Source organism: Schistocerca nitens, chromosome 1, assembly GCF_023898315.1.
Source record: "Schistocerca nitens isolate TAMUIC-IGC-003100 chromosome 1, iqSchNite1.1, whole genome shotgun sequence".
NCBI classification, from domain to species: Eukaryota; Metazoa; Arthropoda; class Insecta; order Orthoptera; family Acrididae; genus Schistocerca; species Schistocerca nitens.
Genome location: NC_064614.1, coordinates 306,815,880 through 306,937,775, shown reverse-complemented (window position 1 = coordinate 306,937,775; position 121,896 = coordinate 306,815,880). Strand labels below are relative to the sequence as shown.

Below are 121,896 nucleotides of genomic sequence, written 5' to 3'. Positions count from 1 at the left end.
TATTTATTTTGGTGGAAAGATTCATTTTCTTAAGTTATATCCTGTGAAAAAGGCTTATTGACAAGACAGTATTTGTAATTTTTTTAAAAATTATTTTGTTTTACGGAAAATCTTAAATTATTTTATCACATAATAGCCCACAATTTCTCTCCCACATTAGAAATAGGGTGGGAATACTCAAGGAGAGGAAGTGATGTAGATTGCTACATCCATCAAGTAATCCCGCATGAGGATACAAGAGGTAACTATGAAAACTGTTTCAAACATAATTTAGGAACAAACAACAGATGAGTATATTGTACAAAGTGTTGGAAAGCTTTGAATAGCCTGGTTCACGAGAGTAATGGATTCAGTTCAGGCACTGTATCACAGCTCCATACAGTGAAGCATCTTAGCAGCTTTTACATTGTCATGAAAAGACAGTGTTGATTTCAGAAGGATCTGTCCACAATAAGAGCTATATTCTCATTTGCAAATAACTCACTGGAATCCTTCTACTAAAAAATATTGCTAATTGGTATATTTTGAGTTCTTTTTAAGGTCTTTGATCATGTAAATCACAAAAATACAATCAAAATGTAAAGGTGGTATTTACTGAGAATATCATAAAATTTGATCAAATGACAAGCAGAGGAGTACATTTGAAAACAATTTATTTGTCTGTGTAAAAACATTCAGAAAGTGCTGAAGCAGATGTGATTTTAACCAGAAAAGTAACTATTACACCTGTGTCTAAGGTTAGTGTAAATCATTTTATGCCTGCCATATCATGTAAGAAGACGGCCCAATTTTCAGTCATTCTGCGTGTCCACCTCCACTAGCCACCAGCAGCCAATAATATTCATTCTCTGTCCGAGCAGCTAGCAGAGAGTTACTACATGCTGCACTGTTGGCGTACTTCGCGACACCGAATTATTCATTCTACTATCAGTTTCTTTTGTTTCCTTTTTTTTTCTTGCAGCAGTACAGCTGTGAATGCATATCTTATAAATGTTTAAGTGTGATTTTAAGGAAAGTCAGGCGATGGCAATAAATGTGAAGTGCTCCACAAGCTGGCGAGGTAGATTATTTACTGCATTTATAACTTTTTCAAACACGAATTTAAAAGCAGGTCTCCTACTGTCAACACTGGAAAACACAAGAACGGACTCCAGAACAACGTGGTGTCAGCAAGAGAACTGTAAAGAGAATTGTAAACAAAAGTGTCAGAGCTGTAGGGACTGTAGAAACAGTTGGTTTCATGCCACCTGGAAAGCATCGAAATCACAAGGAACCTGTAACACAAATGGGTGGTTTTAACAATGATGTTTTAAAGTGCTCCATTGAATGATGAATGCCCCACATAACAAAAACATGTTACAGTTATGCAGGCTTCAATGGTAAGTGCTTTGTCAAGGTAAAGAATTTTAAAATATGTTGGTTCCATATATGTTAAGAAGAGAGTTTTTAGTTCACAGAAATTACACAAGGTGCAACGAGAACCACATCCCATATAAAGATTAACAATAAGAGAGAAGGAGGTAGTTCAACAGTGTATTACCTTGATGAAACTTGGGTCAATTAGCATCATTCCAAGAACATCTGCTGGAAAATGAGTGATGGTACTGGCGGTTTTAAATTTCTCATGGGGATAGGTTCTCAGATAATTATTCTGCATACTGACTCCTATTCTGGTTTTATTTCTGAGAATAAACTTTTATTTACATGTAAGAAAAACACCAGTGATTACCATTCGGCAATGGATACTATCAGCTTTGCGACAAGATTCACAATTCTTGTCGTACCTTGCTTTGAAGTTGGTCATTCCCAGTTATAATTCAACTGTTACAGAGAAAACATCAAGTACAAACACCACAAAAGCGGATTTTTTTCCCCTCAGCTTAAAAATAAAAATATTAAGCCCCATATAAACCAGACTTGTACCGATCTCCTGCAGCTCGTTAATTTATACAAGTCACGTGACAGAATGTACAATCTTGACTTACTGGCATGTGAATGGGATCACACAGCTTTGCATTTACCTATGTGTCACTGTCATTGTAGCCCCATGGAATTAATTTGGGCAAAGTGTTTTAAGGTTATGTGGGAGAAAAAACAATATATTCAAGATAACACACAGTGAATCACTTGTGCATGAAGCATTACACAATGAGGTAACAGACAACATCCCACCTGCAGAGTGGGCACAGTCTGTGTGGCATGCTGAAAAGCTTCAGAAAGAAGAATTTGACAGGGAAGTCATGGATATAAGCCTTGAACCTATCATCAAAAATTTAGAATCAGATTGTTCAGAAACAGACTCAAATAGAAGTGATGATGGTATTACGATGTAGACTTCGGAACAAAGTAATTATATTTCTTAGTTTTAAGGACTCATGGTTTAAAAAATTCATTTGTCAACATATCATTTGCATACATAATAATTAGAACTTCTTAGCCTTTTTTATTAGGACTTTGTATCCTTTCAATTATGCGGACTATAATGTTCAACAATTGTCCAGGGAGAAGTTAACCTTCTCCCACCATGTTGTAAACTCTGTCATTTGTCATTGTCAAGGCACGAACTGGATAAGGCCCTAAAATGACAGTAACTGTTACGTGTTGAGATATCGGTGGTTTTCAATGTTATCGGTCAGCTTCCCTGGAGTTATTCACAGATGATGGTTAACTGTATGCTTGTTCAATGGATTATAAATGCAGTCTCTCACTGTAATATCGAACGTGTTAGTTTACACTCATAATGCCCATTAACAATGAAAAATATGACAACTTACTGACCATTTTTACGATAGTCTTCTATATTGATCTTTTCTACCACTAATTGTGGGGAAGGCTAACCAAAGACTGTGATTTATTGGCAGGACATTTGGAAAATGTAATAGATCTACTAAGGAGACTGCCTACACTACACTTGTACGTCCTCTTTTAGAATACTGCTGCACGGTGTGGGGTCTTTACCAAATAGGACTGACAGACTACATCAGAAACGTTCGAAGAAGGGCAGCACATTTTGTATTATCAAGAAGTATGGGAGAGAGTGTCACGGAAATGGTACAGGATTTGGGCTGGACATCATTAAAAGAAAGGCATTTTTCGTTGCAACAGAATCTTCTCACAAAATTCCAATCACCAACTTTCTCCTTCGAGTGCAAAAATATTTTGTTGACACCGATCTACACAGGGCAAAATGATCATCACGATAAAATAAGGGAAATCAGAGCTCGTACAGAAAGGTATAGCTGTTCGTTCTTTCCGTGTGCTATTCGAGATTGGAATAACAGAATTGTGAAGGAGGTTCAATGAACCCTCTGCCAGGCACTTGAATATGATTTGCAGAGTATCCATGTAGATGTATATGTAGGTTTTGAACAGTACACGAGTCTGGAAACAGGAATTACATGCTCGAAGTTTCTCATATTCTCTCTTAAATGCTTGCCGATACAAGATACTGTTGGCCTTTTGTGTTTCCCCACTTCTTCAAACTACTGAAACTCAAAAGTTTCACTGTTTATTTACAAAACATTTAAATCATAAAGATACACAATGAACATGTGTCATTACACAACACTATTGGAGACTTGGTCCATTGTAACTCTGAAAAAAATTGACAATATTTCTGAGGGGAAGATGTCCAATATTGCACTGAAAAAAGAACATGTTTTACAATAGGCTGTATCATAAAATGGAGTTTGTTCACTGTTAATCTGAATTTAACTTCTATTCCTAAACAAAAAAAATACTGTGGAGATAAGAGAATGTAAGTAAAAGACATTTGTCTGTGCACTATAGATGGATTCCATACCATTTCCTGACAGACACAAGATTAGGATAAATAAGTGCCTGAGCAGACCCACATAATCAGGTAGTAATCTGTTAAACATGTGATTTCCCCGAAGATTTCTATAATCTATGGCTAAGAACAGAATTTGTGCCAACCACACATTCTGTTTCTACTCAAAGCACTTTTTTAATGTAGGAAGTAAAGTTCTCGTAGAATGTAAATAATATAGGAGTAACTGACACCAATCACTGAACAGCAGAAGCAGTGAGTGTTAACAGGCACACACAAAAGAGAATGAAAACTTGCTAGCTTTATGATGAAACCCTTTGATGAGCTAGGCTAGAAATTTTAAATACTAGAGGATTAAATATATGTACAAATACTAATAAAAATCATAGCTTTTTATGTTTTTACAAGCTCATTCTATTTTCTTTTCCAAGCACACCATTCACACAAGATCATCATTTGATACAATTCATTATTTATAATTCAGTTCATATCTAACACACACCACTATTTATTTGAATTAATACTGTATGTTTTAACATGATTTTCTGTTTTAAAAATACTTTCTTTTGCCAGTATTACTCACAGATGCATCAGAAGAAACTTCAAGTATCACACCAAATGCAATGTAGACTTGTTGATAGCAAAATGATAACACTCTCAAAAATAACAACAGAGATCAAGAAATACAAAAAGCACTACACTCATAACAATAACAAGACAGTTTAGATTTGCATTTTTACAGTTACAAATCAAGAAAGACATAAAAAGAACAGGAACAATGACTACAACATGTAAGTGTGCACTGTGTGATAGAATGTTTAACACTACAAACTAATCAAGAAAATTGCCATTTATACTATCGGCAGGAAACATTCAGAACAAGGGCAATGGAAAATTCAAAAACTACAAATGAGGTGTGCAAACAGAGAGAGACAAATAAAAGATGCAAAAGGAGAGAAGGATAAGAATGCTCTGCAAAACATGTCAAAGAATACGGACATACAGTGGCATATAAGCCTCTGCCATTTTGTGATTTCTCAGGCATAGGTTTTGTTTCTTTTCTATTTATTGTAAACAGATTTCTCCTTGGGCAAAGCAGCATTGTCTCATACATCTCAGGCCAACTATTAGATAGATAGAATTTCATTCCCAAACTTTAAAATAATTTCAGTTACAAGAGACGTATTAACTTCCCTCTTTATATTGATACAACTGGAGCACGCAGTATATGCTACAATCATGAGACATTCTACATTACCAGTAACCATTTCTTGTTTTCATGCTTTTGTCTGAATGTAGTCACAATTCTTGTAGTTTCCCCACACTTTCTTCTGTCTTATTTTTACATTACACAAACATATAAATTGAAAGTTACAGAATATATTTTGTTGGTAAACATTACGCAACTCATCATTTACTACACAGCTTTTACATGTATTAATTTAATTTCCTTTCTTAATCCACATAAATCTTATTTTCAGACAAAATTAATTAATGTTTAAGTAGTGACTAAAATTGCACACTTTCTTAAAACACTAAATGTTCTCTTTTTCTATAAATATTGTAAAATTCTTATTATTTGATACAAAAGTTACATTTTTTGTGATATCCAGTCTACCAGCTTTGTTATTTAATAAATGTATCAAACATTTCTTGAACATGTACACATTACAGAAATGTGACCTTATGCAATCGTGAAATTCTTCAGTCTCATAATAAAATGTTTGTTGTTCATCTTTGGTACTTAAAATAATTAATATTAATTCAAATTGTGATGTTTGATAGTTGGGAAAGAAAGGTTCCTGTAAAAGGCACTGTTATGTATCACAGTTAATAAGATATGAATAATCATAAAGTACAAAGGGCTTAATTAATTTTAAATTCTATTAAAAGATCCAACAACATATTGGAGTATATTAAATAACACCGTGGGCCACATTTTTCAGAAGCAAAAACAAGATATTTACTTTTCCAATTTGACAAATAAAATTTGTGTGTAAATAATGTAATATTAATACATCATCCAAGGACAACTCATTAATAGTGTCATTGTACATGAAATGTTGATAATCTCAATTTAAGTTCTGCAATAAAGAAAAAATCGCTTAAATATTCTTATGAAAATTTGGATTCCAATAGTCTGGAACATAGTTAAGGCAGTAGCATTTTGCAGAAATTCCTATCGTAATTATTAACAGAGATAAAAAGCCAATCATTACTGAAAGCATGGAAGGACATTTTCAAACTGACATAAAATTAACTCAAATAGCCAAAGAAAAGAACCAAATCAAAACAGTAGCTTAAATTATGAATTTTTTGAAGAAAGAAAATACACTTTTAAAAGATTTGTTTAGACAATTAAGTAAATTTAAGATTCTAACCACAGTTTATTTAGACTGAGACTGAAAAGAATTAATGTAGGGAGTGAAGAGATAAGTGATGTACACATATGCTAGGGCTCTTTAAGAGTCTCCAGTGCAGATCAGTAAATAGTAATTTCACATATATCAAAAGATCTGCTCATGCCTAAAATGGCTGCAGACAAACCAAATGAGTTAAACAGACAGAGTAGGCACAATCTACATGAATGAATATGGGCAATTACCTTAAGCAATAAGTATACTGTGACACTAGTTAGTGTTTGTAATTAATTTCTCATAAATAAACAAGAAAAGTGTTAAATGTTCAAGAAATTTTACTTACAGTGCAACATAAATGGATTTCTGAAATATGCCAAAAGTACTGTTAACAAATTGTGGGCTACTATACACCGCACTTATTATTTCATTCACTACATTTTGTTACTATTCGTGTGAGAATTTTGTGAGTAGTAACATGCATAATTTAATTTCTCGAGTTTCCATATTTTTCAAATCTTTTGTTGCTTCAGGATATATTGCATAAAAATGTTATGAATAATAAAGACACAGCAAGATAGTCAGGCTTTTCAAAAGTCAAATTTTATTGCTACATCAAACCGCCAACAGAAATAGGTCATGTTCACATCAACTGGGAGATAAAGGAAATATATACTGCAAGACTCCTGTTTGAGAGTGAAGTGGGTTTTGCAACAACTTTTTTACAGCAAAAATTCAATCACAGTGCATGCTGTTAAGCAATTTAGATTTATTTTCAATGAGGGAACATTTTTTTCCTTTTTATGTCTTTTATATGGGCTCACAGTGGACTGACAGTGATGTAGGCAGTAGCTCACAGAGGACAATAGACATAGTAAGAGGGGATTGGCAAGCCTGTAATGTTCTCAGAAAATGTAGAATGCCTCTTTATTTGATGACTGCAAGTAAGGTTGAAGTTTGTGGATCACAGGGAGAACTCCTGAATATGTCCTGAGTGGATAAAAGTAAATGTAATTAAAATAAATTGTCCATTTGGGAATGTTGTATGGTGATAAAGGGGTGGTATGAGTAAAATAAAGTTAAATTTACAAGTTCTGGTAAATAACTGAACACAAAAACTGTTTATAAAACTTCTTTTGGTGTATTAAAGTTAACACACATTTATTCTATCTCGACTTGTGCAAGAGAGGGTAGTTTCACTTCAGTATTTGTTGTGTTGATAACAAGATAGCAAATTACATCTATTTACTATGTGTGTCTAGTGAAAAACTGTCTTAGTACTGGAACAATATATATCTACAAGTGCGGTCACTTGTGATCTGTTTGAATATCATTTATCTTAATTTTAAATCTAGGGAAATATAAAATTTCAAGTACTCTCCGAATTATAATGAAGACAGGGCAATAATACTGTACAAATAATTCCTTTCTGCCTCTTTGTATTTTAACAATCTTTCTCAACTGAATTTGCACCTGTCCACTGTCATCATTATTGTATCTTTCTGATGCTCTTCAATACCTTGTACACTCACAGAAAATTCAATATTGTGATTTTCTTACCTATCCCAACATGTACCAATTCTAAATTGGACTAATTTCAGTCTTCAGTATGGTAAAAGAAACCAGGGTATGCTTGGACAGAAAAAATAAATATGGCAATGAGACTAAATTAAAAACTAGCAATGAGAGGATTGTGTGGTACAGCATGTGCATTCTTAAACAAAAAATCTGTACCTGGTGGAATACCTTCTGGCAATTGAATCATCAACATAAGGATGAAAAGTGCAACAAAATGGCAATAAAAATCCCAAAAACCCTGTACTATATTCTAATTAATTATATATTTTTGGATTATGAGAAAATGTATACCTTTATATGAAAAGGTGGAACACTACAGAAAAGAATTTTCACTATTGTTGAATTCCTCTAGATGAGAGTGATTGAAACATTTCATTTTAAAATTATCTACCTGGGTCATTCAAAGAAACATTCTGGTTCGAAAGAAGTACTTTTCCACATAGATAACCACTGTATGCCTTTTTAAAAAAAACCATAAACAATAATAATAACAAAACCTAAATATCAACATTTCATGTACAAATATTCCATAAAACATATGGTTACTAAATTACAAATTAAAAGGAAACAGTTATGACTGCATTACCCACCACTCAAAAAACCTTTTACACATTATCTCTCTATCAAAAAAAAAGATAGACAACTGAAATAGAAGAAATACTGTTTCAGGAACAATGGTTTGTTTACAGCTGTATCATTGTTTCTTATACTTTTCCAAGCAAGTCATGCACATAGTACTTCTTCTTATATTTTTTTCTTACAATGAACTTCAAGAAAACTAGAAGCAGAATACATGCTGAAACAAGATACAGAATAACACAAAGACTCACATCGAATATATTAAAATTCCACCCAAAACGTTGATTACTTGCAGCAGCATTTTTTAGACTTGAAAAACTATTACTGTGAAGTTCTGAAGCTTCAAAATTGTTACTACCTGAATGTTGATTAATTCTGTCTTCTACAGGAATGGTTTTTATATTCTCTCTACGGTACACCCATTTTACGTATTTTAGAACTTCATTATAATCCCAACTACCGTCACGATGTCTGCAAACTGGACAGTTATCTCTAGAAGGAAACTGTATTTTTGGATGTTTTGGATCTTCTGTCGTATCTCCTGCCAAACGTTTGTTTACTTTGTTGTGAGCCTTCCATAACCACATTATACTATCCTCTGGTTTCAGCACATCAGAATGCATAGATTCTGCTGCCATTTCTTGAAAATGCAATGAACAGTCATGGCAACCAAAGAAATGTGTAATGTACCCTAACATAGCATCAAGTACCTCCAGACTTTTAAAATTTTTATCTGTTCCATTTTGTAAGACAGAGTTGACAGTAAGACTATGGAATAAAGTCCAAAGACCACAAGGGTAGCCACGATAAGTAGGAGAACTTCCCTTACAACCAACCCAATCTCTGTTACTGATAAAGGATGAGTATTTCATACCCTGCTCAAGCTTTTTAACATAAGCAAGAAAATCACTACCTTTCAACTGAGAAACATTGGCCAATGCTTTACCTTGCAATGCTCTTAAATAAGCTTTACCCTCTGATTCAGTTGGGAAGTACTTAGCCAAAACACTTAGATAATTTCTAAGAGCATCAAGCATTTTACCAGAAATTACGTTTTTCAATGGTATCTCATGTTTAAGTGAATACTGAACTGCTAATTCTAAATCAGCTTGAAAAACTACATCATGTGATGGCTGCTTTTTTCCATTCTCTTTCACATTCTGAACGTAGTTCAAAACACTGTCCTTATTTTCTTTTGAACTGGTTTGTTCATTTACAGAAAATTCAATACCTTTATTTCTCAAGAATATTTCAATAGTCTTTCGAAATTCTTCTCTTGTCTTATCAACAACTCTAAGATGTTCTGAAGTACTGTTTCTTCGCAAAACTATCATACTAGGATATGATGAAATGCCTAACAACTTTGCAAGTGCTTCATTCTGGTTCAAAACATTTCGTATTTGTATTCCTTTGACAAAGTGAAGATCCAGAATTACTTCAGATCCAATGTATGAGTCACTTTCTTCAAATATAAGAAAAATATATTGAACACTTTCTGGAGCATTCTTCCACAAATTCTGGACATCAGTACTCCTGCAATAAATAAACACTTATTAATAATCATGAAACTTATTCAGGGCATAGCATCTAGTGCACTACCCCTAGCCCATGAACTCACAAAAGTCAACTGTCTGGCTATATGATGTTCCAAATTTATCATTCCATAACTCTGCAAGTCACTCTTTTGGTACTAGTCAGCCAGTAGTCAGGGAATGTTGTATCACAATGACGAAATGAGAGATTTATTCCACTCGTGGCTACACTAGAGATATGTTGAAATGGTGTTTCAATTAAACTGTGTTAAATAAAAAAACAACAAATCAGCAGGCCCGTATCATTAACATCAAAATACAGCAGGATTCTGGAACATAAGAGGCTTGGACCTTTAATAGTGGCAACTATTTATTTACAGATCGTACATAATATATACATGTTTCAAAATTTTATCCATTGTCAGCGATGTGTAAGTCATAGGGTACTCTTAGCAGTGCCAGTTGTGTTGACAGTTTGAGCGGCACGGTCTATTGCCCAACGAATTTGTAGCAGTTCTGAAGCAAATGCCATGAAATGGTTTTTTTTTTTTTTTTTTGCCCCCACCCCCCTACAGTTTAGAAATCAAGTTGAACTTACGAGGGCTTAACTCGGGAGTGCAGTAGATGGTACAGCAGTTAGCAGCCCCATCAGTCAAACAAATCAGTAACAGCTTGCACTGTACGTCCTTGAACATTGTCCTGCAAAATAATAGTCAGGTCCTGCAGGAAGTGTCATCACTTCTATCTCTATGCTGTTTGTTTTTGGAACACAACCTGTGACCAGCTTAGAGACAGAAGTGATGACACTTTCTGCAGGACCTGACCATCATTTTGCAGGACAGTGCTCAAGCACATACAGTACAAGCTATTACTGAAATGTTTGACTGATGGGGCTGCTAAATGTTATACCACCTACTACACTCCACCGATTTAAGCCCTCGTAAATTCAACTCGATTTCTAAACTGAAGGAAGCACTTCATGGCATTCGCTTCAGAACTGCTACAAATTAGTCGGGCAATAGAATGTGCCACTCGAACTGTCAACACAACTGGCACTGCTAAGAGTATCCTACGACTTCCATATCACTGTAAATGGGTTATACACAATGCTGGTGACTACTTTGAAGATCAGTAAAACTTTGAAACATGTATCTATTTTGTACGAGCTGTAAATAAATAATTGCCACTATTAAAAGTTTCAACCCTTGTATATTGTGTTTGAACATTATGAATTACCGCAAAGAAAACGGTCTATTGACACAGGGTCAACATGGGTTTAGAAAACATCATTCTTGTGAAACACAACTAGCTCTTTATTCGTATGCAGATCGATTCTGTATTTCTGGATTTCCAGAAGGCTTTTGACACTGTACCACACAAGTGGCTTATAGTGAAATTGTGTGCTTATGGAATATCATTTCAGTTATGTGACTAAATTTGTGCCTTCCTGTCAGAGAGGTCACAGTTGGTAGGAACTGATGGAAAGTCATCGAGTAAAACAGAAGTGATTTCTGCATTTCCCTGAAGTAGTCTTATAGGCCTTCTGCTGTTCCTTACCTATATAAACAATTTGGGAGACAATCTGAGCAGCCGTCTTAGGTTGTTCACAGATGAGGCAGTCATTTATCGACTAATAAAGTCACCAGAAGCACAAAACACACTATGGAGGGAAAATTGGCAGTTGACCCTAAGTAACTAATAGTAAGAGGTCATCCACATAAGTGCTAAAAGGAATCCGTTAAACTTTTATTACATGATAAATCAGTCAAATCTAAATGTCGTAAATTCAACTAAATACCTACGAATTACAATTACAAGCAACTTAAATTGAAAGGAACACACAGAAAATGTTGTGGGGAAGGCTACCCAAACACTGCATTTTATTGGCAGGACACTTAGAAAATGTAACAGATCTACTAAGGAGACTGCCTACACTACACTTGTCCATCCTCTTTTAGAAAACTGCTGCACAGTGTGGGATCCTTAACCAGATAGGGCTGACAGAGTACACTGAAAAAGTTCAAAGAAGGGCAGCATGTTTTGTATTTTCACGAAATATGGGAGTGTGTGTCACTGAAATGATACAGGGTTTGGGCTGGATATCATTAAAAGAAAGGCGTTTTTCGCTGCGACTGACACTTCTCACGAAATTTCAATCACCAACTTTCTCCTGTGAATGCGAAAACACCAACCTACATAGGGAGAAATGATCACCACGATAAAATAAGGGAAATCAGAGCTCGTACGGAAAGATATAGGTGTTCATTCTTTCCGCACACTGTGCAAGATTGGAATAGCAGAGATTTGTGAAGGTGGTTCGATGAACCCTCTGCCAGGCACTTTTGCTCAAACATGGTCTACACAATAAAAGCCCATAGCAGTAGGTGCATGGCTTGTGGTGCGTTTACATGCCAGTTGCTTGAATTTTTGTGTTTGCACAATGGAAAACAAAAACCATCTTGTATGATATTCTCCTTGTGGTTTGTAATCATCTTATGTTGAATTCTTCTCTAAGGAGTTTGAATCTTCATCCACAGCATGCAAACCTACATTTGAAGACACAAGGCAGTATTTACCAAACTTAAGTTACAGAACTCTTATTTTGTATTGTGGTCCTAACATGTACATTATTGAAACATCTGAACTTCTCAATGTAAAACAGTGTCTAATACTTTGGCCTGAGTTACATATCCTTTCATATAAGAAAATGCTTTCATATTGTTTTGGAAACAAATGGTGAAGTATACATGCATGTAATTTTTCATAAATAAACATGATTTTTTTGCACAAAAATACATAATGAAGCATAGAGTTTATCTTATCTACAGTTTAACATTTTTCTGCTTTATATGATAAACTAGAGACCCAATGTGACTTTGCACAATAGCACTAAGTATCTACGGCTGAACTAATTGTTGGGGGCGTAGCAGTAATATATTATGCACACAAACCTCCCGCACAAATCAGTCTATCCAGTAGCGAAAACTATCAAAACCCTGACAGTAACACCTGAAATTAGCCCTTCACATTATTGTTGTTGTTGTTGTCTTCAGTCCTGACAGTGGTTTGATGTAGGTCTCCATGCTACTCTATCCTGTGCAAGTTTCTTCATCTCCCAGTACTTACTGCAACCTACATCCTTCTGAATCTGCTTAGTGTATTCATCTCTTGGTCTCCCTCTACGATTTTTACCCTCCACGCTGCCCTCCAATGCTAAATTTGTGATCCCTTGATGCCTCAGAACATGTCCCACCATCCGGTCTCTTCTTCTTGTAAAGTTGTGCCACAAACTTCTCTTCTCCCCAATTCTATTCAATACCTCCTCATTAGTTATGTGATCTACCCATCTAATCTTCAGCATTCTTCTGTAGCACCACGTTTCGAAAGCTTCTATTCTCTTCCTGTCCAAACTATTTATCGTCCATGTTTCACTTCCATACATGGCTACACTCCATACAAATACTTTCAGAAAAGAATTCCTGACACTCGAATCTATACTCGATGTTAACAAATTTCTCTTCTTCAGAAACGATTTCCTTGCCATTGCCAGTCTACATTCTATATCCTCTCTACTTCGACCATCATCAGTTATTTTGCTCCCCAAATAGTAAAACTCCTTTACTACTTTAACTGTCTCATTTCCTAATCTAATTCCCTCAGCATCACCTGACTTAATTCGACTACATTCCATTATCTGCGTTTTGCTTTTGTTGATGTTCATCTTATATCCTCCTTTCAAGACACTGTCCATTCCGTTCAACTGCTCTTCCAAGTCCTTTGCTGTCTCTGACAGAATTACAATGTCATTGGCGAAGCTCAAAGTTTTTATTTCTTCCCCATGGATTTTAATACCTACTCCGAATTTTTCTTTTGTTTCCTTTACTGCTTGCTCAATATACAGATTGAATAACATCAGGGACAGGCTACAACCCTGTCTCACTCCCTTCCCAACCACTGCTTCCCTTTCATGTAACTCAACTCTTATAACTGCCACCTGGCTTCTGTAAAAATTGTAAATAGCCTTTCGCTCCCTGTATTTTACCCCTGCCATCTTTAGAATTTGAAAGAGAGTATTCCAGTCAACATTGTCAAAAGCTTTCTCTAAGTCTACAAATGCTAGGAACGTAGGTATGCCTTTCCTTAATCTATTTTCTAAGATAAGTCGTAGGATCAGTATTGCCTCACGTGTTCCAACATTTCTGCGGAATCCAAACTGATCTTCCCCGAGGTCGGCTTCTACCAGTTTTTCCATTCGTCTGTAAAGAATTCGCATTAGTATTTTGCAGCTGTAACTTATTAAACTGATAGTTCGGTAATTTTCACATCTGTCAGCACCTGCTTTCTTTGGGATTGGAATTATTATATTATTCCAGAAGTCTGAGAGTATTTCGCCTGTCTCATACATCTTGCTCACCAGATGGTAAGAGTTTTGTCAGGACTGGCTCTCCCAAGGCCATCAGTAGTTCCAATGGAATGTTGTCTACTCCTGGGGCCTTGTTTCGAATCAGGTCTTTCAGTGCTCTGTCAAACTCTTCATGCAGTATCATATCTCCTATTTCATCATCATCTACATTCTCTTCCATTTCTATAATATTGTCCTCAAGAACATCGCTCTTGTATAGACCCTCTATATACTCCTTCCACCTTTCTGCTTTCCCTTCTTTGCTTAGAACTGGGTTTCCATCTGAGCTCTTGATATTCATGCAAGTGGTTCTCTTTTCTCCAAAGGTCTCTTTAAATTTCCTGTAGGCAGTATCTATCTTACCCCTAGTGAGATAAGCCTCTACATCTGTACATTTGTCCTCTAGCCATCCCCGCTTAGCCATTTTGCACTTCCTGTCAATCTCAATTTTGAGACATTTGTATTCCTTTTTGCCTGCTTCATTTACTGCATTTTTATATTTTCTCCTTTCATCAATTAAATTCAATATTTCTTCTGTTACCCAAGGATTTCTACTAGCCCTCGTCTTTTTACCTACTTGATCCTCTGCTGCCTTCACTACTTCATCCCTCAGAGCTACCCATTCTTCTTCTACTGTATTTCTTTCCCCCATTCCTGTCAATTGTTCCCTTATGCTCTCCCTGAAACTCTGTACAACCTCTGGTTCTTTCAGTTTATCCAGGTCCCATCTCCTTTAATTCCCACCTTTTTGCAGTTTGTTCAGTTTTAATCTACAGTTCATAACCAATAGATTGTGGTCAGAGTCCACATCTGCCCCAGGAAATGTCTTACAATTTAAAACCTGGTTCCAAAATCTCTGTCTTACCATTATATAATCTATCTGATACCTTCTAGTATCTCCAGGATTCTTCCATATATACAACCTTCTTTTATGATTCTTGAACCAAGTGTTAGCTATGATTAAGTTATGCTCTGTGCAAAATTCTACCAGACGGCTTCCTCTTTCATTTCTCTCCCCCCATTCATATTCACCCACTATGTTTTCTTCTCTCCCTTTTCCTACTCTCAAATTCAAGTCATTCATGACTATTAAATTTTCGTCTCCCTTCACTACCTTAATAATTTCTTTTATCTCATCATACATTTCATCAATTTCTTCATCATCTGCAGATCCAGTTGGCATATAAACTTGTACTACTGTAGTAGGCATGGGCTCCGTGTCTATCTTGGCCACAATAATACGTTCACTATGCTGTTTGAAGTAGCTTACCCACACTCCTATTTTTTTTATTCATTATTAAACCTACTCCTGCATTACCCCTATTTGTTTTTGTATTTATAACCCTGTATTCACCTGACCAAAAGTCTTGTTCCTCCTGCCAACGAACTTCACTAATTCCCACTATATCTAACTTTAACCTATCCATTTCCCTTTTAAATTTTCTAACCTACCTGCCCGATTAAGGGATCTGACATTCCACGCTCTGATCCGTAGAATGCCAGTTTTCTTTCTCCTGATAACGACATCCTCCTGAGTAGTCCCCACCTGTAGATCCGAATGGGGGACTATTTTACCTCCGGAATATTTTACCCAAGAGGACGCCATCATCATTTAACCATACAGTAAAGCTGCATGCCCTCGGGGAAAAATTATGGCTGTAGTTTCCCCTTGCTTTCAGCCGTTCGCAGTACCAGCACAGCAAGGCCGTTTTGGTTAGTGTTACAAGGCCAGATCAGTCAATCATCCAGACTGTTGCCCCTGCAACTACTGAAAAGGCTGCTGCCCCCTTCACATACCAACAGAAAAATATGTAGGGAAGATACAACAAGACATACAGATTCTGGTCAAGCTTCGCTACTCTTTGGAGTTGCGGCGACTGTTTACTTTACTGGTTTTCCTGCCAGATATCACCTCCTCAGTAGCTGACCAGATTATAGCTCCCATCATTGCCATGAGATGCCACTCCAAATGTCAATTAAATGTGGAACAGATAATAGAGCATATATTGTAAATACATCATTATTACAATGATAAATTATACTTACATTCTTGTGAATCAGTTTATCTATTAGAAAAAAAAAAAAAAAAAAAAAAAATCAAAATCTCTACAATAGTCTTTGAGATTAACATTCACTTACAGACACAAACATTTGGCAGTGACTTGTAATTTATAAAATATACATATTCTGAAGCATAGTAATTTACCCAAAGCAGCTTTCCATTCACTATACTCCTTGAGCCACACTTTTTCCAAGTAACTTATAGACTCTCTGAGGACACACTACACATTATTTTTGTTTCCTCCCTATTTCTGTTAGAATTTTTCAAATATTATATTCCAGTTAGTAGCCAGAATAATCTGTGCCCTCAGGAAGATCTTCACAGAAGGTTGTGATATACTGAGTTTACCACCAACATTAGAATTGTGTGGAAAGCCAGGAGAGGTGTCCACCCTCTCGTACTCTTACAGTTTTATGGACAGCCCTGTAGGATTCATGATGTCAGTTCCCTCCAGCACTACTTAGACATTAGTTGAGCAAATGCCACGTCATGTTGCGGCACTTCTGTGTGCTCATGGGGGCCCTACATAATATTAGACAGGTGTATCAGTTTCTTCGGCTCTTCAACGTATATTTCTTTTGGTTTTTGTGGCATTGTTGGTTGAGATTTGCATGGCCATGAAATTTACACTTACTTTCATGTATTGTGACTTTGTGAGGTGGCATATTTGCATGTAGCATGCTGGAAATTGGCACACATAATTCCTAGGTAAAGTCTCCCTAAGTGAAGTGGATAGTAATCATTTTCTCCTTTTTCCTTGGTTAATGAATTATTACTTACGTGAAAGTATGTGAGAATAGACAGTATCCTGTCACAGCTCATTATGTTTGGATAAGATCTGTATGATCAAACAGAATTACAAGGGTAGTGTTCTCGCATATGAGATACACACACATGCAAGAACCATAATCGTCACAAGTTTTTCATTTCAGTGAGGATAACGCTCTTCTGATCTGATAGCATAGCAATAAAAGAAATGGAATGAATGTTTTATAACTTCCTTATTCTCTGATGAACATGCAGTTTAGTTTGCATTTTCAGGTTTCTAAAAACAGAAACAACATAGGTACAAAAACTTGAGAAGTGCACTGTTCTCATCTTAGCTTATATTAAACTACCCAAATTGTCCTGAAAATATAGTAGCACTATATCTAAAACAGGTTAAGTGATCAGTGAAGTAGGAGTGTGGCAGAAACTGGGCAGGTGTATGGGGAATACAATAGCACACAACTCACTGAAAGTACGCTGCTGTCTACAGAGGTAAAAGAAATCTTTTTCAGTGCATGATATGACTCTGCAACAAAAATGGTATGAGACACAGAGTAGCCAGTTTTTAAAGGAAACAAAACACAAACAACATTACTGAGTGGAAATGTACTAAATATGTCAGGAGGTTGATACATTTGTTTTGAAATAAGCAATTATATGAAGAGCACAAGAGCTGAAATTAACTGTTTGAGAATCTAAGTAATATGCTTCTGCCAGTTCAAGTTTTCATCAATATATACCCCCAAACATTTGCAGCATTCTACTCTACTCTATTTACTGACTCCTGTTCACTTTCTACATCAATTATTGGTATGACTGCTTATTGTACAAAATTGAATGTAGTGTTTTTTTTTTTTTCTTTTCCAAACTTTAGGAGAATCCATTTTCAGAGAATGACTTAATAATTCTTTGGAAAATATTACTCACCATCTCTGCTATTGCTTTCTCTCACTGAGATTCACTGCAAGACTAGTACCATCTGCAAAATGTACCAATTTTGCTCACTGAATGTTACATGGAATGCAGTCCCCAAAGTGCTCCTTCAGTACATTGAACACTCTCCTACTTCAATGGGGGCAAGCTCCGTCTTGCATGAACCACATGATGTCGAAATCAGGATCCCTCTGGATAATGGGGATGAAATCATCTTCCAAAACCTTCACACAGCATTCGGTGCCCACTGTGCTATCGAGGAATATCGCACCAATTATTCTCTGACTGTACACCATACACTATGCAGTCACATGTTGAGGGGGAAGAGACTTCTCAATCATGAAATGTGGATTCTCAGTCCTACAAATGTGCCAGTTTTGCTTATTGACAAACCCATCCAAATGAAAGTGGGCTTCATTGCTAAACAAAACCATTCAGCGCATACTAATTCCCATCATGCCCAGTGGCCAACTGTGCAGTTTGAACATCTGAATGCGAACCATCAGATTATATTTCATATAATAAATAACTGTCAACTTGTATGAGGAATATGGGTGGACCCAAAATAGCCCTGTGGGACTCCTTTGTGATCTATCCCCAGATACTAAAATTTTCTACCTTTCTGACATTGTCTGAATTATTCAGCACAACCTTCTGTATTTTGTTCATTAAGTATGATACAAACCAGCTGTGCATAAAGCCATCAATTCCATAAAATGTGAGTTTTTCTAAGAGAGTAACATGATCTACACAGTCAAAAGCCTTGGAAATGTCACAAAAAATATCAACTGATGATATATTTTTATTTAAGACTTGCACTATTTGAAGAGCAAATGTATAAATAGCATTCTCAGTTGAGCAACCCTCCTGGAATCCAAACTGTGATAAGCTAAGTAAATTGTTTCCATTTACGTGATGCAACTACACTTGAGTACATTACTTTTTCAAATATTTTGGAAAAAGATGGCAGTAAGAAAATTGGACAATAATTGTTAATTATTTGGTCTGTCTTGTCATCTTTCTTATGAATTGGTTTAACAAACGCATATTTTAGCCTCTTTGGAAAAATTCCCTGTGCCAGTGGTGCATTACACTAATTATTAAGCTGGAACAACTTTTCAGAATTCTGTTTGAAATTCCATCAACCTCACATGAGATTTTGTTTTTTAGAATTTTATAACTGTGTTAATTTCAGTGAAGAATGTTGGTGCTACTTCTAGTTGCTTAAGTTTTGTGGAATGAAATGTTTAATATATTCTCTTACTTCTTCAACTGAAACATATAATCCTTTTTTTCATGCTACATTTAGAAAGTGGTTGTTAAAAGTACTTGCAACTTGTGCATTATCAGCCCACTACATTGTTGTTTAGTTTAACGGCTATCTTGCACAATGACTGGCTGTCCTGTCTCCCATTTGGCAATGTCCCATATAATTTTAATCTTAATTCCTGTATCATTTATTTATGTTAGGACATGCATACTCCTTGATACTTCAGTGACTTTCCTGAAAATACCACAATATTTTTTGTAGTACAAAGCAATGTCGGCTCTTGACTTACTCTGGCCTTTATATAAATTTCCCTCTTCCTCTTACATTTAATTTTAATACCCTTACTTACCCACGGCTTTTTTTTTTTTTTTTTTAATGTATCTTCTGGATAACTCTTTGAACCTGCCCCAGCATTGTAAGATCCCTTACCATTTATTTCCATAATTATGCATCATGATCAGATAGTCCATTAGCAATTGGGTACATATTAATAGTTTCAGCCTCAGCAGTGTTTATAAAAATGTTATCAATCAGTGTTCTACTACTTTGCTGCACACGAGTAGTAAAATTAAGTGCTGAAATTAGATTGACATGCAAACTAGTAATTGTTTCTTTTTGTCTGGCAGGTAGTTCAATAATGCATCTACATTTCCCATAAACAGCTGAAAGTTTCCTGGAGGGTTATCTGTAGGCTGTCAGAGAAGTATTCTGCAGGAACAACTCACAAGCACATGCTTCTAGCTTCTCATCAGCACAAAACTATTTATTTCAATATTTTTGACTTTATGTCCAACTGTTACACATGTTGAATTCTGTTGTTTTCCCACACAGTCACCACAATTTGTTATGAACTTTTGACAAACAAAAGCAGATGAGTGTACCTGTTGCCTTACAGCTTTGACAAATGAAAATCTGGAAAATGTTTGCCACATAGTCTCTTCATACGGCAGAAGATATGAAAGTCTGAAAGTGCTAAATTAGGACTGTTTGGTGGTGTGGCTCAACAGGCAAGCAAACTTTGGCAATGAGTTCCAGAGTCAAAAAACTGTTGCGCAGCTTAATACGACAGTGGCCTGAAGAGTAATCCCTCCACCTTCGTAATTCTTCAACAGTTGGCAGCATTGGTAAGCGGCAGGTACTGGCTTGTTCCATAGCCTATTCTCTACAGCTCCAGCTGGCAGGAAGCCTTAGCATTGAACGGTTGTGTTGTTACAGTGTAAAGTATGGAACCCTGCGCAGGCAGTCGGTCAATGTGATTTAAGCAGCCTGAAGTCATTGAATTCTTGACAGCAGGAGGAGTCACCCCAAAGGAGATTCATCAGAGAATGAAAGCAGTTTATGGTGAGTGTGTTGATGTGAGTACTGTGTGTCATTGGGCGAGTAAATTTAAAGATGTTGAGGTGGGAACATCTGACCTGTGTGACAAACAAAGGGTTGGACGTCCTGTGACAGCAGCCACCAAGTTTCACAAGCAAAATGTTGACAGATTGAATGAGGATGATCGTCATACCACTCAGAGAGAATGGCTCATAAGGGTCAGAAAAGAAAAGGGAAATGTTATCCTGCAGCATGACACTGCCAGACCACACACTTCACGTGCCAACACAGCAGAACTTCAGAGACTGAATCTCACCACCATACGGCATCTTCCGCAGAGTCCAGATTTAGCACTACCTGCCTTCCACCTTTTCATAATAATGAAAGACAATCTGCAAGGAGATCATTATGCTACTGATGAACAATGTTGAGAGAACTGTGAGACTGTGGTTGTGGAAATAGAGTGTCAATTTCTTCCGTGACGGCTTCAGAAAACTTGTTCATCGTTGGCAGAAATATATCCAATTGGATGGTGATTATGTGGAAAAATGAATGTTGGTAATTAAAGATCATATTCTAAGGATTATTTCTGCATTTGATTCGTTAAAATATTGCCACCCAAACCAAATTAACGAAGGTGGAGGCATTACTTTTCATTCAACCCTCGTATTACCATGTTGCAAACGGAAGTTTGTCTTCTTCTCTGGCCTGACTCTGTGAATTTGATCTTTCCATGTAGTTAGTGTCATATTGTAACTTTCTGGACTGACAGTTGCTTTAGGTTCCATGGCCTCCAAAAGAGAGATACACTGCCTATTCCAAAAGAGAGTGCACATCACTTAGACAGCAGATGGGTATGTCCTGAAATACTCTGAAATACTTCTTTGAATAGTGACACAATGTTTCCTCTTTGGTGATGATGGCATTCACAAAACTGTCATTTTCAACTCTGTACTGGTCCAGCATCTCCTGAAAAATTTGTATCCAATGTTTTTTTGGGTCTTTTGTAATTATCAGCACTACCATCTCACACACTATATGCAATAACTAAGGTTGTAACATCTTGCCTAAGGCAAGAGAGATGATATTCAATTCAGCTGTGCACACAATTCCTTGGTCACAATCCATCAGTCATCACATATGAATTGACTCATACGCTATTCATTATGAGGCATGGATCCCTGGCAGAGTCAACCAAGCATGGAATGTCATCCTTATCCTTTTCATCATTACTGAAACACAGTACCCACAGCTTCACATGTACTGTATCATCTCTATACAGCTTAAGCAGGTGCCAGTGCTTTTACCTGGTGCAATTTCAGCAGCAGTGAGGAATAAATGAACATACCTGTTTTATATGCACCTCAATGTCTAAGACTAATTTGGAGATCTGCCCTAATGCAGCTGCTGTCATAAGAAAACAAAACCAACAGGATATTAGAAGGAAGATTCAAAAATTAGTACTACATCAACATAATCTGACTCCGTCATTTGAAGTCAATATAAAAAGTAGGAGGTATCAGTTTTGAAATGACCAACATTGTATTTAATGTGGCCATTACAATGACAAAAAACATCATGGTATTGCTCAGAGCAAATAATCTACATGGAGGGTGAAGCTTTGACAATGCCAGCCACTCGTGCTGGCGAAACGTCAGAAAAATCATTAGATGAACGTCGGCCGAAGAACCCGAGACAGAAGCCAATAGGCAGTTTGTGAAAGAAAGATTGTCTGTATGCCTCTGTGTGGGCTCTAATTTCTCTGACCTTATCCTCATGGTCTCTTCGCAAGATATACATAAGAGGGAGCAATATACTGCTTGACTCCTCGGTGAAGGTATGTTCTCGAAAATTCAACAAAAGCCCGTACCGAGCTACTGAGTGTCTCTCTTGCAGAGTCTTCCACTGGAGACTATCTATCATCTCCGTAATGCTTTCGCGATTATTAAATGATCCTGTAATGAAGCGCGCTGCTCTCAATTGGATGTTCTCTATCTCTTCTATCAACCCTATCTGGTACGGACCCCACACCGGTGAGCAGTATTCAAGCAGTGGGCGAAAAAGTGTACTGTAACATACTTGCTTTGTTTTCGGACTGTATTTCCTATGAGTAAACGAGTCAATGAGTAAAAAGGGAAATCTGTGTTGTGGCATAGTCATCTGATTACTGCCCTTCGAAGGCAACAACAAAAGCCAGCATTAAACTCAAACTAGATGTAATGGATACACTATGTAATCCACCAGCTTATGAAGGGAGAGTCAGAGAAACCTCAAACATCCGCTCTAGTAAATATGGCAGCAGCATGCATTGTGAAAGATGGAAGGTTGAGTGTGGAATAATACTAAGTGACCACATATGCCATTGGAAGGGGAACCTAAGAACACCACAGAAAATGTGCATGCAATGACAACATTATGGCTAGCTGCGAAGAACTGAGATGAGTGTTTCATCCTCTGGGAATCTGGCTGGTTGATTATGTAGATTTTCAAGCACAAGAACTGTCAGTAATTAAACATGCAACAATGGAAACATGGATATCTATTATGTGAGGCCCTTATAAAGGAGTATCTTGTAACTGCAACAAGGCATTGTAGAAATTAAGATACGAAATAAGCAGAGCAAGAAAGTTCTGCCACAGCAGCATGACCCAAGAAGAAAAAATCCAAAGGCTGCACAGAGTCAGGTATGTTAAACAATGCTTCATCACAGTTCAGCTAATTTGTACCAAATATTTATAAGTTATATACACTTATCTATTAGTGAAAACATTATCAGAATCCCTACAGCAGTTCTTGAGCTCAGCCTTCACATATAGACAGAAAATGATGGCAGGGGACTTTGATTTATAACATTTACAGAAGCAGAACATACATGTGTACATGGGCAGATTCTGGTAATAATAATTTTGTGTGGCTTAGTGTCCTAGCGCAAGTCTTAATTGGACATCACTTCAGCAACTTGCGTCTCCCTAACTAGCTATACAACCAGAAAAAGGTGACCAACAGTTTAACATAGAATCCAAAATGCATTTAGTTTCTGGTGAATTGCCACATCATTGAAAGGTGACTGCTAGGTTGTGTAACAGAGAGAAAAATCTGTGATTCTGCTCTGGGAAAATAAAGTCTACAGTATCATATGGAATCTGAACCAAGTTTCGCATCTGGCAAATGTCCACATCACTGAGAATTAAATGCTAGGTTAAATGACATTGAATGATCCATGATCTGATCAGAATTTGATCCCATGACCTTTCAGTTTTTGGGCACATGCTAGAATACCTGGCCAAACTCTGATTCCGCTCAAGCTTTGCTGCTGTCTAGAGTTGCAGCAGCTGTACCACTAGATGGCAATGCCATTGTTTTCACAGTAGTGGTGGACTTTAATTCATCATAGTTCAGCCAATTCCCAATGAATTGTATACACTAATCTTAATCCCTTTACCCTATAAACCCATCACTAATCTTCCTTGTGAATCCATATATCTATTAGTCAAAACCAGATCAAAATCTTTACAGTAGTTCCTTAGATTAGTAGTCCACAAATACAAATGGAAGCAAGAAGGGAATGAAATAATGCAGATGATACTGTGTTAAACTGTGATGCAGATTGTACTATATTAAACTGTAATGCAGATCACATTCCTGTGGATGGATCTAGTAATGTAAAGGCATGTAGATTGACTTGATTAAGTTGAGGAAGCACTATCTAAAATTGAAAACAACAGTTCAGGATCATATAAAGTCATTATATAAATGATCACAGCACTTTGAGAGATTGGTCAAGAATGACTGTACAAAGTCCTAAGCATAATTAGGAAATAAGAAATGCAGGACCTAACAAATGGAAGCAAGGAGTCATCATTCCATTATTTTACGAGAGTGATAGAAATAAGAGCACAAACTACTGAGGTGTAACTATTATCCCGTGGACTAAATATCTGAGTCCATCCCTAAGAATAAAACAAGAAAAGCCATTAATCTATACATGGAGAAATGTAGTTTTAAGCCTCAAAGACAACTAACTACTGGCCTCATTTTTGCCACAGGATAGTGTGCAAGAATCGCTGGGAGAAAAATAAAAAACATATAACTGGTTTTCTGGAAATGAAGAAAGCCCATAACCACCCACCATGCAGACATATTGGGAACAGCTGATGCATAAGAAAGTTGCTGTTATCATTAAGTGATTAAGACAATTATATGATGAAACCAAAAGCCTGGTACAGCTTCAGAGAGGAAGGTCAGGTTCATTTGAAAATATGAGTGGTGCCTAACAAGGAGGTTGTCTTTTGCCATTTCTCTTCATCATCATCATCATCATCATCATCATCATCATCATCATCATCATAGCCAATGAAGTAATGGTTAAGGACAAGACAAATCTGGAGGTACAGACCAAATTAGATTTGGCATGAAGCATTCACAAAATGGTTCTAAAATCAGCAAAACCAAGACAGTTAGCTAGGTGTTGAGTAGAAACCCTGCAACAGCCCATCCAATAATTAGAGATGGAAAGACAAAATTGGTGGCCAAGCAGTACTTGGGTAGCATTGTTTCCCTATATAACACTGTATCCAAGAGTTTGGGAACAGAATACAAAAAGGCTTCCAAATTTTACCAAGCAGCAAGTCAAATACACTACATTCTCGCTAATCCAGCCATTCCTAGCACATATGGATTCCAGAGTAGCAGAACTGCCAGATTATTGAGAGTGTCTGAAATTAGGTTTAAACACATAAGGACTATATTTTATTACATCCAAATATACATTAATTTTTTTTTTCATAGAAAATTTAATCCTTGAGTGAGCAGTATCATTGATGGTGAGACATGTCCTGATTCTTAGTTATCACAATGATGATAAGCGTTGGTAGCATGCTTGATCATGCAACTGCTTTACAAGTGTTACATTGGTACCGCATATATCTTGTTGTTGCATAATGTACTTCAGGAAGGTATCTGCAGCTTCAGCACCAGCATTATGAGAAATCTTCGTGCTCTCTCCTCCTATGTCCTCTTCTTCACCACTTTCACCATTATTTTTCTGTAAGCTTCTTTGTTTTTTTATTTCTTCATTTATTAAAGTTTGGTCTATCTCACAGATTTCCTAATTCAGCCACTTACCAACATCACATTCATAAATTTCGCCTTCTCCTGAAAATTTGTGAAATTTGTTAACATACAAAGTGTCAGCAAATGATGATTCTGAGTAGACTGGTGCATCACTGTCACCCAGCACTGGCTCCAACTGTGTGTTAATCGAGGGCCACACTTCTCTCCAGCCATTCATTATGCCAGTGGTCTCTACTTTATCACATGCTTCTGCTGTTTGGAAAGCAACATCACATAAATTTATTGCTTTCCACACTACAATACTGTCACAGCAGAGTCGTTATCATATTCGTTCAGCAAGGAGACAAATAGCGCATGTCAAAAATGATGTTTAATTGATTCTGAAATTTCCTGGTCCATGGGATGAATCAGGGCCATCACACTGCGAGGAAGGAAGAGTGCTTGCATACCATCAGACTTTCCAGCCACATCAGATGGGTGACCGGGAGCACCGTCAGTTATTGGGGTAGCTTTTAGTGGAAGGCTTCTGCTTCTTCTTCTTCTTCTTCTTCTTCTTCTTCTTCTTCTTATTCTTCACAGCTGGTACAAATGTTTTGTGGAAGCACTGTAAGAGTATTTCTCTGCCCATCCAAGGCATCATCTGAGCACAATGTTGTGCTGAAAGTGTGTTTCTATCGCTGTGTTGTAAACAATGGGGAAGTTAGGCTTTCCCAATCATTATGACTAGTAGGTTTCCAATGGCCTTGTCACAATTGTAACACCGGTTACTGTCAGGTCAGTGAAATTAAGTACTCTTGGGTTTGGTTAGCACTTGGATTGGTGACCACCTGGTTCTGTCGAGTGCTGTTGGCAAGGGGTTTGCACTCTGCCCTTGTGAAGCCAATTGAGGAGCTACCTGATTGAGGAGTAGCAGCTGCAGTCACAAAAACTGACAATGGATGGAAGAGCATGTGCTGACCACATGCCCCTCCATAACCACATTCAATGACACCTCTCGGCTGATGATGACATGGCAAACAGTCCGTAACGTTGGGCCTTCCCAGGCTTGTTCGGACGAAGAGTATGAGTGGTAGTTTATGACTCCCATTTGTATTATAACTCACCATGTTGTTTGTATAGCTTACATCTCACTCTCAGCAGCTCATGTTTTTGAGGGAAGCACCTTGTAAAAGAGACCTGGTTTTATCAGCATTGTACAAGGCATCAGCAGTTAAATCTTCTTCTTCTATCATGTCTGTATATTCTTTACAAACACTTCTGTATATTTTTTGTTAGCTGAGTGACTTTCCTCAGTGACTTCCAGCTGACTAGGGGTAAAATAGATACTGCCTACAAGAGAATTAGAGAGACCTTTGGAGGAAAGCGAACCACCTGTATGAATGTCAAGAGCTCAGATGGGAAACTAGTCCTAAGCAAATAAAGAAAAGCAGAAAGGTGGAAGGAGGATATAGAGGGGCTATAGAAGGGCGATGTACTTGAGGGCAATATTATGGAAATGGAAGAGCACAAAGATGTAGATGAAATGGGAGATATGATACTGTGTGAAGAACTTGACAAAGCACTGAAACACATAAGTCAATAAAAGGCCCCGGGAGTCGACAACATTCCATTAGAACTACTAATAGGCTTGGGAGAGCCAACCATGACAAAACTCTACCATCTGGTGAGCAAGGTGTATGAGACAGGTGAAATACCCTCACACTTCAAGGAGAATATAATAATTCCAATCCCAAAGAAAGCAGGTGTTGACAGACGAATGGAAAAACTGGTAGAAGCCGACCTCAAGGAAGATCGATTTGGATTCCATGGAAATATTGGATTATAAAAGCAATACGACTTATCTTAGAAGATGGATTAAGGAAAGGCAAACTTACGTTTCTAGCATTTGTAAACTTAGAGAAAGCTTTTGACAATGTTGACGGTTACTCTCTTTCAAATTCTGAAAGTGGCATGGGTAAAATACAGGGAGGAAAAGGCTTTTTACAATTTGTACAGAAGCCAGATAACAGTCATAAGAATCAAGGGGCATGAAAGGGAAGCAGTGGTTGAGAAGGGAGTAATACAGGGTTGTAGCCTGGGTGATGTTATTCAATCTGTATATTGAGCAAGCAATAAAGTAAACGAAAGAAACATTTGGAGTAGGAGTAGGAATTAAAATCCAGGGAAAAAAATAAAAACTCTGAGGTTTGCCGATGACACTGTAATTCTGTTAGAGACAGCAAAGGACCTGGAAGAGCTGTTGAATGGAATGGACAGTGTCTTGAAAGGAGGATATAAGAGAAATATCAAAAAAAGCAAAATGAGGATAATGGAATGCAGTTGAATTAAATCAAGTGATGCTGGGGGAATTAGGTTAGGAAATGAGACATTTACAGTAGGTAAGATCCGCAATTTGGGGAGCAAAATAACTGATGATGGTCGAAGTAGAGGAGATATAAAATGTAAACTGGCAATTACAAGGAAAGCGTTTCTGAAGAAGAGAAATTTGTTAACATCGAGTATAGATTTAAGTGTCAGGAAGTCGTTTCTGAAAGTATTTGTATGGAGTGTAGCCATGTATGGAAGTGAAACATGGACGATAAATAGTTTGGACAGGAAGAGAATAGAAGCTTTCGAAATGTGGTGCTACAGAAGAATGCTGAAGATTAGATGGGTAGATCACATAACTAATGAGGAGGTATTGATAGAATTGGGGAGAAGAGGAGTTTGTGGCACAACTTTACAAGAAGAAGGGACCGGTTGGTAGGATATGTTCTGAGGCATCAAGGGATCACCAATTTAGTACTGGAGGGCAGCATGGAGGATAAAAATCGTAGAGGGAGACCAAGAGATGAATACACTAAGCAGATTCAGAGGGATGTAGGCTGCAGTACGTACTGGGAGATGAAGAAGCTTGTGCAGGATAGAGTAGCACAGACAGCAGCATCAAACCAGTCTCTGGACTGAAGAGCACAATAACAACAACAACAACAACAACTGTTGAATATCATCACCTTCCTTTTTGATGTCATAAACAGCATTTCATCCAACATCCGCTTGAGTGACTAAAGGCTTGATGTGGGCCAGATTACTGAGAGGCAGGACTACTGAGGAACAAATTAGTGAGTGTTTAGTGTACTTTGGCTTGCAACATTACCACTAACTTCTAAGCTCAAGCTTTACAAAAATGCCTACTACCTCCACTAACATACGGACCAAAATCAACAACAATTACTAAACCAAATAAGAAATGTCTCCAGGCAACAGAAAAGAAGGGCCTACATTTTTGCCAACAGGAAACAAAATTAGAGCAAGTGTAGCACTCAACAACAGCTAGAATTAGAAAACAGCATTTGGAGACACATAACTGAAGAGGTTGTATAGTGTAAAGGGACACCCTGTTAACTTTATTCAACAGAAGTAATCGATACCAACAATATTTTCGAATCTTTTCTAGGTTAATATTAACTCAGCAGTTTAACTAAAAGAATTTCATACGATTTTGTATATGATGTGGTATATTTCAGGCTAAAACGTATAAAAAGAAATTACTTTATTACAATCAATATGTATTAACACTGTATGTACAGTTAAAACTACTTTTCTTTTAGAAATATTTGAAATTATGAAATATCTGGCATACTTAAAATTCCTATTATTAATTATGCAATCTGATGCTAACTATTAAATTTATTTCTGGATTCATTTACAAAATAATGATATAACTGGGTAAAGATTATTCTTTTGTCAAGAAAGTTTGCAAACTCTTTTTGTTTTGTAAACTCTTTGGAATATTGTTAGTATCACAGAATAAGTGAGTAGTGGGCATGCCTCCGGTGTGATCATCAGATGTGTTGTTATGTTTGGCAATAACAATGTAATTTGTGAGGTTATAGAAGTGAAAATTGTAAAGACATTGTGATATAGAAAAATGTGACATAATAAAAATAAAAGAGCAGACTTACTTAGACATTATAATGTCATTAAGAAAAAAAATGGAAAAGGAAAAGAAATTCAGCCTCAAGAATCAACCCCTAGACATGATGAAATGGAGCCAACTACAAGATAAGAAGATAAGTAAAACAATGTTATTTTTAAATCTTACTCCTCTCATTCATTCATCCATCTTACTCCTTTCAAAGCTTATGAAACGAATCAATTATTTAGAAGAGTGAAAATCTACTGGTCATGTGAGGGAGGGTAAGATTATAAGAGGTGCAGGCATTTGAAAAGGATAGTTCTCTGCAGGTCCCCCTCAGGCTTATTATGAATAAAATGTATTAAATGAACAACAGCTCCATAGGAAAACAAGTTTTAGAAGTCTTATCTGCAACATCAACTGCTGCAGCAGAAAAATGATGACAATGATGAAAGAAACAATTTACACCGATGAGTCTCCTTTACACTGAATCATTTACATAAATCAGCACATAAATGAAATAGTAAAATTTGGATTCTGATGGTTACTACATATTTCCTGAATGAATAAATCATCAATAGCAGTATTTTACGAAATGGCAGAATGCAGTAAAATACCAACAGACTCTAGCAATGACAAAAAATGGTGAAATGAAAAAATTAAAAATTTATGTTTATGACTTTGCTCCCACTCTCATCCTCCACCAAACCTTTACTCTCGCCTTGTTTGGAATGCAGTTTAAGATATAGTTTCTAATTACTAGTATTTCCTCTCTATTTTCAGTAGTACGAAGCCAGACAAGGTTTTAACCTTGAGTCCAATTACACTCCTGGAAATGGAAAAAAGAACACATTGACACCGGTGTGTCAGACCCACCATACTTGCTCCGGACACTGCGAGAGGGCTGTACAAGCAATGATCACACGCACGGCACAGCGGACACACCAGGAACCGCGGTGTTGGCCGTCGAATGGCGCTAGCTGCGCAGCATTTGTGCACCGCCGCCGTCAGTGTCAGCCAGTTTGCCATGGCATATGGAGCTCCATCACAGTCTTTAACACTGGTAGCATGCCGCGACAGCGTGGACGTGAACCGTATGTGCAGTTGACGGACTTTGAGCGAGGGCGTATAGTGGGCATGCGGGAGGCCGGGTGGACGTACCGCCGAATTGCTCAACACGTGGGGCGTGAGGTCTCCACAGTACATCGATGTTGTCGCCAGTGGTCGGCGGAAGGTACACGTGCCCGTCGACCTGGGACCGGACCGCAGCGACGCACGGATGCACGCCAAGACTGTAGGATCCTATGCAGTGCCGTAGGGGACCGCACCGCCACTTCCCAGCAAATTAGGGACACTGTTGCTCCTGGGGTATCAGCGAGGACCATTCGCAACCATCTCCATGAAGCTGGGCTACGGTCCCGCACACCGTTAGGCCATCTTCCGCTCACGCCCCAACATCGTGCAGCCCGCCTCCAGTGGTGTCGCGACAGGCGTGAATGGAGGGACGAGTGGAGACGTGTCGTCTTCAGCGATGAGAGTCGCTTCTGCCTTGGTGCCAATGATGGTCGTATGCGTGTTTGGCGCCGTGCAGGTGAGCGCCACAATCAGGACTGCATACGACCGAGGCACACAGGGCCAACACCCGGCATCATGGTGTGGGGAGCAATCTCCTACACTGGCCGTACACCACTGGTGATCGTCGAGGGGACACTGAATAGTGCACGGTACATCCAAACCGTCATCGAACCCATCGTTCTACCATTCCTAGACCGGCAAGGGAACTTGCTGTTCCAACAGGACAATGCACGTCCGCATGTATCCCGTGCCACCCAACGTGCTCTAGAAGGTGTAAGTCAACTACCCTGGCCAGCAAGATCTCCGGATCTGTCCCCCATTGAGCATGTTTGGGACTGGATGAAGCGTCGTCTCACGCGGTCTGCACGTCCAGCACGAACGCTGGTCCAACTGAGGCGCCAGGTGGAAATGGCATGGCAAGCCGTTCCACAGGACTACATCCAGCATCTCTACGATCGTCTCCATGGGAGAATAGCAGCCTGCATTGCTGCGAAAGGTGGATATACACTGTACTAGTGCCGACATTGTGCATGCTCTGTTGCCTGTGTCTATGTGCCTGTGGTTCTGTCAGTGTGATCATGTGATGTATCTGACCCCAGGAATGTGTCAATAAAGTTTCCCCTTCCTGGGACAATGAATTCACGGTGTTCTTATTTCAATTTCCAGGAGTGTATTAACCAGAAGTTCTATTTTGTGCTCACCTGCTCACCATTCAACCAGCATGGTTTTCCCACCTAAGCATGTCAGAAAACGTTCCTGTTTCACCAAATCCTTGTGCTCTTCCAAGTGTATTGGTGATTTATGATTCTATCACTCTTTTTTATTAGCTACCAAAAAATGACATCTTTGAGAGCAAGATCTGAAAGGGCAACCAGTTTGGTATTCTGTTTGCCTGCAAATTAGCTTCCACTGCTGGAATAGCATTGTCAATTTTTTTTCTTTCTTAACTTCTTTGTTTAGAGAGGAAAGGATTTTAAGGGTTTCATATTCTGTCAAAGATAATGTCATGAAAGATGGAGCACAAGCACAGAGAAGACAAGGATGGGAAGGTAGATTGATCGTGTCCTTTCCAAAGGAACTGCCCTGGCATTAGCGCTTAGTGATTTAGGGAAACCACATAAAATCTTAATTTAGTCTTCTGGACAGGGATTTGGAATCTGCTCTTCCTGAACTTACCTGCACCATCTCACACTGTTCCTTCTATAGATGTTAAATGTACAGTGCAGTAGAAGCTCAAAACATTTTTAGCCTACTGACATTTTTCTTTACTAATCAAAGTTTTATTGAGATCACTCAGATAAATGGTATCACGCAGAACCATGTAATGACAGTAAATTTACCTGTATGGTGTAATGTTAGGCCAATTGAAACCTCTTCCATCAGCTTGTTCCTTTTTTAGCATGTTAATAGCATTATGTACTAACTCATCTGCTGAATTTCCTTTTGAAATTTCTGTACCCATGTCACCTGCCTTAGTGTTAGCACCAAAAAACTTTACAGTTGGGTATTTCATAATTTCATATTCTCGGCACAATGGTGTGTTATCTTCATTTGCACAATCAACAGCAGCAGAAATAAGGACATCTTTCCAACCTGCAACAGAAAATGAAAAGCTGGAGAGTTTATCTGTAATTCAAAGATTAAGGCAAGGAGAAAAGGTTATTAAAAATTCTGTACACAACTCTTATCAACTTACATAGTACACTGAGCAAGTAGTAAGAAAATCAAAGAAAAGTTCAGAGAAGTGAATAAAGTTCAGGGAGAAGAAATAAATACTCTGAGGTTTGCAAAAGACTTTGTAATTCTGCCAGAGGTAGACAAGGACTTGCAAGGGCAGTTTGGCTGGAATAGACAGTGTCTTGAAAGGAAGATAAAAAATGAACAACAACAAAAGCAAAACAAGGGTAATGGAATGTAGTCGAATTAAATTAAATGATACTGAAGGAATCAGATTAGGAAATAAGACACTGAAAGTAACAGAGGATATAAAATGTACACTGGCAATGGCAAGACAGGCGTTTCTCAAGAAGAGAAATTTGTTAACACTGAATATAAATTTTTGTGTTAGAAAGTCCTTCTTGAAGGGACTTGGGAGTAGTGTAGCCTTGTATGGAAATGAAACCTGATGCAGTTCAGACAAGAGGGGAATAGATATTTTAGAACACTGGTGCTACAGCAAACTGCTGAAGATTACACAGGTAGATTGCACTGCTAATGAGAAAGAAATGAATAGAATTGAGGCAAAATTTGTAGAGAGACCAGGAGGCGAATATAGTAAGCAAGTTCTAATGGTTGCATATTGTAGTAGTTATTTGGAGATGAAGATGCTTCCTCAAGATAGAGTAATGTGGAGAACTGTATCATACGTCTTCAGACAGATGGCCACAACATAAGCTTGAAACTATCCCAGCCGGAACTACCCCAGCTAAATGTGGTTCTATCCAGTATAGAATGTACATTCCTACCGTGAACTTTTGTAGTATGCCTTCTTCGTTGCCATAGCACTGTGACAAACAGCGCTCGAGTTTCAACAAGTCTCACAAGCACAGTGGGAATTCACAGGCTCACTATGCCAGATGTCTTTATCACCAGCTCCTTGCCCCAATGCACCTTCACAGCTGTGAGAATGCTACAATGTGGCAATGAGATTACAGATATATGTCTGAAGGCTGACATGAGTGGATCTACCTCAGTGTCTTGAGATGGAATATGGGGCAAGTGGGGTGTACTGTCAGAGAACTGAGCAACTGGGCATTGAAACTGAACCAGATAACGGCCAGATTTTGTTGTTGAGGATAGCCTTTACTTAGTGTCATACACTCTTAACAAATCCATTTCTGATACTGTGCTAACATTTTAGTTTCAGCCACTGTGACAAGACAACCACTATTTGAAACTTGCATATTCTTGCTGCAATAGACGCTTCTGGAACTTACTACCAGTAAAACTGCACAAAAATAAACTTCATGACTAACTGTACTATGCTTATAGTTTTCACAGGTATTTCTACAATTCCATCTCTAATCTTAAAAGAAACAACTACTCATTTTCAACAGAAATTCAAGACTTCAACATTTTCATACAACAGAAGATTGCAATATGACAAAAATTTTATAAATTCCCCCCTCCACCTTTTCATTTAACTGATTTCATTAAATCATCTAGGTTTGTCTGGAAGGAGAATTTGCGGGAACACTGACAACTGTAACCATGTATCTTTAACTTTGTTTAAGAAATTGTGTTTTTTGTGGTACTTGGTTTCAAGCTATTTAAAGACATTAGGCACCAATGTTTTCATTTTTAATTCTTTTACACTTAAGACAACCGCCTTCTTTAGGAGATCAACAACTTCGCCAACTTCCTCATGTGGGGCATCCACGCTCAATTGAAGTAAAGAAGATCACTGAATAATCAGGGCAGACTAAGTTTCCCTCTGACAACAGGCTTTCAATTTTACACTTCCATATTAAAACACATGAAGAAAAAGAAAGAATTTGGGGAGGGGGGTGGGGTGGGGGGGGGGGTGAGGAGGTGGCTCTTTCAATGACATCTTGATTTTTTTCTTTCCAATCTTCTACAGTTTTGAAATTGGCGTTTTACCATTCACCAAACAAATCATTAAGCTTTATGTAACACAAGTGTAACTCTGAAACTAGCCACCACAAAATGCTTTTAATTTGTTTTTCCTACCTGCTGAACCCCCTATAACATTTGTTTGTTTGTTAGTTCATAAGATAGTAAGGTATTCAGTCAATCATTTCAACTATTCTTTTATCGAAATGATGTGGAATGAACAGTTTACAGGACATGTTTACATGATCAATATTAACGTACATGAACATATTATTTTTAGTCCTAATACTCAGTAGTGATTTTCTAACAGGCTACAAGTTTTTAAATCAAAAATCATCCATGGACTACAAAGAATAGTCCAAGATAAATGATTTTACGCTAGATTTAAAACATGCTTTGATACCTGTCAGACAATATATGGTATTGGGCAAATGATCAGAAGTTTTTTTGCTGTATACTGAACTCCTTTCTGAGTCACTGACACCTTTAATAAATATTCCAATAAAGGTCTTTTTCCCTCTAGTGTTGCAAATATGGACATCATTATTTTTCTGAAATTGTGATAGATTATTTATGACAACTTTAATTAGGAAATATGTATACTGTCATGGAGCAGTTAAAATGCCCAACTCCTTGAAGAGGTGCCTACTTGATGACCACAGATGAACAACAAATATTATCTCACTACTCACTTTTTTGCAATCAATATTTTTTTGTAAGTAATAAGTTACCACAGAAAATTATTCCATAAGATATTATTGAATGGAAATATGCAAAATATGTCAGGAGGTTGATATCACTGTTTCCCAGTTTAGCAATTAGACAAAGAGCAAAAGCAGCTTAATTTAATTATTTGAACTTCTTTCTGTTCAAGTTTTCATCAATAAGTACATCCAAAAATTTGGAGCCTTCTACCCTATTTACTGACTCCTGTTCAGGTGCTAATCAATTGTTGATATCTCTCTAGTTATTGTACAGCAATGAATATAGTGTGTCAAAATTTAGGTAGAGCTCATTTTCAGAGAACTACTTAATAATTTTTTGGAAAGCATCATTAACAATCTCTTCTATTGCTTTCCCTCTAGTGGGATTTACTATAACATTAGTATCAACTGCAAAAAGTGCAAATTCCGCTTAATGAATGTTAAATGGAATGTCATTCATTTACATAAATAACACAATTGGACCCAAAACTGAACCTTGTGGGCCTCACTCCATGATTTCTCTGCAGTCACTAAAATTTTCTCTCCTTTCAACAGTGTCTGAATTATTCAAAACAACTTTTTGAATTCTGTTTGTTAAGTGTGATCCATATCGTTTGTGTGTAAAGCCATTGAATCCATGAAAGTACTTTTTTTTAAGACAGTTACATGATTTACAAGGTGAACACCTTGAAATGATCACAGAAGATAACAACTGGCAATATTTTATTACTTAAAGCTTGTAATATTTGATGAGTGAATGTATAAATAGCTTCTCAGTTGAGCAACCCTTCTGGGATCCACACTACGATGCACAAAGTAAGTTATTTCTATTAAATGTGAGACTACTTGAGTACATTATTTTTTCAAATATTTTAGAGAAAGACATCAGTAAGGAAACAGGATGACAATTATTTAAGTCTTTCTTGTCACCTTTCTTATAAAGAGGTTTAACAACTGAGTCATTAGCTCTGAAATAGCCAACCCATCATTAATGTTACATTACTTTGATCATTTAACAACAAATTACATAAAACTTCATTGTTGTTGTTTACTTTTCTTGCTTCTTTTAAACAATCATATTTGATTTGGTCTTTATTACTTATGGTATTTTAAACTTTTTCCCATATTAAATTTTAGGTCATCACCCAAGTTTCCTATCAATTGCGTTTTTCAGTCAGTTGCAATTTTACAGCATGTGATAAAGTTTTTTGTTTGTTGCCTGTAGTTAGACACTTTATAAACAACAAAATGTTGCACAATGAAGCAATAACTTACAGAGGCCAACAAGCACACAAAATCTATCTACAAGAAGTCATTAATCATGGATATATGCATAAACACCACTGCTTTGTGGCATCTTACATAGTTGACTTGGTGTTAAATTACACAATGATTCAGTTACTGTACTGACTGTCACTAGCAACAGCTCAGCTTCTGATAAACATATACAGACATTAGACTAACAAATGCCACTCACATATTTCCTATTGTAAACTTTCCATCTAGGGTAGATAATTGCTCTAACACATTCACTAATAATATATTTATAGACAGATCTACCATGTTAGAAAACCAACAGTCAATGAGCTCTCAGACCATGACATGCAACTTATGTTAAATGCTAATTGGGATACAACTCTACTAAATCCAAGTTTGAATGGAGAGATAATAATCCAAAAATTGAGTAGTTTACTCATCTATCCAAAGAGATAAGCTAGGTTGATGTATATAGTGCTCATGATACGAAAGAAAAAATCTTCATTTTATTTGAAAACTATTTTCTCACAGAGTAAATTTGATTAAACAAAGTCTACAAACAAAACCTCCAAGGATTACTCAGGAAATGAAGATGTCTTGTAGGATAGAAAGGAAACTACATCAGTCAGTCAGAAAAGAGCTCTGAAGTTCATAATGCAGTTCTTTACAGGGCATACAGTACAACACTGAAGAAAGCAACACAGACACCGAAGCACAGTTATTTACAAGAAAAAGATAGCCAAATCAAGCACCAATTTAGAGAGAATTATTTAGTTAGATTTAAGTTCCATTTGCATGATAAATCATAATGATGTGGAACATGTCATTTTACATCCATATCACAGATATAAATTAATTTGTAAATATGGCTACATGCTGACCATTTATAAAAAATACTGTTCCCTAATTTCTTTTTTAAATATACTTATGTGAGTTAGTAATTCCTGCCCAACACCTTTTACGCATTACAGTAACAGAAATTCTTCTACAGAACAGGAGTTCTCAAAGAAACTTTTTAGTTTCTTTTCAAAATTTACTCTGCAATTTATCAGACATTTTATATCGCTGGGTAAGTGATAAAAAATATTTTGGTTGGAGTCTTCAACATTCCTTTTAGTGCTAAAGACAACTGTTATGTGGAGCAATGAGTATCATTTTTTCTTCTGCAATTGTAATGATATACATTAGTGTTCCTTCTGAAATGCAGTTTATCATTTACAACTTTGTGACAGAATAAACTTACACTCAAGCACTAGTCAAAATGCCCAAGTCCTTAAACATATGATTACATAATGACTAGTGAGCACCACATGTTATTCTTACAGTATATTACTGAGCAATGAAGAATTTCTTTCTACAAGTGAGTTACCCCAGGGCATTATTCCATATGGCATTACTGAATGAAAATATGAAAATATGTTAACTTACTAATTTGTCTTTCCCCAAGATCTAAAATGACTCTAAATGCAAATGTGGCTGAACTAAGTTGTTCCAAAACTTGCTTTTTCCAGTTTAAATTCTCATCTATATCGACACCTAATAATTTTGAGGTTTTGATCCAATTAATTATTTTCTCGTACAGAATTAAACATGAAATGTCTTTTTGAAATTGAGAATGAGAACATTCATAGAAAACTATTGTTTACCATTTCTTCTGTTGCTGCTTGTATTGATTACTATATTAGTGTCACCCACAAACAGAACTAATATTATTTCTTGTTTATTAGATGGAAGATGGTTTACCAGTACGAGAAACAATGGAAGACTTCGAGAACTCAGTATGTGATCACAACTTTCTGTATTTTTTGGTGACATATGACATTATTCACTGGTTGGCTATACCATCAATTGCATAAAAGCTCAGTTTATCTATGAGAATATTGTGATTCACTGAAACAAATGCCTTAGACAGGTTCTAGAAATTATCAACTACTGTTATTTCATTATTTAATGCTTGTAAAATTTGTTGAATGAACAAGTAAATGGCACTCTCTTGTGAAATCCAAACTGTGATTTACTGGGGATATTATTACAGTTCAGTTGGGATACTATTCTATAATCCACCACAACCTCAAAAATTTCTGAAAATGATGTCCGTACTGAAACAGGCTGATAGCTATTGACATCTCTCTTAACATCTTTCTTAGAGAGGAGTTTAACTACAGCATATTTCAAACCCTCTGGAAAAATTCCTTCAGTTAGTGATCCATTCCATATTTCAGACGATACAGGACTTGTTATATGGGAGCAAACCTTTAAACTCTGTTGGAAACACCATCAAATCCAGATAAGATTTTATTTTTTGAGAGAATACATAATTCTCTTTATTTCAAAGTGAGAAGTAGGTGATACATTCATAAAACCAAATTTTATGAAAATTTTTCAACAATGCTGTGATTTTTCCTCTTAAATTGTCTGTTCCAATATTTTCAATACATTTAGGAAATCATTATTGAACATGTCAACTACTTGTGACTGGTCATTTATAGCCACTCCATTTACTTAAAAAGTAATGTTATCCTATTTTTTGGCCTGTTGTCCTGTCTCTTGTTTCACTACATTCCCTATAGCCGTAAGATTGTTTTTGGAATTTCTAACTTATGACATAATGCGCATGTTTCTTGAAAGCAACTGGCACCGGAACTGCATCAAGTGGTTGCCTACAGGGAGGCACCTAGCACTCTTTGAAGGTTTTCTCTGTAATGGCACATTTTTAAAATTCCAATAAATGGAAAAGGTGCCACTGAGGTTATTGCTGAACTGGGGATCTTAGAGGGATCCTTTTCTATTTTATTCACACATGTGTCAATGTCACACCCCTCCATGATCACGCCACAGGAGGCCGTGAAACAGGACCACCGAAAAAGCATAAGACCCCTTGCTGCTTCAAATCATACTCAAATTTCTTTGCATGGTTTTGAATAGTCCCTTACCATTCTACACTACACACCAGAGAAAATATTATTGTCATACTGCAGTCCAAAGAGGTGAGATCACATTCAATAGGATTGCTAACCAATGCTGTCCTCAGAGGAGGGTTGAAGTGTCAGTGAGATGTCCGCAGTATCAAAGATTGCCAAGATTGTCTTCCTGTTTCTCACTGCATTGCAAACAGTTGTTTTCCACAGCAAAATGTGTGAGAAACTTCCCAAGGAAACGGATGGTTTCAGTGACTTGCTTTTGCCACTCTCCAAGGCCATTTCATGTCGATTCCAAGTGGTTGTGTGTCCGAAATGTTTTCCTCAGCCACACGTAAGAAAACTGCATTATTTTGATGCTGGGAATCACAGTTCTGATCTCCATCACAGCAGCATTAAAAGAAGAGGTTAAATGTGGCTAAGATGGAGTGTGACAATGTTCAAATGGTTCAAATGGCTCTGAGCACTATGGGACTTAACATCTGAGGTCATCAGTCCCGTAGAACTTAGAACTACTTAAACCTAACTAACCTAAGGACATCACACACATCAATGCCCGAGGCAGGATTCAAACCTGCGACCGTAGCGGTCGCACGGTTCCAGACTGAAGCACCTAGAACCGTTCGGCCGCACTGGCCGGCTTGACAATGTTCCCATCAGACACGTTGATAGCAACACTGGGCAGAACTGTGGTGAAATTTGGTGCCACTGGGATATCATTACTTTTCACTTCACATGAACTTCAGAGCTTTGGGCTTTTCTTTTGCACGTGTAGACATCTTGCTGTTTGAAGTGTCGTCAAGCCCAGCGATGGCACAGGGTGACACTTTTGAACCATAACAGAGGGAGATTGTAGGCACCTTTGAGCCAAATTTCAGAATTATGCATCACAATGGAAGACAGTTACAGAGTTTTGAAAAAGTGATCCTTTAATTCTGTTGCACATTGTACATTTTTCCATTCATTTCATATGATACTTGCATCCCTCTAGTGATCCGACTTTAATCCCTCCAATTATCCATGGCTTTTTTTCCCCCCCTTGCATGTTTCATGTTGTTTCTGATTAGCTTATATGGTCAGCTATTCTCAAACAATGATTTCTCATGGACTAGATTAAATTTTATCTTAACATTTGATTGATTATAAATTTCATGCTGGTTCATTTCCTGTAAACTTTTCTTCTACATCTACATGGATACTCTGCAAATCACACTTAAGTGCCTGGCAGAGGTTTCATCAAACCACCTTCACAATAAATCTCCATTATTCCAATCTCGAACAGTGCACGGGAAAAATGAACACCTATATCTTGCCGTGTAAGCTCTTGTTTCCATATTTTATTATGATGTTCGTTTCACCCTATGTAGGTGACCAAAAACAAAATATTTTCACATTCAGAGGGAAAAGTTTTTGACCGAAATTTTGTGAGAAGATTCTGCCACAATGAAAAACACCCTTGTTTTAATTATGTCCATCCCAAATCCTGTATTATGTCAGTGACAATCTTTTCCCTATTCCTCGATACAACAAAATGTGCTGCTCTTCATAAGGATCTCATTCTACAAAGCAATACTCCAAAAAAAGGATGGACAAGAGTAGTGTAGGCAGTCTCTTTAGTAGATCTATTGCATCTTCTAAGTGTTCCACCAATAAAACGCAGTCTTTGGTTCGCCTTCCCCACAACATTTTCTGTGTGTTCTTTCCAATTTAAGTTGTTCATAATCATAATTCCTACGTATTTAGTTGGATTTATGGCCTTTAGATTTAACATATTTCTTGTGCAACTGATGTTTCATTGTTTCCTTTTAGCACTTGTGTAAATGACCTCACACTTTTCATTATTTAGGGCCAACTGCCAATTTTCACACCATACAGGAATCTTTTCTGAATCTGTTTTGCAATTTGTTTTGATCTTCTGATGATTCACTAGACAATAAACAACAGCATACCCTGCAAACAACCTAAGACAGCCACTCAGATTGTCTCCTAAATCATTTATATAGATAAGGAACATCAGAGGGACTGTAAAACTATCTTAGGGGATGGCAGAAATCACTTCTGTTTTACTGCATGACTTCCCATTGATTACTACAAACTGTGACTCTGTGACAGGAAATCATGAATACAGTTACATAACTCAGATGATATTCCATAAGCATGCAATTTGAGTACCAGCTGCTTGCAAGGTAGAGTGGAAAGAGCCTTCTGGAAATCTATAAATGTGGAATCAATTTGAAATTCCTTGTCAATAGCACTCAACACTTCATATGAGTAAAGAGCTAGTTGTGTTTCACAAGAATGATGTTTTCTAAATCCGTGTTGACTTTGTGTCAATAGGTTGTTCTCTCTGAGGTAGGTTGGTTGGTTTAGGGGTGGGGTGGGGTTGAGGAGGGCCAGCATTTGCCTGAAGTGATTTAGGGAAATCGCAGAAAACCTAAATCAGGATGGGTGGGCATAAGTTTGAACCATTGTCCTCTGGAATGTGAGTCCAGCATGCTAACCACTGCACCACCTCGCTCAGTCTCATTGAGGTAATTCATAATGTTTGAACACGACATATGTTCCAAAATCCTCCTGCGTATCAACGTTAATGATTCTTAAAAACATTAATTCTGCAGTCATTAATTATTCTAACCAGTTTCAACTGAGGGGTATCAATACTGTAAGGCGTTATCTTATTTATCATAACTAACTGTGCATCACGATCACGAGAGCACTATTGACTGAGTATATAGCTATTTTCTTGCTTTGAGCTTCATCAATGAAAACATTACCAATTAGGGTCCTACTTTCTTTATCTGTCCATGTTGGAACATTAATTATTGAGAACAAATACTAGGATCCAAATAAGGCTTCCAGATCAGACTCCAGAGTGGCTACTTAAACTCAGAAAAAAACTTCTCTGAGAATTCCGGACGAGAAATATGGTGTAAAGAAGCTCCTGATAAATTAATGGTGAGCAGGGGTGAGGGAGGCAGCATACAGCATACCACAATAATGATTTTTCTTTCCTCTTGGCTAAGCTATATACCAGCCATAAGCAGTAGTTTAATTGCAGTTTTAAACACTGATAGTTTATAGAGAATAATACTAATATAATTAATGCATTTTGTGATACTAAGTATTTTAAAATTTGTGGTTTATAAAACTCAATGAAATTCAGTTACAATGCTAGGTTAAAGACACAGAATTCTCTGATATTTTACAAAATTCCTGAGATTTCCATGATTTTTCCAGGTAAAATGTAATTTCCTGAGAATTATAGGTTTCCCATGCTTGTTAGAAGAACTGTGACCCTGGAGACCCTTAGAAAATCTGCATTATTAAATCACCACACATTACTAACCATTTGCTGCTGTCCAACATACAGTATAGTATGCACACCATATTTTTCATAAACAAGTCAAAATTTCCCAGTGGGCATCAATCAATTGTTACAATTGATAGGGAACTACTTTCAGTACTACTTCATAAGCACACACACTTCCGTGTGCTTATCATTACACATCTGTATGTCTCAGTATTTTTGAGGTTGTATTCTATCTTAATACACAGTGCAGTCACATTAACGTCACCACTATCTGTGTTTGGCCTTAACATGCAATAACCACTCACAGATCACCAATTGCAGCACTAGCAGTGGATGGTATATGGTACATACAGCGTGTTGGGGGGAGGGGGACAGGGGACATAAAAAACTGTAAAGTCACTGTTGTAATGTGGAAATGGAGCAATTTATCTGATATCTTATGTCCAAAAGGGCATGATCATTGGCTTTTGGGTCAAACATGGAAGCATCTTTGAAATGGTTACGTCTCTAAACTACTGATGTGCCGCCATGGTTAAAGTATACCATCCATGGCAAAATGGTTCCATCCAAAGCTGACACGAAGCGACTTTGGTGCACCACGGGCCACAGATGACACGGGTGAAAATGGCTGCGAGGATGTGTGGGTGAATAGACACACAACTGGTGAAAAACTGACCACCCAGATGAACCAAGGAGCTACCAACAGCATCTTCTCAATAATCATTCAGTGAACGTTGTGTGTATGGGCCTCCACAGCAGGCGCCTGGTTCATGTACCCATGTTGACTGCTGTTCATCAGCAACAGAGGCTGAAACTTAAAAAATTGCACAACCAGAAGTCCCCCGAGTCACAAAAGGAGGCCTTTTCATATTAATCACATTTTATGCTCCTTTGAACAGATGACCATTTGCCTGTACAGCTCTGCAACAATTGTTGGAAAGGTCCAAGTCAGATGAGGGAGCATTATGGCCTTGGGAATGTTTTCATTGCATTCCCTGGGTGAGTTTGTCATTCTGAAGGCACAATGGATCAACACAAGTATGCATCGATCTCTGGGGACCATGTCCACCCCTACATGCTGTTTGTGCTTCCTTGGCACGATGGTATCTACCACCAGGACAATGTAATGTATCACACAACTCAGTGTATGTGAGTGGTTCACAGAACACCACAATGAGTTTACTGTTCTCACCTGGCCATCAAATGCCCTGGATTTAAATCCAATTCAGGATCTGTGGGACCATCTCAATCGGGATGTTTGTGCCACGGATCTTCAACCGAGAAACCCGTGCAGCCAGTCACAGCACTGGAGTCAGCATGACTCCACATCCCTGTCAGTAACTTACAGAACCTCAGTAACTCTCTTTCTGCATGTCTCGCAAAAGACAGTTATTCGGGCTTTTGACAGGTGGTCACATTAATGTGACTGGACAGCATATACAGGATACAGTAAAGAAGTAGACGGTGTAACCAGAGATGCTGGTGGTGGTGGTGGTGGTGGTGGTGGTGGTGGTGATGATGATGATGATGATGATGATGATGAGCACATAGCTTTAAAAGTAAATGATATATTTGTAACAGACTGGTGTAGTGTTGTGAAACTGCTCACGAAATAGCAGAACCATTGACTCGTCATCAGAGAAAGGTAACTTGTAAGTTTTCGGAATTAATTATTTCTCAAGGTGACACACACACACACACACACACACACACACACACACACTTCACTGTGCCAGTTGGATGCACAATGTCTTTATTGCAGTTCTGCATTTGGACTGGGTAGGGTAGGGGTTGTGTCTAGTGGGGTGTGTGCAGGGAAAGATAGGTGGGAGATTGGAAGTGGGGTTGGGGTTGTGGGGGGGGGGGGGGGGGGGGGAGCTAGTTGCTTGGAGGCAGGTGGTTTGCTGGCTAGGAACGCAGAGGGAGAGGTGGCAGGTGTATCGGCTAGGCATGTGATGGATGGGTGGATTAAACAGCCGTGTAAAACCATGGATTACTAGAGGGATTAAAGTATCGAGCTAAAGAAAATGGGAACTGTTTCTGTTGGCAAGAACAAATAGAGATCCTGTAGTAGCTGCACAATATAGAAATTACTCAAAATTACTAAGAAAAGCTATTAAAAAATAAAAAAATAAAAAAAGAACATGCACATTATGTCAGAAATCAGTAATTCCAACAACATACTAAAGACTACATCGAATGTAGTGAAACACGAAACAGAACAACCAGTCAGAGAACTGGATGACATCACTACTGAATTAAATGGAAGGACAATAAATGATGAGGTACACATGGCAAATGTGTTTAATAACCATTTCTTAAATGTAGTACAAAATATAGGCACAAACTGTTCAAGAGAAAAATCACAGCAGTATGTTCAAAAGCCACACTCTTAAAATTCAGTCACAGGAATGTATCACCAGCTTCTCACAGTGAAAGTAAGGAGGTTGCTACTCCCCATATCCATCCTGGATTTTCCAATGTTTGAAATTAAAAAAATTACACATTCTCTGAAAAATAAAAGAGTACCTGGATTTGATGGTAAGTACCAAAGATTTGTTCCTATATAATAAGCCCTATCTTATGTGAAATATGTAATGCATCACTAACTCAAGACATTTTCCAGAGGGACTGAAATATGCCTCAACAACAGAGGTACAAAATCTACTCACCAAGCGACGGCAGGAGAAAACACGCACTAAAAGGTTAACTTTTCCAAGCTTTCAGAGCCAGTGGCTCCTTCTTCTGACAGAAGAGTTGAAGGGGAAGAAAGAGGGGTGAAGGGAAAGGACTGGGGAGGTTTAGGAAAAGGGGTAGAGTTCAGAAAAGCCACCCAGAACCCAGGGTCAGGAAAGACTTGCCAGACGGGACGAGTCTTCTCATCCAGTCCAGTAAGTCTCCCATGACTATTACACCATATCAGTGGCAGATTGTTTGCCTTCACATTTATTGGCTTCACCAACTAATTACCAAGCTGTTGAAATACACACCAAAAAGTGATGTCACAGCAGCCATTAACATTACTTCACTGTGTAAAGCCAATAGCTAGTATTGAATAGTCCTCTTAATCCCAGTCTTTCGTTTGTGGGATCTACAGTGAATCAAAGTTAAGAGAGAGGCTAACTCAGATGCAAACTCTGTATAGAATATGATAGGTATTCCATTAGGCCCTGGAGCCTTGTTCAGTTTCTGAATAATACTGACACTAATATCTACACCACTCATCTATTCAATGGTGTGAAAATTAAACTAAACCTATATTCTTGGATCCCTGTTCTTTGTAAAGGAACATTTGAAAGCACTGTGATTTCACTGACAGCCTTTGTATTTTATTTGACTAGAATTTTTTTTAAGGAAGGAAGGGAGATTAAGGTTTAACATCCGAGTAACATCAAGGTCATTAGAGACAAAGCACACGTTCAGAATGTTTCAAGGATAGCTAGGAAATCAGTTGTGCCATTTCAAAGGGATCGTCCTGGTATTTGCCTGGCAATTTACGAAAATCACAGAAAACCTAAGTTTGAATGGCCGGATTCAGGTTTGAACCACATCCTCCCAAATATGAATTCGGTGTCTCATTACTGTGCCACCTCACTAGGTGATTTTTTTGAGAGATCTTTCTGTAAGATTCAGTTGCAGTTGAAGATCACAACATTGCCCTTTTGAACATCCAAACACATTTCATTCAACATCTCATTTTGATGTCTGTATATAGCCCTGTGTTTTGCTTTAGATCTATAACGCAGGCTGTCAGCAGTAATGGAAGTGAACCTTTGACAATGGCAGCCACTCATGATGGCAAAATGTCAGGAAAATCATTAAATGTTGGCTAAAGAACCCAAGACTGAAGCCAACAGGCAATACACAAAAAGTGGTCACGAAAGCCTCAACAGTTCTGTAGTCAATGTCTCTGTAGAGGTTTCTTTACAGAAAATGTATTACCTCCCAACTGTTCAACTAGGTACACATGTATTCAGTTCTTGATCAACTATCCTCCTAAGTTTCAGCCACAATTCCTCTGCATGCTCCTTTCTAGTGCTACACATTTCAGGTTTTTTTGTTGAGATATGACACTGCTTCATATTTATCTTGATTATTAAACACGTAAATTGTTTCAGCTGCCCTTTGTACTTCAGTATTCATTGGTTCTAAACTGACTCATGCTCACTGTTAACAGTTTCAATCTGGACAATGTTGAAGAGATCATGTCTATTTAATGCCGTTAGATCTAATATATTTCCATCTTTAGTAGAGTTCTCAACTATCTGCTGTAAGTAATTTTGACAGAAAAATTTTAGCATTTTTTTAGCAGCATGTCTCATCAACCTCCTTGAAATTGTAATTTTCCTAATTGGTTATAGTAGGACTATTTATCAATTTATTTATTTATTTGGTCCATGAAATCATTTTTACTACACTGTTTGTACACATGGTTTAAGATACAGGATAAATATAATTAATTTATGATTACAAAGGTCATTGTTACTACATGATCAACACAATCAAAGCACACAATAATATAAAATGACATACTACATTGCTGGTACATACAATAGCTATAATTATTAAATGAGACTACATGATCAACACAAAGTAAATTATAGTATAAAATGACACTGATAGAAGAGATTTACTTGTTATGACGTTCCAGAAATTCAGAAACAGAGCAGAAGCAGTGGTCAAGCAATAATTGTTTCAAATTTACCTTAAATTATGAGGATGAGCTGAAAAGTACTGCTTCTACATTTTTTATTCTGTTCTCAATACTGGCTGAAGTATTACATGTCACGCATACTGCTCGGCTGATTCTTCTGCTTCACTGACACAAGTTTCAACCCTCTGCTGCTAAAATAAGCCAACACAATGGCCTCACTGTCATCGATCACTCTCCATACAGTCCGGACTTGGCCCCACCCAATTTGCATCTGCTTCCAGAACTTAACGAACAACTTCAAGGATTCCACTTTGATACTGATGAAGCAGTGCAAGTAGAGCTGACATTGTAGCTCCATCAACGAAGTTAAACATTCTGCAGTTATGGTATCAACAAACTGGTCTCTCATTGGGAGAACTGCATTTGCCGCCAGGGTAACTATGTTGAGAAGTAATTATGTAGACATGAAGACTAAAGGTGTGGAGTATTAATAATGTTTGCTTCATTTAAAATACTGTAAGAGTTTTCACATTAAAAAAATTTGAGACATTACTTTTCCATCATATTCTCATATTTAATGTCAGTAGCATTTTAAATAAGACGACGTATGGTTATATAAGAAACCTAGAGTATTGTATACGCCTCTTTTGCACAAGTTGGTACTTCCTGTATTAAGTGCCAGTTAAGCTTCTGCCTAGTTCCACATGCGTGTAAATCATAGTTATCAAACAACAGATAATCCAGGATGTGGTATAGTATTAAATTACATTTATGTTTGAAGATTTTTTTTAATTTTTTGTTTTCTTTTTTGTTTTTGTTTTAGTTTTTTCAAATGAGGACAGCATGACTGGGCAACATTTATATGTATTAGAGAGATGAGGTTTTCTCTAAAGTGTTTGTTTGCATTTGAGGATCAGTCTTGTGTTCAACAGGAGCAGCCAACTATAAGTTTATGCCAAACATAGATACTGAATTTTGCCCAAACAACCAAACATACAGCTACAGTTTCTACACTGAAGAATTTGAGTTTCCTGTCTACTATGATGAATGCACCACTTCAATTTATCATTGTTCCATCCTTTTGATATACACTTACATTTACACCCAAAAATATGGTTGCCATGAATTTTAGGTTTGCTTTTGGATGTTAGAATTAAGTGAACTCTAATGCCTTTTAGGAAGGTTTAAAATTCTGAGACACTGTTGCAAATGCTACAGTAATTCATCACTTAGATTTTAAAAGGCTCAACAGTGGAGCAGCGTTTCTTCGTGTCTTACAATAATGCTTTAGGGTCTCTTACACCTATTATTATCTTAACTGGATGGAGAGTGCCTTACCTTTTTTTTCTCTCTCTTTTGTATGAGGTTAGTCTACAGTAGAAAATATGCCCCTTTTTAGCACAAGCAGGTTGTTGTGGAATTAACAGTATTACTTATATGAATCTTCTCTCCCTATGTGGGATTTAGTTCAATAAGCATTCAGTTCACAATACAATACATTTCTTGTTAGACACAGAGAAAACTTATATGTAGAATAAAGGCCATTTCCATGGAAGTCAAAGTTATTCTCCCAGGACACTAAGTCTGTATTGGAAACCATAATTAACAGTCTCTGACAAAGAAGGAAATGGTAGACAATTATAAAGACAAATATTTTCATTGACAAAACTTACTCTATGACCTTGTACAATGTTTGATACATGAGACAAACAGTGGTTGGTGAAGGTATCACTACAAATGAAGCACAAGCTCAGATTAAAAGAGCTTGGGGAAGCAAATTGGCCATGGACTTGGTTAAAGAATTAACACAATAGTCCCCAGATTGCTTTACAACACCATAGGAAACTTAAATCAAGTTGACTCAAGGGAAATTTGTAACCCACTCTTCCAAAACATAAGTGACATTACCAAGGTACGACAATGTTCAGTAATAGTAGAAGGATCTCACACTGCACAGCAAGTGTTGTAATCAGCTTAACTTTTCTATTGGCTGTCCATGTGCTCCTATTGTTTTGCTTGTTGTTGATGTTGTTATCTTCAGTCTAAAGACTGGTTTAATGCAGCCCTCCAAGCTGCTCTATACTGTGCAAGTCGCTTCCGTCTCCGAATAACTGCTGTAACCTACATCTTTCTGAATCTGTTTACTATATTCATCTCTTGGTCTAGCTCTATGATTTTTACCTCCCACACTTTCCTCTAATACTGAACTGGTGATCTCTTGTAGTCTCAGAATGTGTCCTATCAACCACTGCCTCCTTCTAGTCTGGTTGTGCCACAAATTACTTTTCTCCCAAATTAGTTACATGATCTACCCTTCTATTCTTCAGCAGTCTTCTGTAGCACCACATTTCAAAAGCTTCTGTTCTCTTGTTCTCTAAACTGTTTATTGTCCATGTTTCACTTCATACATAGCTACACTCCATGCATATACTATTAGAAAAGACTTCCTACCGCTTAAATCTGTATTCAATGTTAACAAATTTCTCTTCTTTAGAAACACTTTTCTTGCCAGTGCCAGTATACATTTTACATCCTTCCCATTTCAGCCACCATCAGTTATTTTGCTGCCCAAACAGCAAAATTCATCTACTACTTTGAGTGTCTTGTTTCATAATCATTTCCCTCACCAGCACCTTACTTAATTCAACTACATTCCACTTTCCCTGTTTTGTTGATGATCATCTTAACTTCTCCTTTGAAGATCTTGTCAATTCCTTTCAACTGCTCTTCCAATACTGCTGTCTCTGACAGAATTACAATGGCATCAGTAAACATCAAAGTGTTTATTTTTTTCTCCCTGAATTTTATTTCCTATTCCATTTTTTTTCCTTGCATGCCTCTCAACTCTTGTAACAGCTGTCTGCTTCCTGTACAAGTTGTAAACAGCCTTTGCCTCCCCATATTTTAACCCTGCTTCCTTCAGAATTTCAAAGAGAGTATTCCAGTCAAAATTGTCAAAAGCTTTCTCTAAGTCTACAAATGCTATAAACATAGGTTTGCCTCCCCTTAAAAAAGTATTTTCTAAGAGAAGCCATAGGAACAGTACTGCCTCCCATGTTCCCAACATTTTTCCAGAATCCGAACTGATCTCCTCTGGGGTCAGCTTCTACTAGTTTTTTCCATTCTTCTGATGATCTGTGCCAGTATTTAGTAACCTAGATTTATTAAATTGATAGTTTGGTTATATTCACATCTATCAGCATCTGCTTTCTTTGAGCTCTGGCATAGCTGCCTCTTCTAAGGCTATCAGTAGTTCTGATCGAATGTTGTCTACTTCTGGGGACTCATTTAGACTTACATCCTTCAGTGCTCTGTCAAATTCTTCTTGCAGGATTATATCTCCCTCTCATCTTCATCTATGTCTTCTTCCATTTTTATACTATTGCCTTCAAGTTCATCTCCCTTGTATAGGCCCTCTATATACACGTTACACTTTTCAGCTTTTCTTTCTTTGCTTAGGACTAGTTTCCCACCTGAGCTCTTGATATTCATACAGCTGCTTCTATTTTCTCCAACGGCTTCTTTAAATTTCCTGTGTGTAGTACCTATCTTAAGCCTTTGTTATATATGCTTCCAAAATCCTTACATTTGTCCTCTAGCATTTCTGCTTAGTCATCTTGCACCTCCTGTCAATCTCATTTTTTAGACATTTGTATTCCCTTTCACCTGCTCACCTGCTGCTACTAAATTTCTATATCTTCTCCTTACATTAATTAAATTCAGTACCTCCTGTATTACTGAAGGATCCTCCGCTGTCTTCACTAGTTCATCTATCAAAACTACCCATTTGTCTTCTAGTGTATTCCTTTCCACAGTTCTTGTCAATCATTGCAAAATGCCCCCTGAGAAACTCTCAACAACTTCTAATTCTTTCAACTTATCCAGGGTCCATTTCTTTAATTTTCTACTTTTCTGAAATTTCTTCAGTTTCAATCTACAGTTCATAACTAATACATTGTGGTCAGCATCCACATCTGCATCTGGAAATATCTTACAATTTAAAATCTGGTTCCAAAACCTTTGTCTTCCTATTATATAATCAATCTGAAACCTTCCAGTGTCTGCAGGTTTCTCCAACATATAAAACCCTCTATCATGATTCTTAAATCAAGATAGATTAAACCATCTTCTGTGAAGAATTCTACCGGACAGCTTCCTCTTTCATTCCTTTCTCCCAGTCCATATTTACTCACTGCTTATCCTTATTTTCTTTTATCTACTATGAAATTCCAGTCCCCATCACTCTCAAATGTTCATCTCACTTAACTATTGGAATAATTTCTTCTGCCTCGTCATACATTTCTTCAGTATCTTCATCTTTAGAGCTAGTTGACATATAAACTTGACCTACTGTCTCTCTCTTGCTCTGATAATGTGTTCAGTATGCTATTCATAGTAGCTTATCTGCATTCCTATTTTCTTAATGATTATTAAACCTACTGTTGCATTATCCCTATTGATTTTATATTTATAAGCGTGGATTCCCCTAACCATAATTCATGTTCCTGCTGCGACCAAACTCCACTAATTCCCACTACAGCTAACTTTGACCTATCACACAACGATTGACAGCTGTTGCAAATCAGTGTGCTGGAAGAGCTCCCAAAAGTTGTGTACCTGTGATACCTGTACCAGAGGTACCTCAAATACTATCCTCTCCTGCGGATACTGTCTCATCTGCAGGAAGTACACGATCTGCCATTGCCCATCTACTTGACTGCAAGTAACTTGTCCTGTACAGAGTGGATGGGGACCCGGGAGGACTCAGAATGTTCTACCGATCCCCCTAACCACTAAGTTTGAGGTGCTGTCTGAAACTGACCCAGTGGGACTCACTTCACCTGTTGTGGGGAAACCAGTTTTGTCTGATGTCAGGAGGAGGTAAACGCAAAATGGTAGGGATCAATTAATCATCGGCAGTTCAAACATATGGTGGATGATGGTACCTCTTAGATAAATTGCAGCAAGGGACAAGAAAGGACTCCACATGCACTCAGTGTGTATGTCTTGGCATCTTGTTTAACATATTGAAGATGCTATTCCAACAGCCACTGAGGGAACAAGATGGAACCAACTGCGGATTGTGGCACACATTGGAACAAATGGTGGCGGTCGTCTGGGCTCCAAAGTCTTTCTTGGGTCATTCCAGTGACTGGCAGAGAAGGTTCCGATGACCAGCCTTGTGCATGGAGTTTCAGTGAAGCTCACAATTTGCTGCATTGTCCCCAGAACTGATCGTGGCCCTTTGTTTCTGAGTCAAGTGGAAGGACTGAACCAGATACTTCGAAGGTTCTGTGACATGCTAGGCTGCGACTTCCTGGACTTGTGCCATGGAGTTGACAACTGTAGGATCCCCTTAAATAGGTCCAGTTGCACTACACATCAGAGGCTGCTACTCAGGTAGCTGATTGTGTGTGAGGTGCACACAAGGTGGTTGTTGTTGTTCTTAAGATTAAGTGACTCTCCATCCAATCCAGATAACAATAGCTGTAGAAAATCCAGAAGTATCATTGTAAGGTCAGAAGGTGACAGTATTAAAATCCTAATGGTAAACTGCCAAAGCATTCACAACAAAGTGCCAGAATTTGAAGCACTCATGAAAAGCAGTGAAGCTCACATAATGCTAGGTACAGGGAGCTGGTTGAAACCTAGAACTGATAGCAGTGAGATTTTTGTGATAAATTTAAGTGCATACCTAAAGGATAGGCAAATGGGAATGGAGATGGTGTATTTGTCGCGGTAGACAAAAATCTCAAATCCACAGAGATAGAAACTGAAGCTGCATGTGATCGAAAATCCAGGATGGAATGTAACAATATTATGAAAAGGAAAGTTGCTATTCACCATATAGAGGAGATGCTGAGTCACAGATAGGGACAACAAAAAGACTTCACAAATAAAGCTTCACCAAAATTAGACGAAACACACACACACACACACACACACACACACACACACACACACACACACACACACACACACACACCAAACTCATCTTCAGAGAACACCTCAGTTCATCTGTACATAAGTTCCCCAATCATACTGTAATCATCAGTGGAGACTTTAATCATCCAACAATTAATTGGGAAAGTTACAGTTTTGTTTGTGGTGGGCGTGACAAGACATCCTGTGAAAATTTAGTAAATGCCTTCTCTGAAAACTAACTGTATGACACATAGTTAGGAACCCCACTCATGATGGAAATATATTGGATCTAATGGCAACAAACAGACCTGACCTCTTTGAGGATGTCCACATCGAAACTGGTGTCAGTGACCAGACGTGATTGTTGCAACAATGATTAGCAACATACAAAGGACAACTAAAACAAGCAGAAAGATATATACCTGCAGTAAATCAGATTTTAAAAAAATCAGTCATGTCATATCTCAATGAGGAACTTGAAACTTTCAGCATATGGCAGGAGCATGTAGATTAACTCTGCTTCAAGTTTAAAATAATGGTTGACCATCCACTGGATAGATATGTACCCAGTAGAACAGTTCATAATGGGAGGGAACATCCATGGCACACATTCACTGTAAAGAAACTTCTAAAGAATCAGATTACTGTATAACAGGTGTAAAACAAAATGGAGGGCTACAGATAGAGAGATGCTGAATGAAACACATTTGGCTGTCAAGAGAGCAATGTGTGATGCCTTCAATGACTGCCGTAGCAGAATATTGTCAAATAACATTTCACAAAATCCAAATAATTTCTGGTTGTATGTAAAGGCTGTTAGTGGCACGGAAATTAGTGTCCAGTACCTAATGAATAAGACAGGAACTACACATCACTCGACACGGATGGTGAGGATGCAATTAAAATAATTACTGAAAACAGAATCATTCTTCCCACACTCCATATGTGAATGGAACATAAAGAAATCCTAATAATGGGTCCCTCTGCTGTGCATCTCGCGGTGATTTGCAGAGTATAGATGCAGATCAATATTATTCAGAACTAATCATTTTATTAAGAAATACAGCAACTGTCATTTCATTCATCCAGATATTATTTCAGTACTCCAACTGATCTATGTGTATGATTGGCAGGTAAGTTCGTAGCATTTTTCCAAACACAACAGATACACATAACAGAGACTTAAGTCATCAATAATATATGCTCCTTCATTATCTATAACAGTCTGCCAATACTGACACAACTTTTTATTCTGTGCCTGTAAAAATTATGTGGATTTTAGGCACAGAACTTGCGGAGCCAAGTTCACAGCGTTTTTTCATTCAGAAAGGAATTTGCTTAAAGTTCGTTCGACAGAAAGTGGAAAAGGTAAAAATGTGAGGATGCAAAATCAGGTGAACAAGGAAGGTGTGGAATGTCTCCCCAACCCAACTCCTGTATAGTGTTTTTTTGTAGTCTCGCAGAATTAGGGCAGGCATTGTCATGGAGTAACATCACTTCACGCAGTCTTTGTGGTGGTTGTTCTTGGACTGCATCTGCAAGACATTTCAGTTGTTGACAATACATGTCAGCAGTGACACCTAAGGCAGGCAATTCAGAATACACCAAACCATTGCTGTTCCACCAGATGCACAACATTATCTTTTTTGGATGTGTGCAGGTCTTTGTAGGGGGAGTTGCGGCTTTGTTTGGGCTCAACCATTGCTTTCTTTTCCTTACTTTAGCACAAAGACACCATTTCTTGTCACCAGTAATGATACAGGATAGGAATGTCTGGTGTTGTTCACGAACCAATTGATGATGAGCAAGCAGAGATGCACATATGGCCACCCACTGTTTTTGTGATTTTGGCTTAGAGCATGTGGTACCCATAAACACAATTTTTTAACCTTCACCGTTGCATTTAAGTGTCACATGATGGTGGAAATGATCACAGTTCATCACAATTACCAGTTCTCAAGTACAGTGATGTGGATCAACAATGTGGATTATGTGTTTAAGCAATCTTCATCAAATCCTCGAAGGTTTTCCTGACTATGGAAAGTCACTAATGTCAAAATTTTCTAGCCTACCTGCCCAATTAAAGGACCTAATATTTCCTGCTCTGTTCCGGAGAATGCCCGTTTCCTTTCTCCTGAAGAGTCTCTGCCCAGAGATCCCAATAGGGGACTATTTTACCTCCAGAATATTTTACCCAAGAGGAAGCCATCATCATTTAACTATACAGTAGAGCTGCAAATCACTAATGTGAAAATGATCCTCTTAAAACAAGAATACAAATTTCTTGCTGTACTTTGATCAATCTCCAAACATTGCACAAGTGTTTCTGGCTGCCTCTGCTGCTGTTACCCCTCTACTGGACTCAAACAGTAGAGTAAGTTGGAAATGTCCCAATTTCTCTACTTGGCACTCCATTTTCTAATATCCACAGCTCCACTCACTGTCTCCAGATGACAAAAGGACAATATGCATATTCAAATAGCAACTGTGAACTACAAATAAAAATTACAATTCATAAATAAACCCATAGCAACCTGAATACCAACATGCAAAAACAAACGCTATGAACTTATGCATCAACCCAATCCTTTTAAGAAGAGCTATAGAATTTGTGTAGGCCTACTTCTTTCCTTTACAAAGGAAAACATCACACTAGCAGAACCTTACAGTCCAGCAGCATAAAACAAAAAAGGGAACATTTTAGGTTCTTGGTGTTTCACATGGCCCAAGGCAAGCACTTTAGTTTGCGAAGAGCAATGATTTCACATCACAAAGCATATGATATAAGCTCTCTGTCTTGCATATATCAGCCTGCACATTTAAGAGCATGTAAAGTAAACAAAACACTACAGCAATCTTCTTGAAGTTCAACTATAGGTAAAACAACCTGAAAACATTTACAGTTTCTATACCTTCCAGAATGAACAATAAATTTATCATTCTTATTATTGTATATAATTTCAACACCTGTCTATTACAAATTGCAAAAGAAGCTCATAAAATCTTTTCCTGCTGTTGATTACCACTACAGCTCTGATCAAGTGTGTTACAATTAGTAAATCATTTTACTTATAGTTAAATGGAGGAGGTACTAAAATTTAACAAGGAGAGCTACACATAAAGTTCTGCTATTTCCTTAGAAGTTTGCAATATATACCAGAAACATCATAATACAGGTTGTTAAAAAAGAAGTTGAATTGAATTGAATTGTCACTTATTTTTCTACACCTTTAGCTTACGTTTTTACATCATTGATAATGAATAACAATATATACAAATTTAATGGCATAAGTATTCTGTAACACTGTAAAACTCTTTTTCAATGAGATAGTCTTTAAGTTTCTTTGGAAAGTCATTGTGAAGTACACTATCTTGCAGGTTTTTAGGCAGACTTCTTAGTAGTCTGATACCAGAGTACTGGGGTCCTTTTTCTAGCATCGCCAGTCGGTGGGGTATGCTCCGTACTTCATTCTTCCTTCTTGTGTATTGGGTGTGTACACTAGCATTTGTAATCCAGTCCTCACTACCTTTTGTGATGTACATTATTGTTTCATACACATACAACGATGAAAAAGTTAAGATACCTAAATTCTTGAAACAGTTTCTGCACGTTTCAGAGGTCTTTCTTCTTAAAATGGTCCTAATTGCTTTTTATTTCCTTTTTTTTCTTTCTTCTTCTTCTTTTTAATTTGAATACTCGTTTTGCCTCTTGTTTGTTTGACTTTCCCTGCACAGTCACTCCATATTGTAAGTATGATTCGAAAAGTCCATGATACACTGTACACAGAAGGTTCTTGTCTGAATTCTGTGATAGTTGCATCATTAAGAATACGACAGAGCTCAGTTTCTTACAGACATTAATAATACGTTTTTTTCTATTTCAGTTCATTATCCACAAGAATACCTAAGAATCTAGCAGATTCTACTTCTTCCAGCCTTGTTCCATCAACCATGTTTACAGCCTTTTCCTTGTTTTTAAACACTGCATACATAGTCTTTTTTAGATTTATAACCAGTTCATTTTCCAACAGCCATTGAGTTGTGACATTTGCAGATATGTATGCTCTGCTCTCAAGCTGTTCCGTATTTTGGTCACTATTTAGTATTGTCATGTCATCAGCATACAATATTTTCTTTTCTCCCTCCTCAACACCTATAAACATAACAAACACATTAAATAACAATGGCCCCATTACCGAACACACTCCATATTTAATTGGTTTGGTTTCTGATTGGTAGGAGTTTCCTAATGACACATACTGCTTGCGGTTGCACAAGTATGATTTTATCCATTCACCTGGTTGCCCTCGAATGCCATAGTTGCTTAATTTTTGTATCAGCATTTCATGGTCAGTGGTGTCAAATGCCTTTGAAAGATCCAGAAACATTGCAGAGACAACCTTTTTCTCATCTACAGACTGTAAAATGTATTCTGTTAGACTGGCAATTGTTGATTCTGTAGATTTATCCTTTCTGAAACCATGTTGTGAGGGTATGAGAATGTTATGTTTGTCCAAATAGTTAACTAATCTCGTACACATAAACATTTCTAGGATTTTTGAGAAACCTGATACCAGTGAAACTGGTCACTAGTTGTTGGAATCATCCTTATACCCTTCCTTGTACACTGACACTACCTTTGTTATCTTCAGTTCTTCTGGAAAAATTGCATTTCTGAAAGAACAGTTTGCTATGTTCAGCAGTGGTGTTATTATCTCCTCACTTACAAGCTTTATTACATGGTTTGATATTTCATCATCACCAGCTGATTTCTTGGACTTAAGATTCTGTATAGTTTTCCGCAATTCATCTTCCGTGGCTGGTCTTAAGGACATAGTACTGCATGATCTTTTTGGTACCTTAATGCCCTTCTGTTTTTGACTATTTCTTTCCAATTTTAAGTTTTCCACTACACTGATATAGTTATTATTCAGTATGTTTGCTATTTCCATACCATCTGTGACCACTGTGTTGTCTATTTTAATTGACCTAATACCTTCTTTGTTTGACCCATCTTTTTCCCTTTCTTTCAGCGTTGATTGCATTCCAAGCTGCCTTTGCCTTGTTTTTTGAGTTCGTTATGGTGGTGACAATTGCTCTCGCTTTGGCTTCTCTTATTGTTTTTCTATACTTCTTTTTCAACATTTTATAGTTTTCAGCTTCGCCCATCCGTCTCACATCCTGAAGCTTCCTTCACTGTTCTAGAATTTCACTGGTAATCCACTGTTTTTGATCTTCCTGCCTTTCTTGTCTATTTACTTTGGGAAATGCTACATTAAAATGGTACTTAATTGTTGAAATAAATGCATCATATTTTTCATTTATACTCTGAGCCTGTAGGGTTTCATTCCAGGTTTCCTTACTTAACATTATTCTAAAGATGTTGATATTTTGTTCACTGATGATCCTAATTTCTTTGGTTGTTTGTTTTGGTTCTGATACTGTGTCATTACTTCTGCAAAATCTGATTAGTTGTCCACGATGATCAGATATTTCTGTATGAACTACATGTGACTCATAGTTACACATATTAGTAATTATGTTGTCAATAACTGTCTCACTTTGTGAAGTCACTCTTGTTGGTGCAGTTATTCTTACTTTCACGTTATGGTGTATTAACAATTCTTCAAAATCCTGTCTTATTTTTGTGCCTTTTCCCATGTCAATGTTGAAGTCTCCACATATAATAAGATTTCTCTTCATATTCATTCTCCATTAGCTGGCAATTTTTTTCAGTGCAGTACGATTGTCAGCCGTGAGTGCCATATGCCGCAGTGAATATACCGAAATGAAACTCAGTGAAATACAAGTTATTAATTTATTGAGTATTCATTTTTTACTGAGATAAACGAAATAGTGGAATGTTGGGAGAGTTCGTTTGAAGGGAAGTAGTCCAGGCAGGTAAACAATGATACAGCACGCACGACTAACAATCATACAGCACTGCGGAGAGACTTTCTGAATACCCCATACCTTCCCTCTATTCTATTTTTTCTACAATTTTGTAAGGTGTTCCTTACAAAAACCAATTTCCATATGTTTAGAATATAAACCACAATTACTCACTTTGAGAATGAAAATACCTCTGTGTTTCTCTGACCTACTATTTAGTAATACAGCAACAACTAATTTGCTGTTGTAATGGGCCTTTCTTAAACAAATAGTAACTCAATCATTTACCATTTTACAATAAAACATGCCCCACCCTTGATACATTTCATACCAATGTAGGCTCAAAAATGGTTCAAATGACTCTGAGCACTATGGGACTTAACATCTGAGGTCATCGGTCCACTAGAACTTAGAACTACTTAAACCTAATTAACCTAAGAACATCACACACATCCATGCCCGAGGCAGGATTCGAACCTGTGACCCTAGCGGTCGCGCGATTCCAGACTGTAGCGCCTAGAACCGCTCGTCCACTTTGGCCAGCCACCAATGTAGGCAAGTATTATATTAATGCATGGCAGAACCGAACAGGAAAATTCTTAAAAGCTACCAATGGTAAATTACATCACTGCAGAAGTATAACATGATGCAGTAAAATTCATAAAATCAAAATTCACTATCTAGGGTACCAAAATATTTTGTAAGTATACTATATTATAGGAAGTTTTACCACTTCATTTTATAGATGTTTACAGACATATACCTAGTAGAATCTGGACAGTTGATGAAGATTATGATGAAATTTACTTAGTGAGAGTTTTCGATACTTGCTAATGTTATCATAAAGGTGAAATTCTTCCCCTGACAAGTCTTCTATTACTGCTTTTCATATAAACTATAGAAAAATAAATTACAGATTAACAACAGTCAGCACTCCCAATATTGTAAACAGAGCTTGGCAGTACTTCACTGGCTGCTATCTTCGCGATACACAAATAGCTTTTGATACAAGACAAATGTTACTTCTGCTCAGTTTACAAAAAGTAAATCGATCAACCCGCAACAAAAGGGTGTGGCAGTTTAACAACATGTTTCTAAGAGTAGTAAAACACTGTCTTTAGAGAATATTGCTACAGAACGTGGCTGATTACTATCTAATGGTATGTAAACCTTATATCGAAGTTAATAAAGTAAAACAATACATACCGTATGTGCTTGCAGCGACTGCTTTCCAAGTCGGTGCATACCTCTGACAAAAGCCGCACCAGCTGCTGTAAAATTCAACTAACCAAGCGTTATTTGTGTGAAAGACAGCGGTCTTGAAACTTGTAGTATTCAGTACTGTCACTTTCGAATCATCGTCATAAAGACCTCTGTTGGGTGTCACATTTAAGATATGTCTCGCTGGAATTATTGCAATAACTCCTAATGTCAGTGACATTAGATAAACCAAAATAATTACATTTTTGTTCAGCGACATACTGTGCTCTTTCAATTTCTACTGATTAACCACAATACCCAATAATGTTACTTCTGGGGTTCTGGAGAAACACTTCACTGAAAGACTATATCCTAGGATATCTACCACAACAATGGATAACTTAACAGGAACGCTGTGCGCATGACAGTAACTTCTTCAGGACATACTATTATGTTTTAACGCGTCGCCCTTTCAAAACATACAGACGAATTCTGACATCACTGCTTCTTGGAGTAAATTCTTTGACTCCGCAGTCCCGTTATCTGTGCTCAAAGAAGAAAAGTAAAAAAGACGACTCGTTCCCTTGCAAGAAGAGTAGCGGTTCTTCGACGATTCTACTAAAGATAAAAAACAAATTTGTTGCCTTGTGGCAAATTAGTATTGCATTTCATAGCTTTCTTCAGTAGTTTGACGAGAATTTGTACCAAAACAGTACATGTTATCAGAACGAGATTATTCAGGAGATGGAAGACCAGAACATGCCGCGTCTCAAAAGGAACACCAGCGTTTTTTTAAGCCAATTCACACTGGCCGTCACGGCACCTTCACGTCAAGGTGTATTGACAGTCACGTAACGGCACCTCAAGTAGCGTGATATTAGCTCGAATCGCTGTCCGCAGCAGCGTTTTTCGCGGGAATTGCGATTATATTGTATTTGTATTCGTCTCATAACAGACATTTTAGACATGATCTGATCACATCGTACAGGAGACATGTTAGTTTTTCGCTAGGATATACATGGTTACATAATTTTTTAAAACTAATTTAGCAGCATAGCTTTATGTTGAACACATTGTTAAACTTTTTTATCATGACGTACGTCGCTGCCTAAATCTACAGACATCATTTTATACATACAATATAATACACAACATTACAATATTAAATACTCAACCATTCAAATAATCCTCTCATCGGTCATAAATTCCTCAACTGAACTGTAGCTTTTTTCAACCAAGACATCTTATAACTTTCGTTCCAGTGAACCTACATTCATGATCAGCACATCTCTACCCTTGAGTTTTTTGTTGACTTTCATTCTCATATACCTGGTTGTCTGTTGATAGAGTTTTGTGTGAAATGTTGGAAGCATGAAAATTTGTTTGTGTCTAGTGTTGTATATATTTTTGAAAAGGTTTTCTTTCATTACCGTAACTCAGGATTAGTATGTACAAAGATGATAATCTCAGATATGTACAATGCAGAGATAGGTAATATTTTTAGGTTCTTGAAGTGTGGGCGACAGGATTTTCTTGGAGAGGCAGCACACATCTTTCTAATGATTCTTTTCCGAAATAGTAAGATTTGTGGCATGCGACTTGAATTGCCCCGAAAAATGAAACCATATCTAATTATGGATTCAGAATAATTGTGATATACCAACTGCCCGCTCTTTATGTCTGTCACACCAGATGCATGGCCACTGCAAAATCAATTATGTTTAATTTAGTAGCTAGATAATCCAATACAATCTCTTTATTCATCCATTAACAATATACATCGTATGGATGTACTCAATTACAATATAGTTTCTTATATTTAATTTGTTTCAAAAACTTGGATAATAAATACAAATATTTTATATCAGTATATATAAACAGTATTACTTTTCCATATTCAGATATTCTTCAATGTTAAAAAAACTATGTCTTAGTCAAAATTGTTTAAGATCTACCTTGAATTTACGAAATTCTTTTATTTTATTTATTGTAGAAGACAATGCACTAAATGTATTTTGGGCTGGTAGTTCACACTTTTTTGATAGAGTGCTCCTTTGTGGGTGTCTCTGTGAAAATCATCCCTGTTCCTTGTTTCATGTTTATGAACCGGATTATTAAATGTTGAAAATTCCTGGTGAGTTTTCAGAAAACATACACATTCATAAGGTAGGAAGAATCATTGTTTTAAATTCTTTAAATATTTCTCTGCATGACACTCTGCAGGGAACCCCTTTCATTATTCTAATAGCCCTTGTTTTGAAGATTGAAACCTTGTTTTGCCATACCTGTATTTCCCCAGAAGATCACATCATATCTAAGCAAACTGTTCATGTAAGCATAACAGGCACACAGCAATGATTCGATGTTGCAACATTCCCGAAGCATTCTTAGCACATAGCAGGATTTACTTAATTTTTTACTCAAAACTTCTAGATGCTTTTCCCATCTAAAGTGCTCATCCGCCTATATACCTAGGAATTTTGTGTATGGAGCTTGTGCAATAACATAGTTCCCTAACTCCGCTTTTACTCTTCTTCTAGATTTACTTTTAATATTACTGAAATTCATCAATACCGTTTTAGCCCTATTTATGATCAAAGTATCATCGCTAAACCATTCTCATGTCTCATTTATTGTCCTAGACACACTCTGCTGTAGATTATCCTCAGTGTACCCTTTTATAAACATGCTGGTGTCATCAGCGAACATCACCATTTCTGCAACTGTCAGATGGTTTGGCAATTCGTTTATGTACACCAAGAACAACAGAGGGCCTAACACGGAACCCTGGGGCACTCCATAGCGGTTTTTTTTTGTTTTTGATCTGACAGATACTCTTTGCCTTCATGTCATATTTTTCCTTTCTGTTGTCTATCAGAGGGATAAGACTTGAACCATTTGAAGGCAAGTCCCCAGACTCCATAAAATTCTAGTTTCATAAGCAATAAGTCATGGCTGATTAGATCAAACGCTTTAGATACATTTTCATGAATGGGAAGTCGGCCGTTTCTGTGGATCTGTTCCTTCTAAACCCATTTTCAGCATTAATCAGTATTTTATTTTTATTCAGAAAATCAACTGGCCTTTCATAAATTTCTCTTTCAGTTACTTTAGAGAAACCTGACAATAATGACACTGGCCTATAATTGTTTGTGTCAGCTGTACTATCCTTTTTGTGAAGTGCTTTATTATGGAGAGTTTTAGTTTTGATGGGAACACTCCTGTCCTAAAAGAGGTATTAATAATGTCAGTTAAGTGAGTATCTATACTAGTGGATTACCTTGTCTGTAATTCCGTCAATACCACAAGACATTTTATTTTTAGTTTATTAATAGCATTTGTAACTTCACATTCTGTTACTGGGAAACATTGTCTTTTCACAAGTTGGTACTTTTATATTTTTGCTGTTTGAATTGCACAGACTTTTAATTAGGTTCAGTGCTATGTTCACATAATGTTCATTGAATATATTGGCTACCTGTTGAGCATTTTCTATCACTTTACCCTCACTTTTAATTTTGAAATTGTGGGTCTTGGTCTTACATTTTCCTATGCTATTGTTTATAACCTTCCAAATCGCTTTTGATTTATTGCTTCCCTTATTAATGTATGAATCATAGCTTAGCCTTTTTTCTGCCTGTAAAACTTTCCTATAGACCCTTCTATATTCTCTATAGCAGGGATTCCCAACCTTTTCAGCGGGTGAACCCCTTCTTCAGTCGAAAATCCATGGCAGACACCTAGTCAGTCAAGAGCACAGTAACTTTAAATATCAGAGCGAAACCCATGGGACCTGAAAGCTTCTTAATGCAAGTTCCATGTTCCCAATGACCCCCCATCTCCCCCCCCCCAAAGTATCAATAGTCTTTGTTTTAGAGATGAATGAAAACAACTTGAAGGTCAAAAATCGAGTTATGAAATAGGTAGTGCACTGAAAAAGCAAGTTTAACATTTAATGATGCCTGGGGCCGCATACGTGCCAGCGAGCGCTGTGATTGGTCGACAAAGCTCGCTCCGCGCATGCGTAAAAGGTTTCAGTGCATCTACCTCCGTGAGCCGGCGCACAAACAACCCCCGTATTGTTGCATAACAGTCGATCAGAGAAGCCGCATTCTCTGGCACCAAACTGTGTTTATGTTCTCACTTAGGAGCTGCAAAGGCTGCTTGGGATTACGACCTGAAGTAAAAGTACACAGGTATTTCACACGAAAAAAACATTTTTTTGATGAATTTTATTTTCACATTTTTATTAATAATTTTACTCATTTTTTACACGATTTGGTGAAGGGTGGCTGCGGACCCCCTAGAAAGAGCCGGCGGACCCATAAGGGGTCCGCAGACCACATGTTGGGGGGCCCTGCTCTATAGTATAGTTTTATTTTTGTATTTGTTGTAGCATGTTTGCTTAGGTTTCTAAGGGTGGTTGCTTATTTTTTAATCCCTTGTGTTACCCATGTGTCTGTCTTCTCACTGACTTTTTATTCTTTGTAATGGGAACATTACACAGTTGCAATATTTGTAATTAATGAGAAAACTGTCATACTTTTTGTCTACATCATCAGTCTGTTCTATGCCCCATTGCACCCTTTTTAGCATACTATTAAATACCCTTATGTTGTCTGCGATTAATAAGTCTTCTTTGTACATATTTTTCAGTGACTGTGCATTTCTTATTGTTCCAATTCCTTATCATTATTTTTAAAGCCATATCGTCAGAAAAGCCTGTATCTGTTACTTCAATATTGTACTCACAGCTTTGTTTGTTGCTAAATATCTGATTTAGTGTTGCCATCTTAGATTTTTGTGCAAGTTTAGTCCTAAGAATTTAATGAACTGAGCTTCTTCCATAACTTAATTTTTATGTATGACCCTAATGTCACTGATTTTTAATTGTTTAGGTTTAAACTCAGTAAACAGGGTCTTTGAAATATTAAGCAAGATTATTTTCAACTTTTTTACATACAAAGTGCACATACAAGCTAGAGTCCACATTTGTTCGAAAAAGACATTTATTGGACTCAAATGGTTTGCAGCTTGCAGGAATAATGTGATTACTGGAGAAGGGAAAGGAAGACAACACAAAAAAGAGTCTAGACCGAAAAATGTCATTAAGTAAAACAGAAAGATAATTTTCACACTGTACAAGAGGCTTGATGAACAGAAATCTTCATTTTATATTTTAGAAAGTAGATGCATCAGTTTTTTTCATTTGCTACGTCAAGTTGCACACAGAATCACTAAAAGGAATGCAGTATTACGAGCTGCCATCACATCCCATGAAAACTTGGTTTAATTTTAGTTGCTACTCCAGTGTAAATTATTGTGCAATACTCATATCTTCCTTAATATCTTTCCCTTCAAGCTTTATAGGTTTTCTTTAAGTTTTTTGTTTGGCTTTTGAGAGTTTAAGTGCCTTATTTGTACTGGGGTTAGCCAGTGAAACCACATAAATATTGACCCCTAATGCTTTCAAAACTGTTTCACACACAATCTGGAGAATTACTGAACAATAAATAGGCCTGCCACAAACACATATTTAGATAAACAACTTGCAATGTAAGAAGGTTTCAGTCCACTTCTTTATGAAACTCTACAGATGCCTGACAACGTACAAATACTAGTTAACATACAAGTACTAATCAATTTTATTCTACCCACAATACATTTTTCACTTCAAGCTGCAGCCATACTACAATGTATTTCATTGTAAAATATTAAATACCATACTGGTACAAATAAAAACACACTTTATAAGTTTAATAGAGGGCAAGTGATTTAGTACACTCATCTTGTACAATTCAGACTGCTGCCTCGCTGCTTCAATTAATCTGTCGTCATTTATTATAAATTTTAGTAAAAGAAATAACAAAACGAAACGATTTACAACAAATAACGGACAAAGAACAACTGATATTAACCACAAAAACCACAACAAACGAAGTATCAAGATCTGTGCATGTCTATGTATTGGAAGCAAATAAGCTTGAGGGTCATGTGATCAACAACAGATGGATGATGTCAGCTGTCAAAACTTTCTTCCCAAGGAATCTTGACAGTGCTGTGATGTACCATGACATATGAAATGCATTGCAGAATGTTATGATGGGATGGGATGTGGCATGATGTGACACTCAGTGTGAATTGGCCTTGAATAGTAAGTCACAGTAGAGAAATGAATCCCAAGTTGTGTGAAACATGTCTATCAAAGTAATTTGTGTTGAGACCACATTGGTAGTTACATCAAGTCCCGTCCTGTCAAAACATTTTGCAATGCATTTCAACTGGTGACATCCACATTGGCCATCCCGTCACACCATGTCACAGCACTATCAAGGTTTCTCGGGAGGAAAGTTTTGATGGTTGATGCCATCCACCTGTTGTTGATCACATGACCCCAAACCCATTTCCTCCCAATACATGGTCATACACAGATCTCCATATTTCATTTCATTGTGGTTTGCATGGTTGATATCAGTGGTTTGTTGTTCATTATCTTTTGAAAATTGTTTAATTTCGTTATTTCTTCTGTTAAGATTTATAATAAACTATGAAAGATTAACCAATGCAGTGATGTGGCATTAAATTACCTGCCCTCGCTATATTTATAAAGATGATTTTTGTACATGCTGGTATCATACTGAATATTTTACAATGAAATGGGCTACAATATGGCTGCAACTTGAAGTCAAAAAAGTAGTGTGGGTAGAATCAGATTGATTAATAAATGGAATTTATTAATGTAGTCAGGCGTTTGTAGTGATTCATAAAGAAATGGACTGAAACCTTCAGACATTGCAAGTTGTCTGTTTAAATACACTCCTGGAAATTGAAATAAGAACACCGTGAATTCCATGTCCCAGGAAGGGGAAACTTTATTGACACATTCATGGGGTCAGATACATCACATGATCACACTGACAGAACCACAGGCACATAGACACAGGCAACAGAGCATGCACAATGTCGGCACTAGTACAGTGTATATCCACCTTTCGCAGCAATGCAGGCTGCTATTCTCCCATGGAGACGATCGTAGAGATGCTGGATGTAGTCCTGTGGAATGGCTTGCCATGCCATTTCCACCTGGCGCCTCAGTTGGACCAGCGTTCGTGCTGGACGTGCAGACCGCGTGAGACGACGCTTCATCCAGTCCCAAACATGCTCAATGGGGGACAGATCCGGAGATCTTGCTGGCCAGGATAGTTGACTTACACCTTCTAGAGCACGTTGGGTGGCACGGGATACATGCGGACGTGCATTGTCCTGTTGGGACAGCAAGTTCCCTTGCCGGTATAGGAATGGTAGAACGATGGGTTCGATGGCGGTTTGGATGTACCGTGCACTATTCAGTGTCCCCTCGACGATCACCAGTGGTGTACGGCCAGTGTAGGAGATCGCTCCCCACACCATGATGCCGGGTGTTGGCCCTGTGTGCCTCGGTCGTATGCAGTCCTGATTGTGGCGCTCACCTGCACGGCGCCAAACAGACATACGACCATCATTGGCACCAAGGCAGAAGCGACTCTCATCGCTGAAGACGACACGTCTCCATTCGTCCCTCCATTCACGCCTGTCGCGACACCACTGGAGGCGGGCTGCACGATGTTGGGGCGTGAGTGGAAGACGGCCTAACGGTGTGCGGGACCGTAGCCCAGCTTCATGGAGACGGTTGCGAATGGTCCTCGCCGATACCCCAGGAGCAACAGTGTCCCTAATTTGCTGGGAAGTGGCGATGCGGTCCCCTACGGCACTGCGTAGGATCCTACGGTCTTGGCGTGCATCCGTGCGTCGCTGCGGTCCGGTCCCAGGTCGACGGGCACGTGCACCTTCCGCCGACCACTGGCGACAACATCGATGTACTGTGGAGACCTCACGCCCCACGTGTTGAGCAATTCGGCGGTACGTCCACCCGGCCTCCCGCATGCCCACTATACGAACTCACTCAAAGTCCGTCAACTGCACATACGGTTCACGTCCACGCTGTCACGGCATGCTACCAGTGTTAAAGACTGCGATGGAGCTCCGTATGCCACGGCAAACTGGCTGACACTGACGGCGGCGGTGCACAAATGCTGCGCAGCTAGCGCCATTCGACGGCCAACACCGCGGTTCCTGGTGTGTCCGCTGTGCCGTGCGTGTGATCATTGCTTGTACAGCCCTCTCGCAGTGTCCGGAGCAAGTATGGTGGGTCTGACACACCGGTGTCAATGTGTTCTTTTTTCCATTTCCAGGAGTGTATATGTTTGTGGCAGCCTTGTTTATTGTCCAGTAGCTCTATGGATTGTGTGTGAAACAGTTTTTCAAGCATCTGTGGTCAATATTTATGTGATTTCACTAGCTAACCCCACTATAAATAAGGCACTTGAACTATTAAAAACCAAATACAGAACTTAAAGAAAATATATAATCCTGAAAGAAAGGTACTGAAAGGGGGATGACTATTGCATAAAAATTTGCACTGGACTAGCAACTAAACTTAACCTTAAGCACACCAGTTTTCCACAGGATGTGTTACTTTAAGTAATTCTGGGTGCAATTTGACATAACAAATGAAATAAAAACTGATGCTCTGACATTCTAAAATACAAAATGCAGATTCTTCTTTCACCATCTCCCTGTATAGTGTGTGAAGTCCCGCTTCTATACCACGTAATGACATTTTTAGGACTCACGCTCTTTTTGTTTTTATTTCGTACTTCTGTCTTTCATCTCTAATATACAAGCTATCTCTGCAAGCTGCAAATCATTTGAATCCAATTAATATCATTTTCATACAAATGTGCTCTCCAGCATGCACATATATGAGTTACTGAGTTGTGTATGTACACTTCGCACAAAAAAAACAGTTGAAAATCAGCTTACGAAGATTGCACTTCCTGTGGAAAAAAACCTGGGAACTGCCATGTGAGCTGATCTGTACATCTACATCTACATCTACACTCTGCTTAAGATCTGTGCCCTTCAGGTGCAGTTACAATACACAAAGGAGGAGCTAGAGATTGAGGAGGGTGAAGGGTACTGGGGAATGGAAACTGACATTTGGCAAGAAGGCAGCTAGGAGGAAGAGGTATTCAGACAGTTATAGTTTGCGTATATGCAATAAATCTGACCAACTGCCAGACTTGAATGGAAAGGAGCCTTGTATCTGTAGGTGTAGGGAACATGCAGCAGTTCTCAGCAGTTAGGAGGCCTAGGTCAGTTGCAAAGTCTAGCAGTAAGAAGAAGGTTCTGCTGCTAGGTAGTTCTGTAGTGTCGCAGAATAGTAAAGAGTTGGAAACGTGGAATATTGTCAAAGTTTCGTTACCTATGCCGAGAGCCAGAGGCAGTAGGTTAGCCAAGAGCTAAGAGGATTGCACATATATCGGAATGTGTCGTCACGCAGGGGGCAATAGCCTGGTTACAGACAACAGGCGAGTGAGAATTGCTTAGCACGCGGGTTTGTGTTAGACGGAGATTTTCGTAGAGTGTAAGACAGAGGTATAGCATCAGCTGTACTGCATGTCACAACTTCGCGCAAGTCTGCCGTAACAGCACGTAACTCTGTCGCAAGAACACCTAAGGGGCGAGTACGACAGATGAATCAGCAGTATAAGTGGAATGAATGCATTCATTACAAATGAGCATGACGTCAGGACGTCGCTTGTGCTTCCTTTAAATACGCCAGCTTTGATAGCAACAAGCACTCGTAGTTAGACTTGCAGTGAGATGTGTAATGGGTCGCTCGCTGCGTAGCGCTCAGTTCGGTGATCGACATGTTAATCTTTATTAAGGAGATGTTGCAGTAAGGGCGGCCCATCCAGCAGCAGACGTGAGGGGACAGTACCAGCTCTGGTCCTCTCTGCTGCCACTGTAAATCATGAACCCAGGATTAGCAGACATCGCGGCAGACTCGCTCGCCGCCAATGCTGACCACATCAGTGAGCCGTCGTCGAGATCGTGTGCGGCCGTCACAACCGGGTGAGCCGACGATGCTAGGGACTGCAGCCCGTTCCGCCCGTCCACTGCGGACGAGCCACCAGGAGGAACAGGGAAGAAGAGAGGGTGGGATAGAGTACACTCCGCACTACGAGAACGTAGTCGTGCCGACAGCTCCGGGACTCCAACCCGGAGCCACCTACGAGCTGCAGCTTGCTGTCTGCAGCCGAGCCGACCGGCCAGCCGGACGCCACCAGCCACGCGCGGCCGAAGTAAGGGCATTCCTCCGCTACGTCACAGCACGCGGCGCTGCGCTAGCAAGACTGGTGCGGCCCGGATCTGGTGTCATCGCTACGAGTCAGCGAGGACTCGGGGAAGGTCGTTGATATCACCAAGCCACATTGTACTCGGCAGGAATAAAGGTGTTATGAATTAATAATGTTTCTTTGGCGTTTCTGACGCGTCCACAGTCATTTCCTAGCATCCTGACAACTGTAGAGGTCACCGCTCGGCCATCCAGTCCACCATAGGCGACCGGGACCACCGGGGTGCCTATAGTTCGCACAGTAGAGGCATGGGCCGGCAGTTGCAGGAAGTATTGGGGAGTGAGTACCAGGTCACTAGCATTGTGAAGCCTAGCACAGGGTTGGCTCAGGTGACTGACAGCACAGGGGAGTTATGCAGGAATTTTACAAAGGAGGATCAGGTAGTGATAGTGAGTGGAGCAGGGAACAGTCTTGATATGGACAGGGAATATGATTTAGGTGGTGACCTGGTAAAGATAACTACTCAAACTGGTGGCACTAATGTGCATTTCGTGCAACTGTTTCAGTGTTATGATCGGCCTCAACTTAATGTGGCTCTTAAGTGTGTTAACATGAGGCTGGAGAAGACACTGTTGGCAGAGGGCATGGCTCACATTTCAGTGGTGCCAGTTGAGTATATCAATAGACTGGGTTTCACTAGGCATGGCCTGCACCTCAATAGGTATGGGAAGGGGAGGCTGGCAAAGCTTATAGGTGACACTGTAGTAGGTGGTGGTGGAATCACTCATGGAAAAATTGCTGTAGTAGTTGGTGTTAGAGCTGCACCTTTTTTAGATTAAAGTCAGCTTAAAGGAAGCCTCTCTAACAAAGGGCTCACCTTCAGAGGTCGTCACGTTTCCAAGTAGAGAAGGAATTAGCATATTTAATCAAAATACAATATGTATTAGAGAAGTGAGTGTACTGCCTATAGATGTTGACTCTGAAATTATTAGTATATTGGAGCACCACTTAAATAATTTGACAATTCAGAGGCTTCCTTTACCGGTATACAGATTAGCTGGCTGTTTTTCAAGGCGTTCCTTGTGGGGTGGGGGAGTGGCCATGTATACAAAAAACAATATTCCATTTGAGTCCATAGGCGTATCGTGGCACTGACTGAACAGATATTTGAATGATGTGCAGGGGCTGTTGAATTTAGTGAAATTAAACTTCTAATTGTTGTTGTTTATAGGTCCCCTAACTCTGACTTCAGAGCATTTCTGCTCGAGCTAGAGAGGTTTCTTGATTCACTTTATAGAAAGTACCAGAAATTAGATATCTGTGGTGACTTCAATATAAATTTTTTACATGATGGTGCAAGAAAAAGGATGTTGGTAGATGTCCAACTAAGGTGCAGGGAACAGTAGCACACCCATAGACAATATTTTATTCATTCTTCATTAGATTCTGTTAGTAAAAGGATTAATGGCCTATCAGACCACGATGCACAAATTTTAACACTAAAAGGCTTTTGTACTCAAACGAAAGTCATAAATAACTAAAAACTATGTAGGAAAATTAATCCAACAGCAATAGAGACTTTTTTAAACCTCATCAAGTAACAAGAGTGGCAGGGTGTTTATAACGCCAATAATGTAGATGGTAAATATAATGATTTCCTTAACACATTTCTCATGCTCTTTGATAGTTGCTTACCATTAGAACATTGTAAAGCAATAAAAGGCAGCCCGGGTGGCTGACTAGTGGGATAATGATATCATGTAGAACAAATCAGGAATTATATCAAAATGTTAGAAGTAATCACAATCAAGCTACAGTAGCTCATTACAAACAGTACTGTAAGGTGCTTAAAAATTTTATTAGGAAGGCAAAGAGTAAATGGTGTGCAAATAAAATAGCTCATTCACAGGAATGACCATATGGTCAGTTGTGAAGGAAGTGTGTGGTCAGCAGCACAAGGTCGATGATATAAAATCATCTCATAGTAAAAATATTTCTGTTACTGATAAATCAGATATATGTACAGTATTTAACAATCATTTTCTCAGCATTGCTGGTGAATTAAAAAAAAGTAGTTTCTACAGGGAATCATATAACCTCTTTCTGATGTTGATGTCTGAAATACTCCTCTCTGATACAGACATGGGGGAAATTGAGTCAATAATTAAATCACTGAAGACTAAGGACTCTCATGGATATGATGTAGTGCATAGCAGAGTATTGCGCTGCACATGTTAGCTCTGTATTTAGCCATATTTGTAAATTTTCCTTTAGGAATAGTCAATTTCCTGATCGATTAAAGTACTCAGTAGTAAAACTGCTTTATAAAAAGAGAGAAAGAGATAGTGTAGACAATTTTAGACCTATTTCTATGCCATCAGTGTTCACTTAAGTTATTGAAAATGCCATGTATGTAATGATAATTGATCACTTTATATCTAACAATTTGCTATCAAATGTACAGTTCGGCTGTAGAAGTCATTTGACAACTGACAATGTTACATACTCTTTTCTCTGTGAGGTACTGCATGGGATAAACAAAAGCTTTCGAACGCTAGGCATATTCTTTGATTTAACTAAGGCATTTGATGGTGTTGATCACAAAATATTGCTCTGGAAGTTGGACCATTACGGAATATGTGAAGTAGCTCACAATTGGTTCACCTCTTACTTTAGCAACAGACAGCAAAAGGTCATTATTCACAGTGTTGAGAACTGCTGTGATGTAGAATCTGAGTGGCGTACGGTCAAGTGAGGGTTGCCCCAGGGAACGGTGTTGGAGCCACTCCTGTTCCTTATTTATATAAATGATATGCCCTCTAGTATTACAGGTAACTCTAAAATATTTCTGTTTGCTGATGACACTAGCTAGATAGAAAAGAATGTTGTGTGCAACACTGGTTCGGTTTCAAATAGTGCAGTTCATGACGTAAGTTCATGGCTTATAGAAATTAAACTAATGCTAAATCATACTAAGACTCCGTTTTTACAGTTTCTAACACATAGCACACAGTTGAACAATACCTGATGTTTAATTTCACAGAATGGGAATATGATTAGTGAAACTGAACAGTTCAAATTTCTAGGTGTTCAAAGAGATTGGAAACTGTTGTGGAAAGCCCACGTTCAGGATCTTGTTCAAAGACTTCATGCTGCCAGTTTTACTGTTAGAATGGTATCTGAAGTGATTGATCGTTCAACACAAAAATTATTCTACTTTGCTTATTTTTATTCGCTTATGTCGTGTGGTATTATATTTTGTGATAACTCTTCCCATTCTAAAAGGATTTCCGGACGGTTCGTGCAATAAGTGGTGTAAGTTCACGAACGTCATGTTAACCCTGTTCTCGAGTCTGGATATTTTGACATTGGCCTCTCAATATATATATATATATATATATATATATATATATATATATATATATATATATATATTCCTTACTGTCATTTCTTGTTAACTACACTCCTGGAAATTGAAATAAGAACACCGTGAATTCATTGTCCCAGGAAGGGGAAACTTTATTGACACATTCCTGGGGTCAGATACATTACATGATCACACTGACAGAACCACAGGCACATAGACACAGGCAACAGAGCATGCACAATGTCGGCACTAGTACAGTGTATATCCACCTTTCGCAGCAATGCAGGCTGCTATTCTCCCATGGAGACGATCGTAGATATGCTGGATGTAGTCCTGTGGAACGGCTTGTCATGCCATTTCCACCTGGCGCCTCAGTTGGACCAGCGTTCGTGCTGGACGTGCAGACCGCGTGAGACGACGCTTCATCCAGTCCCAAACATGCTCAATGGGGGACAGATCCGGAGATCTTGCTGGCCAGGGTAGTTGACTTACACCTTCTAGAGCACGTTGGGTGGCACAGGATACATGCGGACGTGCATTGTCCTGTTGGAACAGCAAGTTCCCTTGCCGGTCTAGGAATGGTAGAACGATGGGTTCGATGGCGGTTTGGATGTACCGTGCACTATTCAGTGTCCCCTCGACGATCACCAGTGGTGTACGGCCAGTGTAGGAGATCGCTCCCCACACCATGATGCCGGGTGTTGGCCCTGTGTGCCTCGGTCGTATGCAGTCCTGATTGTGGCGCTCACCTGCACGGCGCCAAACACGCATACGACCATCATTGGCACCAAGGCAGAAGCGACTCTCATCGCTGAAGACGACACGTCTCCATTCGTCCCTCCATTCACGCCTGTCGCGACACCACTGGAGGCGGGCTGCACGATGTTGGGGCGTGAGTGGAAGACGGCCTAACGGTGTGCGGGACCGTAGCCCAGCTTCATGGAGACGGTTGCGAATGGTCCTCGCCGATACCCCAGAAGCAACAGTGTCCCTAATTTGCTGGGAAGTGGCGGTGCGGTCCCCTACGGCACTGCGTAGGATCCTACGGTCTTGGCGTGCATCCGTGCGTCGCTGCGGTCCGGTCCCAGGTCGACGGGCACGTGCACCTTCCGCCGACCACTGGCGACAACATCGATGTACTGTGGAGACCTCACGCCCCACGTGTTGAGCAATTCGGCGGTACGTCCACCCGGCCTCCCGCATGCCCACTATACGCCCTCGCTCAAAGTCCGTCAACTGCACATACGGTTCACGTCCACGCTGTCGCGGCATGCTACCAGTGTTAAAGACTGCGATGGAGCTCCGTATGCCACGGCAAACTGGCTGACACTGACGGCGGCGGTGCACAAATGCTGCGCAGCTAGCGCCATTCGACGGCCAACACCGCGATTCCTGGTGTGTCCGCTGTGCCGTGCGTGTGATCATTGCTTGTACAGCCCTCTCGCAGTGTCCGGAGCAAGTATGGTGGGTCTGACACACCGGTGTCAATGTGTTCTTTTTTCCATTTCCAGGAGTGTATATTAGCTTATTCCCAGGAATAAGCAGCTTTCACTCAGTTAATATTCGGCAGAAATCAAACCTCCATTTGGATCGGATGTCCTTCACTCTTGTGCAGTCTCGCGTCCGTCGGCCGTCGTAATTTAATTTCTTATTTACTATACAAATTGACTGGTAATGGTGATTGTCGCCGACTTACGCGGTTGGCCTTAATCACTTTCATTCAGTTTTGGTTTACAATTAAATGTTTTTGTGAAGTTCTCTCTTTTTTAAAAACATTAATCTTCAGTGGAAATTATTTGTTACGTTAATGACTTAAGACTCGCTGAATCTTAAAACATGGGCATATAAGTTGTACAATGGAATAAACTTTTCATATTAATTTCCTCGGCTAGTCAGTTCAGTTTAAAGCTAAAAATCTTTAGTTATTAATTACAATTGCGGCCCACACAGGCGCGAGAGTATTTTTTCTTACCTCCGTTAATCATTGCATTGTGGTCGGAGTCCTGGCTTCGGCTCTCGGCTGTTGTACCGAAAATGAGAATCTTAAAGCTACGTATTTTCTGCAACGTCGGGCAGCTGTGGAGAAAAACGTATATTATGTTAATAGCGAGCGAGTTTTTCGCTTCCGCTAAGTTTTATAAGTTAAATTCGCCACGTAATGGCGTCGTTGGCTGCATCGGCCGCTGCGATTGTTGCACTGTAAATTACTCGAATGCAAGTCAAATCAAGGAAGGTGGACGCGAAGTCGGAATCACTTCTTACAAATTAAAAGTGAACAATAATATTAAATCAATATTTTATCTGCTTAATTAGTACAAATATGCTTACATTTGCCAGCACTCGCAAGATGTCCATCTACACGCAACCAAGACAAGAGAAGAAGTGAAGACGACTAAAAAATTAACGAAAGAGCGCATCTTGTCGCCTCATTAGATCATTTTGTTTCGAGTGCATCTTTATATTTCTTTGCCCTCGGAACTTACACAGAGTAATTATTATTAGACGGATACATGAGAAAAATACATATTCACCTGAGCGGCTAGTGTCCACTTATTATTCAATTTTTAAATGTCTCTTCTTTATAAATACTGTTTTTAAGTCTTTTCCTAGTATTTCGCTGGGGACGGTATAGCAGAAAGGTGTGCAATACATTGCTCATACATTTCCAATAAACTACCACTAGAATTGAAAAGTCTTAGCAGTAATACATGCACTTTCAAATCGAAACTGGAGAGTTTCCTCATGGGTCACTCCTTCTATACTGTCGAAGGGTTCCTTGAAAAACTAAGCTGATTCTTGTTGTACAGTTGATTGCGTTTACTTAAACTCATGGTCTGACTTCTTTCGGGTTCATAAACATTTTATTTTTATCTGTTATTACTTTAATGTCGTAATTTCACGTACTGATACGTTCCATGACCTTGGAGATTTGCTCCTCAATTTTGTCCTACGGAACTTGACGTGTAAATAAAATAAAAAGAAAACACGACACCACAATAGTAACGTGCGCAAAACACAATATCACAGCGCTGCAGTTGCATCTGCAAGAACTAAGACTACGTCGCGATCGTAAAATTTCAAACACTACCGAGCGAGGTGGCGCAGTTGTAACACACTGGACTCGCATTCGGGAGGACGACGGTTCAATCCCGTCTCCGGCCATCCTGGTTTGGGTTTTCCGTGATTTCCCTAAATCGCTTCAGGCAAATGCCAGGATGGTTCCTTTGAAAGCGCACGGCCGATTTCCTTCCCCATCCTTCCCTCACCCGAGCTTGCGCTCCGTCTCTAATGACCTCGTTGTCGACGGGACGTTAAACACTAATCTCCTCCTCCTCCTTTCAAACACTGTCTTAGAAGGAACGAGTCAAAGAGGTTAAAAAGTGGAACACTACACTAATCACGAAACTACCTGCACTGCAATAAGGACGGAAACGATTTTCTGAAAAAGATATTGCTGTTAAAGTTTACAGAATACACAACTAAAGCTCGCTATTTACCACGAAATACATTAGGTTACGCACAACACACGTAAGCATCCGAAAGTTCTCAAAAGAAAACCTTTTGTCACGTAAATACGAGGGCCTAGCTATGGCCGTATCAGTCGTATCAATGATAGGGGGGTCCCGGCTACAGTGGCCGCGACATGTGATAGCAAAAATTCGTAAAATGTTTTCCACAGTCTCAGTCAAGGTAAAATGGAAATGCCGTGTGACGAAGGCCTCCCGTGAACGCTCAAGTCTTAGGCAGTACAATAAACGCTTAATGAACCGGGCATCCACATGTTGACAACACTGAACGTCTCAGATTTCACGCGGTGCACGTCAGCAGACAACAATATTTACGGTGTTTCTCCTTTTCAGTTGATTGAGAACAATCTATACGCGTTAATTTCAATCTGTACATTTGGTTCATGATGTTCAAACGTTTTAAATCTAGTGATTATTTGTTCGTTAATAAGTTCAATTGTGAAAGAAATGAGGGAAAGAAAGACAGATTACCCCAATGGAGCTACGAAAAGAATAAATAAACAGAAGAAGGAAGTCATAAAGAAATTGCCCAAAATTTCTTCATTGTTCAGAAATCAGATGTTGTGCGCAATTTACTTTACAATGGTAAGTACCAAAAACTTATCTATCTCCACAGAAAAAAATACTTCTTGTTTATAATTTAGGTCACGTTATGTAGCCTTCTAGGCTGTGTAACGTAGGACTCATGCGTATCATTACACGTCGTCGCGGAAATGTATAACATACACAATTTTGAACTGAAGGGCCAAAGAAACTAGTACACTTGCCTAAACTCGTGAAGAACACGTAGAAGTGCCGCAACACGACGTGGGATGGCCTCGCCTAACGTCTGAAGCAGGACTGGAGGGAACTGACACCATGAATCTTGCAGGGTTGTCCATAAATCCATACCAGTACGAGGAGGTGGAGATTTCTCAACAGCACGTTGCAAGGCATCCCATATATGGTCAACAGTGTTCATGTCTGGCGAGTTTAGTGGTCAACGGAAGTGTTTAAAATCTGAAGAGTGTTCCTGGAGCCACTTATAGCAATTCTGGATGTATCAGGTGTGTGATCAGAGAGGAAGCTAACGAACGTGTCACCTGTCAGTGTTGTATCTAGACGTATCAGTGGTTCCATATTATTCCAACTATATATGCCCCTCACCATGACAGAGCCTCCACCAGCTTGAACAGTTCTCTATTGATATGCAGCGTCCATGGATTCATGAGGTTGTCTCCACACCTGTACACGTCCATACACTCGATACAATCTGAAACAAAACTCGTCCGATCAGGCAACATGTATCCAGTCATCAACAATCCACTGTCGGTGTTGACGGACCCAGGCGAGGCACAAAGCTTTGTGTCGTGCAAGTCACCTTCGCCTTCGGCTCCGAAAGCCCATATTGATTATGTTCCGTTGAATGATCCTCACGCTGTCACTTGTCGATGGCTCAGCATTGAAATCTGCAGCAATTTGCGGAAAGATTGCACTTCTGTCACGTAAAACGATTGTATTCAGTTGTTGTTGTTGAACGATTGTATTCAGTCGTTGTTGGTCCCGTTCTTGCAGGATCTTTTTCCATCCGCAGCGACTTCGGAGATTTGATGTTTTACCGGATTCCTGATATTCGTGATACACCCTTGAAATGGTCGTACGGGAAAATCCCCACTTCATTGCTACATCGGAGATGCTGTGCCTCATCACTCGTGCGCAGACTATAACACCACGTTCGAACTCACTTAAATCTTGATAACCTGCCATTGTAGCAGCAGTAACCGATGTAACAACTGTACCAGACAATTGCATATATAGGCGTGGCAGACCGTAGCGCCGTATCCTGCCTGTTTACATATCTATATTTGAATACGTATGCCTATACCAGTTTCTCTGGCGCTTCAGTGTATTCTAATCATGGTAACAAACCACAGGGTTAGAGTAAGGGCCCGCATGCTATACATGTCGCTCGAGAGCGGCGGCGTGTGAAAAGTTGCATCTAGGTCTATCGTCTAGTCGAACACGTTGCACTAGGTAAATACATGCGTGCAGCGCGGTCGCTAGATTTGTACACACGCAGTACGCACCTTTATAAGAAAATACATTCCATAATTTTATAGACACAAGTTTTCCAGCATTAGGTGTACGTACAAGAGTGTTTAATTTTACATGCTTCGTGCAGAGTGTATTAATTAAATAAATTTTTATTGTACATAATTAACAGGATGGTGATACATTAAATTTGTTTATAACAGTTAGCTTATACCAAGAACAGATCTCTACCAACACATCTGGTATGGAAAGGGCGATGAAAAATAAAAGCAGTCAATGCAGATCTTATTAAGTACACATTTAATAAAAGAAATTTTAATCAGTATAGTACCACATTACTGTTTCACCTCGTTAGCGCGAAATCGCTCAAGACGAACTCATGTTTAACGCTAAAAAAATTTGGTCCAGGCAGGAATACATTAGTTCAAACTGTAAATTTTGTCGGTTAACATGAATTTCGGTTAAGGCGAATTACGAACTCTTTCTCAGTCCCAAGCGTAAATAAATTTCATTTTATCACAAATCCGATGTTACAGTAATTTTTTCCGAAATGAATGCAAGAAATGTGACTAGAACCAATTATCCGTTGCTGACTCGTTTCTAACATATTGTAGGTCGGCAGCCGCGATTATCAACATGTACGTACATTTAACCAAAGATTATAAAAATATGTTTCACAGATATTTGCACTTTGTGGGTGAACTGGCCACATGGAAAATTTGATGTAAGGATGATAATCGAATTTCGAGTACGTTCGATGAATTTATGGATTATAGGTGGGACAAAAACATCTGAATCAAGGATATTAATTCCTGGTTATGTATTCCCGAAGACCATTAATTTTGTCTTACAGCTGCTTCAAGTATTTGTTCCTAATCTTGATGCGCCTTGGAAAACATCATTTATTACTACATTCATTTGCCACGAATGGAGAGTATCAACAATATCTCACAAAAGAAAAGAAAGGCACATTTTACACTACTGGCCATTAAAATTGCTACACCACGAAGATGATGAGCTACAGACGTGAAATTTAACCGACAGGAAGAAGATGCTGTGATATGAAAATGATTAGCTTTTCAGAGCATTCACACAAGGTTGGCGACACCTGACATGAGGAAAGTTTCCAACCGATTTCTCATACCCAAACAGCAGACGACCGGCGTTGCCTGGTGAAACGTTGTTGTGATGCCTTGTGTAAGGAGGATGGAGGAGTAATGCGTACCATCACGTTTCTGGCTTTGATAAAGGTCAGATAGTAGCCTACCGCGATTGTGGTTAATAGTATTGCAACATTGCTGCTCGGGTTGTTCAAGATTCAATTACTGTTAGCAGAATATGGAATCGGTGGGTTCAGTAGGGTAATACGGAACGCCGTGCTGGATCCCAACGGCCTCGTATCACTAGAAGTCGAGATGACAGGCATCTTATCCACGTGGCTGTAACGGATCGTGCACCCACGTCTCGATCCCTGAGTCAACAGATGGGGACGTTTGCAAGACAACAACCATCTGCACGAACAGTTCGACGACGTTTGCAGCAGCATGGACTGTCAGCTCGGAGACCATGGCTGCAGTTACCCTTGACGCTGCACCACAGACTGGAGCGCCTGCGATGGTGTACTCAACGACGAACCTGGGTGCACGAATGGCAAAACGTCATTTTTTCGGATGAATCGAGGTTCTGTTTACAGCATCATGATGGTCGCATCCTTGTTTGGCGACATCGCAGTGAACGCACATTGGAAGCTTGTATTCTTCATCGCCATACTGGCGTATCACCCAGCATGATGGTATGGGGTGCCATTGGTTACACGTCTCGGTCATCTCTTGTTCGCATTGACTGCAGTTTGAACAGTGGACGTTACATTTCAGATGTGTTATGACCCGTGTCTCTACCCTTCATATGATCCCTGTGAAACCCTAAATTTCAGCAGGATAATGCACGACCGCATGTTGCAGGTCCTGTACGGGCCTTTCTGGATACAGAAAATAATCGACTGCTGCCCTGGCCAGCACATTCTCTAGATCTTTCACCAATTGAAAACGTCTGGTCAATGGTGGCCGAGCAACTGGCTCGTCACAATACGTCAGCCACTACTCTTGATGAACTGTGGTATCGTGATGAAGCTGCATGGGCATCTGTACCTGTACACGCCATCCAAGCTCTGTTTGACTCAATGTCCAGGATCTATGCACCCAAACTGCGTGAAAATGTAATCACATGTCAGTTCTAGTATAATATATTTGTCCAATGAATACCCGTTTATCATCTGCATTTCTTCTTGGTGTAGCAATTTTAATGGCCAGTAGTGTATATCAAAAAAGAACAGGAATACTACAGTATATGTACGTAAAAAACACTTTGCAAAAGTTTAACATGAACGAACAGAAATATTTCTCGATATACACCAAACTCGCAAAGAGCACAAATACAGAGAGGTCAGTCAACGCACATTGCAGTTTTGGAGGTATTGCAAATTGATATTCGAGGGGAATATTTTTTGCAAACAAATTGCTGACACTCTTTCGTAACACACGGGCCAATGACTATTACGTTCATCTGTCCTGTGAAGAGGCGGATTGTACTTTACGTTACGTTTTAAAATAAGTGTAGTACTTTCAGTCGCCGGTGCGGACTTCGTCCGCTCGGTTTCAAAAAAAAATTTCCCTTGAAGTTGCCGAAGCGCTGTTTAAGCGTCTTCCGGCCCAAATTAAGCCGTGTACTCCACTATTTTATTCGCATTTTGACGATCCACGTTTGTTCAGAAGGAATCTCGCCCGTCATTCTTAGAACTTTTCGTGCTGCTTTGAAACATCAGCCAATCTATGCAATGATCATTTGTGTTGCGCTGCAGTATGAGTTACGCTGTGTATTTTTTTTTTTTTTTTGGTGTTATTATCGCTTTGTTGAGAGTTAAGTTGAATCTCTAATATTACTAGATGGGTGAGGAAAGTTTCCCTGGCACACTATCTATTACTTTTCCAACGTCTCAAGGGCACGTAATAGGATCGTATTAGTTTAATAAGCACAGTATTTCTCTTACTCGTGAAATTTCTGTATCAGAATTGGCTTACTTTAATGTCATATTCTATGGCAGGAACATATACCACAAACGAATATCAATGACTCTGCAAAGGAAGTGCTTCCACGAAGTATCAGTTGTATTCGTCGAATCTCCACCATAGCTGTCGTTTGACACGACAGGAAAATGGTATTTGTGTGTGTGTGTGTGTGTGTGTGTGTGTGTGTGTGTGTGTGCGTTTTGTTTGCACTAAATAAGATGGCGCAAATTAGGTCTATTTATTTCACTTCTTCCAGCGCACCTTTGTTCATCCGCTTTCTGCACCTCGCAACTCCCCACACCGCAGCGATCTTAAGACTAAACAATATAAAAAAATATGGCCCGATTTGACGTTGCACGTCATCAAGGAGGCCCGTGAGACAATTTAGGCTCGCCGGACCTGATAGAAAGATTGATTAAAAAAATAAACATCTGTTTAAGTAACATGTTTAATCCTACGGGTTTGAATAATTTCCAAAAATTCTCAATATTAATAATAATTTCACGAGTGTATCGCGAATATCAGGAATCCGATAAAACATCAAATCTTTGACATTGCTGCGGCCTGAAAAAGATCCTGCATGAACGGGACCAACGACGATTGAAGAGAATCGTTCAACGTGACAGAAGTGCAACACTTCCACAAATTGCTGCAAATTTCAATGCTGGGCCATCAACAAGTGTCAGCTTGCTAATCATTCAACGAAACATCATCAATATGGGCTTTTGGAGCCGAAGGCCCACTCGTGTACCCTTGATGATTGCACGGCACGAAGCTTTACGTCTTGCCTGGGCCCGTCAACACTGACAGTAAACTGCTGATGACTGGAAAAATGTTGCCTGATCGGACGAGTTTCGTTTCAAATAGTATCGAGCGCATGGACGTGTACAGGTATGGAGACAACCTCATGAATCCATGGACCCTGCAAGTCAGCAGGGGACTGTTGAAGCTGGTGGAGGTTCTGTCATTGTGTGAGGCATGTTCAATTGGAGTGATATAGAATCCCTGATATGTCGAGATACTACTCTGACAGGTGACACATACGTAAGCATCCTGTCTTATCACCTGCATCGAATCATGTCCATTGTGCATTCTGACGGATTTGGGCAATTCCAGTAGGATAATGCGACAGCCCACTCATCCAGAATTGCTACACAGTGGCTCCAGGAACACTCTTAAACACTTCCACTGGCCACGAAACTCCCCAGACAAGAACCTTATTGAGCATATCTGGGATGCCTTGTAACGTGCTGTTGAGAAGAGATGTCCAACCCCTTGTACTCTTACGGATTTATGGACAGTCCTGCAGGATTCATGGTGTAATTTCCCTCCAGCAGTACTTCAGACATCAGTCGAGTCCATTCTACACCGTGTTGCAGCACTTCTGCGTGCTCGCGAGGTCCTTGCCGATATTAGGCAGGTGTACCAGTTGCTTTGGCTCTTAAGTCTATATCTCACCTTGAAAACTCACAGCAGCGTATTAACATGGCTCTGTCTTTTAATAATTGGTTACAAGGTAATACCATCAATGCTTTACAGCAAAGTGAATCCAGTAGTAAAATTACTTTCTGGCGAGATGTATCGCATAGTTTTATTAATGTCATAACTACTTTAGCTTCATGCAATTTACCTCTAAAAGGTCATAATTCTGAATCTGAAAATTTCATGTCAATTTTACGTTTACTATTGAATTACGATCCTATTTTCAAAGAACTTATTTAAAGCCCAAAGGTGACGTAAATTATTTGAGCCCCACGATCCAAAATGAGATTCTTAAATTACTTGGAACCGCAGTAAGAGAAAAGACTGTTTTATAAATTAAAAAAGCTCCATTTTTGGCCATTATTTTGGATAAAACTCAATACCTATCAAAAACTGACCAACTTTCTGTAGTTTTTCGATACATCTCGATAGCAGAAAATGATGATCGTGTTGCTGATGGTATCGCAGAAGGGCTTAAAATTGAAATTTTTAATACTGTAAAAGAACATAGAATTGATTTGTCCAAATGTAGAAGGCAGGGTTTTGGTGGAGCAAATGTTATGTCGGTCGTGTATGGAGGATTACAAGCCCATATAAAAAAACTTGCGCCAGATGCTGATATATTCATTGTCCGGCATATGCATTAAATTTAATTTTAAATGATGCTGCCAAATGTGTCAGTTTTTATCGATAATTTTGAAAAATATATATATATTTTTGGCAATAGTATAAAACGCTGATCAATGCTGAGTGACGATAAATATTTAAAATACAAAATTACCCTTAAGAAGGTATGTCCTACTAGATGGTCTTCAAGACACAACCCCTTACCGGCTATAAAGAAAAATTATTCATTAATAATGCAAACTTTGTACCAGATAAATTTAAGTTCCATTTAAAAAGACGAGCATGACGAATGTAAAAGTATCATCATTAGCATCATCAGTATTGTTATGCCAAAAGGCAGATTTTCACCTGGTAGCTCTCCAGGCTGTCCAGTCTTCTACCATCCTCTTCAGGTCTGCATAATTTCCTCTTCCCTTTATGTCGTCTATCATCTTGTATCTGCTTCTTCCTCTCAGTCTTCTCCCACAAACCAGTCCTTCCAAAGCATCTGCTAGCAAGCACTCCCTTCTCAATGAATGTCCCAACCTGTTCTTTTTCCTTTCTCTTATAACCTTCAGCAGACATCTTCTCTCACCAGCCCTTTCCAGCACTCTTTCATTACTCACTCTTTCCATCCAGCTTATTATTTTCATTCTCCTCCACATCCATATCTCAGATGCTTCTAAACTTTTTCCATCCTTTCGTCTCAGCATCCATGTTTCTGCCCCATACAGTGCCACACTCGAAACAAAACATTTGCCAAGCCTTTTCCTTAGACCCTTATCTAATTTGCCATATAACAGCGTCCTCTTTCCGTTGAATGCCTCCTTCGCTATCGCAATTCGGTTTTTCACCCCATGGTGACATCTCTAGTCTTCAGTTATTGTGATTCCAAGATACTTAAATGGAGATTGTTCTATTTTAACATTAGACAGCCTGCGTCTTGTACTGATGACTATACCCATTGTCTTTGCTGAGTTTATTTACATCCATATTCCACAAAAGCTTCATCCTGATTTTTCAGCATGTTTTTCACTGTCTACTCACTTTCTGCCACTAATACCATGTCATCAGCAAACCTTATACATTCTCTTTCCACCAATACATATTCCTCTTTTCCCACCTAAGCCTTTTGCAATCATCTCTTCAAGGTATGCGTTAAACAACAGTGAGGAAAGGCAACAACATTGTCTAACACTTCGTCCAATGCTGTTCCCTTCTGACATTTCATTTCCAATCCTTATCCTTACTTTCTGGTGTAAATATAGATTCTGTATCAGTCGTCTCTCTTTACAATCTACTCCTTTCGTCTTCAAAATATCAATCAGCTTGTTCCACTGAACTCTGTCAAAAGCCTTTTCTAAATCTATAAAAACAGCAATGATTTCTCTACCTTTTTCCATATATCTTCCCCTATAGTTCTTAACAGGCCAATAGCATCTCTTGTTCCTTTTCCTCTTCTAAATACGAACTGCTCCTCTGCAATCCCTCTATCCAGATTGCCATATAGCTTCCTATTCAACACTCTCAGCAATACTTTAGCTGCACGAAAAATTAGACTGATGGTCCTAAAATCTTCACATTTTTTAGTGTTTCTCTTTTTCTCTATTGGTATCATAAGTGTTGCAAGGAAGACCTCAGGCCATTCCCCTTTGTCATATACCTCATTACAGAGGTAGATTATTTCTTTTCTTGCCTTGTTTCCCAGACTCTTCAAGAATTCTGCTGGCAAATCATCAATTCCACATGTCTTCCTATTCTTCATCTCCTTCAGCGCCTTTTCTACTTCTGCTTCCAAGATGGTGAATCCCTTTACATCTTCCAGCACATATTGCTCCTCTCCAACCTTAATTTCGCTTTGTATTTCATTCTCCTTATACAGACAATCAATGTATTCTTGCCATCTGTTCGAAACCTCCTGTGGTTTTTCGCCTACAGCACCATCCACTCTTTCTATTTCCATGTTATTCCTCTTTCATATAGCACACTGGACTCGCATTTGGGAGCACGTCGGCTCAATCCCGCGTCCAGCCATCCTGATTTAGGTTTGCCTTGATTTTCCTCAATTGCTCCAGGCAATTGCTGGGATGGTTCCTTTGAAAGGGCATGACCGACTTCTGTCCCCACCCTTCCTTAATCCAATGAGAACGATGACCTAGCTGTTTGGTCTCTTCCCCCAAAACAACCCAACCAAACTCTTTCTTTTACGTTCAAAAGCTATCTCACTAGCCAGTCTATAAAACTACAATTAATATTTTAGAGAGCTACGATTTTAAGTGCTTTTCTTCTTTTTTTATTAATTATTTGAAATCATTAATCCAGTTTCTAAGGCTCTACAGCATGAAAAATATGACTTATAGAAAGCAAGTATTTTCCTAGGTAATCGTTTGAATAGACTCAGCGAAATAAGATATCAAAATTCATTCCATGGATTGCTAAATGAGCTGAGAGACCTAGAAAAAGAGTGGGGGGGGGGTAACAATTGCAATCAAAAATAAAAGATAGAAGGTGACGAAGCCATATTTTGATGAGTTATCAGAAAGTGAGAGAATTTCAGACTCAGAATCGTACTTGAAAGTCAATGTGTACTGTTGCTGTTTAGATATATTAACTCCTCAAACTAAACAAAGATTTCATAGCCTCTGTGACAGTAGGACTACCTAGGCCGTCTGTGGCACATTTTGTTAGTGCAGGTTGCCTACATCAGGGGCAGGTATGCACTCAGGGGCAAACCTATTGTTCTCATTTGATTGACAGGTAGTTAAATTATTGTTCTGCTAAAAGGATCCTTCCTTTTGATTGACAGGCACATAACCTATTCTAACACCCCCCCTCCAACCCCACCCCCCCACCCACTACTCAGGAAACCTCCCCCCCCCTCGCTGCTACAGTGCTACAGGTACACTTTCAGGTCTGAGTTATTGCAATAGCCCCTCTCACTCTTATCGGTTTGATTGACAGGTACTTAACATATTGTCCTCCTTTGATTGACAGGCCCTTTACCTATTTTTCTGCTAAAAGGGTCCTTCCTTTTGATTGACAGGTACTTGACCTACTGCCCCTCTCACCCTCTCCCACTCCCCTCCCCCCAGGAAACCTCCAACCCACCCCCTCCATCTCGCTGTTACAGGTACATGTTTGATATAAATTTGATTAACTATTTAATTAAACCTAACCCCTTCCCCCACTCCCCAAGAAAATGGTGGGAAGTTCAAAAACCAGCAGAACAATGCAACACACCATGGATACATCCACTAACCGAAGAAAATGGCAGGAAAAAAGTCACTTGGGCTACCTCCACTAACCTAAGTCATCCGACTGCCATCTCTTCCTACGAACTGGCAGGAAAAGGGCTCAGCCTGTGCTGGATAGGATGGACATAAGTCTTTATTTTGCAGGCAGCCTTTATTTAAACAATTTGAGGCAGTGTGTCCACCATGAGATCCAGAGACCAACTGACCTAGTACAAAGTACCGCCACCGGAGGGCGCCATCGCCCCTCCTGTGACATAACCCAAGCTGGCATTCTGGTGTGGAAAATGGTGGGGAAAGGACTCAGCCTGTGCTGGGCTGCTTGAGAGAGGAAGGAGTGTACTTTATTTATTTTGGAATAATTTATTTATGGATCGATTTGCCATAGTGTGTTTATTACACTGATACAAGACACTCACCCTGATGTGTTTGAGGTCACAGTAAATAGTCTACATACCTGCAAACTACTTGTAAATAATGCAGTACAGTGATGTACAGAGACGCAAACAACTCTGGGCAAACATGTTGCATAACCCAATGTTCAGCACTGTACTCTGGGTGTCTTAACCTAACATTCGCCCCTTTGTTGATACTTAACTTATTGTCCTGTTAAGTACTTTTCCATGTCACCCCCACTGCCTTAAACTATTGTACCGCCTATGATACCAAATTAAGTAATAAGTAATGTTTTTTCTGGTACACTTTTCGAATTTAACATGCTTTTGAACGCCATTCTTCTTTGTCACCCACCCCCTTAATCTATTGTACTGCGTTTTACATAAAAATTATGCAAATTAACCTAGTGTTCTGCTCCATGTCACCCACTCACGCACACACTGCTCTTAACTATTGTACTGCTAACACCACATTGATATAAAAAAAATTATACAAATTAATTAAATCGATATTCTTCATATGTATGTGGTAGTTTTCTTTTCATTTGCAGCATTCTATTGGTCGGTGAAATTGATGGAATATAGTTTAAACAAAAGATGGATAGTAAAAAACACATCCTGAATTCCCCTGTCCACTGGACTGCACAGGACGGTACTGCATATGCTCCCAAGAGTCAGGATGCACCGGTGGCCCCCAAGAAGTGACAACGTGGCTATCAGCTGCCAAACCATTCATGGGTGACAGTTCAGAGCCCCCCCCCCCTGCAAAGATGAGGCAGCAGCATCCCTTTCATACCTGACACCCGAGAAATTCCTGTCGAAATACACTCCTGGAAATTGAAATAAGAACACCGTGAATTCATTGTCCCAGGAAGGGGAAACTTTATTGACACATTCCTGGGGTCAGATACATCACATGATCACACTGACAGAACCAGAGGCACATAGACACAGGCAACAGAGCATGCACAATGTCGGCACTAGTACAGTGTATATCCACCTTTCGCAGCAATGCAGGCTGCTATTCTCCCATGCAGACGATCGTAGAGATGCTGGATGTAGTCCTGTGGAACGGCTTGCCATGCCATTTCCACCTGGTGCCTCAGTTGGACCAGCATTCGTGCTGGACGTGCAGACCGCGTGAGACGACGCTTCATTCAGTCCCAAACATGCTCAATGGGGGACAGATCCGGAGATCTTGCTGGCCAGGGTAGTTGACTTACACCTTCTAGAGCACGTTGGGTGGCACGGGATACATGCGGACGTGCATTGTCCTGTTGGAACAGCAAGTTCCCTTGCCGGTCTAGGAATGGTAGAACGATGGGTTCGATGACGGTTTGGATGTACCGTGCACTATTCAGTGTCCCCTCGACGATCACCAGTGGTGTACGGCCAGTGTAGGAGATCGCTCCCCACACCATGATGCCGGGTGTTGGCCCTGTGTGCCTCGGTCGTATGCAGTCCTGATTGTGGCGCTCACCTGCACGGCGCCAAACACGCATACGACCATCATTGGCACCAAGGCAGAAGCGACTCTCATCGCTGAAGACGACACGTCTCCATTCGTCCCTCCATTCACGCCTGTCGCGACACCACTGGAGGCGGGCTGCACGATGTTGGGGCGTGAGTGGAAGACGGCCTAACGGTGTGCGGGACCGTAGCCCAGCTTCATGGAGACGGTTGCGAATGGTCCTCGCCGATACCCCAGAAGCAACAGTGTCCCTAATTTGCTGGGAAGTGGCGGTGCGGTCCCCTACGGCACTGCGTAGGATCCTACGGTCTTGGCGTGCATCCGTGCGTCGCTGCGGTCCGGTCCCAGGTCGACGGGCACGTGCACCTTCCGCCGACCACTGGCGACAACATCGATGTACTGTGGAGACCTCACGCCCCACGTGTTGAGCAATTCGGCGGTACGTCCACCCGGCCTCCCGCATGCCCACTATACGCCCTCGCTCAAAGTCCGTCAACTGCACATACGGTTCACGTCCACGCTGTCGCGGCATGCTACCAGTGTTAAAGACTGCGATGGAGCTCCGTATGCCACGGCAAACTGGCTGACACTGACGGCGGCGGTGCACAAATGCTGCGCAGCTAGCGCCATTCGACGGCCAACACCGTGGTTCCTGGTGTGTCCGCTGTGCCGTGCGTGTGATCATTGCTTGTACAGCCCTCTCGCAGTGTCCGGAGCAAGTATGGTGGGTCTGACACACCGGTGTCAATGTGTTCTTTTTTCCATTTCCAGGAGTGTACATGTTCACTTAGGCACTGTTGCTGGCGCGATGACTCAGAGTTGTGGGTCCAGCGCTATAGAAATCTATTCCATTGGTTCCCAGAATAGCACAGGCTACTTTCTCTTACTCTCGATCCTAACAGGCCAGTCGAGCTGCGTCTAGCCGTGCTTACCTGCCCAGTGTGGCTGACGCTTCACTGCAAAATGCGCGCCCATTGCTAGACACCATCGCAAGCGCATCTGATGTCACATCACTATGTAAAATAAGAACCAAGTCGATCTCTCGGAAATCGTATAGTGTTCCAGAAATAGTTCAAAAAATGGCTCTGAGCACTATAAGACTTAACTTCTGAGGTCATCAGTCCCCTAGAACTTAGAACTATTTAAACCTAACTAACCTAAGGACATCACACACATTCATGCCTGAGGCAGGATTCGAACCTGCGACTGTAGCAGTCGCGCGGTTCCAGACTGTAGCGCCTAGAACCGCTCGGCCACCCCGGCCGGCCCAGAAATAGTTAACACTCGCCTTTGTAAGAGCTTTCATGATGCTTCAGCTTATCAGCATGGAAATCCTTGCCCTAACAGAAACGGTTTACGAAAATAGCGCAGAATAACGTCGAATGCATTCTTCCTCGTGGTTCTAACCCGTCCATCATGCGTTACCCTTCCTGCTTTCAACACTGCATATGTTCTCACCAATATGTGGAGACTCCTATTTCCCAGCACAAAGGACATCTTGCGAATGAATGGAGCATTATGAATGGCTGTTGTCGAATTTATCTCCTGGATTACTGATGCTGCCAGTGTGGAAGAACTGTCCGCCTTTTTCTTTCTTCCTGAAGACGAAACTTTTAGAGGCAAAAAACTATTTTCACAAACCTTGCAGTGCCCTACATATCGTCAAATACGGACAGACTCTTACTCAACTGCACTGCACTCCCACTGAGGACAGGAGCTTGAATATTAGAGCATGAAACTGGTCTCCAACTGAGTCACTATAGTAAACATACAATTCATGTCCTGTGCCATACAAAATCACTCCTTTTACATCATTTGTACATATACTGCTAAGACAACCAGTATAAGCACATGCACCGTAGGTATACTCATGGCATTAGATATTCCCCTCGAGGTTGGATGGTCATCCACTCCCAACGCATGACCAGTGTGTCCTCAGTGGATCGAAGTCACTATCAGAACTGTTGTACACATTCGGGGTCAGCTCCCTTCGGCACAAACGTGTTACTGTTTCTGGACCCGACCTGCTTGTTTGCTTGTTTTTCAACACACATCTCCAGACTCTGCGATTTACAAGAACATATGTAATTTCGCATGGTTTGCCTAAATATCATACCATCTATGTGATACTTCATGATATGAAACACATAGCAGTATCGCTTGCATTGCAGTACCACTCGTGCAGCTTAATTCCAAAGATATAGACTGGAAATTATTTCTCTAGAAACCCGAAACATCAGCAAGATGGAGCGTGCTGTAAACCACTAAGTAACTAGAAATTTATCCCATCTGGGAAGACCTTTACATCAAAACTCGAAAAAAATAGAGGAGACTGATATTTCCACTTGTAAATACTCTTGAGGACGACACCATTATGTCAACTACATTCGCGCATTGCAACAGTCTACTATATTTGATCACTATAGTTACAAATAAATCTTATGATTGTAGTTTCGATGATTTACACCATGTGACATCAAGGTTTCTGCGAGATGCTTTGGATCAAAGCGTGTTAATGTTAGTTTACAACCTGACACAAATCTCGAAGTCGTGGTGGAAAAACACAATGTTTGGCAGTGTACAAAACGTGTTAAAGCAGAAAAAACAATGTTTCAGACAATGAGACAGGGTCACAGGGAGTGTCTCTTGCGACTTACAGCATAGTTTGTGGGGTACAATCATCCTCCCACAGTACAGGTGATGAAACTTTAAACTGGTCTGTGCAGTTGATCAATACTTGTATATTTAATAGGAACATCACATGAGCTCGATGCCTGCATGCATGCAGTATTTGTTTTCAATATATGGGAGGAGAGAGATGCACTAAAAATGTTATCGAGTTCCCTATCGGACGAAGTTAGTTTTCTCTGTTGGGCGGTACAGAATAACGAAGATAGCATGTTGGGAAGATAGATGTGAATGGACGCAGATCTGTAGTACTCGTATGAAGTATGGCAGGGCTTCACAACATATGTGCTCGCGGAGCAAGCTGTGAGCAGCAAGGCGCGAGCACGGAGCAGCGCGAGCACGCTACCCCCACTACCGGACCAGAGCGGAGAGTGGGGAGAGTCACGTGGGGTACACAACAGCTGCCGCTAGTCAATGTAAATCCGCGGCCACCTGCAGGGATATCACTCACGAATTATTACTGCGACAAATGAAACAAATAAAGGAGAATGTACACGTGCCACATAATTTTATTAGCTTAGTGTATGCCTCTACCATCTGTAGATACTGAAACTAAAGAATTCCACGACAATCCTATATTTTCAACACTTTCTTCAACACTACTTAAAATATCACCTCCGGTTGTAGTGTTCTTCATGGCTACTACATCGAGGAGCTCCTCCCTCACCTGAAGATCTCTATTAACACCTCTAATAAATATGGCAAGCTGCGCTGTTCCAGTGATATCAACACTTTCGTCCAGAGCTAGAGAATACGCCATAAAATCTTTACAGATATTTGCAAGCTGGCTCTGGACGTCGTCTGCCATGTCCTGTATGCGACGCATAATGGTCATGTTAGATAATGGCACAATCCGAAACTGTTCAACTTGAGATGGACACAAATGTTCCGCTGCAACTACCAAACATTCCTTTATTAAATCGCCATCAGTTAAGGGGCGCAGGGATTTTGCTAAAAGCAAAGCAATTTTGTAACCCACTCTGAGAGCTGCCTCAGTTGATTTTTCTTCGTCGTCCAGATCTTCTTCGGATAGCTTCCTTTTAAGTTTAATAACTTCCTGTGCACGATCTGGTCAATCACATTTTCCATGTCCGTAGTCTTTCGCATGGTACGACATACGAGGTGCGGCTAGAGAAAAACCGGACTGATGCTGGAAAAAACATTTATTTACAATTATTTACAATTTCATGTTATCTCCTTCAATGTACTCTCCTCCTCGGTCTCTACACCGCTCCATATGAATTTTCCACTGTTCATAGCAATGCTGCAGATCATTTTCGGTAAGTCCATACATTACTTCCGTCGCTTTTTCTTTTACTGCTTCAACAGTCTCAAATCTAGTTCCTTTCAAAGCTGACTTGACTTTAGGGAAAAGAAAAAAGTCACAGGGGGCCAAATCAGGTGAGTAGGGTGGATGATCTAAGATGGGAATGTTGTGTTTTGCCAAAAGCGTCTTCACTGACAACGCACTGTGAGCTGGGGCATTGTCTTGGTGAAGGATCCATGACTTTTTTCTCCACAAATCGTTCCGTTTTCTCCGTACTCGCTCACGTAGGGTAGCCAGGACGCTAATGTAGTAATGCTGATTCACTGTTTGTCCCTCTGGTACCCAATCAATGTGCACAATCCCTTTGATGTCAAAAAAAAAAAAACAATCATCATTGCCTTGAATTTCGATTTTGACATTCGTGCTTTTTTTTGTCGTGGAGAACCAGGAGTTTTCCAATGCATCGATTGGCGTTTAGTTTCGGGATCGTAAGTAAAAAACCACGATTCATCGCAAGTAATAACATTTTGTAAGAAGGTGGGATCACTTTCAATGTTTTCCAGGATGTCAGAACAAATCATTCTTCGGCGTTCCTTCTGTTCAATTGTGAGACACTTTGGAACCATTTTTGAACACACTTTGTTCATGTTGAAACTTTCATGAAGAATCTGCCTAACACTTTCCTTGTCAACTCCTGTTAACTCAGACACTGCTCTGATTGTTAAACGGCGATCTTGTCGAACAAGTTTACCGATTTTTTCAATGTTTGCATCAGTTTTTGCTGACAATGGTCTGCCAGTGCGAGTGTCATCACTGGTGTCTTCGCGGCCATCTTTAAATCGTTTAAACCACTCAAACACTTGCGTTCGCGATAAACAATCATCGCCGTACACTTGTTGTAACATTACAAACGTTTCACTTGCAGATTTTCCTAGTTTGAAACAAAATGTGATGTTAACACGCTGTTCTTTCTGTACACTCAACATTTTCCGACGCACAGACAAAACGTCAACTACTTAAAACAGACGCCACGGGCAGACTGAGTGCAGGAGGCAGATGAAACTCGAGCAGTAGGCGGAGCGAGAGTCACGTGACAGGCCACGCGACTTTCAGCCTTACTGCATTCGTTTTATTGTTTCACCAGTACTAGTCCGGTTTTTTTCTAGCCATACCTCGTATGATGTCGCTGCAAATTAAATTTCGTAAAAGAATTCAGCGTTTTGTGACATACTAAACATTTTGCAACACCATCTTCTTCTGTAAACAGATACAATTCCCCCCAATGGGGGCTGAACTGCGAAAGCATGGTTGGGGTTACACAACGGCGACTTCACATGATTCTTAACCAGCGAAGTGATTGTTAAGAGCTGATCGTAGTACTTTAAACGTTACACAGTCGGCGCGAATTCAATAGGCACGCTGCGGCCCTATTCAAACGTACGCGCGCATTTCCCCTCCCTCCCTACTCCGCGACCTTGCAGCTGCTCGCGAGCACGTGCCTGAGCAGACGCAAGTACTCGCGCTCAAAACCAGCCAGTTGTTAAGCCCTGTAGTATGGGGACACACCACAGTGCAGTACCAAAAATCCTTGTTCTTCTCACAGTTCCCGTTTCCATTGAATGGTCAAAACACAGTGCTGTTGCAGAAATGCAGCTTAACCTGTTTCTACATGGGTTGCAGAAGGTGGTAGATATATTTTCCCTGACTGCTACTGAGTTCCGACTGAAACTGGAACGATCATATGCATAAAGCTGGAGAAATGGCAGCAGTTGCAAGGTGCATGGGAGCTACCTAAAATGAGGTTGGAATTTACTGTTGCAGATAGGTTCGAGAAAGGTTACTCGTTTCGCGATATGAGAGTGCCAGAAATATGGTTCACTGGTGGCTGTAATCAATAAAGGACTTCTCCATAGGATCATATGCAGGTATGTGTTTGAATGGGAAGACTTGATTCCAAATCCCAGACAGCATTTCTAACGTATAGCATAGCACTAGAGATCTGAAAAGCTAGTGTACATTTCTTATGACCTCAATTAGCGTATCATCCACTGTCTGTTATCCTTCTCAATCAAGCATCGCCTATAGCCCATTCGATATATCACCGAACATCAGACATGGCTTGAGGGGGCTGAAACTACCTATCTCATACCATGTTCCTTAGTCAAATCACTTTCTAAATTGGGTAATTTTATTACTAGCTTGCACAGTCAGAGACATGTAACTGCACTGCTGGTCTGATACTATATACTCCAGCGATCACCGTCTATATTCAGTGTTACAATATTTGTCTGGACAAAAGACCACCTCATTCAGAGGTAATGCCGTACCTCAATTTGTAAAGCGGGTATAGCTTTTAACATGGATACTTGTATGCATCTATAGAACCATGACCGCTTGTGATGGTTGCGTTTTTTAACATCTCGCTGTTTGTAAGACGATTACGCCTCTCTTTCTAGGACACAATGGTACCAATCACAAGAAAACTTAACATACATGTCCACCCATGGTTAATTTTCGGTCAGTATTATTTCGTATCGCTGGCAATCAGTTATTGACAAAGTATTATACTTAGTAGTAGAGGATGTGCGGTAGGTTCGCCTTGAGCATGAGGCTTATAAAGTAAGTGTTTGTGTTCAGACATGTGCGAAGGAAATGACTATGTCCAGTTGTAAGGAAGGTATGGATTTGGCGTGCAGTACTATGATGATGAAGGGAGGTGAATGTTAAGTCATAAGAATGCTACAGGTATTTCTATTTCCAGAGCCACAGCCGTCAGCAGGGTGTATTTCCGATACTTCGCTCACTGTCGAATACCATTCAACTGAAACTGCAATCATAAGATTTAATTGTAAGTATAGTGATCAAATTTATATGTGACTGATTTCATAGGATGATTCTGTCTGTGTGTGGCCAGTGGTGGGAATGACTTACGTTTCCCACTAACGGCAGCGACCGTACAAATGCAGAGGGTTGTTGCAATGTGTGAATGTAGTTGACTTAATGGTGTCGTCCTCTAGACGGCTGAATAGTGAACTAATACTTAATATGTGTTGGGAGCTTTCGTGATAGCGTGGAAATTTGAGAAGATTCAATATGGACGTGTGTTTGCACTGGACCATTATTCCCTCCCATGTAAATTCTCCACTTGACTGTTTCTGCACATTTTGCACCTTTATTTAGTTGAGGGAACATCGATTGTGGTGTGTGCATCTAGCAGGTGAAAGACAGGTGGGAGGCACATTTGCTGGTTCTCTAGACATGAGAAACACCATGGTTGACTTTGTAAATTATAGGGATGATTTGGAATCTAGTACATCCTTGACACTGGTATTCGCGAGTGGAAATATCAGTCTCCTCTATCTTTTTTCAAGTTTTCATGTAAAGGTCTTCCCAGACGGGATAAATTTCTAGTTACTTAGTGGTTTACAGCACGCTCCATCTTGCTGATGTTTCGGGTTTCTACAGAAATAATTTCCAGTCTATATCTTCGGAATTAAGTTGCGCGAGTGGTACTGCAATGCAAGAGATATTGCTATGTGTTTCATATCGTGAAGTATCACGTAAATGGTACCATCCAACCTCAAGGGGAATATCTAGTGCCATGAATATACCTACGGTGCATGTGCTTATGCTGGTTGTCTTAGCAGTATATGTACAAATGATGTAAAAGGAGTGATTTTGTATGGCACAGCATAGGCTAGAGACCTGTCAATCAAAAGGAAGGATCCTTTTAGCAGAACAATAGGTTAAGAGCCTGTCAATCAAGGGAGAACAATAGATTAAGTACATGATAATCAAATTGATAAGAGTGAGAGGGGCTATTCCAATAACTAAGACCTGAAAGTGTATCTGTAGCACTGTAGCAGCTAGGGAGGGAGGGGGGAGGTTCAAATGGCTCTGTGTACTATGGGACTTAACATCTGAGGTCATCAGACCCCTAGAACTTATGACTACTTAAACCTAACTGACCTAAGGACATCACACACATCCATGCCCAAGGCAGGATTCGAACCTGCGACCGTAGAGGTCGTATGGTTCCAGACTGAAGTGCCTAGAACCCCTCGGCCACTCCGGCCAGCCGCAGCTGGGGGGGGGGGGGGGGGAGGTTTCCTGAGTGGTGGGTGGGGGTGAGTAGAATAGGTTAAGTGCCTATCTATGAAAAGGAAGGATCCTTTTAGCAGAACAATAGTTTAACTAGCTGTCAATCAAAGGAGAACAATAGGTTTGCCCCTGAGTGCATACCTGCCCCTGATGGAGGCAACCTGCACTAACAATATGAGCCACAGACGTCCCAGCCCACCTACTTGTGACCTTAGGAGTACATTCGAAGTGTTACTACTGGAGAAACTCTTTATCACTTTCAAATGAAATAGTAAAATAGGACGTGGGAAAACTGACTGCTATTACAGTAAACACATGTCACTTGATCTGTATGAACAATTAAATTCCTTGAAAATGTGCTTTATAACTGAAATTCAGAAAATTCATTCCATTAAAGAACTCACGGAATTATTACTGATTAAATTCTATAGCCTTGCATCCAGTTTACTGGAAGTAATAACAGCATGTTTCCTATTTTTGACCTCTCCTGTTAAACTGCAACAGCTGAAAGAAGTTTTTCGAAATTATAACTGATTAAAAACTGTCTTGGGACTTCTATGAACCAAGAACGGCTTCCAGACTTGTCAGTGCTGTCTATAGAAGCAGAACATCTCCAAAAACTAAAATCGTCTTCAGCTGTAGGTGATTTAATAAGTAAGTTGTGGGGAAAAAAGGCGAGAAATGTATATATTTGAATTGTATGGCTAACTTGGCTCCTAGTAGCATTAATTGTCAATAATTACTTACCTATGTAACCTATACGCAATCAATAAATATTTATTTTACTCAAAATAACAATTTTTGTTTATTTTGTGAAAACCTTTACCCTCCATTTGAGCTTCGCCACAGTCGGGTAAAAGTGCTCCGCTACAAATTTTGATACAGGACCCGTCTAACACAAGCTACGCCGCTGTGTAAATATACATACAATGAAAGTGTGTGTACACAGGGATCATCAGTCATTCTTCCCACTCTCCATGTGCGACTGAAATGGGAATAAACTCTAACATGTCGTACTACGCTAACAATGAGTATCTTCTGCCATTCGCTTAACAGTAGATTGCAGAGTATGTAGACGTAAATGTTCACTTAGACTTGGTAAGATAATCCTTCATGTTTTATGACATAGCAAGGTGTTTAACTTTGTAACCGGATGGAAGATATTTCTTTTACTTGTGTCTTCACCATGTTTGCAGTCAATATTTGCGGTACCCTTTTGCGGAAACATTAGGTGGGGTGTAATCTGTGGGAAAAGTCTGTATTTTGCTTCAATAGGATTAAATTTACTAACCAAGTCTGTCAATATTTCGGTCATCGCTATGTTAAAAGGCGGCAGGAAAGAAACTCCTTTCTCCGAATCTCGTTACTTTTTCAAGGATACAAACCAGGCTGCATTTTCAAAGGCCAGCATCATGGTGTTTTACAATACTAGCTATTATCTTTGTGCAAATTTCAATATGAGTGGTTACACACATAGAAACTTTTTATTGAAACTAACAACATTCGATCTTATATTCCCACGCAGCGTACATTTTTTTACTCCTGAGGGAGCAGTCTAGCTTACGAAGCAACATGTCTTATCTCCGTCAAACTGAGCAAGGGGCGGTCACATGAAATTGTGCCAGCAGCCGATATGACTATCGTAAGCGAGGTCTGTTCGGTGCCCTCTGTACATACGCCCCGATAATGTTATTTACGCTCTAACACGTAGGCGTGCTTCCTACCTAACCAGTAATTCCTCGGAGTGTATAGTGAATCGGCTTGAAACTAAAATATTCATCCACATCTACATCTAAATGGATACTCTGCAATCACACTTAAGTGCCTCGTAGAGGGCTCATCGAACCACCTTCACAATAATTCTCTATTTTTCCAGTCTCGAACAGCGCGGAGAATACGAACGCCTTTATCTTTCCGCGCGAACTCTGATTTCACTTGGCCGGCCGAAGTGGCCGTGCGGTTAAAGGCGCTGCAGTCTGGAACCGCAAGACCGCTACGGTCGCAGGTTCGAATCCTGCCTCGGGCATGGATGTTTGTGATGTCCTTAGGTTAGTTAGGTTTAACTAGTTCTAAGTTCTAGGGGACTAATGACCTCAGCAGTTGAGTCCCATAGTGCTCAGAGCCATTTGAACCATTTGAGCCATCTGATTTCACTTACTTTATTATGATAATCATTTCTCCCTGTGTAGGTAGGTGTCAACAAAATATTTTCGCATTCACAGGAGAAAATTTGTTATTGAAACTTCGTGAGGAGATCGCGACACAATGAGAAACAACTTCGTTTTAATTATGTCCACCCCCAAATCCTGCATCATGTTCATGACACTCTCTCTCCTATTTCTCGATAATACAAAACTTGCTGCCCTACTTTGAACTTTCTCGATGTACCCTATTAATCCTATCTGGTAAGGATCCTGCACCGCACTGCAGTACTCCGAAAGAGGACGGACAAGCGTAGTGCAGGCAGTCTCTTTAGTAGATCTCTCGCATCTTGTGAGTGTTCTGCCAATAAAACGCATTCTTTGTTTTGCCTTCCCCACGACATTTTAATGTGTTTTTCCAATTTAATTTGTTCGTAATTGTAATTCCTAGCTATTTAGTTGAATTTACGGCCGTTAGATTTGACTGATTTATCGTTTAACCGAAGGTTAACGGATTCCTTTTAGCACGCATGTGGATGACCTCACAGTTTTCATCATTTAGGGTCAATTGCCAATTTTCGCACCATACATACATCTTTTTAAAATAGTTTTGCAATTTGTTTTGATATTCTGATGATTTTACGAGATGATAAATAAGTGTCATCTGAAAACAATCTAAGACGGCTGCTCAGATTGTCCCCTAAATCGTTTATATAGATAAGGAATAGCAGAGGGCCTGTAACACTACATTGGGGAACGCCAGAAATCACTTCTGTTCTACTCGATAAGTTTCTGTCAGTTACTACGAACTGTGACCTCTCTGACAGGATATCAGGAATCCACTCACGTAACTGAGACGATATTCCGTATGCACGCAATTTCACTACAAGCCGCTGCTGTGGTACAGTGTCAAAAGCGTTCTGGAAATCTAGAAATACTGAATAAATTTGAAATGCCTTGTCAATAGCATTCAGTACGTCGTGTGTGTAGAGCTAGTTGTATTCTACAAGAACGATGTTTCTAAATCCGTCTTAACTGTATGCCAATAGATCGTTCTCTTCGAAGTAATTGATGATATTCAAATACAGCATATGTTCCAAAATGGTGCTGCATATCGACGTTAATGATATGAGCCTGTTATTTGGTAAATTACTCCTACTATCTTTCTTGAATATTGGTGTGACGTGGGCAGCTTTCCAATCATTGGGTACGGATCTTTCGTCGAGCGAGCGGTTGTATGTTATTGTTAAGTATGGAGCTATTGCATCAGAATAGTCTGAAAGGAACCTAATTGGTATACAGTCTGGACAGGAGGACTTGCTTTTATCAAGTGATTTAAGTTGCTTCACTATTCCGAGGATATCTACTTCTAAGATAATAATGTTGGCAGCTGTTCTTGATAATTCTGGAAAATTTACTCAATCTTCTTTGGTTGAGGAGTTTCGGAAGGCAGTCTTTAGTAACTCTGCTTTGGCAGCACTTTCGTCGATAGTATTTCCATTGTTATCGCGCAGAGAAAGCATTGATTGTCTCTTGTCGCTAGCATACGTTATATACTCGTACAACCAGAATCTCTTTGGATTTTCTGCCAGTTTTCGAGACAAAGTTTCGTTGTGGAAACTGCTATAAGCATCTACCCCAAGCTTCGATATTTTGCGTTCGTTTAATTTTGGCATGCTTTTCTCGTTGTTTCTGCAACAGTGTTCTGACCCGTTTTGTGTACCAAGAGGAATCAGCTCCGTCGTTTGTTGACTCATTTGGTATAAATTTCTCAATTCCTGTCAATACTATTTCTCTGAATTCAAGCCACACTTGGTCTACATTTTCATTATTAATTTTGAAGGAGTTAAGGTTGTCTCTCAGGAAGGCGTCAAGTGAATTTTTATCTGCTTTTTTGAATAGGTAAATTTTCGTCAGTTTTTGGAGGAGTTGGGGATTACGATATCCAGTCTCGCTACGATAACTCTGCGTTCAGTAATTCTAGTATCCATTATGATACTCTTTTTTAGCTCAGGATTATTTGTTGTTAAGAGATCAAGCGTGTTTTCACATTCGTTTACTATTCGCATGAGCTCATGAACTAGCTGCTCGAAATAATGTTTAGAGAATGCGTTTAGCATCATTTCGGTTGATGTTTTATGCGAACCTCCGTATTTAAACATGTATTTTCGCCAACTTACCGAGGGTAAATTAAAGTCACCGCCAACCATAATTGTATGATTCGTGTATGTGTTTGAAATTAAACTCAAGTTTTCTGTGAACCTTTCTCAACTGTATCAACCGAGTTGGGCCATGGCCACCTGGCCATGGCCTCTGCCCATAGCTCACAGGAACTATCTACTTCAATTTTGCTACAAGATAAACTGTTTCTAACAGCAAAAAACACACCACCGCCAACTATTTTTAGCTTGTCCCTTGAGAGCACCATTATGACCTTCGGAAAAATTGCCGCTGAACTTATCTCCAGCTATTGGACGCTTTCAGTACCTATAAAGAGTTGAGCATCAGTGCTTTCTATTAGCGCTTGGATCTCTGGTACTTTCCCAACACAGCTAAGACAGTTAACAACTGTTGTACAGATGGTTCCTGGATCTACCTTCTTCCTGTGTTCGACTTGCATCCTTTGATACTGAAGCCCATTTGGTTTTCCCTGAGACCCACTAACCTAAGAAACTGCCCAGTCCATATCACACAGCCCCTGCTATCGTGTAGCAGCCTCCTACGTGTAGTGGACTTCTGACTTATTCAGCGGAAACCGAAACCCGACTACCCAAAGACGCAAGTTGAAGAATCTGCAGCCTACATGGTCGCAGAACCGTATGAGCCTCTGATTTAGACCCTCCACTCGGCTCTGTACCAGAGGTCCGCAAACGGTTCTATGCTGCAAATGGTGGGCTCTGCTTTCATGTCGCAAGCATGACTGGCAGCCTTTACCACTTTTGTTAGCAGCTTGGGAGCAGAGTATCATTGGATATTCATGAATTATCAAAAAAATCCATGATTCTTAAATTATTTGTTTCTCAACATCATAGCCGTTGAAAGCCCCCTTGGTTAAGATCTCACGTCTGTTGCTTCTTGTATCATAGGCCAGATCAGAGACAGCTTGCTAAGCATTGCATTATCGAGGTACATCCTAGTTGTGCCTCTACTGACCAAAACTTTACGAAAACAAAGTACTGGCGCCATGAGCGTACCTAGCATTTGCTTAGGCCGCGTCCTACGTGCGACCTTCAGCGAGCGTCAGCTTCAGCCGACAAAACACAACCGCAGGTATAGTTACGGAAGTGTCCTACGTGAGCGACATCTATGTCGCTACCTGTCTCCCGCTGCAACTGGCGACGTTTGAATTCAAACGTGTTTGAATCCTGTCGCTGCTGAACGCGCGACAGAGAGCGACAGCCACGTGTCTTCTCGGCAAAACAGAGGAGCGGACGCGACGGCAGCTGTGAAATACACTACTGGCCATTAAAATTGCTACACCACGAAGACGACGTGCTACAGACGCGAAATTTAGCCGACAGGAAGAAGAGCTCTGATATGCAAATGATTAACTTTTCAGAGCATTCACACAAGGTTGGCGCGGGTGGTGACACCTACAACGTGCTGACATGAGGAAAGTTTCCTACCGATTTCTCATAAACAAACAGCAGTTGACCGGCGTTGCCTGGTGAAAAGTTGTTTTGATGCCTCGTGTAAGGAGGAGAAATGCGTATCATCACGTTTTCTACTTTGATAAAGGTCGGATTGTAGCCTATCGCGATTGCGGTTTATCGTATCGCGACATTGCTGCTCGCATTGGTCGAGATCCAATTACTGTTAGCAGAATATGGAATCGGTGGGTTCAGGAGGGTAATACGGAACGCCGTGCTGGATCCCAACGGCCTCGTATCACTAGAAGTCGAGATGACAGGCATCTTATCCGCATGGCTGTAACGGATCGTGCAGCCACGTTTCGATCCCTGAGTCAACAGATGGGGACGTTTGCAAGACAACAACCATCTACACGAACAGTTCGACGACGTTTGCAGCAGCATGGACTATCAGCTCGGAGACCATAGCTGTGGTTACCCTTGACGCCGCATCACAGACAGGAGCGCCTGCGATGGTGTACTCAACGACGAACCTGGTGCACGAATAGCAAAACGTCATTTTTTCGGATGAATGCAGGTTCTGTTTACAGCGTCATGATGGTTGCATCCGTGTTTGGCGACATCGCGGTGATCGCACATTGGAAGCATGTATTCGTCATCGCCATACTGGCGTATCACCCGGCGTGATGGTATGGGGTGGCATTGGTTAAACATCTCGATCACCTCTTGTTCGCATTGACGGCATTTTGAACAGTGGACGTTAACATTTCAGATGTGTTACGACCCGTGGCTCTACCCTTCATTCGATCCCTGCGAAACCCTACATTTCAACAGGATAATGCACGACCGCATGTTGCAGGTTCTGTACGGGCCTTTCTGGATACAGAAAATGTTCGACTGCTGCCCTGCCCAGCACCTTCTCCAGATCTCTCACCAACTGAAAACGTCTGGTCAATGGTGGCCGAGCAACTGGCTCGTCACAATACGCCAGTCATTACTCTTGATGAACTTTGGTATCGTGTTGAAGCTGCATGGGCAGCTGTACCTGTACACGCCATCCAAGCTCTGTTTGACTCAATGCCCAGGCGTATCAAGGCCTTTATTACGGCCAGAGGTGGTCGTTCTGGGCACTGATTTCTCAGTATCTATGCACCCACACTGCGTGAAAATATAATCATATGTCAGTTCTAGTATAATATATTTGTCCAATGAATATCCGTTTATCATCTGCATTTCTTCTTGGTGTAGCTATTTTAATGACCAGTAGTGTACTTAACATCCGGTTTTAAGAAAACTATCTGGTGAAAAAAATTGATTCTTCCGCATCTTATAGCTTGATATCTTTAAACAATGAAGGTCTGAATTTATTTTCGTTATTCGTCATAGTTAGTGTGCTGCACGAAATTGAATACATGGCTGCACGAAATTTTTAAGAATTTGCAGAGGTAAAATCACATTGCGTAGACTTTCCGTATAGTTCATTTAAGGCCATACATTATTACGTATGAAATGTAACCAATATATCTAAATTGTATTTAAAGTTGAGACCGGAATAATATCTCTTTTCATTCTTTGAGATACTGGTTGTTATATACGCGGACGGGTAGCTCGCAGCGCGTGCAAACCTTTCCTGCGCTTCGGGAATCAAGTGGTCGTAAAAATCGTCCTATCTCATAAACGGTTCAAGATATCGAAAGGATGATTTTTGGAAATGACAGCATGCAGAAAGGACTATTTTATCGTATGATTAACACTCGATAAGTTTTTGTAAACGCGTGAGCAGAGCGAAAACAAGACTTCCTATAAATTACACCATGAGTTTTTGTCCGAATTTTCATAGCAACACAAAGGGAGAGAAACAGGTAAACGGAGTATTAAAGTGACCAGCGTGAGGTCTAGTTTTGCATGAAAATATTAAACTACTTGAAAGTAATCAGAGTAATTAACGAAAACTTAATTAATGAGTTGAGGGAAAATTGAAATATTTCACGAAAAGCTGCTGCCAAGCTATATAAATGAAATGTCAAAAATTTCATCTGTTCAAAGCCTATCTATTCTGCGTATAATAAGATACATTGGTGCGGTATTTAAATGTCAAAAAGGCTTCCTTCGAATCAAATATGTTAGCAACGCAAACGATGAATAAGTAAGATCATGCTTTCTGAAGACAACTTGAAAATAAAAAATTGAGGAAATCAAATATTTTATGAAATGATTTGTGTAAAATAAATAAGTAGATCAGAGAAACATCCTACGTGCCTTTGAATGATGCTCGAAATCATGAACAGAAAATGAGGTGCACCAAACGTTTCCCTAATATTATTTATTTCACACTTTCAGGCAAATCATTACATAAACGTTTGACTTTCTTTTCAAAAATTTTGTATGCTTTAATTTTACAGACTATTTAGATTAATTGAAACGCTTGGCCTTAACACTGACTGCTGATGAATTACGTTCACAACATCAAATATCTGTAAAATTTCGTGGTTCATTGTAATTTATTAGGAATTTAATGTGTGTGATACACTTAAAGATCAAGTTGTTTGGCAAGACCTTAAAAATATACTTAGCAATACATTGTACACAGTATACATAAAACTTGTATACAGAATTGTAACTGAGTCAGTTAAAATATAAGAAGACATCGGATTTTTTTGTGCATCCTCTCATCAGCTTTTTTTTAAAAAAAAAAGAGTAGAGTGGTCAGTTACGAGCAGGTGGAGACAAGGCGGGCTGGGGTCGAAACCCGAGGCCTGGCCGCGATGCCCCCCTCCCATCCCTGAATCACTCCCTCAAAGTAGCTTTTTGATTTATCTTTCTTTATTTATTTTATCATTATTTTTTTACCAGGAACAGGGAATATGAACAAAATATATTTATTGTTACAAGCTTAAATACAACAGAAATGCCGTCCTTCCGGCGGAAATAACACAAGACATTACACTCGAACAAGGCGAGCAATTTTTTTACTAGCAAGATGTAGGAAAATAATAATAATAATAATAATAATACTGATGTAAGGTAAGAGGTGTGAAGCAATAGGCAGTATAGTGGCGGGAATAACCAGCGTGTTCTGGTATAGTACATAAAAGGAAGGAAGCTCGTGTCCATGCGCCTATTCCACTGTGGGTTACGATAATGAAAGCAGCACGGAGTCTCAGACGTCAGCGAGGGGGTGGGGGTGGGGGTGGGGGGTGGGGTGTTGTCGGCGTGTGGCACCATCCAACTGAGCGGTGACGTAAAGATCGCGTTTAGGTAATTGGCAAAGAAGGCGCGGTAGCACGGTTGGTGCTCAACTTCAGTGGGCGGTCTGTAAGTACTGACAGAAAATCAAGGCGTGATTTGTGGCCAGCATTATACACGAAGGTGATCGTCCATCCTTGACCCATACAATCGCATGATTTTTGGTGGGGGGGAATAAGTATCCTCAGGATAGATAAAAGTCCATGGGTCAATCGAATCCGGCGGAACGCGGAGGTAACAGGCAACGAACTGTCGGCCAAGTTTCCAGACGTCACTGGAGGCAGCACAAGTCAGTTGGTTAAAATGGTTAAAATGGCTCTGAGTACTATGAGACTTAACAGCTGTGGTCATCAGTCAAGTCAGTTGGTGGACATTGTCATCCATGAGGTGGCAAATGGAACAAAGTGGAGAGTCCGTTAGTCTGATGGCGTGAAGACGTTGATTTGTGGCGAATTTTCCGTTTGCGACGTGGTACCATGTTGCCCGGACGTTGGAAGGAAGAAAGGGCTGGTGGATATGACGCTAAACCGTGGGCCACCGCTTGGACTGATGCACAGTCTAATATATACAGTCGCGACACTCTCGCTGATTTTTGTTATACACAGCGACAACAGCACCCCAAGCAGTGGAGAAGCTACGCTGCTGAATACGGTATTCAGTAAATGTAAACAGTATCCTTTATATTCATTTTTAAGATGGTTTTTACGAAAGGCAGCGTATGTAGCGCAATAAATTGCAGTAATAATAGGAAGAAGACACCACATTTGTCATTCTTCAGGTTTCCTAAGGGCCCTGAGAGGTATGAAACATCACATTAGAGCGCTCTTTATTTACGATTTTTTTCTAATCTGTATTGAATTACTGAATTTGTTTTTCTTTCTTAGGAGCAAGAAATGGTTAATAAATAGTAGAAGACAGGACCTGCTGCAAAAAGATGTCCTTTATTTGCACAATAACGTGAAGTTTTGAGCATTACATTTCAAGTCAAACGAGTTCATGGCCACGGAAAAGAAGACATTAGTATGGAATGCAGTTCCTACGTTATTTGACGTGCCGAATAAGCCACAACTAGTGACGATGAAGAGAAAATTGCCATAGAAACATGAAAGTGTTACTGCAAAAACAATAAAACTGTCTCCTGACACAGAAGAAATAGCTACCACAAGTGTTACTACACTAGAGACACATATAAAATAACTAACAACGGAATCTGCAACACAGACACCTTTTGAAGATGAAATGCTTAGATTACGTGAAATTATTCGCGTGTTGGAAAATCGTGTGAAATGTAAAAACGTGCAAATCATTATACTTCGTACAAAACTACTACGTGACAAGGAAAGTGCCCATCTTAAGAATAAACTGCAACCACAACGTCACAGGACACAAGTACAAAAGGACAAGTTCATTTTAAAAAGTATTGGTTCCAAGTACTTGAAAAAAGATGCTCTCGATTTATTGATAAGCCAAATCAGTATACCACTGAATGGAAAACGTGGTCCGAGATGGAAAGATGAAACTAAATTATTTGCACTTAATTTGTTGTATAATAGTACTCAGGCATACAGTTTTTTATCACACTGTTTTAGCCTTCCATCAGTACGTGCCTTACAAAGGTATGTGGAAGATATACAATTAAATTGTGGGATAAATAATAACATATTTAATCTTTTGAAGCAGAAAGTGCAGCAGTTACCAGAAACTGATATAATTGTTAATTTGTCTATGGATGAGATGTCACTAATGGAAAATTTGATATATGACAGCTCTAGGGATCGTGTTATTGGATTTGAAAACATGGGTTTCATACGTACATCTGTGGTTGCCAATACTGCATTAGTTATAATGATTAACGGCATCTTCTCAAATTTTAAACAGCCATTAGTATATTATTTCTCCAAAGGACCAGTAGGAGCCACCCATCTGACGCGCATATTTTTTGAAGTTGCACAAAAAACTCACAGAGATTGGTTTGGTTGTAAAAACATGTGTGACTGACCAAGGCTCGAATTTTGTGGAGTGGAGGCACAGACTGGGTATCACACCAGTTAATCAATGCTCAGTACACGGAGGGAGTAAGATCTACTTTTTTTATGACACCCCACACTTGATAAAAAGCATACGTAATAATTTATTCAGGTATAACATTATCCACACAACAGATGAAGGAGGGATTGGCACTTCTTCATGGAAGGACATTTGTCAGTTGTACCCAAGTTATTGAGAAAGGAAGTACAAGTTGGCCCCCAAGCTCACTAAAAGAGCTGTCGAACTGTCCGCATTTTCAAAAATGAAGGTAAGCACTGCAGTTCATACAGTAGCAGCAGGCATTGAGACACTTGTTACTTGTGGCACCGTATCATCATCTGCTACTGCTACTGCAGATTTTTGCCAAAAAGTAAACGATATTTTTGACATATTTAATGCATATAGTGTTAAAGGGCCTGTATCCTTAAGGAACTGCATTACAAGTGCTTCAAGACATTTGGAAATATTAAAGACACTGAAGATGTTGATGGGAAAGATTTTTCTTCTAGGATTAAGTGTGTTAAAGGACTTCTGGGTAACATAAGCGCTTTGAACATGTTTGTTGATCATGTTGTGGACGGAACCAAGTTATATTTATTAACATGCAAAATTAATCAAGATCCACTGGAAAACTTTTTCTCAGTGATAAGCTGTAAAGGCGGTTTTTGTAGCAACCCATCACCACGACAGTTTTGTGCTGCATTCAATAATTGTGCTTTAAGCAAATTAATGAACACGGTCAGTGTAGCTACCTCCAATTGTGAGGGGATCAACTGGGGTCAGACAATAGTGGATATGAAAGCAGCGCCCAAATTACTTGTTTCATCACTGTTGGACATCAGTGACAGGGGTTCAGTGATCAGACTACCAAATGTGGAAGTCTAAACTGACCTCGGAGAGGCAAACAGCATGAGATACGTGTTTGGTTATGTATTAAAGAAACTGCTTACAATTCATGACTGTTATAAATGTAGGACAGTACTTGTAGATGGCAGCCAAGACTTAGACGCAAATGACAAAGTTTATTGTCATTTTCAAAACTATGAAGGCAACTTTGGAAGCCTATTTATTTGTACAGTAGATGTCAAAGAATTTTTAACTCATTGTGAGACTAAGATGACTTCTACTTTTGATGAATATGCTCACATAAGTAATTGTGGTGCTTTCTTTGTGAACATGTTGATGGACATCCCCAATTTTCCACCTGGGTGCTGTGCTGAAACCAAGCTGCTGTTAATAAGACTGTTTGTGAAAGTGAGGCTCTTTTACATCATTAAATTGAGGAATCAAGACTTTGTCTGTAGGAGCAAGAGAAGAAATAAAAAAGTGATGAAGATGGCTCATTTGGGTTGCTGAAGTGTTAGGACTGACTCATTCATTTAATTTTATTTTCGTTAAATGTATCAATGGGACATAATAAAGTTTTAAAACAGTCATGCTTTTTATTGAGATAACCTGATACCACAAAGAATAAGATGGAAATTGTATTTCTGGAAGCAGGCTTCCTGCAAAGCAGAATGTAATGAAAAGTGCTGTGTCGCTTCATTTTTACACAAGGAAGAGTATCTATATACTTCATATGTGGGATATACAGTGTGTATTCTCTTGCTTTCAGTGGAATAAGTGCGATTGTATGCTACTTCTTAATTATTTCTTCAAGAATATGTTGTAGCTTATGTCACTTCATTCAATAGCTCGTGTTCTGTTTACTTATGTTTCACGATCATTTATGTCTCTCGCTGTTATCCTAACACTTGTGACGCAAAAATATACTAACTATTTTGTAAATTGCGTACAAAACGAATTAAAAATAAATATTATTTTTACGTCGCATCTGCCGTCAGAGGAAGGCGAGCTTTCTGACCGCTAGGGGCGCTAGTGTCACTTGAACTGTCAAATGGTAACAACATTCACAGCAGTTAAGTGTCGCGACTGTATATATTAGACTGTGACTGATGTCTGAGTTCGATATTGTTGCTGGATATGTAACGAAGCAGTGGGGTGTAAAAATCTTTAGGTCGAGGAGAATGCGTGGTCGGTATGTGTGTGTGAGCATAACTGAAGTCGACGATAAAATCAGAAATGTGCGTCAGATGGTGCTTGATGTGTCCGACTGGTACTGGTGGCGTTATGGTCATGCTAAGCATGATATTCGAATATCATCTGTGATTTTATCTAGGGATTTAGGGCAATTCGTCATGTAGTCAGTCAATCTTCCTCATTTAGCGGCTGTTCAAAGTTCTTGATCATGTAAAAAGTATTCGTATTTAATTTATACACTATGTTATACAATAACATAGAGTACTTTTTTCTATCTGGGAGGGTACGATCGTCCGGAAAAAAGGCGATATTCTCAAAAAAAGATGTACTTCGAGAAACACCACCGTCTGAAGTTCGATCTTGGCAGCCGACATCAGCATACATCATCCACCACCTGCGTTTTCTTGGGTCTTTGTAGCATCTTCTTCTATCTTCTACCTCAGCTAAAAGGCACATCACAAGGAAGCTGGCACTTACTACAACCACTTCGTCCATTTGTTAAATTATGAAACTGGCACTGGCCAGGACTGCGAGTGCGGTGCCGATCCTCACGAGCCAAAGTCTGGCAAGCAACTGGAGTAGTGTGGACGAAGATAGAAGCAGTACGAGCGCAAGTCAGACAAGTCAACAAGCCTCCCGACAGACGAGTATGACGAGCACAAGTCTGGCGAGCACGAGGAATGAACAAAAGTAAGAAAACTCGATAAGTAGTAGTAATTAAATGCATTTATTTATTTATGTTACTAACTAGTTTTACTTCAACAATAACCTGCGAGGATTCTGGCAAAATCTGGTTAAGATTTCAATATCAAAGTTACAATAGGAGATGTTAACAAATGTGTCAAGCCACCATTTGTCCAGCACAGGTGGTTTGAATTGACAAGCGATCGTTTGCAATTCAGTTGTTCCTAGGGAATACGGAAGAGCCAGAGTCTAAAAACATAGTATAAATGACACAGCCATATTTTCAGAGAATTGGTAGTCATCGGTAATATTCTATGTTCGGAAACAGTAATGGTAAATTGCCACAACGATAATATATTTATGGATGTGGAAAAGTTAGAGTTAAAGCAAAGGAGATCAATAGTAAATGGAATCACCTGTGATGTGGTCAGAACACAGTTTCAGCTTCCTGCAAAATTACAGGTACCACAATAAGTACAGGAACACAACCAATGTTCTGTTGTCTGGAGAACTTTTAGTGTGTTACCCACGCAAAACCCAACCTTCCTAAACGCATAAGAAGGTCAAATTTCGGAAGAGAAAATGTTACAGTATGTTGGGAGATATCAAGAGCAGTGTTAACAAACTATAGTAACAAGCAGTGTATCAACAACTAGAGTTATGATGATACTAGTTTCTCTTTCCATACTCTACTTTTGCCCCAGAAGGAGAGTAAATCATGCAAAGGGAACAACTAATCATGAAATTCTTTTGGAATGGACTCATACTACTAAGTAAGAGATTATTTTAAGAGTAAAATGAACAAAAAATCAAGACATAAAAATGATGTTAAAATGGGATAAGATTTTCTGTGAGCAAAGAAACAAAAGACTCAAAGTAAATGTAAATATGTAAGATAGTTAACCAAAGGATAAAATTTGGGACGAATTTTGTTAAAGTGGGGACGAATGTTATGTGACAAAACTAGTAAGGGAATGTGAGAGTAGCAATTTTTTCTAAATGCTAACAGTAGGCGTGTCTCAGTGATGCAGAAGTGTCACCAGCCGCCAGCTGGGAAGCATAAATATTTGAACACCGTCACTGGATCAGGGAAAACACCCATCTCGCCACTCTTAAGAGATACTGCGAACAACTCATTGGAAAGTAGTTAGAACAATGCAGACTGAACCACCTTCGTAATTCCTGTAACGCCACACAAGAGACACCAAGTAAGACACAACAACGACCAGAGAGAGCTTGACTAAGTAGTAAGGACCCTGCAACAACAGAATCAATTTGGACATTACGAATGACGATGTAGAGCAGAGCCTCTCCTCTGCGGCATAAATTTTCCATCCCCACTACCTTTTAATATTCGAACAGTAGGATCACCGGCGTTCATGTCGTTTGCACTTCATTCTATGGTTACACTTCGGTAACATCTTGTTGTCTCACAGGAAACTACTATGTTGTTGTGGTCTTCAGTCCAAAGACTGGTTTGATGCTGCTCTCCATGCTAGTCTATACCGTACAAACCTCTTCCCCTCCGAGTAACTACTGCAACCTACATCCTTCTGAATCTGCTTATTGTATTCATCTCTTGGTCTCTCAGGACCATTTTTACCTCCCCAAGCTTGCTTCCAGTCCTGAAGATCCCTTGACGTCTCAGAATGTGTCCTATCAACCGACTGATTCTTCTAGTCAGTTTATGCATCAAATTTCTTTCGTCCCCAATTCTATTCAGCACCTCCTCATTAGTTATATCATCTAGCCGTCTAATCTTCAGCATTCTTCTGTAGCCCCACATTTCAAAAGCTTCTTGTCTAAAAAAAAATGGCTCTGAGCACTATGGGACTCAACATCTTAGGTCATAAGTCCCCTAGAACTTAGAACTACTTAAACCTAACTAACCTAAGAACATCACACACACCCATGCCCGAAACAGGATTCGAACCTGCGACCGTAGCAGTCCCGCGGTTCCGGACTGCAGCGCCAGAACCGCTAGACCACCGCGGCCGGCCTTGTCTAAACATTTATCGTCTATGCGTCAGTTATATACATTGCTGCACTCCATACAAATGCTTTCAGAAAAGACTTCTTGACACGTAAATTTATACTCGATGTTAACAAATTTCTCTTCTTCAGAAACGCTTTTCTTGCTTTTCTTGCCATCACCTGTCTGTTTCATATCCTTTCTTCTTCGACCATCATAAGTTATTTTGCTGCCCAAATAGCAAAACTCATCTACTACTTTAAGTATCTCATTTCCTAATCTATATCCTCAGCATCACCTGATTCCATTCGACTATATTCCATTATCCTCGTTTTTCTTTTATTGGTGTTCATCTTATATCCTCCTTTCAAGACACTGTCCATTCTGTTCTTCCAATTCCTCTGCTGTCCCTGACAGAATTACAATGTCATTGGCAAATCTCAAAGTTTATTTTTCTTATCCTTGGACTTTAATTCCTATTCTAAATTTTTCTTTTATTTCCTTTACTGCTTGCTCAATATACGTATTGAATGACATCAGAGATAGGCTACAATCCTGTCTCACTACCTTCTCAACCACTGCTCCCTTTCATGCCCCTCAACTCTTACACCTGCTATCCGGTTGCTGTACAAATTGTAAATAGCTTTTCGCTCCCTGTATTTTAACCCTGACATTTTTAGAATTTGTAGGAGAATATTCCAGTCAACATTGTCCACCAGTTTTTCCATTCTTCAGTAAAGAATTCGTGTCAGTATTTTGCAACTGTGACTTATTAAACTGATTGTCCGATATTTTCACACCTGTCAGTACGTGCTTTCTTTGGAATTGGAATTATTATATTCTTCTTGAAGTCCGAGGATATCTCGCCTTTCTTATACGTCTTGCTCACCAGATGGAAGAGTTTTGTCATGGGTTAGTCTCCCAAGACTATCAGTAGTTGTAACGGAATGTCGTCTACTCCCAGGGCCTTGTTTCGGCTTAGGTCTTTCTGTGCTCTGTCAAATTCTTCCCGCAGTATATCTCCCATCTCTTCTTCATCTATGTCTTCCTCCATTTCCACAATATTGCCCTCAAGTACATCTCCCTTGTATAGACCCTCTATAAACTCCTTCCACCTTTCTGCTTTCTCTTGTTTGTTTAGGATTGGTGTTCCATCTGGGCTGTTGATATTCACATAAATGATTCTCTTTACTCCAAAGGCCTCTTTAATTTTCCTGTAGGCGGCATTTATCTGTCCCCTAGTGATATATGCTTATAAATCCTTACATTTACCCTCCAGCCATTCCTGATTAGCCATTTTGCACTTCCTGTGAATCTCAGTTTTAAGACGTTTGTATTCCCTTTCGCCTGCTTTATTTACTCCATTTTTATATTTTCTCCTTTCATTAATTAAATTCAGTACCTCCTGGGTTACTGAAGTACACTCCTGGAAATGGAAAAAAGAACACATTGACACCGGTGTGTCAGACCCACCATACTTGCTCCGGACACTGCGAGAGGGCTGTACAAGCAATGATCACACGCACGGCACAGCGAACACACCAGGAACCGCGGTGTTGGCCGTCGAATGGCGCTAGCTGCGCAGCATTTGTGCACCGCCGCCGTCAGTGTCAGCCAGTTTGCCGTGGCATACGGAGCTCCATCGCAGTCTTTAACACTGGTAGCATGCCGCGACAGCGTGGACGTGAACCGTATGTGCAGTTGACGGACTTTGAGCGAGGGCGTATAGTGGGCATGCGGGAGGCCGGGTGGACGTACCGCCGAATTGCTCAACACGTGGGGCGTGAGGTCTCCACAGTACATCGATGTTGTCGCCAGTGGTCGGCGAAAGGTGCACGTGCCCGTCGACCTGGGACCGGACCGCAGCGACGCACGGATGCACGCCAAGACCGTAGGATCCTACGTAGTGCCGTAGGGGACCGCACCGCCACTTCCCAGCAAATTAGGGACACTGTTGCTCCTGGGGTATCGGCGAGGACCATTCGCAACCGTCTCCATGAAGCTGGGCTACGGTCCCGCACACCGTTAGGCCGTCTTCCGCTCACGCCCCAACATCGTGCAGCCCGCCTCCAGTGGTGTCGCGACAGGCGTGAATGGAGGGACGAATGGAGACGTGTCGTCTTCAGCGATGAGAGTCGCTTCTGCCTTGGTGCCAATGATGGTCGTATGCGTGTTTGGCGCCGTGCAGGTGAGCGCCACAATCAGGACTGCATACGACCGAGGCACACAGGGCCAACACCCGGCATCATGGTGTGGGGAGCGATCTCCTACACTGGCCGTACACCACTGGTGATCGTCGAGGGGACACTGAATAGTGCACGGTACATCCAAACCGTCATCGAACCCATCGTTCTACCATTCCTAGACCGGCAAGGGAACTTGCTGTTCCAACAGGACAATGCACGTCCGCATGTATCCCGTGCCACCCAACGTGCTCTAGAAGGTGTAAGTCAACTACCCTGGCCAGCAAGATCTCCGGATCTGTCCCCCATTGAGCATGTTTGGGACTGGATGAAGCGTCGTCTTACGCGGTCTTCACGTCCAGCACGAACGCTGGTCCAACTGAGGCTCCAGGTGGAAATGGCATGGCAAGCCGTTCCACAGGACTACATCCAGCATCTCTACGATCGTCTGCATGGGAGAATAGCAGCCTGCATTGCTGCGAAAGGTGGATATACACTGTACTAGTGCCGACATTGTGCATGCTCTGTTGCCTGTGTCTATGTGCCTGTGGTTCTGTCAGTGTGATCATGTGATGTATCTGACCCCAGGAATGTGTCAATAAAGTTTCCCCTTCCTGGGACAATGAATTCACGGTGTTCTTATTTCAATTTCCAGGAGTGTATTTATACTAGACCTAGAATTTTACCTACTGATCCTCTGGTGCCTTCACTATTTCATCTCTCAAAACTACCGACTTGTCTTCTGTTGCATTCCTTTCCACTGTTCTTGTCAATCGTTGGGGTGCATAGTAGACTAGCCTCCACGTGGTGCACCCCGGGCAACGTGATTATATCGCGGCTAAATAGTCTACAAACTTGGCTACCAGACTATCCTTTGGGATCTCCTGGTAATTCAAACATGCAACGAAGTGACCAAACGAACGATTCCTTTGGGAACCATCCTACTAGAAGATTGGGACCATCAGTCCGGATCTGCCAGCTAAATATTGAGGGAATTAGTCGATCCAAATCTGAATATCTTTCAAAGTTTCTATTGGACAATAGCATCGATGTGGTACTCCTTCAGGAAACACATACCGACTCGCAGGAAGACTTACAAAGAAGAGGACGTATTCAAGGCTTCCAACAAATAGGCGCAACATATCATCACGCCTATGGCACCGCCACATATGCCCGATCCGATATTGAACATGCACACCTGCTGTCCACAAGCACAGAAAACAACATCCATGTTGTTGATGTAAGAGTAGACAACATAAGACTTATAAATGTCTACAAACCACCAAACCAAATCTGGCCAAGTATTGTACTACCCGTACATGAACACCCAACGATATATGCCGGTGATTTTAATAGCCATCATGAAATGTGGCGGTACACCCAAAATAATGAACATGGAGAAGCGCTGGTGGAATGGGCCGACGAGAACAATCTACATCTTATATTCGATGCCAAGGAGAGGGGCACATTCCACTCGGCCGCCTGGCGCAGGGACTGCAATCCGGACCTCTGCTTTGTAACTACCGATAACGAGGGAAAACCAGTGTCTATACATAGAAGGGTTGCCACAGATTTCCCACACAGCCAGCATAGGCCTGTTATTTTAGACATCGGTGTCACTATACCCCTGATAAGGTCCTTCCCTCGACCTAGATGGAATTTCCAAAAAGCTGACTGGCAGAAGTATTCAGCGGACCTTGATAAATGCATCCGGTTTATACCGTCATTACCTAAATGCTACGATCGTTTCAGGAAAGCTATAATTACCACAGCTAAAAAACACATCCCTAGGGGGTTTCGAAAAGAATACATCCCAGGATGGGATGCAAAATGCAATCAGCTATATGAGGATTTTACTAGTAGTGGTGACCAAGAAATAGCTGATGACCTCCTCCACAATCTAGATTCCGCAAGAAGACAACGATGGACTGAAGCAACTGAAAGAATGAATTTCACTCAATCAAGTAGGAAGGCATGGAGTTTGTTACGTAAACTCGGAGGTACGACAAGACCAGCCCAGAAAAATCCAACCATAACACCAGAGAAAATTGCAAATAACATTGTCGAAATGTCAAGAGCTCCGAGAGACAAACCACATACCAGGATGATTAAGCACGAACTCACAACACTAAAAAAGAATACTCCAAATATATCAGAGTTTTCCAGACCATTCACTGAGGATGACGTCATTACTGCCCTCAAGGATATGAAACCGGGCAAAGCCCCAGGTTTTTACAACATACATCCAGAATTTCTAACCTATGCTGGAAAGAACGTAGTCAAATGGCTGGCAAATTTATTTTCGAACATTTTGACTACAAACCATCTCCCTAGAGAATTCAAAAAGGCAAGAATAATAGCTTTGCTGAAACCAGGGAAACCAGCAGACCAACCGCTAAGCTACAGACCAATAGCACTTCTCAGCTATACATACAAACTCCTCAAACGACTTGTCCATAATCGAATTAGCGGCATTATTATGGAGAACTTACCTATAGAACAGGCAGGCTTCAGACCTGGCCGTAGTTGCTGTGACCAAGTTCTGGCATTAACATCCTACATAGAGGCTGGCTTTCAACAGAAATTGAAAACAAGTGCTGTATTTCTAGACTTAACATCTGCATATGATACTGTTTGGAGAGATGGAATAATTTACAAACTCTTAAGAGTGATTCCTTGCCAGATTCTAACATCCTTAATACATAATATGCTGAGTAACAGAACCTTCCAGGTCACACTAAACGGAAAGACAAGCAAAACAAAACTTATTAACAACGGGCTTCCGCAACGCTCCGTATTGGCCCCTCTTCTGTTTAACCTCTATATAGCAGATCTCCCAAACACAAAGTCAAGAAAATTTTGCTATGCGGATGACATAGCACTGGCTACCAGAGACAAGTATCTCTTCAATACAGAGGAAGTCCTTAATAATGACGTTGAAATACTATACAATTATTTCAAGAAATGGAGACTCAAGCCAAACCCTAACAAAACTGAAGTATCTACATTCCATCTTAATAACAAAATGGCAAATGAAATTATTAACATAAAATTCGGAAACACCAACCTCAACATAATAAGTTTCCAAAGTACTTAGGTATAACATTGGATCGCACTCTTTCTTACCGAAAACATCTGGAGAACACCACCGCAAAAATTGGAACACTGAATAACATCATCCAAAAACTTAGCGGTACTACTTGGGGAGCTAACGCAAAAACATTACGCACCCCATCTATCGACTTAGTGTTCTCTGTGGCTGAGTACTGCGCTCCAGTCTGGATTAATAGCTGTCACACCAAACTTATTGATAGGCAATTAAATAACACAATGGGGTTGATTTCTGGAACTGTTAAATCAACGCCCACGTACTGGTTACCGGTGCTATGTAATATCCTGCCCCCGGACCTGCGTAGAAAAGCGGCCCTACTGCACGAATTCAGAAAGATTGATACAAAACCAGAACTACCAATTAAAGAAGAATTCTCACAACTGCGACAAACTCGATTGAAATCAAGAAAGCCACCCATACGCACAGCTGAGCAGCTTCAAAATAATAACTATGACCACATGAAACAATGGAGACTAGATTGGAACCAAAAGACAAATGACCAACTACAGGCCTGGTTTGAGAGCTATAACTGCAACATCTCTGGGATGGAACTAACACGGAAAACATGGTCCGCATTAAATCGAATACGTACTGGACATGGCAGGTGTGCGGATTCACTACACAAATGGGGAAGAGCGATGTCACCAGAATGCGACTGCGGTGCCCCTAGACAGACGATCCAACATATCCATGGTGAATGCTCCTTGCGAGCATATGCAGGGAACTGGTCCGACTTCCTGGAGGCATCCCCATCGGCGCTAGAATGGATCTCAAACCTCGATATAACCTTTTAACTGACCAATATAAACATAAATTATATTTATGGTTGTTATAAGATTTTAATGTCTAACACTTGATGTATTAATGTTGCATGTATAGCCATACGCTATATATATATATATATATATATATATATATATATATATATATATATCAATCGTTCCCTAATGCTCCCTCTGAAACTCTCTACAACCTTTGATTCTTTCAGTTTATGCAGGTCACAGCTCGTTAAATTCCTATCTTTTTGCAGTTTCTTCAATTTCATAACTAAGACATCGTGCTCAGAGTCCACATCTGCCCGTGGAAATGTCTTACAATTTAAAATATGGCTCCAAAATCTCTGAGTTACCATTGTATAATCGATCTGAAACCTACGGTGTCCGTTGGTCTCTTCGACATATACAACCTTCTTTCAAGTGTCAGCGATGATAAATAATGCTCTGTGTAAAATTCTACCAGGCGACTTCCTCTTTCATTCCTTTCCCTCAGTCAGTACTCGCCTACTATTTTTTCTTCTCTTCCTTCTCCTGCTATTGAATTCCAGTCCCCCATGACGATTAAATTTTCGTCGCCCTTATTTATCTGAATAATTTCTGTTATCTCATCATATATTTCTTCAATCTCTTCATCATCTGCAGAGTTAGTTGGCATATAAACTTGTACTACAGTGGTGGGCTTTCTGTCTGTCTAGGCTACAATAAAGAGTTCACTGTGGTGTTCACAGTAGCTTATCCATATTCGTTTTTTTAAATTCATTACTAAACCTACTCCTGCATTACCCCTATCTGATTTTATATTATAACCCAGTGTTCACCTGACCATAAGTCCTGTTCCTCCTGCTAGCGAACTTCGCTAATTCCCACTATACCTAAGTTTAACCTATCCTATTCCCTTTTTAAATTTTCTAATCTACCTGCCCAATTAAAGGATGTGACATTCCACTCTAAATCAATAGAACGCCAGTTTTGTTTCTCTTGATAAATAAATCCCTCTGAGTAGTTTCCGCCCAGAGGCTCGATCATCATTTAACCCTACAGTAAAACTTCATGCCCTCGGGAAAATTATGGCAGTAGTTTCCCCTTACATTCGGCCGTTTGCAGTACCCGAACAGCGAGGCCGTTTTGTTGACGTTAGAAGGTCAGATCAATCAAATCATCCAGACTGTTGTCTCTGCAATCACTGAAAAGGCTGCTGCCATCCTTCAGGAACCATACACTTGTTTGGGCTCTTTAACAGATACCCCTCCGTTGTGGTTGCACCTGCGGTATGGCTATCTATATTACAATTACATGAAGGGCTTATTTCAATAGTGGTACAAGTCAATTTTTGTTCATATTGAGATACAGAGTCCTAAAGTTAAATGAGCGCTGAATAATCTGCAGTTGAGATACCAGACATATTCAAGCATATGGCTTCTTGCTATAGATGAACCTTTCTTTCTGTTTGTTTGGCTCATTAATTTCAGAAGCATTGTAGACAGAAAAGTGCGAGCAATGGACTTGTACCACTATTGAAATAAGCCCCTCATATACAACCGCTCGCTCACAAAAAGATCCGACGTAAAGACTGGAAAATTACTCAAGTCACACCAATATGCAAATAGGGAAGTAGGAGTAAACCGTTGAATTACAGGCCCTTATCACTAACGTCGATTTGCAGTAGGGTTTTGGAACACATAATGTATTCGAACATTATGAAGTACCACGAAGAAAACGACTTATTGACATATAGTCAACACGGATTCAGAAAATATCGTTCTTGTGAAACACAACTAGCTCTTTATATTCATGAAGTAATGCGTGCTATCGACAGGGGATGTCAAATTTATTCCATATTTTTAGATTTCCAGAAGGCTTTCGACACCGTTCCTCACAAGCTTCTTCTAACCAAACTGCGTGCCTACAGAGTTGTGCGACTGGATTCGTGATTTCCTGTCAGAAAGGTCACAGTTCGTAGTAATAGCCGGTAAGTTATCGAGTAAAACAGAAGTAATATACGGCGTTCCCCAAGGAAATGTTATACGCCCTCTATTGTTCCTGGTCTATATTAACGACACAGGAGACAATCTCAGTAGCCGTCTTAGATTGTTTGCAGATGATGCTGTCGTTTACCGTCTTGAAA

The 121,896-nt window shown here is 39.8% G+C and overlaps 1 protein-coding gene across 1 annotated transcript; it reads right to left on the bottom strand.

The window, feature by feature from the left end:
• Positions 1-3,708: 3,708 nt before the first annotated feature.
• On the bottom strand, positions 3,709-61,067 carry LOC126248504 (sulfhydryl oxidase 2-like). The gene is made up of 3 exons (XM_049949545.1): positions 60,574-61,067; positions 32,475-32,727; positions 3,709-9,837 (listed from the first exon to the last, which is right to left on the bottom strand). The coding sequence occupies exons 1-3, from the start codon at positions 60,845-60,847 to the stop codon at positions 8,430-8,432; spliced, it is 1,935 nt and encodes a 644-aa protein (XP_049805502.1). The 5' UTR covers positions 60,848-61,067; the 3' UTR covers positions 3,709-8,429.
• Positions 61,068-121,896: the final 60,829 nt, after the last annotated feature.

Excerpts from the sequence above, each read along its gene's own strand:
- LOC126248504 (XM_049949545.1), bottom strand. The coding sequence starts at position 60,847 with ATGTCGCTGAACAAAAATGTAATTATTTTGGTTTATCTAATGTCACTG. Across the intron at positions 32,728-60,573 it reads AGTCGCTGCAAGCACATACG|GTTGGAAAGATGTCCTTATT; the intron begins GTATGTATTGTT and ends TTTCTGTTGCAG. Across the intron at positions 9,838-32,474 it reads CCTAACATTACACCATACAG|GAGTACTGATGTCCAGAATT; the intron begins GTAAATTTACTG and ends TATTTATTGCAG.